We start from the raw sequence: 104,931 nt of genomic DNA on the forward strand, positions 1-104,931 counted from the left end.
AAATATCGTTCAACTGCCCAAGTATATAAGCTGCTAATGTTTTGCACAATAAGGAATGTGATGTAAAAAGCTTAGATTCCTATAAATAAATAAAATTATGCGTGAGATAGCAGCGAAATTTCAACCCAATCTCAAGTGCTTATGCTGTTTCATTTTATCGCATATGAAAATGAGATAGTTGAAAATTACAGTATTTCTGAATGCGCTTCCTTTCGTGTTGACATTCGATAAGCTTTCGTTGGTTCGGTCGGACTGTCGAAGTTACGTAGAACGGATTTTAGATCACAAAAGTTAGGACTGTCAACTTGTCAAGTTCTATGTTCAAGCCCAAGGTTGTGTTATTTCCTAATTCGAAATGAGTATCGATTTAGAGAAGAACAAATCTGAGATTCTGAGAGCATATGATGATGTTTTGAGCGATAAAACGCCGACTGACTGGTGAGTAACATCATATTATATATATTATTATCATAAGCATTCATAACATGCCATGAACTTGAAGTACTTCAGAAATCACATTTCTCCTTACCTGCTTACCACTTACCAGATATAGCATTATTTTCATCTGCCGCTGCCAGCCTGCCAGTGCCAACCCCCTGCACCTGCAATGATGCTGGATGCAATCTATGTAAAATTTACTTATCACTTGAAGTTATCAGTTATCTGGTGATTCTGGGTCTGGTGAAATAAAGTATTCAAGTCTATTAATATTGTTTTGGCTGTTGCGAATGATTGAAATTAGATACCACTGATTTCAACTTTCCTCAAATATCCGTGATCGTGCAGGATGGAATTCTCAAAATCTTGGTTCATATTTCTTTCAAGTTTCAATCCATGTAATGTAATCCATGTATAGCCTGTACTGTAGGAGTGTAGGCCAATGCATTAGCCTATAAGGGCAAAATAAGGCTATAGCTAATCCAAAAACTTGAGTTAGAAAAATTGAAAGGCTTTCTTTAATAATTAGAGACAAAGTCATACTACTCACTCTTTCAATATCATATTCATATGAGATTATCCATATTATCAAGTTAAAACAGATGTTTAAAAAATTTAATTAGCTAGACAATAAGATGTATTAGTTAATTAACAATAATTAAGTTACCCCATTTGACGGCATAATTATTCTGCAACAAATAAGGGTGTTTTTCAGGCTTTCAGCTATTGCCTAATCTAATTATTGGACTCAATGATTAAAACCATTTTTTAAAATAAATTTATATAGTCCCTAAAAATGAAATGATTGTTAATTTAAATGTGTAAATAATTATGAATGTACAAGTAGTTACAGATAAATTTGAATTTCACCCAATGCATTAAATAGCTAACAATAAAATAATTTTAAAACATATTATTTTATTGATCATCAAATTCCATAATACTACCAGAGTCGCAGAGCGCACAATTGGAGAGTCAGACTGCAATAAGGACCTCCCTTCCTGGAATTCTACTCCAACTCCACAATCTACCCTGTTGAAGCATGAGATGTTATCATTTCATTCAAGTTTAGTTCATTATCTTTAATCATAGTGACAAAGCCAGGGTAAGAAGGGATGGGCAGGGTAAATTGGGATTTGGGACAGTCATCCCACATTTCATAGAAATGTTGTAGCCACTTAACTAATTAAAATATTGCAAAACTAAAGATAGTGGTGTACAGTTCATTCTTTTTACTATCTATGTAGCATTAGAATAAGTAAAGAAACATACATTTACTACCTCTGAAAAATCCCCCAAAAAAAGTGTGAAAAGTGAGATTTTGAAAATGTTCCTCTGCTAAGGTCTGTAGCAAAAAAATATTTGTTGTATCAAAAAATTTTCTTAGATAAAAGTTGCACACAGGTTTTGGCTTAAAAACTTGATAGACAGAATTCTCATATCTCATTCCAAAAAATGGCGGCCTGGCGGCCATATCCACAGGAGGGCGTAATAAGGAACACCCACTCGGGGTAATAAGGTACACTACTAAAATGTCATTTACAGTAGAACCTTGATTAGCAAAGGCTCCAGTTAATGAAAAAATTAATCTATATTTACCTTGCTCAGCAAAAAAAATTTCACTTGATGAAAAATTAATGCATCATCGGCCATCAAAAAATTGTGCAGAGAATGTAATAGGTAGAATTGGGCACCAGGCAACATAAAATGAAAAGTAATTAACCTAATCTAAGATTTATTTCTTTAAGAAATATGATGATTGTAACTAGAATATACCTTTCTGTTTCAGGTATGTTTTTACAATAAATATATTTTTTTGTTTTAGTGAATTCGCTTGACCCAATTAAAATGGTGTGAAATTACAAGCCATCCTGTAAGCTTACAGATACAGAAAAGTGCTATATGGCTGCTGATAAGAAGCTTGCAGTGGACAAGGTTGTTGTAAATGCTCAATAGCATGTTCATGGATGTGGTGTAATCACGTTAATAATATGGTATATATAATGTATGGATATGGTAATATCAAATCAATAAAGGAAAAACAAGTAAAAATCACCAAAATGTCATATATTCTACATCTACATCATCTACAAAAAAAGAGGAGTACATCAAAGCACTGTTAATAATAGATGAGTACACTCTGCAAGCTTCAAACATTTTAAAATTAAGTTTTATTTCAAGTGTCCCAGATTACCCTGTTTCCAGGGGTAATTCGGAAAGCTTTTATTTTGCATCTGGTACCTTACGAATAGCATATGGAATTTTTTTTAAGATGCCATACGATAGCCCTCGCAAAGAGCTATAAAATGAGCCTAAACATGTTTATGAAATGTTTCATGGTCAGAAGTTATTAACAAAAAATGCTCAAAACCGTCCCTTATTACCCCGTTTGATGGTATGTATGTAAATGTATAAAATATAAAAAGGAAAAATAATAAAACAGGGATCTGGATTGTATTCAATCAAACAAAAGTCAAAGTCTTCAATCATGTTAACTTTTTCTATCTATGATGGTTTTAATTAGGTAGACTTTTATTAATTGTCTTATATTATTAGACTCCCAAAATTTTCTTCAAGTGCTAATTTTTTACCAAAACATTTTTTTAAGCAAAAACTGGTAGGCTGGCTTTGTTGGAGCCATTTCACTAATAATAACCATTCTTTTCTCAGGATACTGCTTGGGTATGAAGGCCAAACTAATATTTTGAAGCTCATCGGCACTGGAGGTAAGGTTTCACAATTTTCTCTTGACCTTTGTACATCTTCCTTGTCTGGCAGTGGCAGGTCACTGTGTATGCAGTATTCTAAGTTTAAAATATTTGTAAATATATGTATTTGTATAGAGTTTTCAAACTAGTAATTTATATACCTATTATTCAGTGAATTGTTCACATTTTTTATAAAGATATTATGCAGCCTAAATGTCTTTCATGGTCACTGTGGAGTTTGTGGAGAGAATTATTTAGCCTCGTGAATATGAGAACATAGAGATGTAATTATTATTTAGCCATGAATATGAGAACTATGTAAAACGAAGAAAATATTCATGTTATTATAAATATTTTACAATATTTTCTATGAAATAAATTTTCAATGTAAAGCATTGAAAAGAAACTGAATTTTTTTGTTTAATAATCTCTGTTGTCCTCCTCTGTCATCAGTGATGAAAATAAATAATCTTGTCTGATAATCTGTGGTGCAATTTTTCTATACCATAACACTTCTTGCTCTTCATCATCAACAAATTGAACTAAACTTACTTTCTGCTTGCATCACTGATGCTAGTCAGTATGAATGCACTAAAAAACAGACTAGATGAGGTTTTGCAAACAAGTATTATGTATTTAAGTTTATAATTTAAATTATCATGACCAACATACTTGGTGAAATACTGGTATCTATTTCATTGGCAATTTTAGAAAGATCTGACCTAGAGCCAATTTCTTATCTATCCTATGAATAAGTTTAAAATTTCAAGAGTCGGGTGCTGGCCAAAGTATTCTTATTCAGGCCAATTCATCAGCACTGACATCCCTTACACTATTCTAGATCTAAGATTTTTGTTACAATTTTAGATGGAGGGCTGGAGGAGCTGGCAGATGAACTTAACAGCAGCAAGGTCATGTATGCAGTTGTGCGTGTCACCGACCCAAAGACAACACGTACCAAGCATGTGCTCATTAACTATGTATGTTCTGAATCAGCCTGAAAAGTTATAAATATTAAGTGTATACCACCAGATGAGTATTATAGAACTTGATTCAAGGATAATCTTTTCTTTCAAATAGTACTCTTATTTCCATGATGTAAGTTGAGAATTATTGAATTTATGGTAATGTTTTGAAAATAATCCATTAACATGTCTATATTTTGAATCGTTATTTAATCAAATTAAGAAGTAGGCTTCAGACTAAATTGATATCAAAATTTTTTATTCTTGTGAAAGAATTGTTGTAATTTGTTAATAACAGATAGGGGAAGCCTGCCCAAACCTCCGTAAGGGCATTTGTGCAAGACATCTGCATGATGTGAAGGGACTTCTCAAAGGAATTCATGTGACAATTAATGCTCGTAATGAAGAAGAGGTTGAAGCTGATCAGGTGTTTGCTGCTCTTGCTAAAGCAACTGCCACCTCATACAACTTCTCTGATCGTTCTGAAAATGAAGAAAGAAATGCACCTGTTGTAAGTATAACAAGAAAGTTCTCTAATATGCATATTCATCAAAGTTGGATAAATAGCTGGAATTTATCATAAGATGAACATGAATGGAAACTGAAAATTTGTTTGATTTAAGTTATCCCTCAGGAGAGGATTTTTTATGGGGTAGTAAATTATTATTCTTGTTTATATATTGTGTGGAGTACTCCCAATATATAATATATGTGGTGTACTCAAACATTTTGCAATCATAGGCATAGGTAAATTCCCTTCTAGTACCTATTTTATTCTTTTCAGAAGAGTCTGGTGATTCAATTTAGGGAAGGCAGTGCTGTCACTGCGATGGTAATCTCCTGGTTTCACTCCTAATACTGGCTTTTCTCCCTAACTGATTTTTTTAGCACTCATAAATTATAATTGTTTAAATTATATAGTTACTAAAAGGTAGGATAGAAAAAGAGTAATTTTTTTATAAACCACAACATCATGTGCTCATTTTAAGCTGTGCTATGTCTAAATGCTGTTGAGTTGATGCTTTAATCCCTTTTGATTCTGCATTCAACTTCTTTGTTTTTCATGGCCTAAATTCTTCTAGAACTCTGAATCTGTCTTTAATCAAAGTCTTCTCTTCTCCTCAGCTACTAACTTGCAATTTACTGCGAGGAATCGTGATAAAGATTTGCTTCTGCTTCAAATCCATTAACCTCAAATATATGTTTCTCTGTTTTGCTCCTACAAATCCAGCTACATGTCCACAATTATTTGTTTGAGTGTTAACAAAATTTTTAATTATATTCACATGACATGAGAAAGATTGTTAATAACCTGTCCAGAGTCAGTGGTACCATATAAATTTTATATGAACTGAATCAATGTTCATATGTATGTATACATCTTATATACCTACTACCGGTACCGTATGCATCTCACAGCTTAAAATTGAGTCGTAAAGCATGAAACGTGAATTATGTTACAGGGCACCAATTATCAGCGCACAAACCCTCTATCTGAAATAAACACAAGTTCCCGCAATAAATTTTGGGAGGAACAAGAGCATGAAGAACAGGTCCGGAAGCAAGAGGAAATCCAGCGCAAGAAACTAGAAGAAATGACTATTGACCAGGAGAGAAGAAAAACTGAGGTAACATGTTCTGTGCACAACCCATAGCATACATTGTAGTGAACTTGAATGTAGGCCTTATATAATAGTTTTTTGCCAGTCTTTCTTGAAATATCAATGGTTCCTTGCATTATATGTTGGTTTAAAGGGTGCCTGTACAAAGGAATTGGTTTAGCAGTTCCAGTGAACAGTAGTTTGATGGTTAATAATACATTCTGTTTAGGATTGTTAATAGTAAAAATTTCACGAAGCGATGAATTCTTTGTACTGTAGTTGAGTTTTAGGGCACTTCCTACTGAAAATTTAATGCCAAGTTTCATATTGTGAGTACACAAAAGTTGAGGCAAAGAGTTAGTATGTCCAAATTATGAAATTCAGAAGAACGCATTCAAGAGTGTATGATAGAGATAATGAATGAACTGTTCTGAAATAACCTAATTAGGTGTTTTATCTGCAGATGAAAAGCAGCAAGGAGCGTGAAGTGCAACAGCAGGAGCACAGCGTGAAGGTGGCAGCATCACGAAGGGCGTCTGAGGTGGCAGACGAGCGCCTGAGAGCTGCTAGGGAGCCTGGTGACGGCCCTACAGCTGCTGACGCTGAACGTGACGAACAAGAGAGAGCCAGACGTGCTGAACTCCTGAGAAAGCAGAGGAAGCAAGTAAGGAACATTTGCAGCGTCGCACTTTTTTTTAGATTATTCTACATCGCATTCTAGCTAAATTGTACAGAAGCTTTTATTATTTATATCAGTAAATTTAACCTAACTTTTTTTTTGTCTATACTAACAAGTAGATCTGGGGCCATACTTTCAAAACTCGATAAGTTAATGTAAGTACTTACGCTCTATTTTCTTGTCTATGATTGGTGGATTTTGCTTGAAAGGCTGTCAATGATTGGCTAATGAACTTACGATCTCTTAACTTTTTTTGAAAGTATAGGCCCTGGTGTTTAACCTTTGACATTCCTTCCTGCCCTCTCATTTGAATATTATGTTTTAGTCGGCATTATTGTGATCTATTGCCAAGCTAGACCTTAGGTATCTTCTACCTATAATTTGAAATGTAATTCAAATCAATGAAATAATTTGAAATGTAATTCAAACTCAAAGCTGGTTTTGAGTACAGTTTTTCTTATTGAACAAATTTAACGAGCAGGAGGCAGAAAGTGTTATTGGTGGCAGCACCAAGTCTGCTCGCAGCGTCTTTGAGAGTCAGGGAGCGGCAGTGGCCAACGGTGTGGGCAACGCTCGCGCTCCTGCAAGGAAACTGAAGGAGTTCACGCCTCTCAACAACACGTTAGTTTCTTGATACTCTCATGCAACAAGCCCTTGTTGCCCGTTGAAATTTATTGCTTCATTTACCCTGATACTCTCATGCAACAAGCCCGTGTTGCTCATTGAAATTCATTGCTTCATTTACCCCGATACTCTCATGCAACAAGCCCGTGTTGCCCGTTGAAATTTCTTGCCAAATTGACCTTGTATGAAATATTTTAAAGACTTTACTTCTTCTCACTAGTTTTATCTGCAATTAGCATTATGAATATTTTGTCTACTCCTGAATTGTAGATGGAATCGTCACTGTGATAGTTCCAATGAGTTATCATATCCTGATGTTTCATTTGCTTTTTGGGTTAATTTTTTGGGTTAATTATAAATTCGATTGTGTAGATTGCATGAGAGATTTCACTCTTTCCTGCTAAAATTTTTTGTTCTTAAGAATTATTTTGTGCTAATTTTCCGATTTCTTCCCAAAGAATCATTTTATTAGAAGTCTTTACTTCTTTGTCTTAGTAGTGCACTACTAGCTCTTATTACCAGCCTTCCCATCCACAGCTCTGACAGCGGTCACCACAACAGCAACAATATATCCAGCAACAGCAACAGCAGAGGAGCCGTAGCCCGTGCCTGGCCCCCTCCCTCCAACAGCTCGGGTGTAGCGGTCCAAGGTATGCTTATATTGCATGATGATTTTATTCATATTTTTCGAGTAGAAAGTTTCAATAATGTTATTTTAGTGTTATGCTATTGTCATGTTTGTGTTATCAAAAATATTAGCAATCATTAATTGTTAGGATTTGCTTGACGAGCGATGTTTGTCAATGATTGTTGATTTGCTTTTATCATGTGATTGTATGCTTTTATATCAATTCACATATTCAATGTTGAGTATCTACAGAAAAACTAACTTGAAATAACTGCATTCAAATTTTCAATTCACCTCATTTCCTTTCCCTTTACTACAGAAGAAAGAAAGCCTAGACAGCCTATGTTTGTGGACAGCGACGTGCATGCTTCAAGAGAGGTTAGTATGCCTTCCTTATCTGCTTATCTGTTATGCACATAATTGATTCACACAGCTTGAATCCGCACATGTTTGCCGACGACACCCAAATCTATGGCTACTGTGCGCCGGCGGATGCTGCAGCGTTGCAAGACCGGATGTCTGCCTGCATGGACGCAGTTTCAGATTGGATGCGTTCCAACCGGCTCCAGCTTAATGCATCGAAAACTGAATTTATTTGGTTCGCGACCGCTCGGCGCCAACATCAGCTTCCAACCAACCTTGTGCGCGTGGGCGACGAGTTCGTCGCACCTTCATCCTCTGTGCGCAGCCTCGGCATTCAGCTAGACTCAGAACTATCTATGAACAACCACATTGCCAAAGTAACCGCTGCCTGTTTTGGCATCCTGCGGCGAATTCGTAGCATCAGTCGCTGTCTCTCGAGGCCGGTCCTCGAGGCCCTCATGGTGGCGCTTGTGCTGACCAGACTGGACTATGGCAATGCCACACTCTACGGACTTCCCATCACTGCACTTGACAAACTGCAATTCGTCATGAACGCTGCCGCGCGACTCGTTTGTGCCCGGCGGAAATTCGACCACGTGACGCCGATTTTGCGCGAATTTTTTAGCCGCTTGTAACGTGCCCTCGAAGTTCGATCTGAACGAGACGCCACGACAATCTCTTCGTGGAATAATAATAATAATAATAATAATAATAATATACAGCTTTGGCTTCAAAGCTCGCTGTGACTAATATTGCTTGCTGCCTTGTTTGATATTGTATTTTCTATCGCGCTAGAAATATTCATTGGGTATCTCAGGTTGAGTGGTTCATGCAATACGGTACTGAGTTCTACAAAATATCTTAATTCAAACCGTAAAACAACATTATAATTTCACAGGGAATCGTCTCGTCCGCCACTGCTCGTCCTAATCCCATTGGAGCCTCGCAGTCCAGTCCCCCGGCCTCTAGGCGAGTTCCATCAAACAACGTGCACAAGAACGAACAACGCTTCACCCCCAGCTTGTACGACGGCGAGGACAACTTATATGAGGGCGAGGAGACCCAAGCTCCCCAACTACCCCCTAAAAGCACCTATGGAGCAGTCACGTACGAGGACGAGCCACCGCGCTTGCCTAAGTCTCAGCCTCCAAACACCGCGCCAGCTTCCTATGCCGGGCAAATGTCGTCCTCGAATTATTATGAGGATTCTGAGCCAGTGTCTGCTTCGAGCCATTCCACATACATGAGCAACCAAACGCTCCTAAAGAAGGAAGACAAACTACCTACATACGCGTACGTCAGCGAGCCGCCTCGTGGCGACAGAAATTCTGGTGCTCGCAGCATGTCTGGTGCTGCGGCTCCGGAAAATTTCTACGAAGATGATTCCGAGTTCACCGACCACCAAAATCAGCAAAAACTTGGTGGATTTACGGAGAACAGTAACAGGAGTTACTATGCTGCCAGTAACGGGCCAACCCAACACCGTTACGACTCTGTTCCTGTCGAGCCTGATGACAGAATCTACGACCAGCCTGTTGAAGACTACGACCTCTCTGTTCCACGCACTGTAACAGGCCAGGTCAGATTATGCATTTTTTGTATTATGTTATATTTAATTTTTTTGTTAACAATTCAAACTCAATCGGACATCAAATTCCATTAACAGGAATCTTGCTTGTTTCTGATTCAAGTTTAGGAGTCAGCTCAAATATTACTCAAGATAGGTGCATCATCTGATGAATTTAAATCTGGCTTCACGTTTCAGTTCTGCTCGTGACACTAACAAGGTTTAAGGAACAATATTCAACTTTCAGCTCAAATTCAAGTCGATTTTTTTAGATACGTGTGATTCTATTATCTCATTAATTCTAGTTTATAACTGTCTTGAAGGATCTACGTGCTGCTCCATAAGTTTTCGATGCTCTGGCTGCAGCCCCTTAGAGCAACAAGTATTATAAAAACCTTTATCATATCAACACTGATATGATAAAGCCATAGCCTTCTACGTGACTTCCAGCTACACCTTCATCCCTTCACCGTGTGATGTTTTTCAATAAGATGTTTAGAGTAAATTTATTATCAGTTAATTCTAACTCTGATTTAGCAATACTGATTGGTTTTAAAAGTTCGTTTGCTAGCGTTTCGCTTTTGACGCTTCCAACAAGACAAGATGCACATTTTCCAACCTCCTCTCGCTTTGCTTTCCGGTGGACCAATTAAGGGTTGATTACTCATTACAGCTGTCAAGACACCCAATATTAATATTTAGTTTACTCATTATTATGCTTGTGTATTATTTTCGAGGTGTCAGGCATTTATTTTGAGAAGAAACTGAAAACTTTCCTGATTTCCGAATCATGGCCTCATTATTCGATGTTTAAATTTATGGAAGTAATCGTAAAATACACTTTGAAAAAACATTGTACTAGGGAATTTGTATCACTGAACTTGTAACCATCAAATGATGGCGCTAATATGAGCATTTTCTACCCTCTGTGATGCCCTCTGCCATGCTTGCTCCTATCATCATCATCACCGTCGTCGTCGTCGTCACCACGTCACCATTGCTCGTGTGGTTGCCGCCTTCGCCCGTTTGTTTGTGTGGTGTTTGTGCAGTAACGTTGGCTTACCTTTCTTCCTATTGGTGATCTCTGTTTAAAACTTGTATCATTACGCCTTCCCATTAGTGGATTCAATTATGAAACTATTCATTGATGCATTCGTTATTTGTGAGCATTTATCATAATTCCGCTATGAATTATTCATAGAGTATATGCCTTCGGCCTGGATAAGTAACACTTTTTTATTGCCATCGGGGTCATTGAAATCGCGTTTTCCATGTTACGTCTTCAAATGCGTGTGTTGGTGACATGCCACGACGCGTGTGTTGGTGACATGCCACGACGCGTGTGTTGGTGACATGCCACGACGCCTGTGTTGGTGACATGCCACGACGCGTGTGTTGGTGACATGCCACGACGCGTGTGTTGGTGGCATGCCACGACGCGTGTGTTGGTGACATGGTATGACCGTGGCATGAGTGAGACGGGTTGCGGGACCACAGGACGCTAGGGGAGAGCAAGATCTGTCGCCAGGACCGGCGTCACCGCACCTGGAGACCACGCCCTCTGTCGCCATGACCTACGAAGTGGACGTGAGTTCTGCATGCCGTCTACTGCTCCTCCTACGAGTACTCCATGTCGAGAGGCTGCTCCAATTCTCTACAAAATTAAAAAAAACTTTTCCTATGTACATGTGAAATTTTTTAATATTTCGGGCTAATGGTAAATCTCTACAAAAATTATAACAAACTTTTCTGATGTACATGTGATATTTTTTAATATTTCGGGCTGATGGTGAAAGGCTGTTAATTGTCATTGTCTGCTTGATAGTTGGTATTTTGCATGGCTTTCTATTTCTCTCGTTGCTGTCTATTATTGTATATAAACGCTGCACTGGTTGCAACATTTGGCTACTCTGCTATACTCAGCGTGATGCGCGGCTCAATTGTTCTGACAGCTAGCACTTTGGGCTGCTCTAAATATTACTTACCTTGACTGCTTTGTATGTAGTAATTTCTTCAGCCTTTAACCTTCTTAATTGTAGCTTATGGCTGTCAATAGCGATACTCATCCAATGATCTTCTAAGTAACTGCATGAACAACTGTCAAGCCCACGACTGTTCCCATTATGCATGATATTTTTCTATAGCATGCTTATATATAATATGATATTTATATCATATTCATATATATTGCTGATACATAATATATGATATTTTTAGCTGTCGGGGTCACTCACAAGTATTGTATATGGAACTTTGATCCCGCCACTCTCCGTGCAACTGTCGGAATATTCTGTAAGATGGAACTAAGTGAAACAAAAAACTGAGTCTTGTTCACACGTTGTATTTTCACTTGCTCGGGGTTCATCCATTCATTACCTGTCGAACTATAAGACTGTATTTGTCAATTTCTTATTTGCTATTTTTTATATTTCCATGTTTTTTTTTTGTTCAACACGTAGTTGGAAATATTACAATTTCCTTGGGATTTTCGTTAAATCTTATCCGCCGAATGTGATTTGGGGATTTGTGGGATTTCATAATAAACTTGTCATTTAACCGCTCTAGGCTTGATTACTTTATGGTTCTGCTTTTTCTACCGTTTCCAGCAGCGTGAGCATCAAGCTTTTTACCAGCTTTAACCAAATTCATTCAATTTCATGTCAATAAAAATACATTTCTATTCATCTGATTCCTCATCGCATGCGGGTTCATCTTTCAATCCTTAACCAATTGCATGCGTCTAAAATCTATAATCCTAGATTAAAATTGTGTAACTAACACCGAAATATTTATAATTTTGAGCAAATTCTTCAAATTAATGTGTGACGTTTCCCACAGGGCGTTGAGTACCAGCTACTGCCTGAGCACGGCCTGTGCGCGCGCGCCCTCTACGACTACCAGGCCAGCGACAACACCGAGATTTCGTTCGACCCCTCGGAGATCATCTCTAATATCGAGCAGATCGACGAAGGCTGGTGGCAGGGCGTGAGTCCCAGTGGCAATTTCGGCCTCTTCCCCGCCAACTACGTCGAGCTCATCAATGCTGCCGCGCCTAGGAACTCATAGGATTTTTTCATATCTAGAAGCAGGAGTCGGCTGCGCGAGATAGTACATATGTCTTCTTTGGAGGTGTCGATTTGTGCAGCGGCGTCTTCTTTCCGAGTTTCATATCATCGTGCATCGGTAATCACTTCTTGCGATGACATATTCATTGGCGTCTTGTCTATACGAAAATACTTACATTTTTTTTCTTCGTCGGCCAAAAATTATTGCGGCATATTCCCAGTCATCGGCCTTCACCACTCTAGGCAGCATCCACTGTTAGCAGTCTGGCTTATTAGTAGGTACTTACGACGGAATAATCGCTCTTGGTCAGTGCCTTCTCCTAGGACAGCTTCTGACCTCCCGAGCGGTATATCATATTCCCTACATACTTCATATTCAGTTCGTAATGGCGTCTAGACTAGATTGTGCCAAGTCTATCCTAATCAGTTCCTCCCATTCTTTCTCTTAAAAAAACCTTCAGCTTTATGCTGTACCGGAGAAAAGTTTTCGAACGTAGATGTCGCGTTCTTACAGGGTTTATCCTCTAACGTGGAATTCAACGCACAACTATTTTATTTTACTATCATAAGAATTGCAACCGGTGTAAAATACCTTGCCCGCTACAATGTGCATGTTTGGTGAAAATGCCATAGTTATTGAACTATTATGAAGCATGTTACCAGGGTCTTCCGTTACCAATGACGATTCGATGCCGCTTCTAAGCAATGCTTTTTAATGAGCTGGTGTTACGATATAATGAGTATTCATACTTGTTCTTATGTCCTATAATTCTTGGTTATCATCATCTTTGTTACGCAAACGATAATCGGTTCTGTGGCAATTATATTTCCGTACAATGAGGGAATTTTCATCTTCCATTTTATGTTTCATAAGCTGTGGTTGTGCACCTTATGGAATGGCCAGAAGTTAGGTACAGAACCGAGGATTGTTATTCCAATTACACCGAAATGCTGCAACACGATTATATCATCTGGCAACCTGACTTAAGTCGCAACTGCATGTTGATTTTTGTTCAAGAACATCAGTTAAAAAGTACGCTATGCTTGGTATTTTTGTCGATATGAGTATCGTTTTCATGCTCATTAGGGCTTCTATGAATTGATGGTGCTTGAATTATTTAATTCCTTTGCTGGACCATGTTCTTGTCGGCATCTTGTTGCGTTTGAAGGTCCAGCAATGTAGGAAGTGAGGTTACTTCCATTATTTATTCTCTCAAGTATACTAATCTTATCCTCGGCAAGCAGCTTCCCTAACCAAGGTTCAGCTTTTTAATTTCATGATTCACAGATGTTATACGACTTATCTATTGATACAAATATGAGGCAAGGTATTGAATTGGTTGTGTGTTTTTAAGACATTTTAAACCTTGTTAAATGCTGCTAGAATATGAAGGTTTTAATTTGATTTTACTGATTACGGTATGTAAGCACTGTTTGTTGTTGGTTCATTTATTGATTACTAAACCTAAAAATTAAAAACCTATGTATCAGAGTGCTGCTTAGTCCGTTGATGTGATTAAGCATTTCTTAACTTCGATTTAGTTAAGTATTTTTGAGTTTATATTCAAGGGCGTGTGGAGTTGACCCAGGTTTGATAACAATGTTTATGCTGATTCCTCGACGGCTTCTCCAAGATTATGTAATTGCTTTACTCGTTCATTGTCTATCTATGGTTATATAATCGTACACTTGTTTTGTTTCTTGCTCAATCTTTGCCGATAACTTTAATTACGATTGACTGTCGCTCAGCGCGAGTGCCTCTTGTAGACGATCATTCATCAGTCATATCCTCATTAAAGTATATTATTTCTCTTATGTGTGAGGACCGCCATGTTCATCGTCACAAATATCAAGTCTCAAGTTTCAAGGCTGCTGTCTCAAAAATCAAGGCTGCTGCTGTCTGACAAATCAAGGCTGCTGTCTCAAGTTAGGCTAATAATCAAGAGTTATCCAGTCTCAAGTTTGGCTGCTGTCTCGAGTGTTCAAGCATAATCAAAAATTATAATTCATAAGTAATGGCTGCTTCTGTCTCAGGTCAATCTTATGTACGGTGCAAACTTTTTATTTTCTGTCACCTTTCTTTTATGAGAAATCTTTCGACGCAAGGTGCTTTACTATTTTTTTAGGTACTTATGCTTCAACTTTTTAAGCAATGTTTTAAACTAGCAGCGGGCCACAGATCGCATTATAAATTATTTCTCACTAACATCTTACTTCATCAATTGTTGATTCAACTTCCTCCTAAAAGTCATCTTTTATCTCGCTCGCCCTTTCAAAATTAAAATATTATCGTCATAGCATCTCCGTTGCTCTTGTCACTGCTTCTTTCTCTTTTCTGAGGGTTTCTTAACTCCTTTGAATTTTTTTTATCTCTCTTTAATGTTTTATTGCCCCCAAATAGTTTCCGTTACCCCATTAGATTTTTTGCTCCTATTAGATATTGAAAATTGATTATAGGTGTTGTTCTGTCCCGTTACAACTCACTACGCACTCTAAACATATCGCTCATAAGCTTCAAAAGGCCCTGAGCTTCTATGTTATTACGTGTGTTGGGTAGAGAATTGATCAGGTTTAATTAGCTGTTAGCTAGACAAGGAAAGTATTCACGTATGGAATTTATTGACATGTGGCATTATAGTAGTTTAGTCGTTTAGCTGATGTTAGGCAAGTTCAGCGCCTAGAGAAGTACCTTAGCTGGTTGTATCGTGAAAAGAAATGTCGTTTGTAGCATCATTAATTGAATGTGAAGTGATGTAGGTTTAGAATAAAATTATCTTCTATTAAAGGCCTATGATGTTAGTTGATAGCTAAATTAGGATAAAGATTTTTTAACGATTTGTAGAAAATTTTTATGTGGTGTGCAATCGATGTGGGAATTCGTGGTCACGTTTCCTATTGGTTCATCATCACGTACGACCTTGCGTGTGTGTTAATTTCTCGTAGTATTTCTGTTGTCGATGTACAAACACGTTGCCTCAGTGCACTGTTATTGAACCAGGAGTTTTTTCTGTGCTAATGTAAGAGATGCTATTAATGTAAATTAAATTAATATGGACAGTTGCCGGTGCCCATTTGGACGAGGTTTGATGAACATAATATTTGTCGGGATTTGAAGTGTTTGTGAGGAGATTTTTTCCAAAGTTTAATCGTTGTAATTATTTGAAAAATATGCATATAACCGTTCTAAGGGTGTCGTTACTTAAATAAGGTTAATTCTGCATGATAGATGGAATAATATTGGAAGCACGTGTATGCTGTTATATCGATACCTTTATTAAATTCGCATAGTGACCGTGACTTTCATGTCTTGGATAAGAAATTAACTGTGTGGCTGAAAAACTACACACCAGCTTGATGATTAGGTTTTACGGAGAAAGTTGATTCTCGGCATTGCATTTCATGTTAAAGGGTTTTATTAAATTTCTAAGTTTTATGATTTATTTAACGGTTAATATGGACGAGGTCCTCTTTATTGTAATGAGAATGTGATGAAAAACACATCTAACAGCTCATGCTTGCTGAGCTCGGGCAGAGAATATGGTCTTTTAATGATGTACGAAGGATGCAGCTTGTCGGCAGACTTCATACGCTCTGATGCGCATTAAATATAAAATTGAGGCAGCTAAAAAGTTAGCCATATTTAACTCTAAGGAAGAGAGAGTTTTAACTTTTATTTAACTCTAAAGAAGAGAGAGCTCATCAAGATTCTTTTTTATTCTTTATAGATAAAATAGAGGCAGCGTGTGAGTTACTTGATTTATTTTATTTTAAATTCATTAATGATTCTTGAAGCATTGGTGTCTTGTGTTTGTTCAAACGTATTTAAAATTTAAGGCGTGATGACAGCGGCCAGTGAACATCCTACGTATGCCCGCTGTTGTGCGGTTAAGGTTTTGAACAGAGTTTTGGAATGTCTATTAATGATTAAATGATAAGATGAAATGATTAAATCCGTCTAATGTTGACTTCAGGAATGGTTTAAGCTAAGACTTCGTCAGCGTTTGTACCTGCTTGAATTTGGGCAGCTCATAAGCCGCTGGAATTTGCGTTCTGACTTCATTGTGCGATTTTTTTAACTCGAGAACCTTAGTTTTTAAATTCCTCTGTCAGTCCGCTCATTAGCTTCATAATTTTTATCCGAGGAAACCTATGTTCAGACTGCATGAATTAGTGACGACCGTCTGCTGATCATGAAGGAATATTTGTTTTACGGAAGCTCTAATCCGGTATATGTGTCTCGCTCTATTCCTATGTTACAATAATGCTATTCGGATTTTTTGGTGCTCTATTCTTTATTTACTCTTGTATATAAACATTTATTGTCGTAATAGATAGCTTCTGCATTATTGGCTCGTTTAAAAAATATTGCAACGCTATATTCTGCACTTGCAGTGAGTAAGTCTTATCTATTTTGCTTTATTTCAATTATCCCATTTACTTTTGAGATTGGAATTTCAAATGGAAACTTAAATTACTTTAATCAATCTGTCTTTTCGTACCAACTAATAGATTATTTTTTTGACTGAATATATATATATATTCATGAAGTTAATAATTTAATCAATTTTATATGTGTTCAGACTCAAATGAAATTGTGGCGTACATTTTGCAGCAGTTCTTCTGCTCGAGGTTCTAAAACATGGTTAATCATTCACCACATCGGCAAACTTACTTCCTGAAAGGTTAACTATGTTTTTCGTTTTTTTGAGACATTTTCTCCATGTTAATTTGCTGGAAGTCTCGAAATAAACAAGTTCTGCATTGTATACCGTCGAATACACGCACTTCTCTGGTCGTTGCATTAGTGCATAATGCCATTATTTTACATGCATAAAAATGGCTCGGAACGCTTGCTAAGCCTCGCAGTTCACATAATTTATTTCAACACCATTGATCCATCGATTTTGCATTAGTAGAGATTCGTGTCGTGTGCATGTAACGTAAAAACGGGAGCTCTATAACATTAGATAATCAAACGCATAATGTATTTTGTTACGCATATTTGATTTCAAACTACTTAAACTATTACCTGAAGGTTTTGAGAATAATGCCCTTTCAATAGCATTAACCAAGGAACTGAAGCAATTAACTCGCAGGATCGCTCAGTGCCCAAGAATCTAAGAGGTCGACCTGTGAGTTACTTGTTAGCGGCTCTTTGAGCCGATCGAGCGCGCGAGGGCAAGATTTTTTGTCATGACTTCGATGTTAAATAAGTTCAGTGGATCTATGTATTGTTGTGTATTGTAGCACTTGTTAACCGTATTACAACGTAGAATTCTAACTTTTATTACGACTGTTCGTGACTGGTAAAAGTCAGGTGTAATTATCATATGGCAATACAGAAGGGATGATAGCTTAACTTAGCATTTTTATAGCAATTGAGATTTTTAATGGAGTTGTTATCTATTAGTATTCTTTCCCGCAAAATAAAAATGCTCTGGAGATATATGCTCATACATATTCACGTCAGTGTATGTGTATGTTGAACAATAAATTTTGTGATTCTGTATCGAAGTTTTCAAGTTGTCAACTCAGACCTCAATTCTTCACTTGTGGATCATTGCTAATACTGTAATATCTGCTGTAATCTTCTGGTAATAATAACTCATTTGCTACGTTCCATTAAGCCGGTAGGCGAAATAGTTGAGTCTTGAAGATAGAAACTGTCGACTATTGTTACTAACATCGCTTCTAAGTCTTATGTATAGTTTGTCTCTTATTCGTTTGATTTATCTTGATGATTGAGGCCAAGAAACACCTTCATATTTTTGTGTTCTTGAGATTCAGCAGCTTCGACTCACGTTATTTGTGATTGTAATGTTACATTAATAACTGAACTTTATGAGCTAAACGACAAATTTAGAAAAATTTTCGGAAATATTATTTTCGAAATATTCTAGAAGCTCATAATCCCAATAAAACAATAAAAGTCTGGCCATAAATTAGTTCCAAAATTTTACGGTGGACATGCGGAGCTTTGTCTTGTCCTTTATTTTCTTCTAGTGCTGAGTTTAAACTCTCATCTATGATTCGTTATAATTCCTTTGAGGAATAAGAACTCACATGATGCCGATTAATTTTTTCCGTGATCCACTTAAGTATCAATCGGTAGTATAGTCGCTGACATTGGCAGTATAGTCTTATAGTTGTTTCACCAGTGATTACTGCGTTTTTAACAAGCTTCAAACATGCATTTCTATTATATTGTGTTTGTTTTTGCGTTCATATCGGTGATTCATTGGAGATTTATTCATATCTACACTTGTTAATCTACATATATATTGTACACGAGAAAACAGGATGCATAACACCGTTTTGAATGCATGTATGTGCGGGGTTGAACATGTAATGCTGATGGGCTGATAAACAGGATGGCTTTGCTTTTTCTTATGTGTGGGACATTTAACGTTTAAATTTGCATCACTATGCTAGTGACTGCTTACTTAATGACGGCTTCGCCAAATTCCCAACTTTTTAATTAATGCGTAATATTTTGTTCCCAATTAAAGGTTTTGTAGTTTTAGTTTGCTCACTTAGTGTTTTACATCTTGAAATGTCTCAATTTTTTATTAACTTATGATTCCGTAATCGAACATTGTGCTCATTGTCCTCTTAGTTTGAAAGCTTCATTTTTGCTAAAATTTCCTCATCATTTTGAAGTATCACTTTTAAATACCATCATAGCCTCATTACTTGGGCTTTCTAAACTTGGCAGTTGTTGACGTTGCAATAATAAAGCTCTTCCTCCCGCTAGCGCCTGGCTACACGACACTCCTGTTAGAGGTCCATCACTTGGCTCCTCTCATTCCATCTTCCCGCTCAGCAGAGCTGTTGTTTACAACTTTGTTAACACTTACATTGATAAATATATATTTATATATATTAACGGATGATTTGTTCTAATTATTTTTAGTGATATATCTTAACTATTGAAGCTGTCTTTTATTATCATCTGTTTTTTTTTTGGTGACGGGCAACAAAAGGAGACGCCGTTTGCCGTGATTATGTCGTCTTGGAAGCCTCTTGATCCATTGTAATTCTGCGCTCTGTTGACCTAGCCTTTCATATCCGTGTGGTAGTGTATTCATTGAAATTAATAATGAATTTGATCACTTCTTCACTTGAATAGCATTCGAAACGTGAAGGCGTTTTCTCCTTTATGTTTGCTCTAGTTTGCTTACAATTGATGCTATAACAAAATACTGGTTGCTTATATCCATTCGGCAAATACCACTCAAAAATAGAAAAATTATGTTTTAGCGATAGGTCTAAGACCTAATGTAAGAGGTCTTTCTAAGGCCCCACATTCGTGCTCTGCGAGTCAATCGCAATCGGTGCCATCGAAGTTCTGTTGAAACTTTGATTGCTGGAACGGAACTTGTTGCTTGCCTTGCCTTTATGCTGTTGGATCCAGCTGGTAATTTTATGGCTTCTGGTGGTTAACCAATACGCAATTTATGCGGATGCTGCACTAGACTTTCTTGGCAATGGACATTCGCTTTTTGTCAGTTAACCACGCCTAATTCCGTATCTTCGGAATCGGTCTCCCCGAAATTACCAACACACATCACACACTTGTATTCGCGTTCTCATCATGGGACTAACTTCAGAAGATTTTTTTACTGACACTGAATCAGTGGGGACAAACGAGGCACTCTTTGACGAGTAATGCTTTTCGTCCGCTCCATAACTAGAAGTAACGATCAACTAATTCAAGCAGTGACTTTATCGACTTTCAAAATTTGCTTCAAATTTAAATAATTAGTATTCGTGATTTTATAGAATTCTGGTGTCCGATACGTATTGAAAACGTTTCATTTATCTGTAACATTAGTTTCAGTTCCCCGAACATAACCACGAGATTGTAGTTACACTTCAACAAAAATAATGATCTGCATTTTAGGGCTTGAATTGAGAATTAGCTGCCAGTTTAAAGTAGAAATTCTCCACCGCATAAGGAATGGCAAAGAAGTGTAGAGCATTGGATGAAAGCCTTTATTCAATAGTACGTACACATAAAATATCCCTAGCTTCCTATTCCAGTTCTAAATTGTCATGTATGGTGTATTAGGAACTAAATAAACTACGTAATATCTCGACAACGATCATAAAGGATATGTTGAAATTCTTCATCATGCTTTCCAATTTTCATGCTTGAAATTCTTCAAGCATGCTTTCAAATTTTCAACTTGCCGCCGGGATTAATTTCCTCTGATCAGCCTTTGCTTCTATGTCTTGAAAAGTTCCAACATTTTGAGAAAAATTAATATTTTTAAATCGTCAAGATTTTATTAAGTTTATTGGGATGGCCTATCTGCGGCATGAATATGTTAATTGTTATTCTTAAATCAGTTTTCTTATATTTTATACTTGACATTCCACGATATGGTATTTGGTTAGGAAGTTGAGTTTATTAATATTTTTTATAGAGCGAGGGAGAAATAGCGCAATGAATACAGCAGTGGGCAGTATTCATCAAGGCATAGAAAAAGCCGCGTCGTTGCAGAGCACTCGAGTTGTTCCTTCAACTGCAAGTTATTGTTAGACACGGCATTGCAGTTCACTGAACACATTTACTAAGTTTCCATGTATCAGAATGAGCGAGTAAGCAAGTCTAATACGTAGAATATGTTTTCAGAATCATATCATTAGTAACACAACTGATCGCTTCAAGGCCGACTTTGCTTTCTTTGAGTAAAGCTATTATTTGATATTATTTTCCTGGTAAGACTTTTACATATTCAGGTCTATAATTCCACAGGAGGCGGGGACTAACAGACCTGCTGTAGCCATAAATAAATTAATCAAGCAAGTAAGCCGTTCACTTTCAATAAATTGTACTCTAAACCTGACGAGATATAGAATTCTGGTGTAATAGGTAATACGTTTCCTTGTGTCGGCTGTATAATTGTGTGGTCTTTATTCCATTACGATCTGTATTCAAGTCTCATCCATTAACATAAGACGTGAAAAGATGATGCTACAAAAACGGTTTAGTTACGTGTGAGATTCAAGTTCTACGTGAGGCAGAAAAATTTCCTGCTCATAAAGCTGAAACCGATGAGTGGCGCTTTCATATTTGTTTGAAGTGGTGATGAACGAGCCCTTGAATATACTCATGACAAGGCAATTTCAAGTTTTGTTCGTTTTTAATACGATTACTAACAATCTCAACCACGTAATAATGACCTGAAGTGTCAGTCTTGCGTGTCATCTTCTGTTGAGAATTCGGTCCGCTTCAGACAAGGAGTCACCACATTCGCACAAGATCGTTCCCAATAAATTAACTATTCGCAATTGCAAGAATTGATCTAAAAAATATGAAAGAATTTTTGTATTCATCGAATGACTCCCAATATTTTCTCCGGGAATAGAATTGGACGAATATTGCGAGCAAAAATGGGTGTTAGTGCAAAGTATCGAATTTAATTCCGAATCAAAGCGTAATGCTTTTTATAAAAATAACTCTGTTTCTTAACAAGGCCAGCAATATTTACCAAGAGCCTGATTGCGAATGAACCTGTCACTAACCATATTAATGTTCGAGATTTTACATTCATCAGTTCTCCTGTAGCTTCGTTCACCCTCTAAGTCCGATGAAACCGTACTGTGGAGGCGCTCTCTTTAGCGGCGTGCTGCCACGACCGGGGCCGCTCTGCACTCCGGCGCGATGCAGCTCATGCAGCGATGCTGTGTCCGTGCGCCGCCCCCGCATGCCGATGAAACCCAGAGGGGCGCGTTTGTAGCTCGACTGATGCTGGTATTGCAGCGACAGGGCCTGTAAAACATCCCGTGATAATCGGTTTTGTAAGTAGATACACAAAATATTGAGCACTGATGCTGGTAGCGCTGCGATAGGAACCACAAAACATCCCGTGATAATCGGTTTTGTCGGTTTTGTAAGTAGATATACCAAATATTAAGCATTGATGCTGGTAGCGCTGCGATAAGGCCTGCAAAACACCCCATGATAATCGGTATTGTAAGTTGTCAAACCGGATGTTGAGCACTGATACTGGTATCGCAGCGATGGGGCCTGCAAAACATCCCGTGATAATCGGTTTTGTAAGTAAACAAACCAAATATGGAGCATTGATGCTGGTATTACGGCGATAAGGCCTGTAAGACATCCCGTGATAATCAGTATTGTAAGTAGACAAACCAAATATGGAGCATTGATGCTGGTATTGCGGCGATAAGGCCTGTAAGACATCCCGTGATAATCAGTATTGTAAGTAGACAAACCAAATATGGAGCATTGATGCTGGTAATGCGGCGATAAGGCCTGCAAAGCATCCCGTGATAATCGGTATTGTAAGTAGACAAACCAAATATGGAGCATTGATGCTGATAGCATTGCGATAAGGCTTGCAAAACATCCCGCGATAACCGGTATTTTCTAAGTAGACAAACAGAATATTACAACCAGACCGTCACTCGCATTGCGCATCTAAATTTTACTTCAAAGAAGGTTGTAGACTTCTTCAGGTTTTAGACAACATCGGACAGATTGGACTAACAATCAAGAGACCAAGCCGCTGTCTCGTTAGCTACCTTCAAACTAGCTGGAGGGCAGGTGACCCACGCGAGACAAGCTCACAACCGGACCGTCACTCGCATTGCGCTGAATGTACTCACCAGCATCGTGATCAAGCAGTGGCCCGACAACAACCGACCGGTGATAGCTGAACCCCTCATCTCTACAGATTAGACTCCAGCTATCTATTTTCTGACTACCGGATTTGTCTGAACTCTGAAAGAATTTTCCGAGTAATTTTTGGTCCAAAATTTTACCGTTGTATCCTATTTATTTATATTATGTACTTATTTCCATCAAAATTTCGATGTTGAATGCTTCTTCTAACTTGAAAATGAATGTTTGTTGCATTCGAAACGTCGTTAATAAAGAAAAACTACTTCCTGAAACTTGCTAGCTTTTTATCTACCGTCATCTGAAGAAAAGTTCCACTCCCTGATAATATAAACCAACGAATTCTCTGGTCATCAATCGCACGTGTGTAAACAAGTAAATCCTGCCATCTAATAATAAACGGAATATTGAGCACTGATGCTGGTATAGCGTGACAGTAAGGCCTGTGAAACATCCCGTGATAATCGGTATTGTAAGTAGGCACACAAAATATTGAGAGTACATCAATGTTAACAAATGAGGATGCGAAGTTTTATGTACATTTTATTCATATTAATAAAATGGATACTCTGTCGTTTGAATAATCTTGGATAAGAAATTGGCCCTTATCTTGTTGCACAAATTCGATTTTCAAGCCACCGATGATGAATTTGTAGTAAGAAAGTTGGTCTTCCAATCGTATTTTTGAAGCATTATTTAAAAAATCCTACAACTTTTAATGTTGTTTTCAATTTTCTAACTTATCTTCGTTACCTATTTAAACTTCATACTTGAATCGTGACTTACAAGTCTCTTTGAACTCTGTTACTTAATACTGAGAGAATTGCAAAAACGATTAAAAAAAGTCAGAACTGCACGTTCGTAGCAATTGGATACCGTGAAAGATTTTTAAGTTATGTTCTTAGTTCATTAAAAAATAAAATTCTGCTTTTACGGAACTCAAAAGAACTTTATCGGCACTCTATTGATTCGTTCTGTTGTTATTTTGGCAGTCACAGCAATTTATCAAAATTACTGATTGGTACTTTAGGCTTAGTGTGGGCTGAATATACGTATGAATCGCGTGTCACCCATGCATGTTTTCAATCCATTCTGTTGATTATAATTACAAGTGGCGATCCCAAGTCATCATTGACCGATGAAAACTTTGGGTTAGCGAGACGTCAAGTTCACTGATGATGAATCGTGTCACCGTGTGTGGGCGACCGCGAAATTAGGGAATGCTGCGACGTAATTTTTATAGCTACTCATTTTATTTGGCATAATTTGGGATAAAAAACAGGACTTTGGGAATAACGTAAAACGTTTAGATGAGTCCGAAAATTGTGAAAGTTCAAGTCAAAAACACGGCTACATTCTGCGCTATATCCGTCACTTTCTACCGCCAGGCACGTGCATTCGTATATTAATTACAGTTTATCATTACCCTTCGGCATTTCTCGAGCCAATTCCAATCCCCAGCCGAGTGTTGCGTTGAACTGCCACTCCCAGTGTAGGCACTGAAGACTCGCCCCCTCAACTACGTTAAATAAGGACTACGCCTGTCATTTACATAGATATTGTTGCTTGACAGCCTCTAACAAGCCCTGCTCTGCCTCCTGGCTTCCCGCACTGCCTTATTCAAAATCTTGGTTGGGATGTCAGCGGCCACTTACAATTCTGCAATAATTTTAGGACGAAAATGTGGCTCAAGTGTGATGAATTTCTAAAATAAAATACCGGGACGGAGCCCATGCTTTGAATTCCAATTTTCAAATTAATATTGAATTATTGAATTGTGCAGATTATTCTTTTTAAATTTTATGTAAAACGGATATTCTTCATACTCAACTTCTACTTAAAATTATTTCCACTTTTTCAAGTGTTTTATTATTCTTGAAGATGATGGATCTGATGGATCACAGAAAGAAGAAAAACTCCTATCTTTAAAGAAAAAGTTTTCAGTGACATAAAACGAAGAATATCATCATGTTAAATGAAGAAGATATACAACGCTGTCTTACCCTCAACAGGTCGCCCAGGTTCTGCGGAGCTTCCTTCTTGCCGCGGACGCCCAGGAAGCCTGATGGTGCTTTCTTGCCACGCAAACCTACGAACCCTGCGAAAAATATCTCTTTATATCAAACATTACATCTAATTTTAATTGAATATTCGTTACTTGTATAATCGGTGGCTGGCGGGTATAAACTTTATTTCTGAATCAGTTTTAAGAAAGTTTATAAGGGTTGAGAAAGAAAGACGGAAGGTTGAATCCGTTTATATTAAGGACTAGTACCCAATAAAAATAATAATGCACGAGTAAAAAAGATCTAATTAAAGAATTTGTGGCATGATGCACTCACCTCTAGGCGTCTTCTTCTCCCTTACACCCACAGGGCCGTACGCGTTCCTCATATCAGCGTATGTGACGTCATCCTCCCCGTACGCCTGTTCGAGTTCTTCCTCATCGAGCTGTGGGTCTCTCAATCCCATCATGCCTGATGTATCTTTATCTGTTATGTGTCATACGAGTCTCGTAATTATGCATGAATAAATCATCTAGGAACTTTGAATAAACTGCAAGATTTAAAATATTGTGGTATGGCTTCAATGTTTCTTATACTGCATACTTCGTACAAATATAGTCCACGGTTATAACACCTGACATTTCATTTACTTTTCGTAGCAGTAAATCTTTGCACAAGTAAGATTCATTACTAAATCATTGAAGTTTCAATACTGAAACTGTGATTGGCCAGCTACTAAATAAATGTTTCGCTGTAGCTTTGAACCTCCTGGGCTTTGACATGGTTAGACACAAATCATCACGCTGACACGCAAGAAATATGTTTAGCTTGTGCCAATCATTCCATATTGGCCAATATTACATATAATACATGCTCTTGCGTTGCAGAATTTACATCAAATTACACTTGGATATGGGTAATTTCGGTTGTATTCAGCAATGCGATTCATGGTTTTGACTTTAAATAAATAACGTTGAGCTACTAATAATTACGAGTTACTAATAATAATAAATAACGTTGACCCACTGATGTACTTCTGCTTCCAGAGATATGTTTGTATATATTGCTTCGGAAACAAGAATGCATAGCAGCATTTCCAAGTGAATATACTTACATTAATAAGCAGTTCTTTTGACATGAATAGTTTCAACAAATAACAGGTGATTAAATGGAAATTTAATACAATATCTCTTCCCATAAAAATAAAAAATATATATATTAGTATTTTTTAGTAAATAATTATGGCCTCACCTTTATAATGTATAAAATTCGGAGATACAACTTTGCTTCCCCTAAGTTCTTGCAGGTCTTGGTTGTCACCTCCAGCAGGAGGTTCGTCGAGGTCGTGTGTGAGGGCATTACCCTCATTATACCCTCTGCCGTACGCGCTGGCCAGGGTGAGAGGGCCGTCGTATGGGACGCGTTCAGCGACACTCGCCAGCACCACGCAACTTGACACGAGCAGCAGCAGTGCAGGGTGGGCAATCATCCTTCCTGTCACACGGAGAAATTTTGTCTAATTTACGAATAGTATAATATATACAACTAATTCTCAATAAAATATGGTTTCCCTAGGTTCTCCTGGAAATAACTGTTAAAAATAAGGTTCCCAGTGAAGTTATTACAAGGGGAACCTTATATATTACGTATGATAAACTATATATTACTATATAATTACCACATAATAGATTAAATAGTATAGATTACATTATAATTATAACTAGGCTAACATTTTAGCTAATTCAATGCGTGCGTCCTTTTAAATTCATATTTAATAAATTTCCGTAGTATCAGAGTATTTGTTGTATTGTAATTCAATGCATAACATCAGAATATTTATGTAATTTTTAGAATTATCGAAGTTACAAGATCTTCTAGGCAATTAGCAATTATCAAGCTTTCATTGTGGCAAGCTTGGTTTCAATTAACTAATTACTCAATGATATTCAAATGACTTTGAAGTATGTTCGTCTGAGAGATTAAGTTATGCTTAAAATTTTTATTGCGTCTCAACGTACCAGCAACAGGAGATATAAAAGAAGTGATCAAAGTTTTCCTTACAGCGCGGATTAATATTCATTTGCTTCCATATATCTTTACATTTTTTGAACGCTGTTTCTAGCTTTAGAGCGATAATTTCAACGAAAAATTATTATAAATTCTTTCTCTTCACTCCATATGCAAAAATATTGAATATCATTTACTTTGACTAAAACCTACTCAGCTGTAAATATCCCATCATTGAAACCATTCACTTTTCCCGACATCTGGAAATGTGGTACGAATTTTATTATCGGGATACATTTTCCAAGCTCTGAAGCTGTACAGAGAGCAAAATAATGATAAATAATATCAACTGTATCCTCTTTCATTAGCTATCCGATCTCAGCAACGACAGTTCCAGGGAAATTTATAAGTTAATCAAACTAAGAGGAGATTACTGATCTATTTTTATCTCCGAGATGCTAGGATTTAAAGTAATCCAGTTTAATTACTGAGGGTAAGTGGGAGGTTAGGCGAAGTGAATGTTTAGAGTAGGCAATAAAAAGAATAACATCGCCTATGTCTTAAAACTTTTTAAACTCTCTTGAAGTACCATACTGCATCGATATTACAGGTATTACTGAAACCTGAAATTAATGCAAAATTAAGTGAAAAGTTTTAATATTACACTTTGATTAATAACGAAGTGCGTTATTCTTCAGTTTCAAATATTTTTTGCGATCGTTAAGTTAAATACAATTTCGTTTTACTGTTATCTAATTTCTAAAAAGTCAATAATCGCCTTCTTCAGTTCAGTTCCCAATCCGATTACATTTACCTACTAAAAGCATTATTTCATTAGCTAATTTAAAAATATTTTAAAATACACACGATAATAAGATTTATGTTGAGAAGCTGCGTCTTGAAGCAAATAATTTTTTGTGATTACTGTATTTTTGTAAAAAGTGTAAGCCATGCCAGTATTTAGCCGGAAAGCATCTGGTCATTAATAGTTCTTTACGAACTCGGACCGCATTACATAAGCGGACAGCCGATGCATTGAACAAAAACCTTCCTCGTTGCGCGAGCCATCTTCATAATGGACATCAGACGGGTCGCGTTATGGAGCCGTCAAAAGGAATTTTGGGCAGTCTTGCATGTTCATCTCATAATGCCCCCAACAAGGGGTTTATTGATGATGGCAATACGACTGAGGCTTTAGGGATGAGATCTTCTGGCAAATGTGACAGCAAGAAGCATTACGCAGGCGCCCACTAGCTGGGGAACGGCTTGCATATACCTTGGACGTTTGCTTTAAACGTCGTGCCGAGTGCAGCATCGTTATGTCAGTGTGACGTTGCGTCTTGTCTTACGAATTCGTGCTGGTCATTGCATCGTTCATTGTAGGTGGCGTCAAGTACGTAATGCCGACGTAGTGGACACGAACTCATATAAATAAATATGATAACGCAATAACAACTGTTTCAGTTATATCTGGCAGCAATGTGGCTTAATAAATAAACAGAAGTTTGTACGCTCCGACTTAATTATTACTGCAATTATGTTCGTTCCAAATAATTTGAATTAGGAAAAAAACTCTCCAACCAAAAAAAAACATAGGTGCGTGGTCCTGAATTTACCTAAGGAGCTTGAGTAAGAACTGCACGATTGTCACTCACAATCCTATTCGTTTCGGGCGACCGTTGACATAATTCAGGATTCATGGTAAGCAAATTTGTTCAAGCCTGCGGCCGACATTGCATCGTCATTATTAAGTTCCAACAGCGCGAATAATCATGCTAAAATATGTAAGTTAATTTGTCTGCTTCCGTCGTCAGCCGGCGATGTAACGCAGTCGTTTTCGTCGAAAACATCAAGTTGATGTGTGGCGTTTACGAGCGGTGGAAGCGCATGTTGAGTGGCCATGTTTCCAACTTTCATGAGATTAAATTGAAATGAATTTTTATGACAAGTTAGCTAAGGACGTTATTGATGGATAAAATTCACGATTATTGGAGCAAATTTGAGATCGTTAATACATCCGCAAAATAACAGTCGGGTTCATGGATAGCGACAGTTAATCTTTAGATAGCCTGTAAAAAATCGTCTCTCATTAGACGCTTGAAGTTTTTTTAGACGAACAAACATATATCATTTATAAGGGTATCAAGATTGGTGTTCATAGATGCATCTGTAGCCAAAAAGTGAGATTGGCCTTATAGTTATAAATGCATATGTGTGTTGTTGACAGCTTTGGGAAAAGATTATAAAAATAAGGAAAAATGTATGGATATATCAATAGCTTAATAATTCGTTGAATATATATGCTTATTATAGTTTTAAACAAGCTCGAACTGGAGAACTAAGCTCGAAATATTTGAGTTACAGTACGGAATTTGCATATGAATGACACTTTATCTAACTTCATCTAATTGAATTGAATCAACGTTACCTCACATTGAAAGTCTCTACATCAATTAATAAACATGATGACGAGGCCACAAAGCGCAATTGACGCCTCCTCAAGTCACGCTAATAAATAGCGCAATGACTTCACAGCAGAATTGCGTGGCGCTATTTTGAGGATTTGTCATTGCTAATCCTAGCAATGAAGAGCTCTTGGGCAGTCGCTTTGATGTTTATAATGGCGTATAAAAGCTCTTACCTGTCTCGCAGCTCCATAAAACTTTCAGTGTAAATCTCGCTACCCGCAACCGGAGACCAGACAGCATCCAATTCTCATGGCAGGTTTAAAAAAAATGAATTTTCGTTTCCATGCAGATGAAGTTTCCATCAATTTTATCGAAACCACGTTTGTGGTAAATGATCAAACTTTTATCAAATCCTCTCACGAAATCCAAGATGGGGACACGATTCTTGATCCACTTACGCTAACCCAATCAAAAATTCACGATAAGGAGCATATTCATCTTGCGAAAATGACCGTCCTGAGACGATTCCAATTTGCACAGTAAAATTTTGAATAAAATATGCCCCATAAATTTCTCTTCATCATTTTGGTGCGTGGGAAACTGGCAAATTTCCAACAATGCATTCGTTATTTTCAAGATAATTTTTTATGAAAACTATACGTAATATTCGCTTATGGTTCTTCTTTTGTCGCAATCTTTGATGTACCCTGTTATAACTTGCAATTAAATAGCAAGCAAATAAACATTATATCAGTAAGGCAGAGTGGTTGTAATATCACCTTCATCGAAGTTGAGCAGTGAGGTGCCGCTTTGGAATCTTTAACTTGCCATCATTTTTTTGTGATGTCTAGAATAGGCGACAGTCCAGACATTGCCAAAACTTCTATGCATTAACTAATTGGTTCTTATTTATCATTATTATCGTCATAGAACTTAATCCACAATTGTCTTCTGGCCTTCAGTAGTCACACAATTTTTTTTTAAATATCGAAAATTAAATCATATCATTTTCAGCTACAAAGGTGCATGTTCAAAGAAAATATACAGAAATTTTTTCAAATGTTCACTCTCTAGTCTCCATCGAGTCTTGCGTTAATCAGGCTATGTTTACTTGGCCTAAACAAAGACTAGCTTTAGAATAATGGTGCTTCGCCCAACATACGACATCAAGTAGACTTCGTTTCTCAAGCACCTTCCTGCTAGATCGTTACCTCTTATTAACTTAGAACATCATTCAATTGCACTTTTCTTGACGGCCACTCAAGCGAGTTATCTTCTTAATGCTTTCAGAATCATTTGCTGCATGACATTCGCTGTGAATCGTCGACGCGTTAGTACAAATCTCGAGACAAATTAAGCCGAGCTCGAGCCCCGCGGCATCGACGTCGTACACATCGCAGCTTAGCACTGCGTTTCAGCGTTTATCAATTCCGCTTTACTTTGGATGTACATCACTTAAGAATCAGTGCAAGTTTGTTATGAAGATAAAAAGTATTAGAGTACTATTTATATTTAAAAAATACTTTACTGTACAGTACAATAAATATTAACTATATCTGTGCACTAAGAAAACTAAAAAATTATGTTACATATGAAAACAATCGTCGTAGATAGAGCATCAGCGAAGACGGAGGTGCGAAAAACGTCTTGAGAGATGATGACTTTTAAGTCTTTTGAACATTACTACGTTTTTGGTGATTCATGTTCAGGTGAATTCCTTTATTGCACGTGAACGCTGCCGTTCTCAGGTTAGTGCAGCATTAGCTGAGTTAAGGCAGTTTCCAGTGCCCGCCGCTCCTGATGAGCTCCACGGAACTTGGCGCTGTCTTCTTCTCACTTCAAGTCCCGGGCTCAGATTACAGCATCTTGTTTTTGCAAAGCCTCCTATCTGCACGATCCATCACGGCGAAATACAGAATAAGTGTAATCTTCAAATTTTTAGTATCGAAGGACATGTTTGGTTGGTGGATTGTAGAAACGGGTTATTGCAACTCCTAATTTGCATAATGATATAGAATTCACTTTTAGTGCTTCAAAATTCACTTTAGTGCATTAGTCACCTTCCAAAAAATTACTGCAACGTTGGATACATTTTTTGCAACGAATTCCATTGTAAGTCAGATGAATTATTTGGGTAAATAGAAGTAGTCACTTAATAGAAATTAGAAAATAAAAAATAAAATTGAAATGCAGGTTACAACTAAAAACAGGTCGGTAAAATAATAATATTGCGTACGACATGGCCTGCAGTATATTTTAGCGACCTTTTGTATTCTTCTATAATTTTTGTTGGCTCAGAACACCCATGTTACTTATTCAAACCGTCTTCTTCCTTATATTACCTTCGATACTGATTAACTTACATTAGTTCTCCCTCTAGGACGCGAACGCTTTGCTTATTATTTTATCATGTCTAGTACTGTAGTGTTCTCGTGTGTGGAAAGAAAATATATACCATAAATAAATCGACCAGAGGATTGACACTCGGTTCTTAACAACATCTCCAGCACAACAGAGGTCAGATTGAGTCCATCGTGGTTTACGATCATAATAAAGACCTTGCGACGGTCTGAATTCAATTACTGTAGATGCAAGTGAGTCCAATTTGGATATTAAAGCCAATCCATAAGTGATCGTCCAGCCACTGACCATAAGTGGTCATTCCCAGCCCGCCGGTAATTGTTGGCAGGGGTGAGGAGCGATCCTGCGGCAAAATTATTGAATTGGGACCGAGGGGCCGACGATGCACGGTACGTCGCTGCCATTAAACTGGGACCGAGACGATAATATTTTAATGAATGCTCCTTCCTTCGAATTGGCATTAAAAGTGTTGCGTTACAGGGTAAGTCAATGCCTTTAAAATGGGACCAAGATGGTTACGTTACACAGTGAGTCATTTTGCATCAAAATTTGGACCAATATGGGGAGGTGACGCGATGCGTCACTGCCTCCCTGCTTCCAAATTGAGACAACGAGGTTGACATAGAGCGGTAAATTGCTGAATTTCAGACCTAGGCAAAGGCAGCTTGAGACGTAGCCTAGTCAGCCACTACGTTGAGACATTGTTAAAACATTGACTTGGTGAGATACATAACAACCTACTTACTTGACTAACACATTGAAGTGACGCTGACTACCCACTATTTGAGTCTCGATTGGCAAAAAAAATTGAAAACCACAAATTTGAAGTTTTGCATGACGCTCGTTTACGAAGCTGCGTCGATTACAACAAAGGAATATTCAAATGAAGTTGTTTCTTCGTGGGTTTCGAATCGGAGCAAGTGAATTTCGATCGTCCCTAAATATTATCATTGTCTGTTCTTGCATTCAGCTGAGAAAGAAATTGAGAGCAAACTAAGAAATGATCGGAAACCCACCAGAGGGTTTCTGATCATTTACCACCTTTACCAATCCAAGTTTTACGTTATGGTACGTTACGAATACAAGTTTTACGTTACGGTACGTTACGAATCCAAGTTTTACGATATGGTACGTTACGAATCCAAGTTTCGTTCCAGGCACGTTTTGTCTGATTGTTAAAAATAAAATATACTCAAGGTCAAATTTAAGAAATAAAATACATATATGAGAAATTTTTTCTATGTGCATTTTAGAATTTTGGAAGTGTTTTTGGTGATTCATTCACGTTATAACAAATCGGCATAATGCAGTGGATTCGGTTTATTATTTTTTATTGGAAAATGTAAAGCTCGTATTTAATTCGTTACTTGCTTCCATTTCCATGACTCATCATAGCCATCGCATCTGTTTTTAAAAATCGCATTAATATTCTCGAAGAACTCCACAGCCAAAACCAGTGAATGATCTGCAATAAATACTCTAACCTATTTTCTTCCATACTGAAGATGGAAGGTTAAAGTTTTTTCTTCACTCCATAGCGCTCCCGCTGCCAAGCATTGCAAGGGACGCAATAAATAGCCAATCAATACAAGTAAGCCTTTACGCTGTTTCTAGCTGATCACTGCGTCTAACTTTCGATACGTTGAAATTCAATGATGGTACGTTGATATGCTGTTATTGTAGCATTATATTCAATCGATATCATATAATTTCAATGCGTAATTATTAAAAAGCATTCATTAAGCATGCATTTAATTTCATTAAAAGCTAAATTGCGCAGCACGATTAAAGTCGTTTTGAATGGCACGCGGCCATTAGTACGCCTCAGCTATAATATAATGTATGTGGCAATTTTTTTATTTACTTGAATATTTTATTTAAGTACGACACTCAGACAGGTGACTGACATTTTAATTTTTAATCTCAAACCACAGAGGTATAATGAGGCTGCTTTGAAGTCAGCCGTGTCGTTTCATATCTTCTTGAACGACTAAATGCAGTCCCCGTTTCGGTGTTCTCAATTATCGTTAATTAGGGTTTGCATGTTCAAAATGTATGGATTTTCACGTTGAGAATGTAATTTTGATGTTAAAAAAATAATGTAAGCGCTAACCCCAAGTGCAGATTGAATTTAATACTCACAGAATACATTTTTGTACTCAGTCGACAAGAGGAATACCATTAATTGTCATATTATATTCGTTTCTATTTGTCCATACTCAGAATGTTTCGAGTCAACGAAACTCATGCTCTCTGATATTATTTAAGACTTTTTAGTAGGCACAGTATTTTTATCTCTGCTAATTTATTTATTTTCACGAACTTGGAGAAATTTTTCAGCATTTCTATTAATGCATCATTTCTCAAGTGTGATAAAAATTTATTGCACATTGTGGATAAGTATACTGAAAACTTTTTCCAAGTACTTGCAAGTCCAAGCGTTAATTGTAACAGACTATAAGTATTTAGCAAATTAGTCAAGCAGAACAACAACAACTGCGCACCGATTCGACACTTCAGCGAACTCGCGTGCGAACTGGCCTGCGAACTCGAATGCAAACCTAACTTCATTTTCAACTGTGGCACTCATAAATCCTTCAACGGGGGGAATTTTTTCAGATTTTTACATCAATAACTTTTTTGTTAATACGGAAAACCTAACTTCATTTTCAACTGTGGCACTCATAACTCCTTAAATTATGAACAGATTTTATTCAAATTTGAAATATAAGTAGATAATATCAGTATTTGGCGGGGGGAATTTTTTCAGATTTTTACATTCATTACTTTTTTATTATCACGGAAAACCTAACTTCACGTTCACCTCGCAGGTTAGGTCCTAGTCAGGTCAAGTTTCACTATTTTGTGGCATTAACAAAAGTAATTGATGTAAAAATCTGAAAAAATTCCCCCCGCAAAATACTGATATTATCTACTTACATTTCAAATTTGAATAAAATCCGTTCATAATTGAAGGATTTATGAGTGCCACAGTTGAAAATGAAGTTAGGTTTTCCGTATTAACAAAAAAGTTATTGATGTAAAAATCTGAAAAAATTCCCCCCGCAAAATACTGATATTATCTACTTACATTCAAAATTTTAATAAAATCCGTTCATTATTGAAGGATTTATGAGTGCCACAGTTGAAAATGAAGTTAGGTTTGCATTCGAGTTCGCAGGCCAGTTCGCACGCGAGTTCGCTGAAGTGTCGGACAGGTCAACTGCGCCCGGTACTTCATAGATAGTCAAAAGAAGTTCAATATAATTACATAGAACTTTTGCTATTATTACTTATTTTAATTTTACAGTAGAGAAGGTAAACATTCAATTAAGACCTGCGTAGGTCTCATTGATTATGTTTTAGCGCGTTGATATTGCGAGACAAGTGAGCAAGTATTTAAGAAGCAAACTAAATTTTTGAAAGCTTAACAAATTGTGAGTACAGCACGTGAGGTGCTACGTACTCCGTGCATGTCATACGCACTTTCTCTCTGGACCCTTTGTGCGTCCATGGCGAACTGGAATGGTGTTACCGCCCACACGCGAGCTAGGGGTGTTTTATGTTCATGAAGTAGAAGGCTGCTGAATTTTAAGAGATTTAAGAATCTTGCGTGTCTATTTTACGTACCTTGTTGCTGCAGGTTGCTTGAGTAGAAAGGCCTTGTAATATTGAAAGAACATGCCTCTTTATGCAAACATAACTAATGGGAATATACGAAGCTGGTTTGGATGTAAACAATTTTTGAAACGGCGATCATAAAAAATTCGACAGAGAAGTTACAGTAAACTCTCTTTTCCATCATTCCATTCATCTATTATTTTTTAAAACATCGAAAAATTTTACAAATATTTGCCCATTATGAATCCAATTATATATAGAATATTTAAAATTTAACCATTGATATTTACCAATTTTCCAAATTATTCTATGTAGGGTTATTTCACATGAATGAATTTTCCTAGAACCCCTGAGTCACTGACGAAGTAGATGCGAAAAGTTTAAAACGAAAAATGAAAATAAATCCGAAAAACGTATACCTTAAATTTTTGTATCGAAAACTTTAAAGTTTAATTTACTCGTACAATCACGGTGCCCTCACGAGCCCAAGTTGATCAAGTCGAGCGACTGCCTGGAGACTGCAGAGTTATTATTTGAACGGCTGGCCAGGCTGCTGGCCATGGCATCTCCATCAAAGTTTGCCGGTTACGTCCGCCAAATAAATTACTGAACTCGGTCCACGTGCACCGCTGCTATCATCTAGCCCTTGGCAATGGCCTCTTCTGATTTTGCCAGTTGCATGGTTGCATGCAACTGTTTGACGAGTTCTGAAAACACGCGCATCCATGAATTAGTGTTCCGTCTTTTTAGTGTAAGTTAGTCTTCCTTCTCTTCATTAGTGTTACAACTTTTTCTCTGTCTTTATGACGCAAAGGTTCAACGAATGGTACGACGATGCAACTGTCTATCGGGTGGCATAAGTACGCAACCGATCAACGAGTGAAACGGAGACGCAACTGCTCAGGAAATTTATGCAAACGGAATGCAAACACGAAATTTTTAAGGGGAAGGATAGCCTGTAACCGCTTTACGGGTTGTCCAAATGCAAAATTATGAACGGGTGCGCTAAATGAGCAACTGTGTAAAGACGGGTCTAAACACGCAGGTGTTAAACTGGTGGCAAAAACACGCAAATTTTTAACGGTGGTTCAAACAACAGCCTGTTGAACATGTTCAGGTACTCAACCATGGAGTTTAAAAGTATTAAAGAGCAGGCGGCATTGTGCGAGTGTTCTACTATACGATGACGAAACTTCTCTTCCCACTGACGATAAACAAAAAAATTTTGCTTTAGATTCGTAACTCGACTCAAACGAAATAAATACCCAAAGTAATAAGATAAATGTTGTATCCGCACAGAACATTAGTTCAGTGCGGAACATCAGTTCAGTGTTGTTCAGCAGAGCAACAACAGCACGCACTGAACATCATCTCTGTATAAATGAGCTCTGCGAGTAAAGTTGGTGCGGTGTATCTCCTTTAATCATAATATACGTATACAAAAATTCCCAGGGGAAAAAATTCTGGAAATTAATTTTCGTCCCACGACTCTAAGTGCACGCACACCTCATTTAGTTAACATACACGCCAACTCATGATAAAAATTTCACAAGTTTATCTATCCGCCCCTGCACCGCACTATCGCATTGTAATTTTTGTTTGCCTATTGTATATTAGCATTAGATGGCAGAATTTTCTTGTTGAATATACGTATAGGACTAATGACCAGAGAATGCATAATATTCCAATTTACAGGGAATCAAAATTCTTCAGATGACGTTAAAAGATCAAAAGGCAGGTCTCAGCAAGGATTTGTAATATATTCAACGACATTTCGAATGTATCAACATTCATTTTCAAGTTTATATAATTGATTGATTTCCTGCAAATTGGAACATAATGAATTCTCTGGTCATTAGTCGGACGCATAATGTATACTGTTGTATACTGTACTGATACTGTGGAGTTTGCGTGTCAAGCAATTAAGGAGGAGCAAGGAGCAATTATTACACTAAGATGAATTAGAAGAATTCCGGTCTGGAACCTGTAAGTCTGATGAATTTCTTTGAACTCGTCACGAGAGGCGGTTTATGAAGAACTGTTCTCTCGTCTGGAAATAGGCAATTTAATTATCGAGCAACGGCGTCAAGATTCCCGGATCAAGATGATATAGATAAAGCAGTCAGGGCGATTTAAATAAAGATATTAAGATTAAAAGATAAAGCAGGGCTATTTAAATATCTTGTTTGTTATATCAGGTATTTGTTATATCATGTTACATCATATCTAGCGTAAAAACTATGTTAAATACACGGCGGTAGTTTCATATGAACCTAATTTGAATATGTAAGCACTTGTGTTGCAGCACGAATACAGCAATAAACGTCCGTACCAACATACAAAGTTCCACGAGAAACGCAATGTGTGCAAGTTATTTATTTAAAATGGGGTTTAAAACATTCGTTTATAGGTTTAAAACATTCGTTTATAGGTTTAAAACATTCGGTTGAAACCTAAAGGATTGAAGCTGAACAAAGTTTGCGAATTTTTAAAAAGCTGAATTCTTCATTACCGAAGAGAAAATTTTACTTGCGACATGAATATTAAAATTGCTGTTTCATGATACTAAGATTATCAGCTTGAAAGCCAAGTTTTCCAAAGAGAAATTGATGTGCATTTTCTCCGTAAATTTGAAATGTCAGCATCTATTTTACTATCTATCTATTGGTAAAAATAGATCGCGTGCAATGAGTTTGCTGTCATCGTCCTCTCTCGGTTTCGTAGAATAAGCATACAAAATAATAAGCACCTTAAATTGAGATAAATATCATTTCCCATCTCAAAACCCAGGTCAAAACCAACCAACCATGCGCAAACCCGATCATTAATACATGCACCTGAAAGCCGACGCACGCAATATAACGCATTCGAACTTGCAAATAATTACTCTAATCAATTCTTCAAAAAATATAAATAGGTTTCTGTTCAATGATAGAAATATAATTGAAAATATATATATATTTACTACTTTAATACTGCTTTGGCATATTCATTATCTTCAATCAATTATTTTTTATTTATTCGTTCAAAAAAGCCTACATAATACCGATCATTAAGATGAGTTGGCTGAGCATCTTGTTTCTGGTTGTCCGAATTATGGCAATTTAGACTTTCATACCTTATTAAGTGATGAAAACTGGCAAAACACGTTGCCATAAAATAATAATTACAACTAGTACATGGAAACGAAAGACGAAGAAAAGCTCCAATTGAGCATTTGTCGTGGATGGGCCGAAGACGCCGTGTTTCTTCGCATGGAAGTTAATTCTTTCGGCAATTGAAGTTGAGAACTGCAAAAGCCGAGACAATTTTCTAACCTAACTTCTTCATTATCATGGATTTGTCTCATCTTGCCGAAAATTGGAGGCTCACATAGCAAGACCAGCGAGTGCAATCTAGGATTTAGATTATACTACAGAATTTCTTTCAAAATATTCACAATAAAAAATATCATAGAGCGCACCTGTGCGTTGCAATCAAGATTATCGTCGTGTTCACAAAATTGACTGGCGGGCGATGAACAAGATTGTGTGGGCAATTATGAGGTGACAGAAGAGAGCTTAGTGACACCTTTACAGCCTGCCAGACCACTGCACTCTTCGCCAGCCATCTCCCGGCCCTCTAAGACACACACATTACTTCTTAATTGCATCGAGGCTGATCAGGGCAATCAGGCTCGGGATGAGAGGCTTATCCTCCCACTTGCTGTTCCTAATTGCCTGGATTGACTTGCGTTTCTTTTCATTGTTAGTGCAATAGCGACAGAAACTTTGTCACTAAAATTAGCTTCTGCTTCATGGCTGCAACTTTTCCCTCCTCAGCTCTTGACGTGCTGTAGGGTGGCGAAGCACTCAGGCTGAGCTTTATGGTCAATCAGGATTGTTACGTGGTTCACTTCCATCGCAGGTAAATGTAATAAAGGCGATGGAGGCTTCATGGATCACCCATGATGTAGGCGGGAACCCTTCATCTTTGGCCAGGCCGACACGCCAACACGCCACACGACCCTCACAATTGAAATTTTATTGCCGATTAAGAGATAGTTTATACGAGCCTCCTATTGTTTGGGATGCCGTTAAAACTGTTTAAGCAATTCATGCAATATAAAGTGAGCATTTGAAGGTAAAAATGAAGCTTTTGAAGGTAATAAGGTTATCCTCGGAGCTGCATGTTCTCTCTTAATTTTATATCAACTTATTTATACTTAATATGTTATCGCAAATATATTTCATTGAACTCAATAATGTCTTACAACAAAATTGATACCTCGTCTCTTACAAAAATGTAGTGGTAATTAAACTAAAAAATATGTTTTCTAAGTTGCTTAAATATTAATAAACTATCAGTGAAAAGACAGCTGGATGGCAAAAAGTCTGTTAACCGAAGCACAAGGATTCCATAATATCAAATTCTCCACCTAACGTGTGCATCTAAAACCGGCAGAGCGCCAGTAAACTGCATTTATTTTGTAGTTATACCTCTTTTTCAGAATACGCCGGCTTAAAATATCTATGTAAATTAATTTATTCCAAGATATAAATATGATCCATAACTAATTGGATATTTTTTCGCAACTTATCCCTTTAGGTAACACAACTGCAGTGAAACAAAGCCACGAACTGAGCGAAAGTTGTCGCACAATATTGAATATCCAAATAATTTTGAAACTCAAATCGGAATTATGAAAAAATTCCATTGAAATATTAAATAAAAACAATAATTGATGGGATATTAATAAGATATGCATGAAGGTCAAACGATCCACGTTATGTTTATTAAATACATGTATATTAATCGCTAATAAATGAATGTGACTCAATTTTTGAGTGACTACAATTATTAATTAGCAGAGGTTTGCCCTGCTTTTCACCTTTCGTGAAATGAAACCAGTACATTCTTTTTATTAAAAAATTATTCCGTTTTTCCGAAAGTTCCATAGCTCCCAGAAATCCTAAACCAAAATATTTAAATAATCCTGATGAGATTTCCTGGGTTTTACTTGCTCGATGTTTTATTCTTATTCTCGATAGCTGTTCCTGACAAACGAGCAATTGGCTGTAGAAAAATGCACTCCTTCATTTCTGAGGGCTTCGTTTGGACTTCCGAAGTCTCCAGTAACGAAGAAGGAAACGTTCGTTTTTATACTAAAATTTTAATCGGTTAAGCCGTCAATTTGTCGTCGTTTCTTAAACATCGATTAGATGCTATAATTTAACTAGGGAACGTGAGATGACAAGTGAATAATGGCACGAAGACTGATCAAGTTTAGAGCAGGTCTAAAATTCATAGTGTTTAATTATCGTTTCCTATGGAATTCTGCGACACATATGGTACATACGAATGTGCTTGTCCTCTTTACCTACAAATTGCCCTTCTAATTAATTATATCGCTTAAATGAAAATTATTGTAGAATTATTGCTAACCTACACTACCGTCGGCCAGTTAATGGCCTTCAACGTGCTCCGTGTTTACTGAATTTATAGCTCACATAAACTGATTTGAAAGTTCTTAAATCAATAAGAAAAATCTAGAGACTCTGCAACGAACTTTGCAGAGCAACGAACGATTGCTCTGCAACGATTTTTGATATAAGTGTCTGGTTGGAATTTGTTTTTGGAATTTTTATATAAAATAGCTAGTGCTGACCGAAAAATTGAACGTGCGAAACAAATTTAATATAGACCAGAATTTATCAGTTAGAGCTTAAAATTAATATATTTTAGTAAACTCATTAAGTAAACGTGAGTAAACTCATTATGTAAACATTAAGTAAAAGTAAACTCGTGGGACAAAATATTAAAACGGGTAAAAACTAAATGCGCTTCATTTATCAGTTAGTGGGGTGGTAGTGAAAAATTACGAATTATAATTATGAGAAAGTTTAGAAGCACCTACACAAATTTGTTCCTTGTATCAATCAGTTTATCCATTATATCCATGCAATTACGTCCACTGATTTATATTCACTCTAGGATTCATTTTAAGTCCATCTTTATAAGACTGAATGGTCACACGACATACTCCACAGAGTCACATTAGGCGCTTAAGACCCCCATACAATTTAACCCGAGAATTAGCTTCATAATTAATAGAGAAAAAACTCACTGCACTACATGTGTTCACTGTTACAGGAAGCGGCACCGTAGCACTTTTGAGCACATGTATCTTTGATGTCGCAAATTGTGGTGGCACAGCCTCTATTAACGGCAAATACTTTACGTATCTTCACAATATCTTAACATAAATTTGAAATGCTTTTTCCAAAATTATTGGAAATTAGAGTCGTTACTTCAGGCTATCGACGGTAACATCATCACTATAAGTTTAACGTCCGAGAGTTAAAGCTTGTCAGATTCAACTTTTATGAAAGGGACTCTAATAAAGCTTTTCATTAAGATTTTTTATGATAGGGACTCCAAATTCTTTTTGTTCATTTTCACATCTTCAATTCGCTAATTAATTTAGCGAAAACATTGTTTTCATATCATTTGCTGAAATGTTTAAAAAATTAGAGTTATCAATATACAAATTTTAGGGCTGGAAATGATTAATTGAGATATTCTAAGACTTTTCATATTGCACTTGTTTAATTACCTTTAACTCCCAATAAAATTCTGCTGATCCTAATTTCCTACGTTGAGATTAAGCGAAAAACAAATGGGTACCTATAGTTGAGCAACGGTAATGAATCTCGGTCAATCTTACGACAAATTTTATGATTAAATTCGATGAAATTTGCTTCGTAAATAGGAAGAGAATTGCCCAATCTTTCTTATATATCAAGGTAAAAAATACAGAGTTGCCACTGCCCGGTCTAAATACATTTTCATCCTCCAGAACTTTCAAATAAGCATACGCTTTCTCGAATATTAATTACCACGGGTATCGCCGGCCCAAACTACACAAGCGATCGCTCGTCGGTATCTGAAGACTCGAACCGCTATACCTGCGGCGGAGGTGAAAGCCGCGGTTGGGTATGCCTATACCTACTATCATGAATAACAAATGGGCTTCAATGGTCGACTTCAAAATGATCAGTTAACTGGCGGCTCCGGTGATAGAACAGGAAATTGTTTCAACTTCTCCATCACGGAGAAAATTACTCAACGATCCCGAGGTCGATCAAGCATTCTTGGGATCAACATTGAATTTTCGCAGTTTGTGGTCAGGATGATATATTTCCCATATATGTAGTAAAATACTTTAATTTTGTAATGAAGACGAGGATATGAAAATACATCAATCAATATTAAGCTGAATTAATTTAATATTAAAATTAAATATTTTGAAATATTTTGTAAAGCCGCTATGCAAATATGAATATATGAAACGTGGTGAACTATGCGAGGCTTCTTCAAGCGCTTTTTGAAGACCGAGAAATGATGTATATTTAGATTACAATTGACGTCATCGTTTTCAACTTGGAATATTTTCACTGAATTTTCTAGCATTAAGCTAAACTAGATTGCGATATGAAGAAATGAGATGGAAAAATTCTTTCCGTGCCAGGACGTGAAGGTTATTTTAAGCTAATGCAATACAATTAACAACGTTATTTTAAGCGAATGCAATGTGTTAACAACGTAATTATGGGTGAATGAAATGTAATTACCGATGTTATTTTAGACTAATGCGATGCGGTTAAATATGTTTTTTCGAGCGTATGCAATATGACTAACAACGAACAGATGAGAGTCATCTTTTTTTTGCTCTTTAGTTTGGTTTGCTTCTGTTTACGATACGTCACTAACGAATGGATTTTTTTTTTGCTCGCTTCCTCAAACGGCTGAACTTTACAGGTAAACTATGAAGTTTCTGAAGTTTTCTTTGAGTTTGGATTCCTAAGAAGGTAGTCTTATTACTCATCGAGGGTCGTAAATGACTGCGAAATGGAGAAAAATTGATACTGTAATGAGCATTTTAGCGTCGTTTGTGCCTAGGTTCCTTTTTCTTGTAATTGCGTTCACCGGCACGAGTTTGTTTGTTTCGGATAAACTTGTATTTGAAGGCGTGTTTAATGATATAATTTACAACCCCAAAAACCTAGTAATCAATAATCAATTATCAGATAAAAAACATAAGTAGGCAGCGTCAAGTTCAACATGCACACTTACGAGCACTGCTGAAGTAAAGTGCAACTCACGAATGTCTATTAAGAATGCAGCTCGAGCTCCGAAGCTTGACTACGACCCGCTATACGGAAGACTTCAGAGCTCAGGGACAATGACCAGCTCAGGTAGCTCGCCTCTTCATCACGCTTCAAGTTTATCTTAGTAAATTATGAGCTAAAAATTCACAAGAGCCACTTGACGTCCTTGAAAAACTGCTTCTTATGTCCTCACTCAAACGGGAGGCTGGGTGGAAATGGGAGACTCACTATTTTGTTTAGGCCTGCAAAAATTTGCTAAACCTAAATTTTCTTCTCAGTCAACATATTTATTTTGAAATTTTGGCAAGAAACTAATTGACTTCTTTTTCATGAGTTCGGCTTACGACCCACACATTGAAATATAATATTTGTTCCATACCTTGAATTCTTCAAAACATTTTCAGTGGGAAAAGATAATCATGATACGGAATTTGCTGAAAAATTCAGAATTTATATATTTTATTCGGTTAATTATCAACAATCCACAGAAGTTCCCTGAATTAATTCTAGCAAACTGTTAAAGTTTGAACATAATTAGAAAATACTCAGGCAATCATTAAAATAACATGCCGAGGCCACAACTGATTCATTATATTATAAAGTATGTTGACTATTAAATGCTACGAAATGTTTGACTCGATCACAATTTTAGACGCAGATTTGAAATTTGGACAGAAAATATAGAAGCAGTCTCGGATATAAATTAGAGTTTCAAATATGCTTAAGTTGGATATGAGAATTGTAATAGGTTTCTTATTATTGAACCAGCGTTCCCTGAGAGATAATAGGAAAATCAACATAAAGATAGGAGAAGGAAATGACGCCGGCTGCTCAATTTGCTCTGTAATTTTCACCTTCGTTAGTTGATTTCCATTTCTGAACTGACAGATCTCAAATGAATTTAATGGTACAAAACTCTGAACATAAAAAAATGTAATTCGTATGAATAACTTCGGTAACTTCAATGCTTCAGTTTCGCAATTTAACTATTATTATTATTATTATTGAGATTGGATGTTAAGTAGCCAATATTTCAATCAATTTACAAGCGAAGCTTAGAAAAATATAACTCAGTACTCACTGCAGTGAGTGACAGAGAGCGCATTTTCTCGTCGACGAAAAATTGAGGTCACGGACGGACAGACGGACATGGCGAGCACAATAGTGCATTTTTTTCCATAAATGAGAAAATGCGCTAAAAAGTATATCATTAGCTTAGATTAATACTTTTTTGCATGATCACTCCATATTTCTTTTGTAAATATAATGCTTCTTTAGAAGTGTTTCGCTTATGAAGTAGAAGACGGAAATACGTTGCAATCCATGGCCGCACAACTATAAAAAAAAAGAAATATAATTTGTTTTAAATTAGAACCTGACTCACAGAGCAATGACGTCATTCAAATAAAAATTGTTCCTGCAGAACTTAGATAAAATTGCGCATCTGAAACTAATTTCTCGCTACAAAAAAATAACAATTACGGACACGATTAAAAATTAAAATTTTTCTTTGCTGCAAACAAACTGGAATTTTACTTAACAATTCACAACAAAATTGAATTTAAATTGAATGTTTTGCAGAACATTAATTTTTCATGCTGACGCAACCGATTTGTATTCCGAAAAAGTCTGCTTCACAATTGTCAAGTGAAATTTTCATTTTTGAGGCGCATCAATAATTTGCGGAGAAGGTACAGTAATGTACTCCATCAATAATGTACAGTAACTTCAAGGCGCAGGTATCCATTGGCTTTGAAACTTGCAAAAATAATAATAAAAATAAGGAACCACTCAAAAAGCGAAATAAATCCGATACAACGTTGGTAATTTTAATTTGAAATCGTCTGATGCTTCTATTGGACGGTAAAAGTAACCAAACGATAAATTCAAACAATAGGATTGTTCTAAACGATCAATTGTGATCGACTACAGCAAACACATTATTGTTCAAAATTATTTTACCCAAGGAAATATTCAAAACCGCACGTACATCATAAAAATATTGGCACAGTTGGCTCAAGTTTTGAAAGTGCTGTCACCGTTCTTTTCTCTTGCGGGCTCGTCGAAAACATGTCTGGGAGTTAGCACAAATCATAAATAATTTCAAGTACAATATTTCACTCACAATGTGCTTGTTTTCTTCCCATCGCATGCACAGCCGCAATGCTGCGCGTGTACAGCCTTCTATCCTCGTCCAAAAATTTTTTGCAGACGATGAAGAATACAAAAAGTTGCTACAGGTTTTCAGTGGGAGCAGAATTTACGGCTCATTTGCAGAGGGCAAGTGTTTTAAGAAACCATCTCACCGAAGTATTGACGTCGCTTCTTAGAAAATGAATAGCCCGAGAACTAAAGAAGAATACATCGTCCTGTCAAGGTAAAAAGTTTAGTTCGCGTTCCTCTTCAAAACAAAGCACCGTGTCTATGGCTAAGCATTAATTTAACTAGATTTTGTATGACCGATTACGCATCAGCAATTCCTTTCTGCAACATTCTTGAGGAGGAAGAAGCCATGGGGCAAGAGACTAGTTTATCACCTCATGAAGGGTGTATGTGAATGGGAGAAAAATAGAACAGTGCAAACTAAATTCCTGTAGAATCTTCATCCAAATACAAGACACGCGATGCTCAGAGAACAAAGCGAGAGTTTCCCAGTAAATCTGTTACAATAAAGGCTGATTACAACTGAATAAATTCATTCTTAGCACAAATAATGTGAATACATAAAATATGTATCCTAACAACCACCCAGAAGAATAATCTAATTTATAATTTCTAATCTGCAGAGGCACGCAATTGTACTCAAATATGACTCATTTGCACATTCGATGCAACATAGAAGTTTTTGGTCTATTACTTAAAGGAGATCAGCTTAAAGAAGAGGGACATTAGATGCACGCTTTTCTAGTTAATTTCCGACCACAATCAATTTGATTCAAGTGCTAATGGTTAGCAAGACTTCTATTCACACGACTTGCAACGTTGCTGCTCAGAATTAAAAAAAAATATTGAATATATAGAGGGAATAAAACTTGAAAAAGTGGAATTGCTATTCATAAGAAAATAGTCCATTCTAAATTAATGGCGGCTTGAAATGCGCAGCAACGTTTCTAATTTGCTTACATTAAAAAATAAATAAGCTTGAAGCACAAGCCCTTTGCGGAATCATCGCTGTGTTATTTGTATGGTAATTATTCACTCACTTTCTCAGGGGGAGCTCATTAACTCTTCTTCTCACTCACCAGCTTGAGGAATGTGTCGGTGGTATTCACCAGACTACCTCTAATTAGCTTTTCGAGAGCCCTCTTGCAAAGAATCCTGCTACAAACCTTTTTGTTGAACTTATACATTTTGTTTTTGTTATACTTACATTATGGAAATAACAACTCACTTAGTAACCAAAAATGTATGGCACAAGTGGAATTTGTCATACTATTTTTGACCCAAATTAATAATCATTTTCTGAAGCATTCATATGATATCAAGTGTAAGAAGTCTCAGAGTACCGCTATTGGTCCTTAAACATGAGCTTTTTCCGCTCAGCACGATGAAAGCTGTCGCTAGTATGGGCAATTACTAAAGGGGAATTTTCTTATTTTACTTTCATATATAAACCTAACATTTTAAGCTCGTTGATGGGACCTGACGAACAATCTTTTTATTCTACAGAAATAATAATTGGCTTAATTCAGTTAATTTGGGTGCCTTTCAGTAGCTAAACAGTAGAAATTTTTCAGCTTGAAGAGGCTCTCAAAATTTTTGCAGCCAATTACAAAAATGTGAGGACAAAAGCAAATATTAAAAGTTCTAATTTGAAAAAGAACAGAGAGCGTGGGAAAGATAGAGTCGTTTCTATTTTCCAGAGTACTTTCTAAAGCTTTATGCAGGTGACGCAGAATTAATGCCATATCCGCTGAATGTCTATGAATGATTTTTTTGTAATGCAATATTAAGGTAAACCAAGTGTTGAAGTTTACCGTATCTCTGTGCGAAGAGTCGTGAAATTTAAAAATTTTTCTATAATCCAGAATTTTCTGGCACAGTTAACAGAAAAGAAATTCTCCGGTTAGCCATTATAATGAAGCTCCGATTATGCAATCGCTTCACGCTTTGAAAGGAAAATTAACTTTATACAAGCTCCTGGTGTGGATGTTAAATAACAGGTTTGTATTAGTTTTATTCGAAAAAAACTTACATAAGAAAAAGTGTTACTAGTTTTTTTCAAGAAAATAGAAGATCTTCAATACTTAATTTTAATTAACACTTAATTCTTTGCCACAATTGCCAATAATCTGATTAGAGAATAATATTTTGCAATAGAAAATGTGGGCTATTTTTAACTGAATAAAGTATACGACAGTTGCAAAAGAGAGTTATTTTTTAATTTGCCTGCGCATTCCTCAATTGTTGTTGAGGTGGCCCAGAATTGTTACGTTCATGTAGTGAAAGAATTCTCGTAATCAAATGTTCTCATTAAAGAAAGGCTTGAAAATCTGTATTTCTAACTTCATACAAGGTGAAACGTGAATACTGAATTTACGATTTCTGAATGACTAAACTTATGAAACAATCGGGTTACGGCGGCTTGTTCCGACATTCATTTAATTAATGAAACAACTTTTATTTGTTTCATTTGCTATAAGGTTTAACGATCTATAGAAATATCATGCTGAGCAGTGCAACACCTTTGTATCCGATAATGATTTTAAAATTCTAGCTTCCGCATCCGGTGTTACTGATCTACGCGTTTTAGAATCCCAATATATATTCAAGCAGAAGCCTAATCTAAATGCCGCTTTTAGCTCCGTTCCTCTTGAAATAGTAAATAGATAGGCCGTTTACTAGCATTAATTTCATGTCTTATTTATTTATTCTCCGTTTTAAAACCTAACAGTGCCTTTTACTCTGCTAATTGACTGTATTTGTGTTTCTAGATCTGAACTTCTTCTGAACTGAATTTTGTGAACTGACGATGGAGCTGGACTCCGAAACGTTTTCTCTCATAAAGATATGGTGAATTTTTGTGGTATTGTTTTTGCTTTTAAATTAATAGAAATATCGAACGACGGACAATCGGCCCTGGTACGGTCCGCATTTCTTCTAATGCTGCTCGACCACAAAAGTATCCAGGATATGATTCTCGGAAATTTATTAAGAAGAAGACAATGGGGGCCGAGGAACAAAGTTCAATACTTTATATAGTCGTTTCTTCGCTGCACGACACAATGTTTCTACAACGACGAATGTCATTGGATTATTGACTAACACTTGCATTCACTCAAGCGGAGAATGTAGGACCGAGCGGGGTTTCTGAGAAGAAACATAACTGTGACAATGCGTTTTGGTGAGTATCGCGTATCGCGTATCGCAACATGAATGCTCATTATAATGGCATTCAATTTACCTGATTTTATTTTGGATATCCGGGACTCTAAAGTTTCTGGGTAAATATAAATAAATTCAGCTTATTATAGGCACCAAATTTTTATAATCTTTCAGCTTCGATATAACTTTGTGGATTTGCTTTGACATTCCTACTGGCACGTACGCTATTCATGAAATCATCGATGCTTGTTGCTATGACCGAAATTATTACCAAGGATTTCTTTTGGTAATAATTATTATTATATTATCTTTTGGTAAATTATTTTCCAATCTAATTTTACTTTCTTGTTCCCAATTATTCTATATTTTATTGCCGTCGTAAATAATTTTATGTAAAATTTACGCACATCATAATCAAGTAGATAAGCAATATCGATGCACATAAACCACATTCCTGTAGTTTTTATTGCAGCAAAATATTGAAGTTCCGTCACTAGAGAATCATCAAATAGCTTTGGCATAAAAAGAAGATCTCACTTCCAGTGTTTTACAATTACTCTTTGATGGCTGAATTTTTCGAGCAATTCCTAATTGGAGAATTAATCGAGCTTTTAGCTTCACGAAAGAGCAAGAAGAAAATGGTAACACAATTTAGTACGGGTTTTCATGCAAAGTCTCAGAAACTAGTATGCATGACACGGGGATAAAATACACTTTTGGCATTGCCACTTGACTGGAAATAGTTAAGATTGGCTGGGAAATGCTTTACCCAATGAACAAACTGAGCTGTATTATTAGTTCATGGACGTGAGATTATTTATATTTTTATTGCTTCCTTGCTCAAAGCTGTTCAGTTCTCAGCCAACCTTAGTCCTAATTATCGTAAAACAATTTTTTTCGACGATTATCGATGAGCTTTGATTTTTGCACCTTAAGTATGCAACACGGCAATGAACAAGACAGAATCGGTGAAGAAGACTGGAAGAACAATTTATCTTTCGAAATAAAATAATGAAATCATTAATTTGGTTTAATTAATTAAGAGGTGAGCGCTAAAAATGATGAAATCAACAGTGAGGGTTATGAATCTACAGAGGGGAATGAGAGTTGATGGTTACGAAAATAAAAGAGGCAATTTACACAAGTAGAGAGGAAGATTGAAAAGTGAGGCTTACTGGAACTAAAAAAAGGAATGATGAGTGAGAGCCTGAAATAAAATAAAGTAAAAAAGTGTGTTATACAGAAGTTACGACAGGTACTGAAAGGTGAGGACGACAAAACTAACGATAGATAAATTAATAATTCTGCTTCAGCCATTTCATTGCCACGGGATATCTTGTAGAAGTAATCCCGTGAGAGTTAATCAGGCCCAATAATTTTTACTAACTGTCACCGACGCTTGTCGCTACATCGAATGCACCTATCGGATCTAATGGATCTAATAGGGATTTTTGGGAAGATATCAAACTTTACAATAAATATTTATAGATGCTTTATGCACAAACAATGGATCTCCAATATTTCAACTAGAACCATGGAACTAGATAGACCAAAAAATTATTAACAAATAGTGAAAATGAGACTTTATTTCTCCAGTCTAACTCCTAAGGTTAATATAAATATCTAAACTTGTGCTCGTCTGCATCGTAGAAATTTGAAATTTCGAGGCAAAAGGTAAAGGAAAGCTTTTTAATTAAAGTTGACCATGTTGACTAGGTACATAACTTGCTCTGCATCCGTCTGTTCAAGAACAATAAAATTATATTCACTCGGTAATACTGAATTTCACGGATTATTACTACACTTATATTGCATCAACGGATCAACTTTTTATTTTAGAAGGATTTCTAATCAGAGCTGTTGACTATAGGGACTCAGCTTAAAACATAAATATGAGTGTTTCATGTTCAGATAATGGATAATGCTACACTCAAGCAATTTTTACACCTTCGTGATGAGACTGACGAGTTTCTTGGCTAACAATAAAAATTTGGAGAAGATCTGACAAAACACACACGTGTCGGGTGCTATATTTAATATATGCATATATATTAAATATATATACCAAGGAAAATACGGCTGCATTTCAATTAAGTGAGCAAAAAGGAGGCATTCATTACACTTTTAAATTAAATCAATTAATTGAACATAATAGAAAACTATGAATAGTAAAAGCAATATGAATCACACTTAAAACAATAAACATTATTAATAAATTTTAAATTCGTGTTCAAGGATTTTTCTATACATGGTTTAAAATTCATTCTCAATAAATAAATATAGCGATGTCGATTGGTTCATTCGTATCAGAAAAGTTTTAATAAGCATTAATCGAGAAAAAAATTCCATGAAAGTAGCCTTAAGAGATAAAGTTAATATAAAGTATTCATCTGGTGACGAAAAAACCTAAAGAAAAACATAAAAAAATGTGTGAGAAGGAGCTTCGCTTCATCGCTTGATCTTTACCCCTGAACTTTAAACAGAAAAACTGTCAACTATTCAGCGTAGCTTCACAGAGATTGCAAAAAGGAGCATTAATTAGGCAAGGGATAAAGCACACAGCTAATTAAACGAGGACCATGTTCCACTGAAGGGTAATCACGATTGGTCTTCTGGCGCTCCCGATAAACTTAACGAAAATTACTCACTGGATCTTCAGAGTCGGAATTTATTTTTGATAATTGTAATTTGTAGGACGAAATACTATAATAAGTACCACTAGGGTACTGTTCAATTAAATACTACTCACGGCAAATATCACTAATTAACCTTAATACAACGGACCTTCAGCGTAACAGGCCTGTCTGTTACACCAAGTTAATTGAACGGCTTCTGACATGCGTAACTGTGAAGAGATGTGATCACATTGTTACTAGGCAAGATATGACTGGTCTTAAATGTCCAACATTTGCGTAGTTTGTATTTAAATTTCTGCCCTGGTGTTATGCGGAATCAAAATTAATTGGAAATGGCCGATGACTGAATTGGCTGGGGAAATTATTCATTCCGAATCATTTCTTAAATCAGAATGAATAGAACTTCAATTAAATCACCATAATTTTCATATGAATTAGATGACATTGAAACATGCCTTGAACAATAATTTTATTCTATTTCAATTCATTTAGGAATGCATTCTGTATTCATTGCATCTCAAACGTAGTCCAGGCAAACTCAAACTTTTACTAGAAAGCTTCTTGCTTCGATATGTAAACAACTTTTCTCGTAAGCTTGCAAATTGTGAGACGTCCAGAAGTTTTATGTCAAAGACGGCAAAATGTCGTTCAATTCAAAGGTAGAGTGTTGCTGTTATGTGACGTCGTCGAGCAGATGTTGCTTACGCTTATTGAAGAACGCATTCAATTTATGTACACATTACGTATTTGTGATTATTCCAGATAAATGGTCAGCGCATTTCACGGCCTAGTAACCTGAGTTACCGTCCGTTGACCATGAGCTAAGCAAACATTCATGGATAATTAATAGCTCTCTCTGCATGACAATCAATTCTACAATTCGCACCTGGTACTGCGGTCAAAAAATCAATTTGTTTATTTTTAAGGAAACTCCACATTTATAAGGAAACGGCAGGTAAGCTTCAAAACAGTAACACAAATAGACAGCAGTAAGTGAGGAAACTAATCCCATTTCCCAGACAAATGACGTTAAAACAATGTTGATTATGAGACGTTTTCGTGGAAACAACATCACAAGCCAACGTAATTTCTACATCTGATCTCTGATGGGATAATGGGGCTGATCTAAACACTTTGTATAGATTAAGCGATGGTTAATAGAGCACAGAATGCGATCGATCGCAGCACCAGAATGCAAAGTAAATAATGCGAGTTGGATTCGAATAGAAGAACTGGTGAGTAATTAAAAAACTCAAAAATGAGTGTTGTACTCATCATGATTACTAGTTTTTTCAGAAAATGTGCGTCAGTAGTCGAAGTTTAGTTAAAAGATATAACATTCAGCAAGCGATGTGGGCACATATGCGTAGGCACTCTGTACTACAGCATTTCCAGCGTTTGCTTAATTAATACTCGTTAATTTAATCAAGTAGAACAATTAATCTAGTTCTAGTGAAATCGTACTTTTATATTATTCATCTGCTTAATGTGAGTCTTAGTATGCATAAAATTCCATCATACTTATGCCAACGAACAATTTCACCGCCTCGTTTCGTTAAATTAGCTAATTATCGTTCGCGTTCGTCTATAATTGTGAATAAACTTAATATACAACAAAAGCGTAGGTGTCATAAGTGCACACACTCATTATTTTAATCACTATTGTCACGAGTAATGTGTTTATCAAACATTATCTTGATATAATAGCGACGTAATTGACCAATTAATTAGTTACGAAATAATTTTGAAATTCAAGAAGGGGAGACTTAAGTCGAAGTTAAAGTTACAGTATGTCGAAAAAAATTATGTTATGGGGTTAAGTTAAAAAAGTTATGTCGAAGACTTAAAGGATGATTTCAATCCGGTAACTTTTTTTATTGCTACGGAAATACATTACACGTCGAGGCAAAACCAAATACCAAGCCAATTTTTCAAACATATTGGATTTTACTGCTTCAAATTATTCAATTTTTAGAACGCTGGCTATCATTTGATGATTTTCAAAACAAATTAACAATATGGACGTGAATTTATGTGGGTGTACACAAATGAGCTTTTGATCTGGTGAAATCGAGTCTTGCGTGAGTTCTCCCAAATATACTACTCCAGCCTCCAAACATATGAATTCTCTACAGTTCTCGCACACATCAGCCCACTTCAAAGTGATTGAACAGCAGTGTGGATCAGAGAACACTCAACGGAAGATAAACTTATTCATGATTGAGTGGCAATGGTCAATCTAATCACTGTGCATCGGCTAGAGAATCCCTTTGTGCCGTTTAATTTCATGGTACAAATGTACCGACCAAGTACGTCTGCGAATTTACAATCACGTGTTTTGGATGAAAGTTAGTATAATTTATATATAAGTAAAGATTAAAATAAAAGAACAGCAACAAGAGTTGTTGCATATCAAGCCACCAAATATACCGAGAATATTTACCATGAACGAGCAATATTTCGGCCGTCCCACTTTCGCCTCAGTTCATCGGTCAAGGGAACTTTTACAACGCATCAGTATGAGCTTTTTAACGATATTCACAGCTACCGCAGGAAGTGTTAAATAAATTTCAAGTTTTTTCCAGCAGCACCGAGCTGCGCTGGTGTCAGTCCAGCGCTTTCTAGCGCTCTCTTAACTCGAGCAAGATTGAAAAAAATTTCCCGTATACTATCGAGTTAGTTTCGCTGTTCAAAGCATACCTGTTAAAACTATTCGTTTTTGAAAAAAATACTGGATTTTCTCAATTCAAACTAGAGCGTTCTGAGTCTCGGTTGCTATTTGCAGATCGATGTAAGCGCTGAACCTGAACTATAACAAATTTTCCACTAGTGTAAGCGGTCACTTTTATTTTCAAAAATTCATATGTATAAGAACTGTAAAGAAGTACGTCAATAATGGTCTGTTAAACCTGAATTTATATTCATAAGAACTCTCGCTCATCCAAGTTCAACCTGTTCCCCAAACACCTCCATCTAATATTATACATTTATAGTAAAGAAGCGCTAATCTTCGAATTAATATGCCCGAGCCTTCACGATTATAATTGAGTCATTCCTTCTTAAAAATCTACTAAAAAATTTTGATGGTGATTCTAACTATACTCTTGATTAGCAGCAAACTCCGGATTCAAAACGCTCCCGTGATTGAGTAATGATTTCGCAACAGTTTTTATTTTTCAAATAAAAATGTATGCCAAGTTTGCAGTGATGACGACTGTCTCAATAATTATACTAATTTGCAGACACGATAAATGAATGAAGTTATATTGTTTAAGCGCGTTAATAACAAATTTTTCTCTATGTGAAAATTCAATTGCGATGGATAAAATAGCATGGACCAGAAAATAGACATTCAACACTATACGACGTACAGATCTACTAAGATTCCCATTAAGAAAAAAACAATGAAAACAGACCGGAATTTATAACCTGACGAGTTTGGGGCATATTCTCTCAATCACAATATGAGGTAAAATTAGGGCGAACTAAAGTAACACGATATTATAACGAATATTCAGTTTTTAAATGGCTTACATAACATAACATAACATAGTGATCTCGACGCTGCAGTGTAGGCCTGATGTGGCCTGTCGCCGATTCTTTTCCTTTTCGTGCCTTGTTCATAGATCTAAACTCGTGTCATTTGACCGGATCTTTTCATGACTGACGATAGTTTGAAATAGCTACTTGACCTCCACCGGGTTCGATATGGTGCTAGACATTTAAAATCTGAACATATATTTTTCCATAGCTTTATCTAGTCTGTTCTTGAATGCGTTGCGGCTTAGAGTAATATTGAAGCCAGATCCGATGTTTTTTTCAATAAATGGCAGAGCTCAACTGAAACTGGCTGTATAGATCCCGCTAATTATTCATTCTAATACTAAAGTAGCTTTAGTTGATGGGACCGTAGTTGAAAACCATTCCTAGTTAGTGGTGTAACTCACCCACAAAAAAGTAGCCAAGTTTTAGTGTGGGAAATAATTGATAGGTGAAAATCTTGCAATCTTCAGTTTTTTCGATAAGCTACATTCCCCGACCACTCCAAGTTTTACATTTAAAATGGGCAATTCTAGTGTACGCAATTTCTGTCAAGAGTGTCAATAAAAATGGCAGTGTTAATACCTTTCCCCCCATCGATCAATAGACTTCTAACTTTCAATCGGCAAAAACGTATTGATGTTATATACTGCGCACTGCTCTCCATTACCGCCCTCCAAAGTTATCGCTATGTCTATCGTTTCAGTCAATACTTTCAACTCATACAGTAGGTGAATTTTAAAATATACCAGACCATATGACTATTTATATATTGAGCTCGAAGCCAAATTTTACATAAACTTGAAACAACGTACCATAAAGAAATGGATATATTGTAAATAATATTCGTATTTTGTCAATGCCTTTCAACTTTGAGTCAAAGATCTGAGAAGTTTCCGTAACAAAACATAAAGTCATCCTTTTAGTTTTCAATTTTAAAAATCAAATGTCAGTCCACTTGCACTTGTTTGCAAGAGCATTTTTTACATAGTTTATCCACCAAGCGTTGGCTGCCCGGCATTCGGATGGTATCAATCATCCAAGGCCAATGAATCTACATATCAACGAATATCTTCCGTCAGATAAGAAACTAATTCTCGACACGATTTATGAACATACGATGATTCTAGAACTGATGACCTTCATGATATGTTTTAATGTGCGGCCTCAATGCGGTGCCTTTTATCTTCTCGCACCTGTCAGGCCATAACCATCCATGCAAATAACGTTGAAACAACGTTTAAGTAACGTTGATTCAACCAAGAAAATTTGAATTCAACGTTGAATCAACGTCAGATGTAAAGCTTCCAGCAGCCTAACAGCAACACGTGCATTTCATCCTGTAAACTGTGTGTCGCTAGGCAGTTGAGCGCAGCGCTGCTTGGTTTAGATAGTCCATGGCCCTCTCAAGGCTACGTGCATATATAATATGCATTACAGTAAAGAGGAACATGTGTAAACTGGATTCTTTTTCGGTGAGGCATGTAACTTAATCAATTCGAGTACTTACATGGTATACAGAATTGAAAAAATCCTTATTTAGTATACATATTTGTCAATGTTTGTGACAAATACGACGAATTTGAAGCCAAACACCGCGATTAAATACGGGCTGTACGGGCTCCAGAAATGAAAATATGAATGATATGATGACTTTTTTTAGATTCCACGCCGGTAGTGAGTTTAAAGCAAAATTATTGAATCACGGTCAGTCATCGCAATGTTTGTTTGGATAACAATTCAGAGATCAGACTGTAAAAAGATATCAGGTCAGGTATATACTTTCAAAAAAGAGGTCTCAGTTGAACCAGAAGTAATGCAATGACGAATAAAATGGGCATACGCCATTAAGAGAAATAAGTCAGATGATATACACGAGCAACGTCCAGTAAAAGATCCGCAACGATTAATCATGGATACCAGTACACCGCTAGTGTAATTAATACCCTATCAAAAATTCCCAGATCTCATGTTTAGATAACAGCAAGCAATTCAGTCAGTGTCAACCAACGAGGGGTATTTCTTTGTGGAATTACATCGATCTAGAATGCCATTCTGAAAGCTCGCTCTCAAAGGTAGCAGGCATAATTTAAATCAGAGTCAGCATTCACGAAACCCACTGAGCTGACTAACCAAGCCAAAAGAAACCATGTGATAAGACACACAAAGGCTTCTGCGTTTGACAAGCGTTAGTGTCAAGCTCTGCGCGGCATGACTTCTAGGAATACTTATTTAATTATTTGTAATCTGGGTTGATATAATTGCCTTACCTCCGCATCACAGCAATAGCCTAAGAGTTGCGGGAGCTTTTTCTGGTGTAAATGCAGAACCTAATGGTATCAAGAATTAATTGTTATCTTTTGCTGTGAAGTTATTAAATCATGATTTATTAAAAGATTTGGTTAGTATAAAAATTGTTGCGTGAGGGACTCTTTATTTATTTATTATTCAAATCTGCAAATCATTTAATTAATCGTAACGACGTTAAATTTATAATAGCAAGGTCTGTTACTTATGCTTCTCAATTCTTGCTGAAAGCAACATTAATCATGATTCATTGTCAATGAAAACAAGAAAAATTCATGCATCTCAATTAATGAAAGGAGCCTAAAATAATCCAGTATTTATTTTTATGATTTAAACTACATAGTTCACGCTCCTAATTTTGTGATGGCAAACCACTCAACTTTTTATTCTCAATACATGAAAACGAGCAGCTCTATCACGTTTCTCGATTTATGATAACAAGCTACACTTTTCGCATTTTTCAATTTATGATAACAAGCTATTTTTTCACGTTTTTTAATTTATGATAACAAGCTATTTTTTCACGTTTTTCGATTTATGATAACAAGCTAATCTGTTCACATTTCTCGATTTATGATAACAAGCTACCTCTTTTTACGTTTCTCTATTTATGATATCGAGCTACAGTTATACCGCCTCTCGATTCAAGACAACTAGCTACATTACACGCAGGCTGCTCGATTTATGCTAACAAGCTACGTTACTCCTGATTTTTAATTCATTACAAGCTACATCACTCATGCTTCTCGCCTTCCCCTCTCTCCCTCCCACTGTTCGGCCCCTCACACACGAAGAGCATTATTAATCAACAAAGAATTGTAAAGTACTATGGATCGCACTGTACACGGAAGCTCGGTTCTCTTGTCAAACGAGAATGGACGTTAGTTACTCATTGTGTATAGCAAGTGCAAAAATAGTGCCTTTATTCAAGGCAATTCAATGAACTTCCAATGAATTAGATGTTCTATTTGTTCGAAATATATAAATTTAACATCTTCATATTTTTTTTTAATTTAGGGGCACTGTTGAACAGCAACATAAAGTTTTGTTATGATGGCTATAGAGATCAACCCTTTAAAATTAAGTGATATATCGAGTCATAAGTCATTCAATCATTTGTTATTTTCGAGATAAACACCCAACTTTCAATGTGTTGATGTAAATTTTTATGATGTCGCACTTCATTCAATATTCAAATCTGCAAATCATTTAATTACACGAGCGCACATAACGTTGAGAGGCGTAGGAGTTTACCAGAATAATTTATATGTCGATAGTTCCATCCGTTTGCTCTACTTAAAATTACTTTTATTTTAGACGAGCTCAGTATTTCTCAGAAACACCTCAAGTTCGAACAAAGTTGATCAGGTTATATGGAGTTCAACTCCATCCTTGAATTCGTTAGGATAATTTTTACGTAGAGAAACCAGCAAACGAATATGAGTCATGGATTTCTCAAATGTTCTCAGCGTCCCATAAGTCATACTGGATTATGGCTATATATTGTTACTTTTTGTGCAGTTATTAAGAGCATCTTAGATTTTTTTCGTGTGTATCCATTGCTTCCTTCATTTAGCAGCGGCCTTCAAAAGCTTTACTTTCTGCCTATTTAAAAGTTTTCTGTAAATTTTCGTCGCATGGGGATTATTCGTATCAACCAGTCGTCTAATTTTCAGTTTTTATATCAATGTTAGGAAGGTAAAAACATCATATTTTTTATTGAAGCTTGTTGCATTATTCCCTGAAAGATTACATGTCATGGACGGCAAACTGAACCTGGGGCAATACCCTTTACCTCGAAGAACTAGGAGCTATTGCGTGTAGCGGCACCACCCACTTGTAGAGCAAGTAGGAATCTATTCAAACCAAATTCCACTGAAAAGACAATTCCTAGAAACAGTGTCGACTCGATCTGCTGGTGACCGATAAATTATGAATAGAGGTTTTACATTGATAAACTTCCATGTCAAGCATCACATAAGGTCTGAAAGTGCCCAATGAATTCTTAAAACTTTGCCTAAGATAATTTTTTTTTCTAGAAATTTCCTGGTATCTTTATAAGTAAGGAAGCAGGTATTGACATGTACATGCAAGTACTAAAATAATATGTTTTACGTTATATTACCCATACACTAGTCGAGAATTAGTAGAATACGGTAGTATTCATAGTTCGGTTACCCACAGTCGAGTATAGGTGCATAAACAATCAATTGAAGTGCGTCAAGTGTCGACACGAACGGCGATTATTAAGATTTGAGCTTAATGTTATGATGAATAAAACGTCATGACATTCGCCGAGGACATGAACGTTCTCATATATACAGTATTCTTGCGTAAGCGAGAGTTAACACATACAATAAATGCCCATAACAGTGGTATTGTCATAGTTTCTTATGCGCGATCACGCGTTCAAAATTTCAGTAGTTCTGTTTACCTAAATTACCGGATCGATTTACGAAATCAAAAGTCATCAATGTTGCTGATTCATTATAAAACAGAAATTTTTTACCCATAAATGTTATCTCAAAATGGGGCTTGAAATTGCATGTCCTTTCAGACATGGTCACGTAAAAGCGTTCTTTAAAAACACATTAAAGTACATTGAACCTGCAGTAAAGTCTTGTGTTCGGGACCAATAAAGCACATCTAACCCTCGCGCACGAATAGCACCACATACCCTCGCATGTTTTAAGAACAAATGTAAGCAAGGCTGCGTGCCCAAATGTGTGCGTGTTCTCAGCATAGCTGGACACTCATCACCGATTTCCACGCTCACATTATAAATAAAAACCGAGCCGAGTTTACAGGGTACAGATCATGTGCATTGTTTAGGCGCGTAACACAAGTGAACTCAACATGACTTCACGAGTGATAGTGTTTTTATTATTTTTTTTTGTTTCCATTGTAGTAAATGATAAGAAATTTGCATCAACCCCAACTCGGCACATATTTCTGTATTTCAGTTTGTACATTCAGTATACACAGCAATACCTTCCAAAACTTTTATTATGGCATTCTTTACTTGGTTATAAAATCAAAAAAATTCGTCTATGCATCAAGAATATAGTTATGTAATCCAAAAATATCGAGCATTTTATTTTAAGAAAAAAGACGTTGTATATTAGGCATGAAGAAAATAAAAATGAAGCTGCATTAGTTTTGCTTGATACATTTGAGTAATCATTTGTGATGAGCCCTAATTGCAAACCAGACTCTTCAATCAACTCACTCGCTCATAGCCTTGCTGACGAGATCATTAATATAATTGCTAGTCAATCTCAATAAGTACCAACATTATCTATTCGTCCTTTGTTGCAGTGTCTAAATTTCTAGTTAATTTTACCAACAAAAGGTTATATTGGCTAAAGCCGAAGCAAAATAATCTGCTCAGTGTTTCGGAAGCCCGGAAAACATTTTCTCAATGCAACCTTAACTTGCAGTCACTCTCGCTAAACTCCATGTCAAGCAAAGTACTTGGAGTAAGTACAATCAACTCCTGCATTAGCATGAGTAAAGAGAACGGAAATAAGCATTTTTATAACCAAAACCTTCTATAAATTTCTTCCGACTAATGCCTTGACTTCGTACTGTGCAGTCGACGTTTACACACTCTTTCCAACACATGTAGAAACAGTATTAATTAACGACAGCCAATATCAAAGCACAAGTATTAATGACTAATTTTTTCTTTGCACAAACGATTGCAGTGATTTTTTTCGATCAAGACCCGAACTTTATTTCTTTTATGATCGAATACACGTTTAATTATACAATCATCATGAAACGCAAATCATGTACATATATACGAAGTTTTACTCGAGCAAGTTAATTCTCTTCAAGGCTACCACAACTCTATCCCGTCACACGCAAAATTCTTTTCCACGAAAGAAATCTTAACGCAAGGACGTCTAATTCCTGCAAAAACGTCTGATTGTGCGTCGTGCAATGAGCTCTTCCTGTGATCCCCGCTCAATTTAACGGCGTTGCGCCGGCTCCAGCGAGCCAATCTCACACCCACGCCATCAAAAGCCACTTGAAAATTAAAACGTAAAGAGGCCTCAGTTATGCATCGCGTCCAAAGAAAGGTTGTTGGACGGGCAACCAAATAACACTTCATAATTCTTAGGAGATGCCGGACAAACCACATGTTATCAAGATTAATTTTTACAAGATTATATGGCGTACCTCATCTTAACGATGTATTTTTTTCAAATTATGATAGTCGGATAATATCAGATTTTTGGCAAAAAATACTTTGAATTTCAAGCCAACAAATGTTTAAAAAATGTTTCTTTAATAACCTCTATACATAATTGTAGTCAATTTCATAGCCATGACCACGTAAATCAGAAAAAAATATTTGCATTCAGAATTATTCGTCGTTGAACAATAATTGCAGATGCTCGAATAGAACACCATTCTTCCCGAATATTTCCAAACAGAAGTTATCGCTAATAATTATTTCTCATATAGACTTACTGGCCGCTCTTAGTTTGCTTTTTTGAATGACTGCAATGAAGCGAATGTAGGACAATAGCGCGACGTGACAGCTGTTTATTTTTGTTGACCGTTGTCCGACGCTCCCCAACCTTGTATTTATTTTAGACGGTTTCAAATTTATACAGGAAACACATCAAGAAAACACAATTGAAAAGGAAAGAAAATTTTGTTTGGGTGGAGCAACAAACTCCAACCAAATTTTTTTACCAGGGATTTTTTTACCAGAAAAGTTTCATCGAAAATGTGTATCAACATAAATAAGCTCGTTGTTTAAAAATAAAAATTATACTGATAATTGGAAACCGTAACAAAGTTAGTGTAGAGAAAATACGGTCTGGTGTGAGGGCAAAGTTCACTAAATGACGAACGCATGTGCTATGCGCTTTCGTACGTATTCGGTATTCTGCGAATTATTCCAAGTGCTTTTTCACAGCGTATTTCTGCGAAAATATGAACAAATGAATGTTTTATTTAAAAAAGGAAAGCTCTTCGAATATTTATCCTGAAGTAAAAATAAATACTCGTTCACACGAGAACCGTTTCAACGTTTCATCAAAGTGTCGATTGTGCCCATTGATCGTTTGAAAACATCAGTTTGCTAAGTTCTGACGCTTAGCGAACGCAGCTTTGCGTTGGCGATGCGTCAGTGTCTGGCAAAAAATATTTTAAATACAACTTGTTCACTCATTCATTTTTCTCTCGTAGCTAAATGGGAAAGCTTGATAGACATGTAATTGCGTTTAAAAGGGAGTCAAAGCAGTTATTGAGGGCAGCTCCATAAACTCACCGATTTCGCATTTTTCAACGTAGATTTTACAAGTCATGCTGTCGAAATATAGCAGTTCATTGCGAGGCTTTCAGTTGACGTATGAATAAGCCGTACTTCGATACTGTGTGTTTTTTGTATGAAAGTCAAACAAGGAATATGAGTTGGAATTTTTCAACATCAACCGGCATCAGTTTTTTTACATCCATCAAAATATTGCTGCATTAATTATAATTCATAGGCCCAACACATCAACTATAGTGAACAAATATTTACTCACCGAAAACTTTCATTTGTTGAAGTCTCTGCTACTGGTGATATCCGTTAACTGTGCTCCGATGATATATAACTATCAGTAACGATCTTGTTCTCTATTCCGTCATTTCTTTTCAAATTTACAAAAATATTTTCGAAAAGTTCAATTTATGTAGACCAAGCAGCTCCTTGTAGATTTGTTTGGAGATGGCAAGCGAACGGCAGCGGAGAGAAGCGGTACACACCCTCCCGTAGCAGGCGCCAGTGGAAAAGGGACCGCTACGGAGTGCCACGCCACCTTATATACCCACGCCGTTCATTCAGCCACCCCCGCGAAAATGACACTTTTTTCACAACTCTGATTGGGTCCTTGAATTCGTTGTCAAGTCAAGTGGGGGTGACGACCGAAACTATTTTATTCTAGAAAAGTTTCTATTTTCCTCCGTCTTAAACACAAACCAGCTGCAATAGAACTAGTCCTGACTCCTTCATGTTATTATATGTAAAAATTGTCTCACAATGAAGTAAAACCGAAGGACCGTTCGCAGTAATTTTTCATTAATTTCTCATGTGAAAATATTTGAGACCGATTCCAGTGCATACGGAATGCGTATGCACTGGCGAAATTTTTTATTTTGACGAAAAAAAATTACTGCATCATACTGTAATTTTATCGATATTTGTCAAAGTTTGTGGGTGTTTGAATGCGTTTGAAGCCTGCATGGCGGTGCAAATATATAGGGGCTGTTAAAGCCTTCATGGCGGTGCAAATATACAGTATAGGGGCTGTTCGAGCACGAATCCACGAGGTTTATCGTGTCGCGATATTACCTGAACCTGAACTTCTTATTGGGAGAATATAACGGCATTGAAAAACTGGGATGGAGGGATGAAATATTTAAATTTTATTCTTAAATTGTACGCATAAATGTTAATTAAAGTATGAATTTGAGTATATTAGTATAAATTTGATGTATTTTTTTAATATTTTGAAATACGACCCAGATGCGAAATATATGTTATAGGAAAATGCAGGCTTGAATGGGCATTCTTTTAATTAACATATACTGAGAGAAACGGATGGGTGTGGATGACCCACTTTGACGAGTAAACCGCGTCCAAATAGCGACGCATTTTTTCGACTCACATAACATAACATTAACATAGTGATGTCGGCGCTGAAGTGTTGGCCTGATGTGGCCTGTCGCCGATTCTTTTACTTTTCGTGCCTTGTTCACAGAAGATCTAAAATCGTGTCATTTGACCGGATCTTTTCATGACTGACGTTTGTTTGAAGTAGCTACTAGACTTCCACCGAGTTCGATCAGGTGCTAGGCATTTAAAATCTGGAAATATATCTTTCCATAGCTTTATCTAGTCTGTTCTTGAACGCGTTCATACTTGGAGCGCCAACGATGTCATCGGGGAGGCTGTTCTACATGTCGGTGATTCGAAGCGAGAAAAGTCCAATCGTTCAACGTAGATAATAAGTTAGTGGTGCAGGATCTGCCGGCAATAAAAGGCCGGCACTTACTCTATTTATGGGTCATACTGACCTATTATTGGCCCTTAAAATTTCAGGAATAGTGGAGTTAAATCGCTCTGACGTCCAGATGCTCCCTACGTATCCATGCTACGGGTGGCGTCACAAGCGATTTGAGGCCTCAAGTGATTCATACTTGAAATTTAAAAGGTAAGTATGACTCACAACTCGGGCAAGTGAGTCAAAAAAGTGCATCGATATTTAAATAAAATTAGCTCGTCTAAGTGGGTCATCCAGACCCACCCATTTCTCTCTGTGTAGATTTCTTATTACTAAAGTGATTTGTAAAAACTGAATTCTAAAATTGCAGGGGTTATCGGGCCTGCTATTTAGATATTTATGCGATTGTTTGTTATACATTAGAATGATACGTAAAATATGAGACACCAATTACAGGTATATAACACCAATTAAACATCTGGGACACCAATTAAACAACTCTGGTTTAAATTATGAGATTTTGCATGAAAGTCCATTACTGATCCCTTATGGTGCCTTTCGACTTCTTTCATGTTTTTGATCTCAGTTTCCCTAATGAATCTTCGTGGTCACGAATAAAAGACAAATGCTGAGAGGCCTTGAGCGAGTGTAATGAGGAGAAGCTTCCACAAAACTAACCGAGTCATGACTTGAACTAGGGAGAGAGCAGCCATGCGTGCGATGAATTAAAATAATTTATTGTACAACAGCGCATAATTTAACAAGGCCGAATACCTTCAGTTCCTTGACCATAATAAGGTCGAAAAATCTGTCAGCTTGTGACCTTAAACAAGCCAGATAATTAGCAAAGAATTTTCACATGGTATATTGCTTAGTCAATTGATTATTATTCCCGTTGAATTAAATTTGAGTATTGTGATAGGTAATTCGTAACAAATTGGTTTGAACCATTGCCTGTTTCGTTATATTCGGTAAATTTTGTGTGCAAAATTAATTTTTTATTCATAAATTAAGTAAATCATCGCATCATTATGTAGTTTCGTGTTACATTATAACTCGTTACTTATCAAGTCATAAATTTCCGTCAAAAATAATCAGACTCAATTTTCGCACCTGTATATTTGTACTGTTTTATATTAAATAATAAAACTATATCTGACCAAAATTTTACGAAAAAGATGGAGCGTCGAGTACTCAATCTTAAAAAGTCCATCGTTACCGAATTTTTTAGTTATCATGAAAGACATTCCCGTGAACACCCTGCAGGAATACAAATTTTCTTGAACATAGTAGAAGAATTTACCTTTCCATAGAAGAATTTATAAAGAAATAAAAAAAGAATTATTTCCATAGAAAATACCATAGAAGAATTTACCTTTCATTTCAGTGTAAATTATAGGTTGATTTAAAAAGAACATCTTCTGGAATTTTTCATACGGATGAGCGAACAATAAATAACATTTATGTTTTACATATTGTTCCTTCCCTGGGAATTTCCTACCATTCTTCTTTGATCATCAATGACTGAACTCCCGATGGTTATTCCTTAGGTTCTGGTCTCATTATGTTTACGTTCATGCTTTAAAGGCAATTAATTCAGGCGTTAAATTACAGTTTCTTATTTATGTTTTACGGTCAAAGAGTAAAAAAATCTGAAAATATCGCAGTATTCAATTTGGATATATTTTCAATAGTTCAAATAAGTCTTATTTTTTCATATAGTATTCGGCAGTTGGTTCTCTCGTCACGTTGAAGACGTCTGTTAAAAACGAGCCTCGGTTTGAAGCCACAAATTTTAGACTGGCAAGCTTCGGAATTACTCAGAGGAATATAAATAAAATTCTACAGTTTCTTTTTGAATAAAAAAAAAATCCTCAACCTCCAACTATAATTCATATTTAGGTTCAAAAATGGGTCAAATGCATCCACGTCGAGAAAGATTTTCCTCTATTTAAATAATAATCTAACTGAAAATTGAAGGTATTTATAATTTTAAATGTTCAATTTTTCTCAAAAGAGTGGATGAAAACAGTTTTATAACATACCATACGTGAAATTCAACAGTCAAATTGTAGCGAAGAGTAATAATAGCATTTCGTTCACAATTAAAAAATTACACGTTTTGCTATATTCTTTGTCTAGATCTTTTCAACTGCATGTGTTGTCAAACAGCGTCTCATGTACGCTTTAAAAACTTAATAGATAATTAATAAGTTCCTTTTTACCGCCAAATGCACGACATTGAAGTAAATGGAATGTTCAAAGCAAATTAATGAAGAAAAGTTGGGAAATTATTCATTAAAATATTTGTCTAAATGTTACAAATAATTTAAAATAAACTTAATTCTATGACTTTCCTAGCTTTCGTTAAAAGTTATCGGAAATTCCTAACGTAAGCGACGTCGTAATGCCTTCAATCAGGAGACCTTCTTTGTCATGAGCAAAGTTACAATAAAAATCACAATATTTAGAGTAACTTTATTTATAGCCTTTTCTTATTTTTTTTAATTCTGAAACTAGAATTATTTCGAAAGTTCAGAATTTTTCAGGGAAAAATTAATATGACATTGACTCATCATCCACCAGATTTAGGGAATAGTACAAATTACTTCTCTTATGTCGCTTCATTTTCATCGTGAAATGATTAATTAACTCACTTCTCTGCTATTAAATTTTCCATATGTTCAAGACAGAACAAAAATGAACATTATAATTTTAAAAAATATTCTTCGCGACATGATTTTAAATATTCTTTAATTGAGATTGTTTTGATCTGCTTTGGCGAGGTTAAAATAAAATAAAACTGATTTGAACAAGCGAATTTCAATTCGAAAGTTTAGTTTGATGGGAAACAGGAAAAGCAAGACGCGTGGCTCGGCTAGGCAACTCTTACATTCATTTGCGTAATTAGCAGCAACGAGATAACGCTTCGAATGAATGTGCTGCGACGGACCTCCGGTCTCGACAAATTCTATCATTTAAACTTAAATTAAATTGTCAGCTTCCCTCCACGGTTCGGTTCACGTTCCAAATTATTTTTTTTTTTCGAAATATATCCTGCAAAAAGGCTAAATTTTGCTGTTGTCCAGAGTTGTGTCTTAGCAGCGTACAAAATGTTTTGCTGATGACTTATTTTTCAAGAAGAAGATTATTGTAGATAATTAATGGAAGCTTAAACGTGAGTTTTCGGAGACTAGGATTGGTAGTCATTTCCACGCATGTTAGGATTTTTATTTTTTTTCTTGGAAGGCGCCTAATGAATTAGCTGATCCCCGAAGTCTTTTTCGTTAATTTCTATGTGAATTAAAGGCTTCGTTTTTGTTAAATTTATTAACAAGAAAACTGATCTAAATAAATTATATTGCACTCTGGACATGTCTTCAATAACTGGCATTGGCATGCTTTGATTGTTGTATAATCGTTAAGAATTTAAAATTCATGTAAATTGAAGATATGGTGGATCTCTTTTCAATGAAATGGTGGTGAATTTACTTGGCATTTACCAGGCTTCTAAATCCTTAGTGAACTTGCAATTAAAGCCGACTAATGATATAAGTACTTCAATAATCTTGAATCGTTGCCCCACATAAAAATATCAATTGGGAATTCAGGGTTGCCCGACGGTCTTTTTTTAGGACAAATTCCGCGATTTGTTTTTTTTTTCAATTGCGTTGGCCCGCTAAAATTTACACTAGGAGTACTTTATAATTAAATTTGAAGAAATAATAGAAAAGAAATAGAATTTCTTCACCGGAACCTACAAATATATGCTAGTATATATTTAGTTATAGTCCTTTTTGGCTTTTTAGGCTAAATGGCAACCCTGGTTGGGGTCACAAAAAATTCATTGAATGAAGTGAAGCTTCGTCACATTTTCCTCTCGAAGGTCACCTTTAAGAGCAGTTGAGATCCTAAATATGTTGAGGTGAAAATAAAGCATGCAACTTGTCTTACTCTGTCGCGTAATTTATCGCTAATGATCAGCATGCTATGTAGACAGCTGGACAATCTGAATTAAATAAGATCGAAGCGTGAAAAATTCATCCAACAACACAACGTTGAGTACAGTGTAACCTTTATCGAATCATTAAAAATGATAGAGTATAATGAATAGACGAATTTAAACTGGATATTTTTCATCAACAATTATGAATATGCAATAGAGATTTGAGGCACGCTCTGGATGGGTTCAAAAACAACAATAAGTCTACGGTTTTTAGTGCAAAGATTCACTTATTACCTCATCATCGTACACTTCATAGGAATGGGTTCTTTTGGGAGGCAATGTTGTATCTATAAATATCTCTGTTATGATATTATTGATTTTAGAAACGGTTTCTTGTTTTTTGTAAGAGATATCGTGTATTTTGATTTTGAAAAACTGTAATCATCATTTGTCTTCAAATTTATGACAATTTAAATTATTCACATGAGTTGAAATTAATTCTTATTAAATTTTATTTTCAATATTTTCCTTTGCTTTTAATGCAAAATGTGTTCCAGGGCGCTGTAAATTTTTCTTAATTGTTTCTTGAAATTTTAAAACGCTTTTTCTATTCATCGGACTAACTATAAACCTTTACCAATGCCCAATTAATTTTTATAAATTCTCTTACAATTTTAGGTGATGCAATGCCACATTTTTCTTTTACTTTAGTTGTGTACCGTAGATTAAAAATTTTACTGAGTCACCATGTTAACAAAGTTACATAAATACTTCAATGTAAGACATGAAAAAATAATAAGATTTAAGATTAATTATGGATTTGCTAGATTTCCTCACGACTTGTAATAAGGGATTTGTAATTTCTGCACCTGGAATGGCATTTTTTTCTGAAACAAAAGACATATCGCAGTTTCTGTCATAATACATTAATTAAAATTGTTTTAATTTTCTTGTCATCAGAATGTCATTTAATGAAGGCAGAAACTTTTACAATGGACCACTTTTTGAAGGCAGTTAAGTGGTCCATTGTAAAGGTCTAGTTACTGACGAAATAATTACTCATGGCGAGTGGGTATTGAGAGCATGAAAATGTACACTTTTCATAATGAGGTGCATTTATTTTTATTCAGTTTTACAGGTATTTTGCAAATTATTGTCAATCAACATTCTTTACTTGGAAATTTCAAACGTTTTTAATCCATAAGAAATCTTTAATTATAATTGCAATAAAGAAAGAAATCTTCTTTAATAGCAACTCGATAAAAAAATTTACATTTTTCTTTCGGTTAAAAAGTTTCTAGCGGTACTCAAAACGCATGATTGTACTACAGGGTCCGCCATATTTATGGCAACGGATGTTTGTTATATAAAAAAATTGGTTTCTAGGAGACTTTTCTTTTATAATGAAGCTTAATATCATCTATTATTTCATCTATTTTATATTGCAGAAGTCTAAGGTGTCTAAATTTACTATTACTTATGGCAGTAAATAGAAATGCAAATGTAACCCTTCATGAAAAGGGCGAGAGTAATTCAGTCATTGCAAAAAATCTCCGAATTCGTCGTGAAACTGTGTGGAAGATGGTAAAAAAATTCAAGGAAACTGGTGAAACATGCAATCAAACTGGTCAAGGAAGGAAACGAAGTGTTGGAACAAAACAATTGGTCAAAAACACGAGGGAGAAGTTGAGGAGAAACCCTCATCGCTCAGCTGCAAAATTGGCTGCAGAAGCAGGAGTCAGTCATACATCAATGCATAGATGCAAACAAGGCATGAACTAACAGACCGTCATGAACGAATGAGGTTCGAAAGATTCCAGCACACTCTGGATCTCATTGAAGATGGCGCGCTGCCCAACTTGGTGTTCAGTGACGAGAAAAAAATTGACATTGAACAAAGCATCAACCGTCAAAATGACGTTAACCGTCAATGAGTTTGGAGTCGGGATGGATCTGTGGCAACCAGAATAGCAACACGACGTTAAAATCCCATGTCCGTGATGGTTTGGGCCGCGGTAACGGCCACTCGACGTCCCCACTCGTTTTTGTCCCCTCAGGAGTGAAATTGAACAGTCAGCGATACATTTCGGACATTTTGGAAGCTGTGTTGTTACATTGGGCTCGTAAACACTTCAACGGCTCACCATGGAGTTTTCAACAAGACTCTGCCCATCACATGGCTCAAACATGACCCAAAACTGAATTCAGGGTCACATCCCAGCATTCATTAGCAAAAATGAATGGCCCTCAAGAAGCCCTGATCTAAATCCTCTCGACTTTTCTGTGTGGGCTATTTTAGCGAGTAGGGTCTGCAGAACACCTCATAATTCTTTGGATAGTTTGAAGTCTAAATTGGGACTTGATCGCTCAAGAAATGCTGCGTGTCTCCTGTGAATCTTTCCCGCGTAGATTGGAGGCCGTCATTAAAAATAAGGGTGGTCATATTGAATAAATATGTCAGAGAATTGCTTAGGTAATTCTTGGCTACTAGCTCATCAAATAAAAAAACAATGCACCTGTTTGTTTCATTGAGAAATAACAAAAAACATGCGTTACCACAAATATGGAGGACCCTATATATACAATGGTTTAAGCTAATCCCTTTATAATCATTTAGCAGAATTGCTGGCTGCCAATCCTTCAGTGAAAATCTACCGAGTCGAATACGATTTTGAAGATACCACAGGCGTTTAATCAACTACAGTTATTTTCCGAGGCTGTCAGTAGCCCTGAGGTCCAACGACGAGCTTGATTATGTTTGAGTTTCATGCCTATTTTCTCGATCAATCCTGTTTTAGTGATCATCTGCGATCTCTGGATAATTTTCATGTTATATGACAACATCTCTTCTTGGAAGCAACGAACTATTGGGCATGTTCGTTCTTAATTCTTTTACGGAATTCCATGCCACCCTTCTACTTATTTACAACTTTAATTTAGCCTGCATCACATTGAGAAAAATAGATATCGACACCACCAAATAGAACTAAAGCATTGGGGTTCTCTTGATATGAAGTCTTTCTGGTTCTTTTCATGATAGGATGTGCATCGTTTCCCAAAGTTGAAATGACGGCCTATTAATCCATAGCACATTTCAACGGAATTAAATAGGTAACCTCCATACGAACCGAAAAATTTCAGTTGGATAGTAACGTTGTTTTTTCACCTATGGTGTTTTTACATGCAATGTGGACTGTGGATCAGGACTGTAAAGAATTGTAGTTAGTGAATATACTTGCTGTTGCCCCAGAACTGTACTAGATCTCTAAAAAAAATTAACAGCGAAGAAAACTCCACACAAATTCGCCATATCTCTATTGAAAACATTTTGGAGTCGAGCTCCTTCGTCTGTACAAAAATTCTAGAATACATATGCAATCTGAAATTAGTACAGTCGAAATTAAAAAAACACATAAGTTTAACCTAAACTTACAAACAAAAGACAGAATGAGAAAGTAAAAAAACAGGCAAAAACCTATCTATTCACAATTTCTGTTGGGTAAAAGCTATAGGCTGCATTTGAACTAGGTCTAGAACGTAGCATTGTTCAGCGTGAGTGCGCACAGCCGAATGGAAAGGGCGCGATAATAACTGTCAACTCCTCCAGCTCCTCCCTTTATGTTCTGAGACCCTAGAATAAAGATTACGTGACGTCACATACAATGTATTCGTTAGTGCAATTCGGCAAAGTTGTTTTTTATTGCAGGTTTCATTGAAGACCAGAGAGTATTTCTTATCGACAATTTTCTTATTGTATTTCTCTGTACGGCTATTTGGGCTTTTGATAGGACTTTAAAATTCGATTTAAGCTTTTTATAGGACATTTTATTATAATTTACAACGTTTTGGATACAATTACATTCATTTTCAAGTAAGAAAAGAGTTCTGAACGCATTTTCAAAGCATTTTTTAATGACGTTAGTGCAAACATATGGTATTAGTATAGGTTGGCAAAATTTGTTTCTTTAAGCAGGTTTCATAGAAGACCAGAGAATTCATTATAGTGGCAATTTTCTTATTAGGCAATTTGACATATGGTATTATGGATACAGATTGAAAATCAAAATTTGAATTAAGAGAACAGTTTAAACGTCCTAGCAAATCCGGTAGCTTGTAAATTTATAGCTGGAGATTCGTGCTTGATGATGAGAGCCTCAGCTCTCACCAGTATTGTGGTGTCTGGGTACCTCATGACGGCGATGCTGGTTTAATTCTCCAACGTCGCGCGAGTTAGGGTCTCACTCTGAGCCTCACTTATATTCAGCGTCACTTCGCACAGTCGAATGAAAAGGGCGCGATAATTGCTGCCCAGTCCTACAACTCCTCCCTTTATGCTCTGCGACTCTAGAATAAAGATTACGTGAAGTCATTACACGTAAAGATTACGTGTAATGACTTCGGTCCTCCGGCCTCGAGGTGGCATGTTGGGCGACGGCTCAAAGTCGTGCTGATCAAACCGATGTAATTTACATTCTGGATAAGTCTACGGCCTTATTTGTGGCATGACTATTGGTTAAAACCATTGTTTTTTTGTCGTGTTCTCGTCTTTTTACACGATTATTTTTAATTATTAAATTCTTGCGTTTCTAGTGTTTATAGTAAATCAGGAGTTTGATTCTGTCGATGACGGTTGTACTTCTGATGTTATTCAGCACAATTGATTTGAGGACTTTTTGTTCTGCCTTATAGACTCAATTCATCTGGTTTTGTTAATAAATTGTCGTAATATTTCCGTTGGATATTGGTTCAATGTTCGTTTGGTTTTGACGTGCTCGATAGTTTGAAATTTCGGTGTCGATAGACGATAGTTTTATTCGCATAACCGTTGTTTACCAGAATTTGCTTGCAGATCACTGGAGTTCAATTCTTTGAGTCGCCAGCGGATGTACAGGTTTTTAATTTTTATGTATCAGAAGGCGAATATATAGTGGCGGTTTTGCATATCGCTGTGGACATTCGCTTGCTTCGTCTAGTACTTCTCAGACATCTGTAGATTTTCGGTAATTTTTTTTCACGACCACATTTTCCTTAACTTGTACGAGTACATCGAGGAAGGACAAAGACTAATTTGGTCCAAATTCGCAGCTGAACTTCAAGACTGAATTGCAGAATTGAGTTCTACGGCCACTCGTAGCTCAGTCATGTGATCTTCGTCCCGATCAACGACATAAATGTCGTCGACGTATATCTACAGTAGAGCTCAAACTTGCTTTTTACGTCCAACAATACTCGGTTTTCCGGTTCGCTCATGTAGAATTCAGCAATAGTAGACTCAGAAGGCTACACCGTTGATTTGATGGTAAATTTTGTTGTCAGGGGTCCGGAATGGCTATTCTAAGGTACAGATGCTGCGGATATCAAGTAGGAGATTTTTAGGGATTGATGGAGCCGGTAATTTTTCATTTGAATAAACGTGGTTGGCAATTATTTCCAACATTTCTTTTGTAGGAATGATGGTAGAGAAGCCAGTGACGTCAAGTGAAGCTAGCAAACTAGATGGGCCCCCCGACCGCGAAGAATTTCAAACAAATCGAAATCGCCTCTAAATGATCTAAGTGAAAATTTCTCAGGTTGTATGGTTTGATTAGAGCATCCAACTCTTGGGCTGTCCTGTAGATTGGAGATGTAACCTGATAGGCTGATAAGTTATCTGAGCAGACTGTTCGCTTTATGATTTGTAACGTTGCCGTAGAACCGAATCGACACTTCTCCGGACCCGCCTGCGAATTCGCCTGCGGACTCAATCGTAAAATTTACACGCTCAACTTAACCACTCATAAGCCCTTCAATACTGAACGGATTTGCTTTAATTTTGGGATATAAGTAGTTATAATCAATACGCTGAGGTTGGAATTATTACAGATTTTGCATCAATTAGTTTCCAATTAAAAGGAATAAACGCATTCTTAAGCAACCTAGCCACTCTTAACTCCTACAATATACTGAAAGAATTTTATCTAATTTTTGAATATGAGTAGGTAGTTATTATCAATACACTGCGGTAGGAATTATTACAAATTGTTACATTAACAAGTTTCTTATTATATCGAATAAACGAATTTTTTAAGCAACCTAACCACTCATAACTCCTTCAATACCGAACGAATTTGATTGAATTATTTAATGTAAATAGTTATTATTAATACGCTGCGGTAGAAATTATTACATATTTTTAACATCATTAAGTTTTTCATTAAAAGGAATAAACAGATTTTTTCAGCTTCCTAACCACTTATAACTTCTTTAATACTGAACGGATTTTCTTGAATTTCTGAATATAAGTGGTTATCATCAATACACTGCAGTAGAAAATTTTTACATATTTTTACATTAATAAGTTTTTAATTGAAATGAATAAGCCCATTCTTTAGGCAACCTAACCACTCATAACTCCATCAATACTGAACGGATTTGCTTGAATTTTGAAATGTGAGTAGATATCATCAATACGCTGCGGTAGTAGGCATTAAAAGTTTTTACATAGATACGTTTCTAATTAAAACGAATAAACGTATTTTTACGCAACTTTCCTGGTCATAACTCCTTCCATACTTAACAAATATGCTTGCAATTTGGAATATAAGTATTTACTGTAAATGCGCACTTCAGCAATTGTCAAAATTAAATAAATTACCAATATTTCCAATTAAGGTGAGAAAACTTAAACATGGGCCCGATAATTTCGGAGAAGCGCATGGCGTTCACACATTGACTGTGTTATAGACTGTTAGTTATGTGTGCTTGCTCGGTCCCGAGTTGCGATAGTTCCTCAAAATTTTTTTTATGTTTAAATATGCCTTGCATGACCGATACTTCCGAATTGCCCGGAGGCCGTGATCGATATATTTATTATGTTTAAATTAGAAAAGTATAACCTTGGAGTTTTGGTTAGGTGCAGCCTCGATGCCATGTTCAAACGTGACGTGGACGCACTCGTAATCTTTATCAATAGTTTTGTGAAAAGATAACACTATCTGTATCAGATTACAGTGCTCGGTGACTTACTCTTCCTTTTCCAGAAATTCCGAGAAGAGCACGGTCGCATTTTATATCAGGTTTGAACGTAGTCTCCTAAGCTGAAAGTAAGAGCTTATCTGCAATTAGTTCTGTTTCCTGAACGTGTCGGAAATATTCCATGCGAAAATTTCATAAAACTCGGTGATGAATGAACGAGTTTTTGTAAATGAAGCACTACGTTACTTGAACGGCGTGGCTTTTGACAGGGTAAAGGGCAAGATTAAACTGACGCACAAGTCCTTATAGCAGAGCAAGTGGACAATAATTATAACAGCGGGATTAAGCGCTTGCTTTGCAATTGTTTCAAGTTGCAAGTTGCCATTTACCAGCTGATTTAAGCCATACCGTATAGTACCAGTTTTTTCAATTGGAAATGGCATTCAACTTCAGTCTGACTATTAAGAAGTCATACAAAGTGGATTCTCGATCAAGTTTAAATATATTCATAACAAACGAATAAAAATAATTATGAAATATATTCATTATGAATATATGCATATACATTTCTATTTAATTGTAGGAAGGTTTGTAGATTTTATCGCTTTTACACATCTTGGCGGGATAGATTTGCTGCAGTGCAGAAAGAATATCGAAATATTTCGGATTGACAGCTCCAAGCTTTGAAAAGTTTAACGGTGCAAAACGCTACCTGCGCTCGTAGCGGCCAACTGGACAATGTCTAATCTAAGGAGAATAAGATAGCACCGAAAAAATGTCGGAACCTTTCTTCTTCTCTGCAAACAGTAAAGCTAACGCCGTTTGATTACTTATATACTCGAAAATACTTAAGGATCCACGTGGAGCACATCAAGATACTCATTTTGTCATCTGGCACTGTGGGCCATCTGTTAAGGATTCATAATCATTTCAACGCGCCCCTGAACTGAGTAGTTCTAATTTGGAACACAATAGCATTTAAAGCGCAACTGTCATGTCAGTTTCATCGCTAGTCAAACTGTCGATCAGAAAGTGTACAAGATGAATGGGATCATATATCGTTTGAAAATCTATTTCAATTACGGTCACTAACGCAACCGGTGCGAATAAGTGCCGAAATTAGAAGTATGAATCGTTGAAACGCAACCATAATTCCAGTAAATGGTTTTCCCGGTTCTTCAAGCTCTTGAATGCAAAAAAATTAATAATCCATTAGCTTTCCAGATTTCATGAATAATCATTGATCAGAACTAGCTGCAAAATCGTTACCGATACATTCTTTCCCGAGAAAATTACGCATTTCCATACCCATGGTAGTTTACCATCGAATCAACTGCACAATAGTGGCAGCGATTCAAAGTCTAGATCTACTTTAATTTCTAATGATTGATTATTATCTTCAGGAGCCTCTAAACTTTAGGTGCACAGAAAATACATTGAAGTGAGGATAAAGACTAACGCTGTTTCCTCTATAATATACTTGGACTGGTAAGGTAACAAAGGAACAGACCGACAGATGAAATCTGAATCGCATCTACAGGAATAAATCCTATGAAACTCAAGTCGAATAATATACATGAAGTCCGAAAGTCCAGGCAAGTCGAGAAATTTATCCGTGTAACAATACGATTAAATTTGAAAAAGATTTACTCCCTACATAAATTTATGTCGAGGATTAGAAGCTTGTTAGACAATCACAAAGTTCATTGCAGAGCACAAATAAAATGTGTACGAATACGAAGCTGTGAGCACTATAAACTACAGATAGAAAGAAGAAATAGAAGGAGAGGAGTGGAGTCTCATGAGAGCAACATAAACGCTGTAGCTGAGCGTTAGGACGACAAAACCGTCCCTATGGATCCGAAGAGAAAAACTGTCGCCAACTCTACTGTTGCGACGAACCATAAAGCGAGGGGCTTGCGATAACAACGACGACTAACAACGTCTGAAACATCTTGCAGGCTGTGAAAACTTTGTCTTCAATGTAGAAAGTACCATCAAAATCAAGCTTTAAGTGATATGCTAGACTGTATTGACGCGAACACCGTCACTATTTAGCTACGGTCCACAAGTTAAATTTAGCAAGACAACCCAACAATGAATTTAGACTTGGCGTCATTTCAGAAATTTAAAATAAACTATATGAAAGAGCAAGTACGAGTAACTATTTTAGCAAGTATTGAGTACAATATCTTTTCGCACTATTCATCTGTTGAACCAATACTACAAACTGGAAATGGAAATCCGGATATCAAGTGGCAAAGTGCTACAAGTCGTAGTTCAGATCGTTGAGTGTCGTTTGTTACAGCCTAGCCGAGAGCATCAAAGCCTTCATCTTCCTCGTCATTATCTTCGTCATCCTCGTCTAAGGAGTAGAGAAGGGAAAGGTATTCGCCCTTAGGAGCCAACGGATGACCGGGAGGCACCACAGCAAATCCCAGGAACATGAACGTCCGAACTAAGCAGGCTGCAAGAAAAAATAGTAGAATATTAGACGCAAGAATAGACAGTATAAACTCACTAAGATAGTGACATTTGTAAAATGATTCAAGATTAAAAGAAAAGAAATTTCAATTCTATTATTTGAAAGATTTTTGGTGTGTCAATAACCGCAGTTCAGTCAACAGTCCTGGAACTTTCCTGATCCATTATATTAGCCCTCCTGAGAGAAACACTATCAAGATGTCTATCTAAATTTTAGGCCTAAATTAACCATTCAAATTTAATCTTTAGGGTTAATTCCTGCACCTGGCAACACTTTCAAGTCCTATCCTTTATATCTGAATAATGTGCAGATTTTATTTTATTCTTTGTATCTGAATAATGTTCAGACTTATTTTCCCCCAAGAAAGAGTGAGCGACCCGTGCAAAATTTACCAGTTCTCAATCTCTTATGAACAAACGCGGTTTTATTACGATACACTGGTACGATAAATTTAGAGAACTCTAAAGGAAACTAACCTCTATTGCGAGCCTGCTTGTTCAAGCAGACGATTATGTTGCGGCATTGCAGATGCACTTCGGTGAACTCGAGTAGGGCGACAAAAGCCTCTTTGCTGCCATCAGGGAGCGAGTCGCCGGGCTGGAGGTAGAGGCAGCGCTTGAACAGCACTGCTTCCCACACTACCGCCGTCTGCTCGCATAGCTGGAAGCTGAAGCGCAGGCGCGCTCCTTTCCCGCGACCAGCTACAGCCAACAGCTCGCTTTCCTGCATCAAAAAAGAACTTTCAAAAAATTTTATTTTCCATGGTTAAATCACAACTACTAATTGACAGGTTGACTACTAACAATGAAACTTTGCTCAAAAGCAATTTAGAGTCCAACGAAAATCTGCATATAATCAAACTTGATTTAATACTTCAAAAATTATGATCAGAATATACTTCAGAATAATAAGCTGTCAGAGCAGCTACAGAAACCCTTGAGGTAATGGTGCATCCCACTGAAGTGCACAAGAATCTTTAATGCTTTCGCAAGAGGGTACTCACAGACACTGCAAATCCATTCGAGTTGCCATCCTTTTGCTCCGCTACAGGGGGCTCTACCAGGGACCCCACACCGCTGCCCTCTGTGTTGTAAGACACGTTGGCGGTATGGGGGGCATCAAAACCACCACTGACGTCCCCCACCCAGCTCGATAGAGAAGAGGGGCACCTTACTGCTCATTGGCTCAAACATGGAGGGATCATCATCCGGAGATCCGAAGCCTTCATCAGTGGATCCTTGCATTGTGTGGCCTGAACTGCAACACAAATTAAAAGGTTAAGGAAAAGGGATCCAGGTTAAAAGTGCTAAGGGATGATATATAAATTGAATAAGAAATTATAATTAAGTTATAAATTTCCGATACAATAGCACAGCCTATGTCAAATACATTATCCTCATGGTATGAATTTTCAAATTGAGGATTAGTCAGACAAGTGATGTTGGATCAATATTACATTATCAGGAATAAAGAAAATTTAATGATTGGACACTATATTAATAGTTTAATACACATACAAAAGAAATCAACACATTTAGTCTCCGTTAAGGGGAGTGTCTGGGGGTAAAAAATATCTCATATCACTAGACGGATCGATTCGAAATTTGGTACACATATGTAAAATGTAATTGTTTTTTTCTTGTTCATCGGAATTTTTCAAAAAATTGAAAGAAAACGTGAAATTCTTATTAAACGGTAAAAAGGGGATATTGTGAAAGTTAATCAGTCCTATGATTTTCAAGCTACAACATAGAGACACATCACACATATCATTTGATGAATAAAGACCATATCTAAAAACATAACTTTGTTTTTTTTTTAATTTCTCATTTATGTGGGTGTGGGAGCATTTTTTCCAAAATCTTTTGATTTTACCTCTGCCCTCCCCCCTTTTTGCAAAATAAAATCTGAACTATAACAAGCTTGAAAAAAGCCCTAGTTACGTTTGTAGATCTTTTTATTTGCAAATTGAACGGTATATGTCTCATTGATGTAGCTTCAAACTCGAGGAGGAGATAGGTTTCCAGTGACAATAAGTCAATTAGCACGAATGTTCAGTAGAGCCTGACAAAGTCCCAGGCGCCTCAAAATCGGCATTCAAGACTGCAAGGAATGCGACTAGATGATACTGGAGCTCAATTTCTGTCAAGGATGGTGAGAGCGACAGTGCGGGAACCACCCCGTACGACTGCTGCAAGGTTACTGGAGCCGAGTGTCTGTAGACTAGCTAAATATATTGCAATATGGGAATTATTCCCTATGTTAAATGTGAAAGAACTTCCTCACCTCCTTCCCTTGCGGAATCTGTAGTGAATGCATAAATCAACATACAGAGATGGTTTTGGTACCATTGGATAGGTCAGAGTGTCTGCTTTAAGATAAGACTAAAAAACGGAAAAGCCGAAATTGTCGATTTTGGACCCAGATGCTCCCATTAATAAAACATGCTAAGTAAAAAAAAAGCTTTACTGAAGAACTTTCACTTATGTTACTCATGTTTTAAATTCTTGAAATTATCAGGTCAGTTTTTACTTTCCAGTCTCCACTCTAGCAGTTCATTTGGCAATGGAAAAATAGCATCTTGCAACAAAACAAATTCAACTCACTGCATCATGTGCAATAGGCTACCAGCATTAAAATGCATTGATATAGAAATAGAATAGATTTTTCAAATGAGAAAATTGAAAATAAACTGGTTTGCAGAAATTTCATTTTTACCATTAAGAAAAAAAATATAATTTAGCCTCAGAAATTACCTGAAAGGCTGAACTAGTAACCACCGTACAGAGAGTAACTTCAGTACAGTCCAGACTGGAATAATGGGCAGGAGTCACCCGTACAAGAGCAAAAACCACCCGTCAACGAGGGTCAATTTTACCCGTGGCCATGTATAATTTCACCCGTAGCCAATGGCCATGGTTTTCTTCACCCGTGGCCATGGATAAATTTAACCGCGCCCGTAGAGCTACAATTTCAACAGTAATGGCNAGCTGTTCACACGCTATTTCGTAAAATTGCCCGAGAACAGTAAATTCTTACCCGCGATTTTCGAGAAGCACCCGGGAGGACGAAAATTGCACCCGCGATTTTACAACTTCACCCTTGAAGAGCCTATTTTTACCCGCGGTATTCTAAAAAATCTGCCCATTATTCCTGTCTGGAGTACAGTGTAGGGTAAAGTGACCACTGCAATTCGCTCCACTTCATCAAATATCAACAAAAATAATCTTCAAATTTCAATAATGGTTGAAAATAAACTAGGAGCCTAGGAGGTGCAAAGTGAAAAAAAGTGCATACGGCACTCCTTAATAGCCATTAGCCCCCTTTCTAAATTATTATGCAGAATTTTCACAACATGGTGCCAGTGGGTACTTGCAAGAAGTACAGTTATGAGTTAATTTTTTTTAAATCATGGGTGAACATAGCAATGATATTGATAACATGGGTTTTTTTTCACTGAAGAAGTTCAAAATGAGAAAAGGCCAGCCCATAGCCATAGAAACAGTTAGGCATTAGTCAATAGGAAGTTTCAAGTTCTAAGCAATAAATTAAGAGTTTCTCATTTGCGTCAATGAAGTCAAGCAACAGTAGCACCGAACGTAGAATCGTAGGTCAACGACGGTATAGATAACGTCTGCACTACACAGCGAGAGAAAATTGGTACCTACTACAATACAATGTACAAAGTTTGCAGTACAGAGGTCTTACATAATCGCGTAAATACTACAACGTAGGTACAAGACAAATAGACAATCGTTCTTCATAGCGTTAATTCCAGAAATTAAGGAAGCAAGACCACATTCTGGCTTGATATTGGTTAGGGAACAACCGAACAAGAATAGAACTTCCCTAGTACTGGTATCTATGCACGCCATTGTTGAATGAATGGATTACTCACCTGTGATCAATTGACATCATGTCCTCCATATGATCGTTTTTATCAAATAGCTTTAAACTCGAGTAATTAGAAAATATTTTAATACTCATTACGAATACAACTCAAAAGAAATTAAAGGCAATCTTCTTCAGAAACAACCGATAATGAGATATAAGTTGAGACGAACAGGCGCAACTCCACTCGTAGAAATGTGCGATATCACACTGACACACGAACAGCTGAGCATGCGCACATCCAGGTTCCTATGCTGCCAGATTACGCTATTTTAGGTGCTAAATGTGTTCTTCAGAAATAAAAAAAAAAATAATAATTACGTTCACAACCAGGAAACATGGTTGATATTACCGAATTATGCCAATTCATTGGATCACCAAAGAGCAGATCCATAAATTATTCATATGATTCAAAAGGAAAAACCGGCATATATCATTAACGATATTTAGAAGAGCTGAACGTGCATGATTATTAGATAATTTCGTTCATCTAATTTCTTGCTAAACTAAATGATGTCAGATTAAAAAGCTGCTGAGATGAGTTGATTGTATGAAATATCTCCTCATAAAGATAGATGAAGTACTTCATAAGTGCTCTCTATGACTCCTATCGTATCGCATCGTGCGTAGCTCAAGCAAATTTATCTCACGAACGATTTAAAACTCAAGTGGATAAATTGTAGATATTTGCATGTCATGTCAATATGATGCTTAATAAATTCATGAGTGCATTCAAGATTAACAACGTTTTATGACTTTGACAGTATTCGATAGATACATAATTAATATTACATCTGGAAGGCTCGTAGAGATTTTTTGCTATTTAATAAGAAAAATTACAGTAACTACAATTAACAAATTTATTTGTTCGAAAAGTAAAGTTTAAGGCAACCCCTGCATCGGTTTGCTGTATTTCAGGTATGAATGCAAAGCCACCCGGGCCCATACTTTCAAAACTGGCTAAGTGAACGTAAGTACTTACGATCTATTTTCTTGTCTATGATTGGTGGATTTTGCTTGAAAGGCCGTCAATGATTGGCTGATGAACTTACGATCTCTTAACTTCTTTTGAAAGTATAGGCCCAGGTCAAGAAAAAAAATCTCGACTGCCTTTAATGTGCCTACATGACTGCAATGCAATCAACTGGTAAATATTACAAGTTTTACGGACTGTTTTGAAAAATGTGGAAATTTCCCAGCTTTTGGTTCTGCCAATATAGCAAAGGCCAGTCGAATCTCATTTTTTTAGAAAATCAATAAATAAAGAATTTTTATCAAGGAATGGAAAATCTTCTAGTTTGTCAACCAAGCACGAAACATTCATGCGTAATATTGTCAAAGCCCGATCAAAAGTGGTATCAATGAAATATTTTGCGCTTCCTGCGCATATTGGAAATTACTCGTAAATCAGAAGCCAAATGTCCGAATTGCTCCAAGTAAGCAGCCAATCTCATTGTTAACCGTTATTAAAAAAATTACGAAGAAAGTATGCCGCTGATACAGCAGATGAAGGGTGAAATACAAAACATTTTTCAACAAGAAGTGTAATAATTTTTTATGCATCATTTCGACACTTTTTTGGACATGCGTCTCTTCTTCCTCTTCTCTCTTTTCTTTTCAAGCTTCCTTTTATTTTTCTCAAGAATCCTTTCTTCACGGCGAGCCTTCATCTCTTTCAAAGACTCCTCGGGTTTAAGTAACTTTTTGGTTAGCTTGGCCATGTCTTTTCTGTGTTTCTTGAGGAGCATCGAAGACTTGCTGTTAGGAGCAGCACTGGTGTGATCACCGTAATGATCGTAATCATAGCGCTCTATGTAAGACAGCTCTGGGTCCTCTGTGAGGGTGTCAACGCGGTTCACTCCTATCAGTTCAGAAGGAATGGAACCGGCGTCTGTGCCAAGCCCGGCGGCCAGCGCAGTTCTGCTAGTCGGGTTGCGAAAAGAGAACATGGCCCCGACCAGGGGTGCTTTCAAGGCCTCGTTTAGACGCCTCTGAAGGATTTTGACTTCGCCCTTGCGACCTCCCGAACGAATGCGTCGTTGCTGCTCGGATGGTAACAGATACAAGTCCTCTTGGTCCATCCTGGTGGAAAGAAAAATTGTGACAAAAAAAACAACAGAAACAAAGTGTAGGGATTTTAGCTTGATATTCAGGAGTACTTCGGGAAACAGATGGGGAATTAGAACAATAGTAACTAATGTGTGAAACCTAGAATAAGTTAAGGTGTTGACCATCCTGCAGCAGCGTACGAATTCAGAGCAGACTTGTGGGACAAAAGCAAGGACTAGTATGTGAATTCAAACAACTGCAGAGGGAGAAGTCAACCAGGATACAAGATCACAAGAAGCTTGTATATCTCGAAGATTCAGTGTTTGTGCATATTGAAATCTACTGTTGTGTTGTGAGGAACAACATCTACTGTGCTGTGCCCTAGCATAGGAAAGAAGAAACAGTTCTGTGCCCTGTAATTATGCTCATATGTTCACGTTGACTTTGTTCGATGTTCGTAATTTAAGTGTTCACTTTTATTAAAATTAAAGTAATTGTGTTAATTGGGAGATCTTTATTAAACCTCGGCACGAAAGATCATTACACAAAGGCTCAAAAAGATAAGTCCTTTCCTCCAGAAAAGATAATATTCCTGCAAGCATTACCAAAAAACAATAGTAGATCGTTTTATTCTATCATATTGTTAGATTTGCATTAAAATTGCACAATTCAAATTAACGTTGTGGAAAATTTGCAAGTTTTTGTACGGAAATAATTATCATAACATTGACTAAAGTGTCATCGAGAGGTCAACGCTACTCACTCGTCATCTGAAACATTGAGGCCAGCTTCCTGCAGTTCACTTTGATCTTTGCTGTCCTCATCCTGACGGCGGATCTGGTGCAGCAACTTTTCCAGAGCTGTCGCCAGCTGCACTCGCTCTTGCACCTGCAGTGAGAACACTTTCATATTAATATGGCGTGTAACATGAACTGTCAATTTATATTGTGCTTAAGATAAAGTTATCCTAATCGTAAGACAACATTATGGTAAAAAAACAAGTAAATGAAAGCTTTCAAGTGTTCGAGAAAACGTCTGGTGGAAATGAAGATTTTAGCGAACTATGTAATCGAAGTACAGCATTTAAATCCTACTAGGATAATACATTCTGATTGTAATTGGATATAAGTTCTCTATTATTATATATCAGTGCTCTCAAGAAATCAAGGCACAAACCTGTTCGAGGAGCCCCTCATTGACGGCAAACAAGGGGATATCATTAACGTCAGTTCTTCCCAACGTCTTGCAAATTTGTCTGAAACGCAGCACCTCCTTCGGCTCCACGAACACTAAGCTGAGGCCGCTGTTAGAACCTCGAGCTGTGCGACCACTTCGGTGAACGTATGACTGAAATAGAATAATTTTTTATGATGATCTATAAGGACAGCCAAACCAATTTACTCGAACTTTTTCCACTGAACTAAGTTCCTAAGTAATGTTTGTCAACAAACACAAATCATGAGATATATACCACGACACAGCAATCAAATATTGGGCAGTAGCCATTCAGCCCATAAGGCATATGATAACTCCGTATTGTGTGTATAGTAGTAATATAATACTTGCATCAATTGGTGCCCGACAAAAATGCCATGTTAAATGATTACTCCAATTACCATGAAAAACTAAAATTCATAGTCAGAATAAACTATTTATTGAACGCATTACGTTATGACTGCATTATTGTACGAGAACCGTATAAGCAAATGTTTTAGATCAAAAGCTTTTACTAATGCTTGAGATCACAAAGCTCAATAGTAAGGAGACTTCTACTATTGGTCGCGATCGCATAGTTCAATAGTGAGGAGACTTCTACTATTGTTCGAGATCAAAGAGCTCAATAGTGAAGGCTGCTACTATTGCTCGAGATCACAGAGCTCAATAGTAAAGGCTGCTACTATTGTTCGAGATCAAAGAGCTCAATAGTGAAGGCTGCTACTATTGCTCGAGATCACACAGCTCAATAGTGAAGGCTGCTACTATTGCTCGAGATCACAGAGCTCAATAGTGAAGGCTGCTACTATTGCTCGAGATCACACAGCTCAATAGTGAAGGCTGCTACTATTGCTCGAGATCACAGAGCTCAATAGTGAAGGCTGCTACTAATGCTTGAAATGAAAGACCTCAGTAGTGAGGAGGAACTACGCACCTCGGCAGTGAAGGGGACCTGGTAGTGCACCACATGCTCGACGCCCTTGATGTCGAGGCCGCGGGCAGACACGTCCGTCGTGATGAGGAGGCTCTTGTCGCTGTTGCTGAACTGCTGCAGGTTGCGCAAACGCTGCTTCTGATGCATTGATGCGTGCAGCTCCTGCATGGCAAAGTGTCAAGTCATGTTATTCGTCTTCAGTCAGTCATCTTAGGTACCTTGACCAAACCTCCCTAAAACTCTTAAATTCATAGCCAGAACAAACGTTTTACTGACATGCGTGCAGCTCCAGTACGCATTCGATAATAATAAAATAGTACCAGAAAATTAGTTTCACAAGCTATTCAATTGTTGCAGTCAAAGCGTACTCTCACAGGCGCATATTTAGGTCTATTTTAATTGACACTGCTCTATAATAGCTTGTTACTCATATTTGGAGTGAATGGGAAGAATTATTACATAATATATTGGTCATGAAAAACATGGTAAGTTGTCAAATTCGAAAATCCCTTATCGCTTATGACAAAAATAGCCTGTGCCAAAGGAAATTCGAAGTGATTATACATTAGGGAAGTCATATTGGAAAATTCTTTAACTAGAATTCAATCAATACAACCGATAAGCTTTATGAAAGTCAAAAAAAAAATCAACTATCATAAAGCGTTACTGTTAAGACTTTCACAACAGACAAAATACAGTGCGAAGTTCGACTTTCATAATTGTGCAGCAGCATAATAAGCATTTTTAAATTTTTCTTTTATCGTTTGTTGATTGCTTTAGGTTTGCTATCTCTTATCAAAAGTTTTACATTACAGCCTGAAATTCATTTTGCATTTGAAATTTCGAAGTCGGTTTTTAGTAACAGCAACTGTCCTCAGGGAGTAGCTAGAGTATACCTGGGCGTTGCACTTGAGGAGGGTGAAGAGAGACTTGAGTCTCTTGGTCGCCTCAATGCTGTTGCAAAAGACGATCGTGCGGCCAGGGTGACGAACCAGAAAGTAGAAGAGATACTCGTCTTTCTCTTCCTGTAGCGAACAACAGCAATTAAGGCATAATTAATAAGTTTAATGATAGCTAAAGCCACAGAAACGTCCGATAATTTAAAAAAATTGAAGGAGGATACTTCGCTACTGACCTACAGAATCACTTCACGTCCACTCGAATTCTACAGAAAGCATGTTTTACTCCTTCACCTAACCAGCATACAAATCATACCCCAACAGCCTTGGAATTGGGCATCATCTGCCTTATGAACACTTCCACATAGAGATCCTCACATAAAGATCCATTGCCATCGACAGCCTAAGAACAGAAACAGGCGTTCTTAAAGGACCGTTACCCCAGCGTGAATGGAACCAACACAAAAACCCACAAATGAAAGTTAATCTAGTAAGGTAATAACAGCTGATTAATCACAGTTCACTCACGCGTTCGCAGTTAATTCGGCACTCAGTGAGGTTCTGGGCAGTCGCGTGCTTACGAGTCACGTCCAAGATCTTGGCGGAGGGCTTCATGCCCACCATCTTGGCCAAATGCTGAAGTTTTGCATTGGACTTCTCATCGGGAACTTCCTACAATACGTGACAAATTAGAAACAAAGAGCTGGTGGCCGTCATGAGAATTTTGCGAGGACAGCATCGTACAAAATTGTTTCACATGTAATCAAAACTCCCAACATTTTCAAATCCACAATAGCTTGGCTGCGGATCCACCTCGAAGTGCAAAAAATGAAAGCTCGTTATTCCAGCACTAATCGTACAGCGTCAATAGTATGAATAAGAGTAAAGTTCTGACCTTCTTCTTGGCCTTGTTTTTGAGTAGCTTGCGGTCAGGCAGTTGATGAACGAGCGTCAGGGTTGCAGAGAAGACGAAGGTCTGTCGGTTGGAGCTTGCCTTGTTCTTGGCGGTGCCGTCGCCCAACAACCGCACGATCTTGTGAACTTCCTCAAAATTTTTCTTGTCTATCATGCGGTCAGCTTCATCAATGGCCAAGTATCTAATAACATCAGGGATTAAAAATATTGTTCAATTTCAAATCAAGAGCTAAGTAAAGTAAATAAACAATAATTGAATTTAACTATGATAACGATTTAAATTTAGGAGAAAAAAATGTGATTTAATCATTGTGGTGCTAACTGAGCTTTATGCATCCTGGCAAAGAAATGGATGGTGTGAGATTAATTCCTACGATAATGAGAAATTTTTAAGAAAAAAAAAGGTGTCACAGCAAGGGTTTTCTCATACTTTACAATATCACAGATAAATATGGTCAGTTTGCAGAGGCATTGTTTGGAAAAATACTAATAATAAATCTTAAAGAACCCGCCATTGATTGCCGCCATTGAACCCGCCAAAAATTGTCCAACACTAAACCCAGACCAGGAACTATGTGTACCTGACGCCTCGAAGTTCCTTGAGATGATCCACGCCCTCGTGTATGAGCTCCCACAGCCTGCCAGGCGTGGCAACGACAAGCTCTGGGCGCGTGCGTCTCAAGATCCTTTTCTGCTTGTAGGCGTCGAGGCCGCCCACCAGAACGCACGACGTGACGCCCATACGCTCACATAGAGGTGATAAGTGACGGTTGATCTGGGTAAGGAGTTCAGAGCAATGATCGTTAGACAATGAAGGGCAATGATCAGAAATTCGTTGTATGTGAGAAATTCAGGCGGACAAGAATTTTGCACTTCTTGATCAATAGCAGAGTATAGTGTTACTTGCATAATGGATACACTCAAAATGACATAAAAATTACAAAAAAAGCTGCACGTCAACTTGCAATTTACCCCTTAACATTCTGGTAGATATTTGTTAGTAAACAATTCAATATTAATTTTTCTACACACATATAGCCAATAGCAATATTTCATGTAATGACTATTTTCGAGAAATTTCATTATTCAAGAGAAGTCTGAAATGATGATATTCATATCTGACCTGTACTGCAAGTTCTCTGGTGGGTGTCAGAATGAGTGCCCTCACTAACTTCTCCTCAGACGTCTCCACAAACTTGGGTTTCCGGATTTCTTCAAATGGAAACTTGACATTATTGATTACTCGCACACACTTCAAATCTTCACCATCATCATTCTCGTCATACTCAATGTCAGACTCGTCATCACTGCCGAGGTCGTCACTGCTGGCAGCATCTGAGTTCTGCTCATCCTCATGATCTTCATCATCATCAGACTGCAGTGACTGCTCAGCATCAGAGTTTATTTCCAAGTCATTCCCACTATCAGACTCTCTTTCTTCTTCTGAATTAATCTCTTGTTCATCATCTAAGTCAGAATCATCTGTAGCCTCAGCTTCACTAAGTTCACCTCCCTCTTCATCACTCTCGTTGCCATCTTCATCAGTACTGTTATCATCTTCATCAGTAATGCCATCATCTTCACCAGTATTGCTGTCATCTTCATCAGTAATACCATCATCTTCACCAGTATTGCTGTCATCTTCATCAGTAATGCCATCATCTTCACCAGTATTGCTGTCATCTTCAGAATCATCTGCACTCTTAGTATTTTGTTGATCACAGACCCGTTTCTTAGTATCTTTCCGCCTCTCCTCCAGCTCAGAATAGTCTACATCCAATACCCCATCAGGCCCATTAAACAAGTATTCCTCAACTTCATCACCACTCTCATTGGCGCCCTCAGACTCATCATCAGACTCGTGATTGGTATTTCCAGAATTGAATCCAAGCTCATCTTCCTCGTCACTGTCCATGGCTTGTGCCCGTTTTCGTTTCCTGGCTTGAGTTTCTTCACTGAGTTTGGAGAGAATGTCTTTTTGCCTCTGCTTTTCTTGTCTCCTCAGACGATCGCGATGAACACCAGCTATGATGGGTATCCCAAATGCAAGGGTTTTTCCACTTCCTGTTTCTGCAGCACCAAGGATGTCTTTCCCTCCTCGTATGGCAGGGGGAATGGACAATGCCTGAAACATTCATCAAAAGCTAATTATTGAGGTAGAAAATGATCTTTGGCATGTATATCTTCTACATTTACAGGAGTTTTTCATAAAGGATATTAGGCGTAAAATATATTATGTCTCTGTTTGCCATTGCTTTCACAGATAAGGGATTAAAACTTTTTTAATTAGTGTCATTTGCAAAGAAATTGTACAAAGTTATGCACATCATTATAAGACCAGTCACTAATTCAAGCTTAGCAACCCACCTGAATTTGTGTGGGAGTTGAAAAGCCAAGTTCAGAGATAACATCTAGAAGTGGTTCAGGGATGCCAAGATCATCCCAAGCACTGACATCAACAGGCCTGCCACTTGCTGGGGAGCTTCCAATACTGATGTCATCAATGCCGCTGTCTTTTGTGTCAGGCTTCTTGCCATTTGTAATTGCTGGCTTGTCATAAGTTGATTTAACTACAGGAACTTTTTTTGCTTTCTTTTTCTTCAATGTGACGTCAGATGGATCAAGGAGGGATTCTATTTCATTATCTGCTGATAAATCATGGTGATGTTTATTTGTTAACTTTTTAGTAGTGGTTTTCTTCAATTTCTCAGGAGGTTTAACCAGCTTTATTGACTTCAAGGTTTTATGATTGTGTCCCTGCAAATTAATTAAGAGAAGATCAGGTCAACCATCATAATCAATTACTTGAAATTGTATATACATCATGGCTAGAAGAGTAAATAATTCTAGAATTATATCCAAGGGAGGCATCCAGGTCATAAGTTCTAACAAAAATTATAATAATTCCAAATGGAAATTTTATAAGAAATACGTATAGAGATTCTATATGTGTGGAAATAAATAAAAATTGTGTCATGATTCAGGAGCTGAAAAATACCAAATTAATTAAACGAGTTACTTATTTCACAATACAGCTGCAATATAAAAAAGAATAATTTACCATCATATTTGTTCAAAAACCCTTTAATTAAGCTATCACATACCTGGGATGAAGAGCCTTTCTTCCAGTCCTCAGTGTAGGCAGCACCAGACTCCTCATCCACTCCCAGAACATTGAGCTCATTAACTTCTTCATATAGAGACAGATCTGTGAACTCACGATTGTCTATCTTCACCGGTTTCTGCATAAGCTTGATTGCTTCATTTTTTGTTTTGTGTGCTAATATCTTGGCAGCCAAAAGTTCACTTCTGGTGGATTTTCCTTTGGTCTTTGGTAATGATTTTGCTACTTTGGTTGATTTGCTGGCAACATTACTCCTCTTCTTCTTTTTTATATTTGAGGACTCTTTTCTTTGTTTAACCATGATTATTGCTATATTTTATAGATATTACACAAACCTCAAAATCTGTAGGAAGCAAAATTCAATACATGTACGTACAAAATATTGGTGCAAGTGCAAGATATATTTACCTGTAGTTAGGAAGGTTTATCTGAGATCTTCAATGTTATGCTAGCTCACTAATAAATTAAGTACCTAGTCATGCAATTAAAAAACAAGTTTATAAAAAAGTGAGAAAATGAACTTTGAACAAACTTCAATACCGATTTTTTTGTAAAAAATGCACATTTTCATTTGGTTTAACTTTTATTCCTGTTAATAACAAACATAACTTCCCAGTTTTAGTACTTTTAATTTGTGTTAAATGAGGTATTATTAGTTAAAAGAGATAACATAAGATTGGATATTATAGGCTGGATGTAATTAAAATAGAAATAGCATAATACAATATTATTCATGTATGTACATGTATATATAGGTTATAATGTCACTAGATTGCTTCAATCGCAGATTCACTAGAAATTTAAAAATGAAGAGAACTATTAAAATGCATATGAATAATGACCAGAGAATGCATTATATTCAAATTTCAGGGAATCAAAATTCTTCTGATGACATTAACCGATCAAATGATTTCATTTTACATGCTTGTGGGTATTGGTTAGTAAATAATTCAATAATAATTTTTCCAAACACATAGCCCATAGAATCCAATCCAAATGCTCACAAGACTGTTGAAGATAGAACCCAACAGCATTGTCATCATGCAGTGGCGTCCAATGTTAAACAACTGACAATTGCTAGAGAATATTGGGGGACTGGACTCCAGCTGTCCGTTTACTAACTACCAGAATTGTCTGAACTTTGAGATAGTTTTCAGTCATTTTCCACTTCAAAAAAAAAAAATTTGCATTATGTCCTATTTATAACATGAATTATGTAGATATGTCTACCAAAATATCTTTGTCCAATGCTTTTGAAACTTGAAAATGAATGTTGATTATAGATGATGCATCCAATATGTCATTAAAACATATTATAAGTACTTGCTGAAACCTGCCTTTTGAAGTTTTGATCAATTAACTTCATTGGAAGAATCTCTGATTCCCTGAAAATTGGAATATAATGCATTATCTGGTCATTAGTCATACATGTTTCAATGAGAAAATTCTGCCATCTAATGCTAATACCTATAGGTATATATATACAATTCATATAAATATTTCTACACACATAGCCAATAGCAATACTTCATGTATTGACTATTTTTCAGAAATTTTATTGTTCAAGAGAAGCCTGAAATGATGATATTCATATTTGACCTGTACTGCAAATGCCAAATTGTATGAGAATATATACCTACATACATATACCATCAAATGGGATTTAAGGGACGGGTGGGGTAACAAGGGACAGTCCACCAACATTTTGTAGAAATGTTTTAGCAGCTAAAATAATCAAAATTTTGCAAAACTAAAAATAGTGGCATGAAGTTCAACATTTTTACTATCTATATAGCATAAAGCAGGGTTGGCGATTTTTTTTATTTTTTCATGATTTTTTTGATTTTTTCAACTTTTTTTGTCTTTTTGATGAGTTATTTTTTATGTTGCAATTAGCCTACTAACAATAACAGTATATGGATCATAATGGATGGCTAAAAAGGGCACTTATTGCCTTCAATAATGGCCAACAGGCCAAGGTGGTGTTTACCACTTAGGGATTTTTGGGTAAACAATTATTGGTACTATGATTATTCATTAGCTTTGTAAAGTTTGTATGGAGCAAGGTAATAAGCTAAATATTGACCATTTAACTGGCTTCAATATACTAAAACACTTCAGGAATGCAGATCTTCTAAACATTGAAGAGTCACATAACAGATAGGTAGCTGATAGCACAGTGCACAGCACAGGGGAATAAGGGACACCACCCCCGGGGGAATAAGGGACACCACCTCCGGGGGAATAAGGGACACCACCCCCAGGGGAATAAGGCACACCCCTAATAAATCATTTACAGTAGAACCTTGGTTTGCAAATTCTCCAGTTCACAAAAAATCAATTAACAACAAGAATCTTCATTACCGGTACATATAACTCGCTCAGTGAAAAAATCACAAAATTGTGCATAGAATGTCATAGATAGAATTGAACACTGGTCAGCGAAGAATGAAAAGTAAATAACCTAAACTATGATTTATTTCTCCAAAAAAGATGATGGTTGTCACTAAAATATTCCTTCCTGTTTCAGATGTTTTTTACAGCCTTTTTTGTTATAGTTAAAGCACTTGACTCAATTAAAATTGTGCAAAATTACAAGCTGACAGCTGTCCAACAAGATTACAGATACAGAAGAAATGCTTTACGGATACTGATATGAAGCTTGCAAGTAGACATGGTCGTGGTCAATGCTCAATGGCATGTTGATGGATATGGTAATATCACATCATTAATCCTATAATGTATGGATAAGGTAATATCATGTCAATAAAAAAAACAGTAAAAATCAAGGAAAATGTCATTTATTCTACATTTACATCATCTACAAAGGAAGAGGAGAACTTCAGAGTACTGTTAGTAATGGATGAGTACACACAGCATGTTTCAAATATTTTAAAATCAGGTTTTCTTTTAAGTGTCCGTTATTACCCCATTCCCAAGAAAATTTGGGAGGCTTTTATATTGCGTCCAGCACCATACAAGTAGCATATGGAATTTTTTTGGAGATGAAATGTTTCATGGTAAGAAGTTACTAACAAAAAAAAGCTCAAAACCGTCCCTTATTACCTCGTTTGACTTATTGTTTTGTGTTTCACTTGCACTTCTTCAATTGGCAATATAAAAAGAAAGTTACGGTGATATCAATAATCATGTAGCATTAGTCTCAATGCAGCATAGTATTTGAAATTACTGTCAAACAGAGTACAAGGGACTGTTTTGCGCGTCTTTTGTTAATAACTTCTTACCATGTAATATTTCATAAACAAGTTTGTGCTCATTTTAACCCTTTACTGTCTAATTTTCTGGGTCAAAAATCGCAAATTTCACTTTTCCGGTTTTTAGCCTCACCTTAAAGCTGACATTCTGACTTATCCAATGGTACGAAAATCGTCTCTGTATGTCGATTCATGCATTGATGACAGATCGCAAAAGGGTTAAGGGTAGGGAGTTCTTTCACATTTAAGATAGGCAAAAATAACTGGCCGGGCACATAAATAGACGGACGGAAAACGCTGATCTTCAGTTACCTGGCTGTTGTTGTGTGGGATAGTGAACATGCAGTTGTTCCCACCATCCTTGACTGAATTTCATCTCCAGTAACGTCTAGTCTTGTATCCATGCCACCATGAATGCCTATTTCAAGGCACTTGGGACTTTTTCGCGCTCTACTGAACACTCACACTTATTGTCACTGCAAACCTATCTCCTCCAAGAGGTTTTTAAGCTACAGCAATGAGAGATATACCGTTCAATTAGCAAATAAAAAATCTAGAGATTGGTCATAGTTTTTTTCAATTTTGTTATAGTTTTGAAAATATCTTGAAAAAAGAGGGGGAAATTCAAAAAGGTAGGGGATGAAATCAAAATTTTTTCAAAAAAATACCCACCCCACCCACAAAAATTAGAACTTCAAAAAACAGCAAGGACAAATTGATAGATATGGTCCTTACGCATTGAATGATATGCATCTCGATGATGTAGCTTGAAAATCTTAGTAAGAGATAGATTTCTACAGTAGTACTTTCCTATTAGGCTGTTTTCTAAGAATTTCACATTTTCTTTCATTTTTTTTGGAAAATTCACACGAACAAAAAAGTCTTTGATTTATTTTTTACATATGTGTACCAAGTTTCAAAGTGATCTGTCTGTAAATAACCGAAATAAAATTTCCACAAGAAATTGGAAATTTTATTTTGGTTATTTACAGACAGATAACTTTGAAACTTGATACACATATGTAAAAAAAAACTCTAGACTTTTTTTGTTCATGTGAATTTCTCAAAAAAAAATGAAAGAAAATGTGAAATTCTTAGAAAACCTGTGTTTTTTAAAGGTGACTTGAAAGTCTGATTTGGCGGTAAAGGGTTAAAGCTCTTTGCAAGGGGCCAAGGGCTATCATATGGCATCTCAAAAAAAATTCCATATCATGTTATTTGCAAGGTACCAGATGCAAAATAACAGCGTCCTCAGCCCAAATAACCCTTGGGAATGGGTTAATCCATGAAACTTAAAATAAAATTTAATTCTAAAATGTTTGAAGCATGAGTGTACTCATCCATTACTAACAGTATTTTGAAGTTCTCTTCTTCTTTTGTAGATAATGTAGATGTAGAATAAATGACATTTTCTGTGATTTTTACTAGTTTTTCTTTTATTGATATGAGTTTACCATATCCATACATTACCGTATCATTGATGTGATACCATCATTTCCATGAACATGAGATTGAGCATTTACAATGACCTTGTCCCCTGCAAGCTTCATATCAGCAGCCATATATAGGTAACATTTCTTCTGTATCTGTAGCATGTCTTCTGCAGGGTGGCCCAATGGCTTAACCTTTTACTGCCAAACCGGACTTTCAAGTTGCCTTTAAAAAACCACCAGTTTTCTAATAATTTCACGTTTTCTTTCCTTTTTCAAAAAATTCACATGAACCAAAAAGTCTTGATTTATTTTTTACATATTTGTACCAAGTTTCAAAGTTATCTGTCTGTAAATAACCAAAATAAAATTTCCAATGGCAATTTCCAATTTCTTGTGGAAATTTTATTTTATTTATTTATGAACAGATCATTTTGAAAATTGGTACACATATGTAAAAGATAAATTTAAGACTTTTGTTCATGTGAATTTTTTGAAAAAAGTGAAAGAAAACGTGAAATTCTTAGAAAACCGCCAAAAAGGGGGTACGGTACTGTAGAAATCTATCTCCTCCTATGATTTTCAAGCTACAACATTGAGACGCATATCATTCGATGCGTGAGGACCATATCTATCGATTGCTCCTTGCTGTTTTTTCAAAATTCTAATTTTTGTGGGTAGGGTGGCATTTTTAAAAAAAGTTTTGATTTCTTCTCATACACTTTCAAATTCCCCCCTCCCTTTTTTCAAAATATTTTCAAAACTATAACGAAATCAAAAAAGGTTACAACCAATCTCTAGATCTTTTATTTGCAAATTGAATGGTATATCTCTTATTGTTGTAGTTTAAAAACTTTAGGAGGAGATAGGTTTGCAGTGACAATAAGTATGAATGTTCAGTAGAGCGCAGCAAAGTCCCAAGCGGCGAGCGCCTTGAAATAGGCATTCAAGGTGGCATGGATACAAGACTAAATGTAACTGGAGCTGAAATTCAGTCGAAGATGGTGGGAACGACTGCATGAGCACCATCCCACACTGGCCACACGACAGCAGCCGCCAGCTGGGTAACTAAAGATCAGCGTCTTCAGGTCATCTATTTATGTACCCAGCCGGTAATTTTTGCCTATATTAAATGTGAAAGAACACCCCCACCCCTAACCCAGTATGGAATTCTGTAAAGGTACCGTAAAATAGGGTAACTTAGACTGGCGGGGTAACTTAGACCACTTTTCGTTTTTTTAACAAAAACCCCCACAACTCAAAAACTATTTGACATAGAAAAATTTTGTCAACGGGCATTAAAGGCCTAATACTGAGGCTACATAACACAATAGAAAGATTTGAAAAGTTTGCATATCTAATAGGTTAAAAAATTAAAAATGTGACCCACAAAAAAAAGNCGTAGTAGTTGCTGTCTCTTATACACATCTAGATGTGTATAAGAGACATGTTTATATATAAGAACGGAAATGACGTTTCTATTTCAGAATGATAATGGAAATGTTCCTACTATTTCAGAAACTTTTCTTGAATACACTTGCAAAAACTAAAGTTCTGCAATCAATGAGGTCTTCAATAATGACAAAATTGTTCAATTTAAAATTTTTAGCTATATGAGTGAGACCGTCAAATTCGTCATTCGTCAATCATCATAGAAGCTGTGAGCAAAAATTCGTTTTTGATGTAAAAGAATGTTTTTCAATTAAAAGAAATGCAATACTTAATTTTTGGAAATACGATGCTAAAATTAATGATCCGTATTAGAATTCAATAGACGTTATGATTTCAGAATTATCTTCAAAAAGTGTGTTTTCGTTTGTTTGATCAGAAGTTTTCGTTCGTTTTATCAGAAGTTTTTGTTTGTTTGATCATAAACTACATAATTATTCATTCTCTTGCACTAAGTATACAAATGATTAGTTGGACTCCATTACTACCACGTAAGCTTGATATAAGCTTTTTGTCCTTTTGATAAACAGAGTTTATTTAGGTTCTATTGACCGAAATAGCTTAATAGGTAGAACGATGCTACATATTTGCGGCCATTTAATGATCGGTTAACGGCGTTGACTCTTGCTACCCATACTATTGTACAAATATTGTGGTAGACACATCATGAAGATGTTTCAATGCAAAGATTCTTACTTAAAGGATAATAAATCGATTCATAATTGTTTACTTCCACCTATAGATATAAATGAACATCATTCAATATATTTTAATTGCTTCTCATGAATTCGCATTAAAATATTTATTTTGAAATCAACCATGTCAGAGTAACAAAATAATTTGTTCACATTTTAGGCTTCCGAAAATATTTCAAACCTCTATCAAAAATATCATAATTAATCATTCTCTTGCATTGAGCATATGAACGTTATAGGTGCCTGTACACAGGGATAGTACTAGCCGCTAGTTCATCCGGCGCTTGAACTGTCCATGCTTTTAGCCTCGTGTATAGGGGTTCAGCCGCTTCAGAGGCATGCGCCGGCAAGTGCCTGAGACGCGGTCGAGCGGGACAACGATGTGTTGATATCTAGGCTGGAGAAGTGGCTAGTAGCGCTGATGCAGCCATGGTGAGAGTATCTGTGCCGCTCCTGTGAAGTATCTTGGGTTAAGTGAATCATGGCATGTTTGAACGATAATGTTTCTAAGAAGAAACAAACTAAGTGGATTCCAGACGATATTCAATTATTCTTTGAAATATTCCAAAGATATGAATTAAAGTATAATGTTTTCCATGATGGTTACTCCAACAATATGAAGAGAGAAACAAGTATTTTGAAACGGAAAGAAGACCTTATTAGTCAGGGTTTAGTTGTTCCTGACGCTGCATTTTCAAGGGCTAGAATAAATAGTATAAAAACGACGTACAGACTAGAGTTGTTGAAGGTGATCGCACTATCCATTTTCGCAGACCTCACTCAACGGCTTCTAATGACGCACTAACGGGCGTGAAAGAGAAGATAGCGTCACCTTCTACTCTCCACGTGTGTACAGGCTTACTTGCCGGATAGTCACCAAGCGACCGTCACTAGCCTGATTTACTAGCCGTCGCCTGTCTGCACTATCCCCGTGTACAAGCACCTTAAGCCTCGTGCTGCCGCATCCGCGATCGTCATTTGTTTCTGTCAATTGCATGCTGGGAGCCTGCTTTCGTTGCTCTATGTAGTCTCGCTCCCATGAATTGCGTGTTTAGTGTGTGTATCATGGAAAAGTTCTTTGCTGTCACATTAAGAGACAAATCTTTAACGAACTAGTACTTTTTATAATTTTAATTGTTGAGTGCAAGCTGCCCTGCAGACACGCAACATTTCCAAGTGAAGTGATTACTTTATAGAAACTTTTTATACCTTTATGGCTTTACCTATACGTGTTTAAGCCTATAAGAAGTTTATTTTTTTGCCTCAAATAATGTTGTATCAAAAAACTGGTCTAGGTGTAGCGAAAATAATATATGAACTGTAAATTTTAGAATTCCATCCTGCCCTAACCCTTTTGCGAACTGCAGTCAAGGCCCAAGGGCTCAAGGGCAAGGCTGAAGGCATAAATCAACATACAGAGATGATTTTGGTACTGTTGGATAGGTCAGAATGTCAGCTTTAAGGTGAGACTAAAAACCGGAAAAGTGAAATTTACAATTTTTGTCCCAGAAATTTTGGTGGTAAAGGGTTACGTTCAGATTAGGCTACCAAGATTGGTGCAGAGAGGTGCAGGTTTGATCCCAGCTGACAGCTCTGTGTGCCAGTTTCTGGTCAGAATTGGCAAGAAGGCTGGGTGGGAACACTGTCAAAAAAATTCATATCCAAGTAAAGTAATCAGGTCAATGAATATTTATCTCATTGTCATTGTGATTCATGAAGCCCGATTGGAAATTTAAGGTAATGATCAGGAGTACTGCATTTCGAAATTCTCACGGAATTACACCGAGCCGCCATTGCACGGATTTTGTAAGAGATCTTGAACATTCTCACGGAATTGCTATGTTTTCACGATTCATAATTTAAAAGACCAACACCTCAATTTCATCTAAAAAAGATTACTCATTGCGTTGCCTTAATCCTCGAGCGTAGAAAATAAAAACCTAAACTGTTTTAGTGCACTGAATTACTGCATCCATCGCACGCGCACCACACCTTCCACAGTCACAGTGCACGCTAACAGTTCCGTCTCCTACGATGCGGACGTGAGCAGCTACTTTATATAATGTAGTAGCAACTCTAATACTGTGATGTTTCTTACTAAAAACTGATTCAAGAATCAATGTTTTTCAAGAAACAAAGGTATTTTTACTAAAAACTGATTCAAGAATCAATGTTTTTCAAGAAACAAAGGTAAACATTTTAATCATATAAAGACGAAAATATTTAACCAACTGCAAATTAGTTGATCATACATGTGATGTATTATTACAGTATTTTTTACGGCATACAGCATGAGACAGTGAGTATTTAACATATTGAAAAATAAGGATTACATATTAATATAGGCAAAAAGTATCACAATGTATTTGGTTATGTTGAAAACGCAACATAATAGAATGTTGCCACAGCCCACAGCAAGTGCTCATTATCGTCTCGGACAAATTTACGTCCGGACTCGCGCCCGGCGTCTCATTACCTGAGGAAGAGATCTGCAGAGCGAAACATTTTGAAAGCCCTGAATCCAGAGATAATTACTACAGTTTCTGCGCTTCTGGAATCAATAATTTTCTGCGCGTTATTAGTTCATATTAAAACTTGATTTTTCTTTTTTTACTCGGCATACAGTTGAACTTATTTGCAGTTCATTTTCATTATTCAACTACATCGTTCTAATAAATCAAATAACTGATAAGATTTCAAAAATGTTTTCTAATGATATTGTGTTTTCTAATAGCATAAAATAGCACTTTATTAGCATAATTTCCTCATAAATAGTCAATCAGAACATTAATTTAAACATTTTTTTCCAGAAAACCGGCACATATATACAACATGTTGTTCTCATCATTGATATGTTTCGTAAACTTCGTTTATAAATGGTACAATATTACGTAAACAGCTATGCTGTCATACTAGATCATGCCATTCCTGATGCTTGCAAATTTTGATGTGCATGAATATTTTATTCTCTAACAGATTACGTAAATGTATCACTTTAAGTCAACAAGCGATGCCATTGATTTTGCACACATTTGAAAATAATTTTTTTTGTACCAATGAACGATGGCATGCTAGTGGCAGAGTGGCTCTGTGGGTACATTTCAGAGTACAATGATTCGAGCAGTGAGTTCTGGGTTCGATCCCAGTTACCTGCAACAGATGTGGTCAAATAGGCGAGGTGACCAAAAGGTTATGCACATCAAAACTGGAGCGTGCTGAGTGATTTGCATGTTCGAAACTGCAATTAGCTGAAAAAATCTGCAAAATTAAGATTTGGGGACAAGTGTAATAGTCTAACGAACGCCGAAACCAATATACTATAATATAGTTTTGTTCAAAAGATATAAATACTAATGAAATGCCTGCAAACAATATTTATTGGCAGTCGGATTTTAAAATTGTTCGGGCATCTATTGATGTTTTCTCATTCGATAATAAAGGCTCTAATAAAAAATCATGAGATAAAGACAGGCTGACTAAAGCGTCCGATCAACATAATGTGAACATTTAAAAGCTATATAATTTCAGCATTCAAATTGTCTGAAACATCACCCACGGATCACGCAAACAAAAACTCACGTTTTAATGTTTAAATGTACGTCCATACTGAGTTTTGGATAGAGAAACTTCTTACTGTTATTGTTGATTATAGCAATTCAAATATTATATGTATTTTTTAAAGGATTTATTATGTAAAATATGCACAAATGCAATTTCCACAAATTAATATGATTACCCATTACGACTTAGACAAATTACCAACGCATGTAGACATAAGGTAGATATTGCATTCAACTGGTTGAGTGATGTCGCAACTTACTTTTAGAAACAAGTTAGAAACATTATTTTCATTGTAAAATATGATCAAGTCAATAAGTGTTATGGTGGGCACTTCACAGGAAGCATCTCCGGCAAAGCAACGACAGTTACGAAACTCAAGAAAATAAAAAATGATGAACGAACTTATATTTTCTTTCCTGTTCAGGAGAACTTAAATGTTCTACCAAAATGTAGGCAGAAAACAAAACAATATGCTAGGCGAAAAAAATGATTGAGTTTTTCTTAACCAAAGCCGCAGCTACGTTGCTTATCGTTAGGCTGCTTCAACTAGGGTCACAGTCTGTCTCTTATACACATCTAGATGTGTATAAGAGACAGATATTACACTCCGCAGAATACTGAAAAACTAAGAAATTTATAATGAAGAAGATGGATTAGTCCTTGGTTTTTATGAAGCAATGTTCGAAAATTTAAATGAACTTTGGAAGACACCGACAGCTGACACGTGACAGCGCAGTAATGAGTAATGTTCCATGTCTTCAATTGAGAGCCTCACCAAAGTTCCCACTCCTATTTACTATAGGAAAATACATTATATCAAACATACATTATTTAGTTGCAAAGGAATGAAAACCAGTTCGACTCACCATTGGTTACGGTGCTCAAACAATTCAGAGATGTGTTATATCATGAAGGCAACCCCACAACAGTAATAGAGTACACTGCCCACCCGCACATTAGCAGATCATCAACTTCAGGGTTGCTGACTTGTTTTGTTGTCTCATTACTCTCGTACTTGGTGTTGGTAAGCCGAAGGGCGGTATTCGTACATCGCGTTCACGGCGTCACGCTTGCGTTCACGTCATATTTGCTTCTCAAGCAATACTACGGTTGAGTGGGTTGACGAACATGAACGTTGCTCCTGGTCCAGTAGCTTCTGTTCGATCGCGCGTGTCTGGCTTCCGTATTTTCTTCTTGGCTTCGAACTTTGCGCGGATTTTGCTTTGCTGATTGCGCTGCGGAATTCGTCTTGAATTCATTATCAATTTTGTGCATCTTACGGAATTAGTGCCAATTTTTCGCAGCCTAAGCCCTCTACGGAATTCATTAACAGGCGAACTAATCCATCTGAAATCGCGTTTTTTCCACTTAGGTCATGAAGTTGTGAGGCTGTGAGTGTGAGCCTTGTCTGTCTTGTAACTTTTACATGTACATTTTATGGAATATGAAATAGAATACTTATTTATTTTTTAATTTATTTGATGACTTTGAAAATCAGGTAGCACACCTTCCACTTTAGGCTGACACTGCAGACTGTCTGCACTCTGCAGTCAGTCAGCAGTCAGTCAGCAGTCAGCACTCAGCAGTAAGGCACTGAGGCTGCAGCCTGCGAGCACAACTGAGACTGTCAGAAATTTGGATACTTCACAGTTCACCGCTGCTTTTCGATAACTCCAGTCTCCACTTTTGTAGCCTGTAGGACTAGTAGGAGCATATGTTCAGTCTTAAAATGCCTAGCAAATTACGGATCAGGCAATAAGACCAGCAGCTATCTCAATTAATCGTCAGCTATAGAAAGATCGGGTTCCAAAGGCCGGATCCCTTGTGAATCAAGTCACGAAAAGTTCAAGAATCGGCAACAGGCCATGGGCCTATTTCTTCAACGCCGACACTTCTATTCATCACTTTACTATTTGCACTTCCAGTCTTCCACCAGCCGATGGGGAAGGAAATTGTGATAAGGAAGATTATGATTGAAATTTGAATCAAACTTTGTAGAACATTCATACTTCAGTTCATAGCGTGGTCACTGTGGTCAGTGGTCACCGCATTGCAACTGGGCTGTCTGGGCTCTGGGGCAAAAATTGAAGTTACTGTAGGTCGGTAGCGTTTTTTTTTTCTTTCGCAGCCAACTTTTCGTCTGTCTTCAACTCTCAACTGATTGCGCTTCAGACGTTGGATTAAAACTCAAATAACTCAATAAGCTTTTTGGAAGCCGTAAAAAACAGAAAATCACTATTTGAGCAAATTTTATTAAAAATTTGAATAATTTTTCAATAAAATTCCTAATCGTTCATCATCATAAATAGTAGAATAGAATATTAGTATATTTTTGGCAAAATTTGTTCCTTTAACAGCAGGTTTCATTGAAGATCAGAGAATTAGTTTTATTGACAATTTTCTTATTAGTTTTTTCAATAGATCGAACAACATTTTTCGTTTGCACTGGTATTGTATTGTGGTATTACACTTTACACTGGTATTGTGATTGTCAATAAAACGTATTCTCTGGTCTTCAATGAAACCTGCTTATAGAATAGAATAATGTATTTATTTTCTTTTCAAATTTTACTATATATAAGTTCCGTAGTATATTAATAAGTCGCTGCATCAGTTAGTAAAGCTCAAAATAACTTCTATTCCGAATGAATATCCGTTGGAAGGGGGAAATCAGAAACATTTTGATCCACGATACTGTATTGCAGAAGTAATGCAATACCATAATTTTGGCGCTTACCAAAATGAACAACAAACCGAGCAGTTAAGCGAAATTCGTCTAAGAAGTTTATGTAGAGACGTTAACAAATATATGTACGGTGCGATTAAATGTCAGTCTTGGAGTGTCGCATAAGCACTTTGGGATCCAAGTCTTCATGAGAGTTATATTATGGCAACGTCTCTCATCACTGCTTAGCTTGTCAGCAAACGCCGCATCAGTTTGATAAAAAAGCTCGAACGATATATGAGCTCAAACCATTACAATGAATAAGACACATATTTGAGCATAAAAATGATTAAAATTTTGTTACATAGTAGTATTGATGCTGTTAGAAGTTGAGTGATCCCAACGTAGGCTAGGTCGTGGTGGACTGCAGGTGATCTAGGCTGATGTCTTCCAATTAGACAACCACGTTTCCAGTTCAGCCATCTGCGGACCAAATAAAACCGGAAGTATTAAATGGTTAATTTAAAACACTGGCTGACCAGAAAACTATCACTCGCCTCATTACTAGATACCCAACCACTAACCTTATAGCCATATGGTCCTTGTGCACCGTGGTAAACGATTTTGCCGTCAAGCACTACGAAAAGCCTCTCCGGCAGAGCGGTGTATTCCTCACAAGCTGCGCCGCTCTCGCTGTCCACCACCACGGGACAGTTGACGGGCTCGAGCTCCATCATGTAGCGCACCGCTGCCAGACGATCTTGTACACTCCTAGACAGAAGATTCGGTTATCGACCAAAATCTACTTCGTATATATATAGATTTTCGAGCAAATTATTAGTATATACAC

General features: G+C 36.6%; 4 protein-coding genes across 6 annotated transcripts; 1 reads left to right on the forward strand and 3 right to left on the reverse strand.

The window, feature by feature from the left end:
• Positions 1-228: 228 nt before the first annotated feature.
• Positions 229-17,162, forward strand: LOC108682164 (drebrin-like protein A). Of its 2 annotated transcripts, XM_018171280.2 has the most exons (12): positions 229-438; positions 3,109-3,164; positions 4,014-4,126; positions 4,410-4,622; positions 5,575-5,739; positions 6,176-6,376; positions 6,873-7,012; positions 7,553-7,665; positions 7,963-8,021; positions 8,905-9,585; positions 11,071-11,160; positions 12,412-17,162. In XM_018171280.2, exons 1-12 carry the CDS (start codon positions 356-358, stop codon positions 12,637-12,639), a joined length of 2,142 nt encoding a protein of 713 aa, XP_018026769.1. In that variant the 5' UTR covers positions 229-355; the 3' UTR covers positions 12,640-17,162. The 2 variants fall into 2 exon arrangements, with proteins under 2 accessions (XP_018026769.1, XP_018026771.1); XM_018171282.2 differs by lacking the exon at positions 11,071-11,160.
• A 3,458-nt stretch (positions 17,163-20,620) lies between these two features.
• On the reverse strand, positions 20,621-63,430 carry LOC108682156 (tachykinins). Its single transcript, XM_018171276.2, has 5 exons — positions 63,197-63,430; positions 26,547-26,789; positions 25,632-25,781; positions 25,293-25,387; positions 20,621-22,416 (listed from the first exon to the last, which is right to left on the reverse strand). The coding sequence occupies exons 1-5, from the start codon at positions 63,207-63,209 to the stop codon at positions 22,219-22,221; spliced, it is 699 nt and encodes a 232-aa protein (XP_018026765.1). The 5' UTR covers positions 63,210-63,430; the 3' UTR covers positions 20,621-22,218.
• A 13,587-nt stretch (positions 63,431-77,017) lies between these two features.
• LOC108682154 (ornithine decarboxylase antizyme 2) lies at positions 77,018-81,914 on the reverse strand. Its single transcript, XM_047879967.1, has 4 exons — positions 81,896-81,914; positions 79,043-79,212; positions 78,516-78,762; positions 77,018-78,021 (listed from the first exon to the last, which is right to left on the reverse strand). Exons 1-4 carry the CDS (start codon positions 81,912-81,914, stop codon positions 77,864-77,866), a joined length of 594 nt encoding a protein of 197 aa, XP_047735923.1. The 3' UTR covers positions 77,018-77,863.
• A 1,550-nt stretch (positions 81,915-83,464) lies between these two features.
• Positions 83,465-91,447, reverse strand: LOC108682176 (ATP-dependent RNA helicase DDX24). Of its 2 annotated transcripts, XM_018171300.2 has the most exons (12): positions 91,047-91,447; positions 90,310-90,699; positions 89,611-90,067; positions 89,066-89,526; positions 88,524-88,717; positions 87,923-88,124; positions 87,556-87,699; positions 87,025-87,153; positions 86,129-86,290; positions 85,156-85,326; positions 84,743-84,867; positions 83,465-84,012 (listed from the first exon to the last, which is right to left on the reverse strand). In XM_018171300.2, exons 1-12 carry the CDS (start codon positions 91,365-91,367, stop codon positions 83,493-83,495), a joined length of 3,276 nt encoding a protein of 1,091 aa, XP_018026789.1. In that variant the 5' UTR covers positions 91,368-91,447; the 3' UTR covers positions 83,465-83,492. The 2 variants fall into 2 exon arrangements, with proteins under 2 accessions (XP_018026789.1, XP_018026788.1); XM_018171299.2 differs by having other exon boundaries at positions 89,066-90,067.
• Positions 91,448-104,931: the final 13,484 nt, after the last annotated feature.

This window comes from Hyalella azteca, unplaced genomic scaffold (genome assembly GCF_000764305.2).
Source record: "Hyalella azteca isolate HAZT.00-mixed unplaced genomic scaffold, Hazt_2.0.2 contig4353, whole genome shotgun sequence".
Lineage (NCBI taxonomy): Eukaryota > Metazoa > Arthropoda > Malacostraca > Amphipoda > Hyalellidae > Hyalella > Hyalella azteca.

Excerpts from the sequence above, each read along its gene's own strand:
- LOC108682164 (XM_018171280.2), top strand. The coding sequence starts at position 356 with ATGAGTATCGATTTAGAGAAGAACAAATCTGAGATTCTGAGAGCATAT. Across the intron at positions 3,165-4,013 it reads GAAGCTCATCGGCACTGGAG|ATGGAGGGCTGGAGGAGCTG; the intron begins GTAAGGTTTCAC and ends TTACAATTTTAG. Across the intron at positions 7,013-7,552 it reads TTCACGCCTCTCAACAACAC|CTCTGACAGCGGTCACCACA; the intron begins GTTAGTTTCTTG and ends TCCCATCCACAG.
- LOC108682156 (XM_018171276.2), bottom strand. Across the intron at positions 25,782-26,546 it reads GAATTTTATACATTATAAAG|ATAAAGATACATCAGGCATG; the intron begins GTGAGGCCATAA and ends GACACATAACAG. Across the intron at positions 25,388-25,631 it reads GGAGAAGAAGACGCCTAGAG|GGTTCGTAGGTTTGCGTGGC; the intron begins GTGAGTGCATCA and ends TATTTTTCGCAG.
- LOC108682154 (XM_047879967.1), bottom strand. Across the intron at positions 78,763-79,042 it reads CGAATGGATTTGCAGTGTCT|GAAAGCGAGCTGTTGGCTGT; the intron begins GTGAGTACCCTC and ends TTTTTGATGCAG. Across the intron at positions 78,022-78,515 it reads CAAGCAGGCTCGCAATAGAG|CCTGCTTAGTTCGGACGTTC; the intron begins GTTAGTTTCCTT and ends TTTTTCTTGCAG.
- LOC108682176 (XM_018171299.2), bottom strand. The coding sequence starts at position 91,367 with ATGGTTAAACAAAGAAAAGAGTCCTCAAATATAAAAAAGAAGAAGAGG. Across the intron at positions 88,718-89,065 it reads CCAGAGAACTTGCAGTACAG|ATCAACCGTCACTTATCACC; the intron begins GTCAGATATGAA and ends CTCCTTACCCAG. Across the intron at positions 84,013-84,742 it reads CTCAATGTTTCAGATGACGA|GATGGACCAAGAGGACTTGT; the intron begins GTGAGTAGCGTT and ends TCTTTCCACCAG.